This window comes from Phascolarctos cinereus, unplaced genomic scaffold (assembly GCF_003287225.1).
Source record: "Phascolarctos cinereus isolate Bilbo 61053 unplaced genomic scaffold, phaCin_HiC Scaffold_1;HRSCAF=81, whole genome shotgun sequence".
NCBI lineage: Eukaryota > Metazoa > Chordata > Mammalia > Diprotodontia > Phascolarctidae > Phascolarctos > Phascolarctos cinereus.
Genome location: NW_027555514.1, coordinates 100,725,069 through 100,869,247, shown reverse-complemented (window position 1 = coordinate 100,869,247; position 144,179 = coordinate 100,725,069). Strand labels below are relative to the sequence as shown.

General features: G+C 39.7%; 1 protein-coding gene, 4 long non-coding RNA genes, 1 pseudogene and 2 gene segments (V, D, J or C); all 8 read left to right on the top strand.

Moving 5' to 3' along the window:
- Positions 1-28,912: 28,912 nt before the first annotated feature.
- Positions 28,913-29,893, top strand: LOC144456941 (uncharacterized). The gene is made up of 2 exons (XR_013486175.1): positions 28,913-29,625; positions 29,746-29,893. It is a non-coding gene; the product is annotated as an uncharacterized LOC144456941 (long non-coding RNA).
- An 8,359-nt stretch (positions 29,894-38,252) lies between these two features.
- Positions 38,253-46,517, top strand: LOC110216303 (uncharacterized). Its single transcript, XR_013486170.1, has 3 exons — positions 38,253-41,223; positions 41,630-44,296; positions 44,698-46,517. It is a non-coding gene; the product is annotated as an uncharacterized LOC110216303 (long non-coding RNA).
- Positions 46,518-48,613: 2,096 nt separating this feature from the next.
- Positions 48,614-49,030, top strand: LOC110216304 (T cell receptor beta variable 28-like). The segment is given in 1 exon segment: positions 48,614-49,030. A coding segment is annotated over 1 exon segment (417 nt).
- Positions 49,031-63,763: 14,733 nt separating this feature from the next.
- LOC110216292 (T cell receptor beta chain MC.7.G5-like) lies at positions 63,764-133,074 on the top strand. The gene is made up of 8 exons (XM_078149861.1): positions 63,764-63,818; positions 63,950-64,258; positions 118,064-118,251; positions 125,361-125,604; positions 130,754-131,140; positions 132,149-132,166; positions 132,343-132,449; positions 132,816-133,074. Exons 1-8 carry the CDS (start codon positions 63,770-63,772, stop codon positions 132,834-132,836), a joined length of 1,323 nt encoding a protein of 440 aa, XP_078005987.1. The 5' UTR covers positions 63,764-63,769; the 3' UTR covers positions 132,837-133,074.
- LOC110216294 (anionic trypsin-like) lies at positions 76,659-81,106 on the top strand (annotated as a pseudogene).
- LOC110216293 (T cell receptor beta constant 2-like) lies at positions 101,796-106,568 on the top strand. The segment is given in 5 exon segments: positions 101,796-102,081; positions 104,549-104,935; positions 105,635-105,652; positions 105,961-106,067; positions 106,462-106,568. Coding segments are annotated over 5 exon segments (588 nt in total).
- LOC144456939 (uncharacterized) lies at positions 112,306-118,060 on the top strand. The gene is made up of 3 exons (XR_013486171.1): positions 112,306-112,949; positions 113,022-113,271; positions 117,961-118,060. It is a non-coding gene; the product is annotated as an uncharacterized LOC144456939 (long non-coding RNA).
- Positions 118,267-119,411, top strand: LOC110216307 (uncharacterized). Its single transcript, XR_013486169.1, has 2 exons — positions 118,267-118,348; positions 118,994-119,411. It is a non-coding gene; the product is annotated as an uncharacterized LOC110216307 (long non-coding RNA).
- Positions 133,075-144,179: the final 11,105 nt, after the last annotated feature.

Below are 144,179 nucleotides of genomic sequence, written 5' to 3'. Positions count from 1 at the left end.
CACACAATTCAACAACAATTCAGTCCAACAAACATTAAATACCCAGTATATGACAGACTCCAAAAGAGGCACAATATTTAGATAAATTACCTGTCCTAATCAACATGATATGAATGCAAATAACCGTAATAAACAATCATACCTGAGAAGTATAATAACGAGTTGTGCCGTGGCTTAACACAAGTGCCAGGTACATAGCCAGTGCTTAACAAATACTTGCTGGTTGAAGTGAGGGTAGGCCACTACTGACTTAAGAGATAAAGGAATCTGGGATCACAGATACAAAGTTGAAAAGGACCTTAGAGGTCATGTGGTCCAAACCCATAATTTTAAAAATGAAGGACTAAAGATTAAATGCTTTGCCCAATATCACACAAGTAGCAACTGGCAGATTCTAGCAATTTTATAGAATACATTTCCAAAAAAAAAAAAGAAGAAGAAGACATGAGTGAGGATATCATCATTCTAGCAGAGGAAATAGTATGGACAAAAGCACAGAGGCTGGAAAATACTGGCCCCTGACCAGGAGAGCAATTTGTGTAAAACAAAGAAGTGGAAAATGATATCGTATAAAGCTGGAATGGTAGACATATGGATGGCGTTTTGTATCAGGATTCAGAATTTAAATTTTCATCATTAAACAACAGGAAATTTTTAAATGGTTTTGAGTAGAGGTGTATGATCAATATAACAGAATTTTGGCAGAAATTAAATGTGGATTAATTTATCAGAGGAGTAGTAGAAAGCTTCTAAGAAATGTTAACTGAGAACAATATGGAAAGTGTCTAGAGCTTAGGGTTTTGCCATGGAATGAAGGCCTGGATGGGACACCATAGTGAATACCTATTGAGCATCAGGGAGTAGCATAAGGTCCAAGAGGACCTAAGAAGAGGGTGGGTTGGGATAAGTGGAAGAGTGTGAGAGGTGAAGGTTCCTAGCACAGTGCCTTGGACCTGGTTCAACAAATATTTGTTTAATTCAATTGAACTGAAAAACAAAACCCAAAAAAGCAAAAAAAACAAAACAAAAAGCAAAAAAAAAAACTACTTCATAATTTTCTTAGCACTGGCCAAACGTTTATGATAAGCTTTTGAGAGAACAGTGTTCTTTAGGCAGCTAGGTGGTATAGTGGATAGAGTACCAGCCCTGAATCAGGTGGACTTGAGTTCAAATCAGGCCTGAGACACATAACAGTTACTTATCTGTGTGACTCTGGGCAAGTCACTTAACTCCAATTGCTTCACCAAAAACAAAACAAACAAACAAACAAGCAAACAGTGTTTATGCCTGTCCATAGTCTGTAGAGAAGTTTGGAATCTAAAGAACATGGAGTCTTCTGTTTCTGTTTCATGGAGCCTTCCTATTTCTAGCCTTAAGGAAGAGAGCTTGGGAGTTGATGAGACGTACATTTGAACTTCACTCTGCTATTTCTAAATCTTCTAATCACTAAACCCTTCTTCTTGCCCCCAGGAAAGTCTGTGTCCCATTCCTACTGGACCCTACTTCCTCTAAATAGCTATTTTTGAAAGTATCAGACAACCTAAGTTGACCTAAGATTTTAATGCCTAGTATTAGAATCCAACTCAAAGTTTCTTTGTTTTAATTGTCCAGTTTAGAAGATGCTGTTGTCCATCCTCCATTCTTGCAGAGGACCAAAAACATCAGGAGGCTAACATCTTAACTTGCAAGTGAGTTGGATTTAAGTGAGGCAGAGCTGGACTACTTAGAAGAAGAATGAAAAGAAACGTAAGCAAAAAGAAAACACTTCTGTTGTCTGTAAGTAGCTGTGTTATCTGACATTTAAGTAACTTGTGCACATATTCTGCTCTTGCTGCCTATGGTAAAGTAGTCATTACCACACTCCTAAAGACAGACCTGAGAATATTCTGCTGTGGTGACAAATCAGTACAAGAAGGACTTCAAAATATTTCATATAACCATGTTTTAATATAGCTGAAGCTTGTGTGGTGGGCATAAAAGCTAACAGGCAGCCATCTGCTATGCCACCACCAAAAAAAAATTATTGCTTTTTGTGGGAGCCAATGAAGACCATAGTTCCATAAATGGAAAGGATCCAGCCAAGTAAGGGAGGCCCAGAGCTCTTCTTCTACATCATTGGGCCAAAGCTTAGAGGAAGGAAGTCAGGGACCCAATCCATTCCTGCTCTGACCCTCTCATGGGCAACAGACTCTTTTGCTGTGTCTCCATTTTTCTCCTCGGAGCAGGTGAGTGCTGGATAGAGAAGGAACCTTCCCTTCCCCCTTTTGGAGAGAGGAGGTTCAGAGATTTGCCTTTCCCTAGAGGAAGAAACAAAGATCTCCCAGATTCTGTGCCCCAACTATTGTCTCTTTTTTCCCCTCACACAGCCCCTACTGAAACAGAAATCACTCAGACACTCAGATTCCTGGTGACAAGGGTGAAGCAAGAGGTGACACTCAGATGTCATTAATATTTCCTTAATGGTATAACAAAAGAGTTTATCCAAACAATAGACACTCTTGAATAATCAACCCTTAGCCTTAACCGACCAATAATATCACTCACAGAATCTAAAAATAAGTACTCTGATTATGGGCCCCCCGAAGCCTTATCTATACCTACTGCTCTTTCTTTTCAGTGGCTTTAGGAACAGGAAGGGGTTTTCTTGACACTTTCCCCAAACCCCAGAGGTAACTAGGTTTCATTAAGACCTGAGTTAAAATCTGGCCTTAGATATTTAGTAGTTTTGTGATCCTGGGCAGATCATTTAATGCTGATTGCCTCAGTTTCCTCATCTGTAAAATAGGCTGGAGAAGGAAATAGTAAACCATTCCAGTATCTTTGCCAAGAAAACCCCAAATGGGGGTCATGAAGAGTAGGGCAAGACTGAACAACATCAAAAACCCTGGGTGTCTATCTTTGTGGGACTCAAGGAGATCAAGGAAACTGTACACATCTCACTATGAACACCTCCTTGCCACAAATATCCTTGTTTTACTTATTCATCTTTTTGGAATACACCATTGTATTATAAAACGTATTACTAAAAAAACCCCATAATAATCAAAATAAATTGTTTTCTCTAAACAATTAATGAACTTTACATGTAAAATTCAAATATCTAATTAACTAAATGACTCATTCTTAATGTAGGAAATGATACAGAGTGAAAAGATCAGAATCAGAACAATTTATTCTGTGATGATGCTATAAAGATAGTGTCTGACACATATTGACACAGTAATTGTTTGATGACTGACAAACAACTTTGAAAGAAAAGTAAATTCTGGATCAATGCAATGAGTAACCACGATTCCAGAGGACCAGAGATGAAGCATGCTAACTACATATCTCCTAATAGAGATGTGATCAAATCATTATACAAGATGAGACATATTACATCATTGGCTAATAGGGGAATTAATTTTCCTTGATTATTCATATTTACTAAAAGGGTTTTTTTTCTAATTAGGAGCAGATGGGGAGAGAGAGAAAATTAATACGTGTTCATTTATAAAAGTAAAATTAAATAAAATACAAACTTTAAAATAGAGAAATAAGCCATAGAAGTTCTTAGCTAAGAGCTTGGTATGTGCAGACAAGTAGAAACATTTGGCCAGTGGAACACCATTCCTCAGTGGTCATGTGAGACCACAAATCAGAAGATCCCATGAGAAAAGTACAATAATATCACTGGTAGACACCAATGGGGCTGTAACTATGGAGGTATGAATTGACCTTTTGTGACTTTTTCCTAACTATATGGGAAACTTAAATACAGGCCCCTCTACAAATGGCCCCTGGCCATACTTAATCCACAGGTATTTGACTCTTCACATGGACACCTTCCGGTTTGTCCACTTTTGCCACTGATAATGTGTACATGTATAGGGAAGTTGACACCAAGTAAATCTGAAGAAAAGTCTATTACTACTTTTATAACTCTGATATCATTACATGTCTTTAAAGTAATTCAGTCTTCTTGTTGACTACTAAAAGCACAAAAATCAGCAGTGCCTCATGATCCATACTTTTTCAGTTGCTATGTGTTCACAGAGTACCATAAATGTACAGTAGCTAGTCAGAGGGACCCATTTGTGAGGGGCAAGGAAGGGTATCTAATTATAACAAGCATCAATCTTCTCTTTATTAAGTATCATAGAATAAGGGTTCTTGGTGGTTTATTACGTGGAGGCAGAAAGCAAGGATAATGAAAACCTAGTGAAAAAGGGTTTCTTATGATTATCTTAAAAGGAAATTTTTTCTCCCCTGTTTCTCCCACAGCATGTGACCTGGGATCTATGAGAGTCCTCAAGGACACATAGACTACCCAGCTCAGAAAGTGATGTGGTTTTGCTCCACCCCCAGACTCTATTTCCTAATTGTTTAGCAGGGTGAAAAATCAGTCAGGAGAGATGTACCATTCTTTCTTCAACTATGCCATGAGCACCAGCCTTCTCTATTGTGTGGCTATATTTCTCCTGGAAGTAGCTAAGTCCTGGGCAGAGAAGGGTAATCCCTTTACTAAGATTGCTACATTCCCTTGTAGATATAATGTCAACTTCTTACATAATTTTCACCTCCTGTCTTTTGTCTCTTTTCTTTCCAGACTGCATGCATGCTAAACTCACTCAGATCCCAAGGTATCTAATCATAGGGAAGGGACAGGCAGTGACGATGACATGTGACCAAGACACTCAGGATACTGGAATGTTTTGGTATCAACAAACCTCAGAGAAAGCAGATCTAGTGTTTGTTCTTTACTCCCTGGGAAAGGAGGATAAACAGGAGGGTGATGATCCTCAAGGATTTCAAGCCAGAGACCAGAAATCAAGAATTTTACTCCCAGCAAACCATCTGCAGAACCCAGAGACTCTGGGATGTATTTCTGCAGTTCCAGCCACAGTGATGAAAAAGCATTTCATTTCTATGCACAAACCTCCTTTCTTCCACTTGAGTACAGGAAGTAGGAGTTAGTGGGGAGGGAAGGGAGTTCAGGCAACTGCCATCAAAAGAAAAGCAGCATGAAAGAAAAGACAAAAATGTTTCATATAACACGAAATCAAAAAGTCAGAGGAATAAAGTAAATGCTTGAATTAATAGTGGAATAAAGTCTACAACCTATGATGGCAGATGCTTCTCATCAAAGAAGTCTTCATATGTGTTAGTTGATCCATTGTACCATGCTATGTGCAAAACTACAAGCCTGAATGGGCTTCCATTTTCCACCTTTCTGTTGGATTTCAGAGATATTTTTGAAGCTACCACCCATTTAGTTCCTGTGATTGAGCTGAGCCCTTGGAATTTGAAGGGGCTGCTTATGATGATGAATCAAGTTGTTTGGAAGTTTTAGAAAGGGGAATGTTGGATTTTGCTGACCCAGAGGCAGAGGGTCCCATGCTCTATTCACTTCACAGCCAAGACCATAACCAATGCTCCCCTGAATCTTCGTTCACCCTGACAATGCCCAAATGCAACAGAAAGGAGTCCAGAGTGGCAGGGATCTCATTAGCTATAAGATGGAAGGGAAAGCACTTCTGCCCCATAGCGCTCCCCTTTGCTTTCCCTTGGTATAACTCCTAAACTGAGGAAGAGTCCCACATCTCCAATTCCTACGTTAATCCTTTCCATATCTGGAGGAAGTTCAAGGCTGTATGCTAGCACCTCACAGATCTTGCTTGGAGGTCAGGTGGATTTTGGGAAAGATGATCGGAATCAGAGTTTTATATAGAAGCACTTAATATTTTTCCTTTCATTCATTTCCTTTCATTCCTTTCATTCATGTGTAAATTATATGAGCACTGTACTTCAAGAATCTGTGTCCAATTAATGAATGTGTTAGAGTATTAGGCTGAAAGAGGAGAACCCAGCTACAGGTTTGAATGAAGACTTGGTTGAGGTAGAGCCAAAGATTTCCTATGTCTAATATTTCAATATCATCCTTTAGCTTAAAGCCCAGATCAGTCAAGGCTGTCAGGACTTGGCAAGGGGTGGGAGACAATGAGGAAGACTAGGTTAGGAATTTTCTGTTTGAGAACTTGTTAGTATCCAGTGAAGTTACTGAAAACTTTGGTGAGATTTTACCAAGCCTACACTACAGAAGAACTGTGGTATCTACAGGCCTGGTGGTTCAAGGTCACCAACCTCTGATGGAAAACTCATATAGTACACTGCCTTGCTTAATAGTTAAAATGTTGCTACATTGCCTTTCTGTAGGCTTAAGGAAAGTAGTATAAGAACTAATTGGCATTGATTCTATTGTTTCAACTCATTCTTCTGCCTGTGGTCTTCTTCTCTGAGAAGGATGCAGTTCTGAATGCTGAGAGCTATCCCAAAGTGGCATGGGCTGCTTTGGAAAGTGATTGATTTCCTCTCAATAGAGGTTTTCAAATAGACTGGCTCATTCAATCACTTGTCACAGATGTTAAAGAGATGATTCTTGGTCAGGTATGAGTTGGAGTAGAGGGATTCTGAGGCCTCTTCAAAATGTAAGATTCTATGATTCAATTAGTGCTAGTGCTTTTTAGAGAAATTTCTGGCTTTTCTGTCCCTATCCAAGAATCCCAGGAAACTTTGGACATTGCATGCCTCTCTATGTACTGGAGTAGACAATCTCTCCATTGACAAGCATGTGGTCCAGAGCAGATCTTAAATTCTAAAAAGGGATCCTAAAAGTCTGTGTTGTTGTTATTTAGTTGTATCCAACCCTTCATGACCACATGAATATTTTTTATGGGATTTTCTTTTTTTTGTTAAATTTTTCATTTAAAATAAATATTTTTTTTATTTACATGAATTTTATTTTCCTTAAAAAAACTGAGTTCCAAATTCTCTCCCTTCTTCAATCCCCTCCTTATTTATTGAGAAGGCAAGTAATTTATTATAGGTCATACATGTGCAGTCATGCAAAACATATAGCCATATTAATCATGTTGTAAAAAATAACACAGACAAAAAAAGAAAAATAAAGAAAGTTGAAAACAAGTATGCTTCAATTTGCATTCAGACTCTATCCGTTATTTTTTCTGTACTGGTGGATTGTACTTTTCATCATGTATTGCCTTGATCATTATATTGCTGAGAATAACTAAGGCTTTACTAGTTGATCATCGTACAATATTGCTGACCCTGTGTACAATATTCTTCTCATTCTGCTCACTTCACTTTGCATCAGTTCATGCAAGTTTTCCCAGGTTTTTCTGAATGGGGCCAATTGCCAGTTGTCCTGACCTATAGCTTGCCACTGAACACTGAATGACTCTGGAGGAGAGAGTGAGGCTGATGACTTTGCACAGCGTTGCCTCACTTGCAAATAAAGGTCATTGGTCCTCTTTGAGAAAGAAGGATGAACAACAAATAACATAGTTTTTCTGAATCCATCCTCTTTGTCACTTCTTATTTCACAATAGTACTCTATCCCAATCATATACTACTGCTTCTTCGGCAATTTCCTCGGGTTGTTTTTTGGCAAAATCTGGAGTGGTCTGTCATTTCTTCTCCAGTATGTACCCATTTTACAGATAAGGAACTGAGGGAAATAGGAGGTAAGTGACTTACCTGGAGTAACACAGCTAGCAAGTGTCTGAAGCTGGATTTGAACTCAGATCTTCCACACTTCATGCCCAATGCTCCAGCTACCTCACCACTTAGCTACTCAAAGGCAATCTGGTCCTTAATTGTTTAACAAAAGAGTTTATTAAAAAAAAATTAACTCTTGAATATGCAACCATTAGCACTAAGGAACCTATTATGTAACTCACAGATCCAAACGTGAGCACCATTTTGCTTGCAAGTCTCCCATAAATCCCCTGATAAGTCCCTGATAATTCTCTTATGAGTTACGAGCTCCCAGAAGTCTTGTCTTTACTGTCTGCTCTCTAGACAGTGGCTCTATGAACAGGAAGTGGTTTTCTTGACCCTTTCCCTAAGCCCTAGAGGTAACTAGATGTCAGGACTAGAGTCAGAAAGGTTTGAGTTAGAACTTTGTCTCAGACACTGTATTTTGTGACTTTGGGCAAGTCACTTAACCCTATTTGCCTCTGTTTCTGCATCTGTAAAATGAGCTGGAAAAGGAAATGACAAATTACTCCAATATCTTTGCCAAGAAAACCCCAAATGGGGCCACAAAGAGTTGTACATGACTGAACAACAAAAGAACCCTGTGTGTCTATCTCTGCTGTGATGTTGCTCCACCTCCAGACTTTATCTCCTAAGTGTTCAACAGGGTGAAAATCAATTAAGAGAGATGCCCCATTCTTTTCTTAATTACACTATGAGCACCAGCCTTCTCTACTGTGTTATTTTTCTCCTGGAAGTAGATGAGTCCTGGGAAATAACTTTATTAAGATTGTCAGATTCCCTTGTCAACTTCTTACCCACTTTTATCTTCTGTCTTGTGTCTCTTTTCTTTCCAGACTCTGTGCATGTTAAAATCATTCAGATCCCAAGATATTTCATCATAGGGAAGGGACAGACAGTGACAATGAGATGTGACCAAGACTCAGGATACTCGAATATTTTGATATCAACAAACTTCAGGGAGGCAGGGGAAGTGAGGAGGTCTAATGCCTGTACTTTACTTCCCAGGAAAGGGAGATATACAGGGGGGGCATAATCCTCAAGGATTTAAAGTGAAGAGAGCAGATACCAAGATTTTTATTCTCAACAAACCATCTGCAGAACCCAGGGACTCTGGGATGTATTTCTGCAGTGCTGGCCACAGCAATGAAAGGGTACTTCATTTCTATGTACAAACCTCCTTTTCTCCACTCTAACACAGGAAATCGGACTTGGTGAGGAGGGAAGAGAGGGGAGGCAACTGTCCTCCCATAGCCCAAAAGAGAAAGCAAAAATGTTTCACGTAACACAATATCAAAAAGTCAGAGGAATAAAGAAAATGCTTGAGTTAGGAGTTGAATAAAGTCCACAACCTATGATGGTAGGTTCTTCACATAAGTAAGGTCTCCGCATGTGTGAGTTGATCCGTTGTACCATGGTATGTGCAAGGCTACAGGCTTGGAAGGGTTTCCCTTTTCCTCCTTTCTATTGAATTTCAGACCAGACAGCTCCTGTGACTGAGCTAAGCCCTTGAGAATTGGAGGTTCTGCTTGTGATGAGGAATTGAGGTGCTTGGAAGTTTTGGAATGGGGACTGTTGGATTTTGATGACCAGAACTACAGGGTCCAATTCTCTATTCATTGCACAGCCAAGATCACAACCAGTGCTCCCCTGAATCTTCAGTTATCCTGAGAATGGATCAGTGCAACATAAAGGAATCCAAAGTAGCAGAGACTGGAAGTTATCGAAAATCTCATCAGCTGTGAGATGGAAGGGAAAACACTTTTGTCCCATAGTGATCCTCTCTGCTTCTTCCTCTTTTTTGAGTCCCAAAGGGGATAGTGAGTTTTCTAAAGTCATATAGATGGTAAATGGTGGAGACACAATTCAAACTCAGATCCAAGTTCACTGTTCTTTCCACTACCCAACACTGTCTCCTAAGAGGTATAAGGTAGAGTAGTAAACAGCTAACATGAACACCCCAAACTATGTATTTACCTGGAACTACAGTGAGAAGATCATTCTCACATTTCAGAATTAAGTGACTTAGAAGATTTATGTAGATTCAGGATACTAATGCTAACTTATTCACGGGTTACAGGTTTGTTTGGGGTGTTGGGGAGGGATTAGTACTTTTGTTGTGAGGGTTTGCAAGACCTCTTCTAGGCTGCTCATCTACCCTTGGTGTTCACGTGTCACCCCACTCTCACATGTGGCTCCCAGAATGTGTAGCATGTGTAGCAGCCCCATCCTGGTAAATCATTTTGGCTAAAGGGCAAAACTAAGTTGAGGGTAAACAATGGGCCTCAAACCTGCCAGCGAGTTAGGGGAATGTCTACCCCAACCATAAGAAAATTTTCCCTGAAAGAATGGATGGATAAGAATAACCTGCCTGGACAACCACGAAGGATACTGCAACAGGCACTGTGGAGGGCTCAGAGTTTGGTCAGACATTGAGGATGCCAAGGTCATCCACTGCATCCTGAGCCCATCACCAGTTTCCTAACTTTTTTCTTGGCACTGGACTTTGGTGACTCTCAAAGGAAAACTCATGGTGATAACTTTGTGCCACTCTGCCTCACTTTAATCTAATTCATGGACAAGTCAAGATAATGGTGAAATCAACAGTCCTCCTCAAAAACAAAGGATGAACAATAACTTTTTTAAACATAAAAATTTCTTCTGAAATATTGTGAATAATTTGCTCTTTCAGTATGCTAGCTTGGGACAAGCAGAGTATTTTCCAGGTTTTCTGGGGGCAGGGTAGGAGGAAAAAGTGTATGAGTCAAGAGAAACGAGAAAAAAATGCTTTGTTAGTCATGCATCTGTTGATTGGAATAGTAAGGAAACTGGGGACCTTGCTCAGTGGGCAATTATTCAAAAAGCATCATTAGGATGTTACTCTACATTGGGCATTTGGAACACAAAGAATGCAAAAGGAAAATGTGTACAGAGAATGTACTTTTGACCCAGGGTGTCAACATTGGGGTGGGGAACACGGGTTGTTGCCATATCACTCTATTAGCTCATATTGAGCTTACAATGCACTACACGTCACCTTTTGTCGAACTGTTGTTTTGGCAAGCCTCTCTCATTCTATATCCATGCATTTAATTTTTTAAAAAAATTCCACCATATAATCTATTCCTTTGCTTATATTAAGGCAGAGGTTCCTTGTGGGTTACAAGTTGGTATAAATGACACCTATGATCCCTTCAAACTATCTGCTTCTGTGACCCTGTGATTCTTGGTTTCCCAGCAGCCCTTGCTAAAATGTAAAGATATCATGTGAGAAAATTTGCATATTAACCTATTCAACAAAAATTCAGTCCAACAAACATTAAGTGCCTAGTATGTAATAGACTCCAAGACAGCTATGATATTCAGATAAATTACCTGTTCTAATGAACATGACATAAATACAAATAACAATAATGCATAATAATACACGATAAGTATAATAACAAGTTCTGACTTGGCTTAGCATAGTACATATCCAGTGCTTAATAAATGCCTGCTGATAAATGTGGGGGTAGGCATTACTGACTGAAGAGATAAATGAATCATGGGATGACAGATTCGAAGTTGGAAGGGAGCTTGGAGGTCATGTAGTCCAAACCTATAATTTTAAGGATGAAACCCTAAAGATTAAATGCTTTACCCAAGATCATACAAGTAGCAAGTGGCAGATTCTAGTAATTTTATAGAATACACTCCCCAAAAATAGAGGGCAAGAGTATAGGGAATATCATTCTAGGCAGAGGGAATAGTATAGACAAAAGCACAGAGGCTGGAAAATACTGGCCCCTGACTGGGGGAGCAATTTGTGTAAAACAAAGAAGAGGAAAATAGTATGGCATAAAGCTGGAACAGCAGACTTATAGATGGCCTTTTATATCAGGATTCAGAATTTGAATTTTCATCATTAAATAACAGGAAAGTGTTAAAAAAAAAGTATGGAGCAGAAGAGTCATATGAGCAAAATAACAGAATTCTGGAAGAAATTAAATGTGGACTAATTCATCAGATTAGTAGCAGAAAGCTTCAAAGAAATGTTAACTGAACGCAATATGGAAAGTGCTTAGAGCTTAGGGCTTTGCCATGGAATGAAGGCCTGGATGGGACACTACAGTGAATAGCTATTGAGCTCGAAGGAATGGTATGGGGTCCCAGACGACCTGAGAAGAGGGTGGGTTGGGATAAGCAGAACAGACTGTGAGAGGTGAAGATTCCCAGCACATTGCCTTGGACACTGGCTTAATAAATATTTATTGAATTCAACTGAATTGAAAACAAACAAACAAGCAAACAAAAAAACCAACTGCTATGATAGACTTGAGCAGTGTTTATGTCTTTCCATAGTCTGTAGAGAAGTTTGGAATCTAAGGAACATGGAGTTTTAAAGAAGAGAGCTTGAGAGTTGATGAGACATATTGGCATTTCTGCTATTTCACTACTGCTATTTCTAAATCATCTAAACCCTTCGTCTTGTCCCCAGGAAAGTCTGTGTCCCATTACTACTGAACCCTACTTCTTCTAAGTAACTATTAAAAAAAATCAGATAACCTCAACTGAGCTAAGATTTTAAAGCCTGGTATCAGGATCAAACTCATAGGTTCTTGGTTTTAATTGCCCAATTTAGAAGATGAGTATTAGTCAGTTTCCTAAGCCAATAATTTCTGTATTTTGCCACCTAAGTCTAATCAGTTCTTAGCTTAGGTGATTTTTCCTAAGCTATAAGAAAAGCCCGTATCACCCTTCTAGTTTCATCTCTAGTACAAGCTGAATTACCTTGAGCTCAGCTAGCCACCAAAGGAACAAAAATAGATCTGCCTGGCTCTCAGTTTCCACTACTGATACAAAGTTATGTTCTTAGCCAAGGTTGGCTGCCCATTTTTCCCTTCCACCACCACCCCAAACTGAGTCAGTTAAGTCCATCCTGGTTATCAACTCCTAGAAGCCACTGTCAATTAGCAGACACTTTTTTTTTTTGGTTTTTCCAGTGCCTTCCACCCAAGATCTGTTCATAGGATCAAGGATCTAGAGCTGGATGTCACCTTTGGAGCCACTTGGTCCAACTCTTTTATTTTACAGATTAGGAAACTGAGACTCAGAGAAGGAAAGTGACTGACTCAACCTTACCCAACACCACATAAGCAGTGAGCGGCATAGCTGGGATTTAAGCCCGGGGAATTCTAACTCCAGATACATTACTCTTTCCACAGTGCCAGTCTGGCCAGCATGCCCTCCTTAGTCAATCTGGTGGCACCATGCTCCTGGGGGTGGCGGTGTCACAGTGTTATACTTACTGAATTTTTTTTTAGGTGGGGGGGAGGCAATTAATAGTAACTCACTTGACCAATGTCACATAGATAGTAAGTGTCTGAAGCTGGATTTGCACTCAGGTCCTCCTGATCCCTGGACTGGTGCTCTATCTACTGCACCACCTAGCTGCCCATCATCAGATAATTGTGGAATTTAGTGTGGACACCTGATCATCATTCCATCATTAAGCATAAATTTCGAGAAGGAAATATTGTCGAAATCACAAGCCACAGATATACAGAGTTCTGGAGCACAAAGTCAGGAGAAAGGAAGGGGTTCTTTTCACAGCAACCATTTCCCTGCTATTGATTCCCCTTCTCCTCTTAACCCTTCACCAAACAAAATTAAGACTTGTATCCATGGACCAATCATATGAACATTGCCTAGTGGAAATACTATGGCATGAGTGGGGAGGACCTCAGCTCTGCCCCTAACTAGCTGTATGACCTTATACAAGTCACTTTACCCTTAGCCCTCAGAGTCAGCCTTTTTACAAACAGGAGTTTGGACTTACTGATCTTTAAATTCTCTTTGAACAGTAATATATGTAACTTCCCTCAGAAAATAAAAGGAGATAATAAAAGTGTTTGTGGAGTTAAAAATGCATTATAACTGTATTCCAATATTCTGACAAATATTCATTTTTGCTCTTTCCCATCACTTGGGTACAATGCTGCTTTGCTCTTCAGTTTGGATTTTTTACTTTCCTCTCCATTCCCATTCCTGATCTTTTTTTCTTTTATTGAAATTTGTCATTATGGCCCAGCATCTCTCTCATCATAACCTACTCCAGGAGGGGGGAACCTGTGGCCTTAAGACCACATGTGTCCTTCTAGGTCTTTAAGTGCCACATTTTGACTGAATCTAAATTTTACAGAAAAAAGGATGCGTTTTCTAAGATTTGGATTCTGTTAAAAGGCTGCATTTAAGGTCAGAGGTTCTCTACCTCTGCCCTGCTCTTTAACACAAGAGATCAGTCACGTTTGTAATTGTGTTTTTTCCCCTCTTTCGATCTTCCCTGATAAACCTTTAAATTCCATGGAATCATTTTTAAACAATTGAATTGGCCAAGATTGTTGACAATATGCAGCAAGAAGGAACAACTCCTTCCTTCCAATGCACAAGTGAAGAGGCAACTATCTTTCTCAATCCAGTAGTTTGCAATGAACGGCAAAGCTGGAAATCTTTTGGAAAAGAATCCCGCCCCAATTTCATACATATCCAGCATGGCTGTGACTATGGTCAAGACAAATTAGAAAAGACAAGCCAGAAGCTGCTAGAAATTCATGCAAAATTGGCATCCCAGGCGTTCCAGCAGGTCTCAAGCTCTGGGGCTAACAAAAACAAAAACAACAACAACAAAACACCCCAGTAGTCAGCAATCCTCAAGAGAACAGGGTTTTGCCTTTTATTTAAATTTTAACTTAGCAAGCAGGCAATATCTCAGTTTAGACAACAAGGGTTTCACTGATGCTTGAAATGTTTGAGCTGGAAGGGACCTTACCATAGTATAATCTATCCCTGTGGTTCCAATTTAAATGAGCACTGTACTTGGAGTAAGAGGACCTGCCTTTAAATCTTCCCTCCCTCCCAAACAACCTTTGTGACCTGGAGCAAGTCATTCAACCTCTCATGGCCCCAGCTACCTTCCTCTTCTATGAAACAAAGGGGTCAGACTGGATAGGCTGTCTGTAGAATACTTGCCAGCTCCAAATATAAGATCCTAAATGCATAGATAAGAATGCTAGGTAATTCACTAGAAAAAGCAGGTGATCAGGACAGGTTTGAAAATAAATGCTTAATTTATTTTATAATTTTTCACCTTAAAAAAAATCAAGCTGTCCGTAATAGTAAGTCATGTCTTCTTATGTAATTCTCCATTTCTGGTGTATTTTGTATATGGAAATACTTTTGAGGGAATGTTTGTTAACTTTAGAGTCAATGAAACTATAAATAAATTATAACAAAAACATTTTCCATTATAATAACCTACTAAGAAATAGTACCCTATCAAGAAACCCAGGTATCGGGAAAACAGCTCTTCTGTTTCAATGAACAAATGTCTTAAAAGGCAACTGTCTTTCTCAACCCAGTAGTTTCCAATGGCAAAGCCTAAAATCTTTTGGAAAATGATCCTGCCCCAATTTTACATTTGTCCAGAATGGATGTGACTATGGTCAAGATGGATTAGAAAAGATATACCAATAGCTGCTACAATTCATGGAAAACTATTATCCAAGACTAAAAGCTGAGACCCAGAGAAAAGAGAGATGTTTAAGGTCAGAGAGAGAAAAAAAAAAATTCTGACAACCTGGAGAGCTAAGATGAAGATACCAGTATAACGTGCCTTGAAAGGAAAAAGAAAACACTTCTCTTCTCTGTATGTACCTCCGTTGTCTAACATAAAGTAACTTATGCACATATCCTGTCCTTGCTGCCAACGGTGAAGTAGTTACTACCATACTCCAAAAGTTGGGCCTGAGAAGGTGCAGCCATTGTGCCAAATCAGTGTAAGAAGGACTTCAGTATGTTTCATATAACGATGATTTAATACAACTAAAGCATTTGTGGTGGGCATAAAAGCTAACAGCCAACCATCTGATATGCCATCACCAAGAAAAAAAAAACTGTCTTTTGTGGGAGCCAATGAAAATAACAGTTCCATAAATAGAAATTATTCCTCCAAGCAAAGGAGTCCCAAAGCTCTTGTTCTACATCTTTGGGCCAAAGCTCAGAGTTAGGAAGGCAGGGACCCAATCCATTCCTGCCCTGACCTGACATGGGCAACAGACTCTTTTGCTGTGTCTCCATTTTTCTCCTTGGAGCAGGTGAGTGCTGGAAGGAGTAGGAAAATAGTTCCTCTGGGGCGAGGAGATTCAGAGGTTTCCCTTTCCCTGGAGGATGAAACAAAAGTCTGCCAGATTCTGTGTCCCAACTTCTGTCTCTTTTTTCCCCTCCCACAGCCTCTGCTGAAGCAGAAATCACTCAGACACCCCGATTCCTGGTCACAAGAGTGAAGCAGGAGGTGACACTGAGATGTCAACAACATTTGGGCCATAATAACATGTACTGGTACCAACAGGAGCCCCACAAAGGACACAAGCTAATGTTTTATTTTACTTACCAAAAGATTAATTCAAATGAATCTCTTCCTCAGCGCTTCAAATCCGATTCACCATCAAAAGATCAGTTGACACTCCATATCCACGGTGTGGAGACAGAGGACTCATCCACCTACTTCTGTAGCAGCAGCAAAGACACAGCCTTGCAGAGCCTTCTCCAAGCTGTGAAGAAACCTACTGGCCCTGGCATAGGAAGAAAGAAGGGAGGGAAGTCACCACATCAGAGAGTTGGCTCACACTGGGATGTTTTAGAGGGAGGAGGGACTGTCAAACCCCAGAGGCCTTTGCTAGTAGCTATCAGCTTTCATAATGGTCTGATATACAGTTCTCTGATTTATTAGAAAATGCCAGTCTATGTTGGCAGAAGGGCCTCACTAGAAGTGCCTTACTCTGCTGAAACCAGAGGGCTAGTCCAAAATAAAAACAAAAAAACAAATTGCATTCATTCACACTACATTTTCTTCTAATTGCGCTTCTTTTTCTCCTTCAAAGGTGTAGTAATGGTGGGGGGCAGGGAACCCTCTGTTTGGAGATGGTAGGGAGTATGATTCTATCTCCTCTCAGGTTGTCATCTTATCATTTGCTAATTGACTTCTCTGTCTCTGATATCAGAGGTGGGACATCAACTACATGTGAATGCGACCCCCTCCCCTTCATGTAAAGCACCTGGTTGACTTGACTTTAGCATCCCTGAGCTGCTTTGGTGCCTCTAGTGATCAAGAGTGGCTCAATCAAATGATGGGCCAAGTCCAAGGGGTAGCTTCTCTCAGGACCATTGTGTGCTTCCCTCTCCTCCTGCAAAGGCCTGGAAACTATCCAACTAGAATCTGAGATGGCAGCCTTGGGGTTAGCCCTTCCATGTTCCCCCAAACCATTTTGGTGGACACAGACACTGCCCTTGTTGGGGAACAGATGCTGCCCTGGGGTCCTTCTTCTGTTGTACTCATCTTGCCAATCCTTGCTCCCAGGCTTGTGCTCTCCATTTAAGGCACCTAGAGGTCCTTGTGAATGAAATGATACAGACAGTGACTTTCCTATCAAATCCTTATGTGAACCCCCTTTAAATCTCAACAAAAGACTGCCTCAGATATAACTTTTGTGAGCACACTTCTAGACATATACCCCTCATACCTGAGGCTGTCCTTTGTCTCCAAATGAGATAGGTCTCTCAGCTCCTTCCTATAGAGCAGGTGTTCTTAAACTAGGGTCCCTAAACTTTGAACAAATGTATTTTATGCCTATTGCAATATTATTGGCTGCCTTTGGAAGGCATTTTATGCATTTTATAAACATCCTGGGAAGGGATCCAGTTGTTGTTGCTACTGAGTCATTTTTAGTAATGTCCAACTCTCTGTGATCCCTTTTGGGAGTTTTCTTGGTAAAAATACTGGAGTAATTTTCCATTTGCTTCTCCAGCTCATTTTATAGATGAGAAAACTATGATGAATAGGGTTATGTGAGCTGCCCAGGGTCATGCGGCTAGTTTCTGAGGCCAAATTTGCACTCAGCTCTTCCTGATTTTAGGATCAGGACTCTGTCCACTTGACCCTCTTGAAGTGTTCAGAAACTTCACCAAATGCCAAAGCAGTCCAAGACACAAAAAATGATTCAGAACCTCTACTCTAGAGCAAACTTCCTGTCCATTTTAAAGTTTTAGAAGTGATTAGGGCCAGAAACTATGCCATGAGTAGTTTGGGCAATCTAGAAACTTGTCATGTCTTTCCATGTTGATGTGTTGTTCAATAAAGCCTATTCTAGCAAACTCATCATGAATGCTCCAGTGTATGAGATCATAGGAGTCCTCTGAACTCAAGACCAAGGCAGTGGAGCTTTTGTGACCTCTGAGGGTATAGGAACTAAAAGAACTTTAGTCATTCTTTTCAAGGTAGATGTGTACTACCTGCTGTACCCTAACAGATAGCAGCAGAGAGAAGCAAATGACACAAAGAGATTGAATAGCTGAAGAGTAGCAGCTGCTAGCCAACCTGCTGCAGATACATTGCAGAGATAACCAACACACCAGTGTCAAGCAAACATGCAATGCTTGAGCAATGCCCAGCAAAGATGACCTAATGCCCAGTAGAGATGCTACACCCAGCGTAGGAAGAAAACAAAGACATCTCCAAAGGACATCAGCTGCTCCATAGTATTAGAGGTGAGAATTGCTATGGTCACTCATCTGCATGAGTGAATGTGTGACCCTCCAAGCACATTCTGTAGCTAAAGCCTCAAGAAAAAAGCCTTCCCACAACTCCCAGGGCTCCTCTCCTAGAAAACCTTTAACCATGTATTTTCTGACAAGTTACATTACTAAAGATTTAAGGATGAAATGGTTGAAAACTATACATATGGCAATTAAAGTCATCTATACTTATGTTCAGGGTACAGCTTCAGAGGTAAGTCTTGAGTTCAGATGCCTCAGTTCCACAGACTTTATTCTAGACTCCCACCTAAAACAATACTACCAATCTAGTAGCAGTTAGGTGATCCAGGAGAGAGGACACTGGTTCTGGAGTAAGGAAGACCTGAGTTCAAATCCACCCTCAACCACTTACTAGCTATGTGACCCTGGGCAGCTCATTTACCTATCCTTTGTCTACTTCAGTTTCCTCAACTGTAAAATCAGTATAATAATAACTCCTAACTCTCCCCCCAACCAAAGGCTGTTGTGAGGATCTAATGAGATAGTATTTTTATAGTGCTTACCATATTGCCAGGCATATAGTGGGTACTTAATAAATGGGTGTTTCCTTCCTTTCTTCCTTCTAGCTGATTCCCTAAGAATCATCCCAAGGTTTCAAATGCACTAAAATTTTATTTCATGGAGTTTGAGAAGAATTTAGCTACTCCTGTTCCAAATTCTTAATCTTGATCTCCAGATAAAATGTTCTTAATTCTTGGAGGAGCAAACATCATTAGGAATTAACTCTAGAGCTTGAGGATTCTGGGATCTAATGCTGACACAGTAAGATGCCTAGTGCTGCTAGGATCACATTCTTTCTTATGCATGAACCATCATACATTCATAGCAACCATCATAGAACTATCATAGTTCAAAGCAAGGAAATTTATTAACAGGTTGAAAATTTTACTATGAATATTAAAGAATTATAATAATAAGAAGTACACACATGCACACACACACACGTACACACACACACACACACACGTAAAATATAACCATTTGCCAGTGATTCTCACAACATAAAGCACTGTAGTTCACTTTTCGATTTTTTTTTCTTAAATTCAATTTCATTTTTTTTAGGTTCAAATTCTCTCCTCCTCCTCTTCACCTCCCCCACACATTGAGAAGGGAAGAAATACAGAACCCATTACAAATATGTATAGTCATACAAAACAAATTCCTGTATTAGCCATGGCCAAAAATATACTGATGCTTCAACCTGCACTTTGAGACCATCTGCTATCTATCTGGAGGTGGATTGAATGTTTCAATATGAATCCTTCAGAATTGTGTTTGATCAGTGTGGTACTGAGTTTTTCAAAGTTTATTATCTTCACAATATTGCTGTTATTGTATGAATTGTTGTGGTTCTGTTCATTTCATTTTGCATCAGTTTATATAAATCCTCTAAGGTTTTTCTGAAACTATTCCTTTCATTCTTTCTTGCAGCATGGTAGTATTCCATTATATTCATTTATCATAACACTTTCTACCATTCGCAAATTGATAAGGTCCTCTCAATTTCTAATTCTTTTCTCTTTTTTGTTTTTTTGGGTTTTTTAGGCAACGGGGGTTAAGTGACTTGCCCAGGGTCACACAGCTAGTAAGTGTCAAGTGTTTGGTCTGAGGCAGGATTTGAACTCAGGTCCTCCTGACTTCAGGCCTGGCACTCTATCCACTGCATGACCTAGCTGCTCCCAACTCTTTTCTCTTACAGAAAAAGTTGCTATAAACATATTTTTATATATGGATCCTTTTCTCTTTTCTTTTATCTCTTTGATGTATAGTCCTAGTAGGAGTATTGCTGGCTCTAAGGGTATGTGTAGTTAATAACTTTTTAGTTCTAAATTGCTTTCTAGAGTGGTTGGACTAATTCACAACTCCATGAACATTGGAGTATCTGCTTTCCCACAGACCTGCAGCATTTCTCAGTTTCCTTTTTTTGTTATCTTAGCCAATGTGATGGGTATGAGGTAGTATCACAGTTATTTTAATTTTAATTTCTCAACTAATTAGTGATTTAGAGCATTTTAAAAATATGACTATCAATAGCTTATATTTCTTCCTGTGAAAACTATCTATTCATATCCTTTGATCATTTTTCAATTAAGAAATGGAATTTCTTGTATTTTTGACTAAATTCCACATATATCTTAGAAGTGAGACCTCTACCAGAGTAACTAACAGCAACCATTCCCCCTCAACTTCCTACTTTTCTTTTAATTTAACTGTTTTAGTTTTGTTTGTGCAAAAATTTTAAATTTTAGATTATCAATATTGTACATTTTACCTCCTGTGAATTTCTCTCTTGTTTGATCATAAACTCTTCCCCTCTCCATAGATCTGACAAATAAATTCTTTTATGTTCCACTAAGTTCCTTTGATAATACTCATTATGTCTAAATCATATTCCTATTTTGAGGTTACCTTGATATGATTTTAGATATTGGTCTATACATAGCTTCTACCACACTGGTTTTGAGTTTTTCCAACAGTTTTTGATGAATAGTGAGCTTTTGACCCAATAGAATGGATCATCGGATATATCAAACACTAGTTTACTCTGCTCATTTGCTTTTGAATATTGTATGTCTAATCTGTTCAATTAATGAATGTCTTTATTTCTTACCCAATTCCAATTTTTTCACAATTATAGCTTTGTAATATAGTTTGAAATCTGGTACCACTAGACTCCCTTCTTTCCCATTTTTAAAAATTGATTGTCCTGATATTCTTAATCTTTTGTGCTTCCATAGGAATTTTGTTACTCTTTTTTCTAGCTCTAATAAGTAATTCATTGCTAGTTTGATTAGCACAGCACTGAATAAGCACATTAATTTAGGTAGCATTGTCATTTTGATTATTTTAGCTTGGCCTACCCATGAGCAATTGATATTTTTCAAATTGTTTAGATTTGTCCTTATTTATGTAAAAGTATTTTGTAATAGAATTCTTGTGAGTGTCTCAGGAGGTTGACTCCCAAGTATTTCACACTGTTTACAGTTATTTTAAAAGCAATTACTCTTCCATCTCTGCCTGCTGGATTTTATTGATATTATACAGAAATACTGGTGATTTGTGTGGTATTATTTTATATCTTGCCTTTTGGGCAAAATGTAATTTCTCTTCCTATCTTTTTTAATTAGGTGTAATTTTGCTTCTGCTTTGTCTGAGATTATGATTGCTATCTTTGCCTTTTTTTTTAACTTTAGTGGAAGTGTAACATTCTTGGATTATGTACCTTGTATACAGCCAAAAGACCTTTTCTCTTTCTCTTTTTTGTTGTTGTTTGTTTTCTTTGCTAGGCAATGGGGTTAAGTGACTTGCCCAGGGTCACACAGCTAAGTAAGTATCAAGTATCTGAGGCCAGATTTGAGCTCAGGTCTGTTGCCCTGGACTAAGTATTGTATCAAATGGAGAAGTGTGAAATGACTAAATGTGGGCCAGGTGAGATCAGGGAAAGACTGAGCCATTTATTATTCTGAGGGTCCAGTTTAAATAGTGAAAGCTAACAATCACCTCTGTAGGTGCTGTGGCTAATCCCAGCCCTAAGGTGTTAGTTTAATTATACACACCTGCTTGCTATCAAGGTTCAAGGATGGGTGAGAGTATTCTAACACCTTCAGGCACCAGAAATTGGTGAGCCAAAGATTCTGAATAATTAAGCCCTTATGGGTAAGAAAAAGGAAAGAAGTCAATCTCTAACCTAAATTCCTTATCCCATATTTAGACTCTCCAGTTCTGGCCCTCAACAAGGTCCTGCGGACTCCAGGGCCAGTGATTTATCCACTGTGCCACCTACCTGCCCCAAGACCTTTTCTCTTACCATATGTACATGCTCCCAGGACTGGACCTTCATCGGCTAGCCTTTTGTTCCATCAAAATGACACGAACTGATACCTAGGGAAGAAAAAGTAGTAGAAAGAAAACAGTTGGTACAATGACAACATAATTGTAAATTAAAACAACTTTGAAAGTCTTAAGAACTCTGATAAATGGATCAAGCACTTCCCTAGGAATAATGATGTAACATGCTACTTGCTTCTTGTCAGAAAGTTCAGAGATGCAGTGTGAGAAATTAACTCCCTGTATGTTTTCAGACACAGCCAGTGTGGATATGTATTCTTTTTAACTATGTGTATTTGTTACGAGGGTTTTTTTTTCTTTTTTCAGTTGAGGGTCTGGGATAGTGAAGAGGGTATAAGCATAGAAAAGGAAAGAAGGAAGAGAGACAAAGGAAGGAAGAGTTAGAAAAAAAAAGAGGGTCAGAGAATCATATTTTAATGAACAGAAGAGTAAAAAGGAAGGACAGGAAGAAAAAACAGCTTTGAAAAATAAATGCTGAAAAATATATTTCAAAAGAAAATCAAGGTGTACATAATAGCAATTTGAAGTTTCATAATCTGTTTCTTTTTTAACTGTGTATAAGAATATGCCCATCTTATTAGTTGCGTGTACAATCGAGAATAAAAAAAAAAGAAATAAAATAAATCTCTGTGTAAGACTTATCTCCTTTAAAGAGCCAAATTTTCACACAGTGCTTTTCAGTCTTGCAGGTTAGAAAGGAAAAGTCTTTGAAATTAAAGTCTAGCTAATCACTACTTTACTATGCAAGAGTTTCCTTATTAACTCATCCTCGAGAAAAAGGGATATGAAAACAAGTTAACAATAATACTTTGCCATCCTAGACTCAAGACTTAGCTCTAGAAGGGCTCTTAGAGAGCATCTTGTTCCACACCCATCTTACCCAAAGTAACCAAGCAAGATCACCACTGCAATAACTGATGTTGTCATGTGTACCCAAATCATAACCCCACCTACAGACCTTTAAAAGCAAATGGTGTTCTTCTGAAAGTAACTCTAGCCTAGAAATTATGATTCATTCTCCTCCTCTGTGGACTGTTCCTGCTCGTCTATGAAGGACATGTTGAACTTCAGTAAGGTAAAGGTTTTAAAGCTAAAGCTTGTGAATTGAATGATGGAGAGCTCCAGAGCTCCACTTTCTTCAATCTGCTTTCTTCTTAGACAGAATAGTGAGTGGGAAAGGAGCTGAATTCCTGACCTGATCTTACCATGAGTACCAAGCTCTTCTGGTCTGTCATCATTTATTTCCTGGGAACAGGTGAGAGAGGGAGATTTCATCTTAGGCTTGTCAAGTTCTGACTCCAATTTTTCCTTGGGAACTTCAATATCAGTGCCCTCTGTAGACTTCTTTCTGATTCTACCATAGGTCCCATGGATGCGAAGGATGCAAGAATTACCCAGAGCCCAAGACACATAGTCACAAGAATGGGACAGGAAGTGACACTAAAATGTGAACAGAATTTGGGCCATAATGCCATGTATTGGTATAGACAAGATCTGGGCCAAGGACTCCAACTCATTTATTACTCTGCAATTAAAGATGATATTCAGAAAGGAGACATTCCTGAGGGATACAAAGTCACTCGGGAAGAGAAGGAGTTTTTTCCTCTTACTCTGCAGTCATCCAGAATCAACCAAACATCTTTGTATCTTTGTGCTAGCAGTAAAGACACAGTAAGGCAAAGCCAGTTCCCCTCCATACATAAACCGTCTTCACCTTGTACAATCCTGAAGTGTTGATTCTTTCTGCTTTCATTATACTTCTCCAACACAAGAAGTTATTTTTACTAGAAACACATACTGTGGAGGGAAATGCTAATTATGGAAGTCTTATGTCCTATCCTTCACAAAGGTCCTAATTTATGCTTCAACATAGGGAAGAGGTTTGTAAATATCCAGTAACAAGTGGTGATTGACATGGAAGTCATTTCTTACCTAGATATCTGAGTGTAATTAGACCATGAACTTATTACAACAGAGATCAAAATGAACATCAAATCATAAGACTGAATAAAGATGAGAAGAATATACTGAATATGTATGTAACATTAAAAGCTTCATTCTGGCCTGTCTAAATAAGCTCTTGATTCTGAAACATTAGGAACAGATAAAGGGATAGATATTAACTGTGATTATTAAAATTTCCTGGAGAAGTATAAATGTAATAAGGCAATTGTCAGAGTGAGAAAGCTAAAAGAGTACTAAAATCACTTAATCAGTCATTGAGGATTTATTATGTGCCTACTGTTTGCCAAACATTGTGGTTATGATCTGTACCACTGGAGTCAATACCAACATTGATGAGATCATTCAACCATTAAAATATCAAAGTATGAATAAGTACTGTAGACCAGTATTTTTTAAAGTGTGGACCCTGGACTTTTGGGGGTACCCGAAACACTTTTGGGGTATCTTTGAGATCAAAATTATTTGCATAATAATACAAAGATGCTATTTGTCTGTAAAAAAGCTACTCCCTTTTCCAACTACATATCTGTATGAAGCTGGATTTCCGTCATATACTTCAACTGAAACAGTGTATCAGCATAGATTGAATGCAGAAACAAAGGTGAGAATATGGCTTTCTTTCATTAAGCAAGACTTTGGAAACATATGCAAAAAAAGAAAATCATTGCCACTTATCCCAATAATTGTTTTGTTTTAGAAAATATTGCTATTTTGCATAAAATCATATAATTTATGTTGCTATATAATGGGCTTATTATTTTGAATGAATTTATAAGCAGATATTTTCAAATAGCTTTAACTTCATATGGTAAGTACTCACAGATATAACTCACATATACAAAAGCTCTCTAGGGTATTCAACATTTTTTAAAAACATAAAAATTTCCAAAAGTGTAAAGGGCTCCTGAGACCAAAAAAAAAAATTAAGAATTGTTACTATAGACACAACAATGACCTAAGCACAAAACTGAAAAATTGATAAGAGGATGGGTTTCATTTAATGCAGAAATATCAATGATTCCCAACTACTCTTATCACAGAAATACACTCACACATTTTTTTTTAAACACAAACATTCCTTAGATGATACTGTGTGACTGTGCATGATGAAACACCATATTCCTTGAAGAAGTAAAATTCCAGAAGACCCAGAGAGCAATGGAAAAACCTTGATGTGCATAAGTAGGCTTTAGCATATGAACACTGAAGGTTTGCAAGTAAGAAGTATCATAAAATATGTCATCAAGAAAATATTATCAATAAAGGAGGCCGGGGGGCAGCTAGGCTGTCCAGAGGAAAGAACACCAGCACGGGAGTCAGAAGTTCCTGAGTTCAAATCCATCCTCAAACATTTACTAGCTATGTGACCCTGGACAAGTCATTTAACCCTGATTGCCTCCTCCTTCATTCCTCCAAAAAAGGAGGTAGACTGGCCATGTTTAAGAGTTGAGATAACAGACATTATGTGAAGTGCCCTACTGGTACACATAAAACACTAAAAATTCTAATGAGTTGTTCCATAGAGATTCTATGTCATATTTATTAGAGGTCATGGGCAAAAATTACATGTGGTCAGAAGTTATGAATATGTTATAATCTGCACCAGTGGTGGGTTGGGATGGGGAATAGGAATCCCCATAAAGGAGAAAATGGATATATGGAAGTATCAAAGTCAGACTTATCACACTAACAATGATAGCACTGCTTAGTGAAAAGGCAGGGGTGAAGAGGGTTAGGAAATCTTCCTTTAATTCAACCTCTCACCATAACTAGTCAGGTAATTAGTCCATACTTTAGTCAAAAGCATTTATTAAGCACCTACCTCATTCCAGGTACTGTGTTAAGTACTAGGGATACAAATACATACAAAAAGAAAGACAGTTCCTTCCCTTAAGGAGTTTATATTCTAATGGCAGAAGACCTCATAGAAAAAGGAGTTAAGCAGTGTGGGAAGGGTAGGAGTGGGAGAATTGGGGTGGGGGGAAGGGAGGAGGTAAAAATATCCATATAGGTGAAATCTAGGGAGTCAAAAGCAGAATTGGAAAGGAATGAAGGCAAGCCAGCCTGGGTACTTCCTTAAAATGGAACTCCATGAGGAACTCTCTAATGGGAGAAGCAGCTTGCAGTTACTAAGAGGTGGAAAAATCCAGAATAATCTTAGACCAGAGAGATTCTTAGGTTTTGGGGTCTCAGAATCCTTTTACACTCTTAAAAAATTATTGAGAACCCTTCCCAAGAGGAGCTTTTATATGGGTAATATATTGTATGTATGCAGGTTCTACCATTAAAATTAAAATGTCTTGGAATTACTATAAAGTAGTTTTGTTCTTGGGCTCCTTAGAAAGGTCTTAGAGATATCCAGGACCCTCAGATCACACACTGACATTATCTTGTTAAGTCATTTTATGTCTCTGAGACTAGTTTCCTCCATTGCCAAAAAGGAGATTTGGGCTCAATTATCTCCAAATCCTCTTCCAACTCCAAAATAATGCAATTTGTAATTGGCTTCAGAGGGCTGGCTGTCAAGCAGATTAAGGGAGATGACAACAAAAAATTGCCTTGATACAATATAAAGGGCAAAACAAATTAAAGCATTATATCTGTCTTCAAACTACAGATTCCATCATTTCACATTGTTTGGATAAAACACAGCCTCATTCTTCATGTTTGTTTCATTTCTCCCCACTCCATTCCCTTTCCCAAACCCTCTCTCACTTCTCTTTCTCATTCTCACACTCAGTCTCGTCATGTCCTGCTCTCTACACAAGGGGTCAGTAGCACAGTTTGCATCATTTGTTTTTTGCACCCTTTGTGCACATGTCCTTAAATTGTATAGAGCTATTTTTTAAAGCATGTGAATTATTCAGGATACATTATACATATTAGTCTGCTTTATGCAATCTGCCGTCCAATCAAACCAGGCTTCTTGGTTTTCCTTATACATAACACTCCATCTCCCAACTTAGTGATTTTACACTAGCTATCTGGAATATTCTTCCTAATCGCTTCTATTAACTTGCAGTTACAAGATTCATCTTTAAGATTTCTTCAAGATTCATCTCAAGTGCCACATATTGCATAGTTTCCTAGCAGGTCTCCCCCAAGACTATTGCCTTCATATCTCTGCCCTCTGCACCACCAGCCTTTCCTTGTTGTCATTGCTGGTCACTGCTTTTCAGGTGTGTCTGACCCTTTGTGACCTCATTTGCAGTTTTCTTGGCAGAAGTGCTGGAGTGGTTGTCCTTTCCTTCTCTAGCTCATTTTACAGTTGAGAAAACTGAGGCAAATAGTTTTAAGTGACTTGGCCAGGCTCATATAGCTAGTAAGTGTTTAAGGCCAGATTTGAACTCAGGAAGATGAGTCTTCCTGACTCTAGGCCTGGCATTCTCTGTACCACCTAGCTGCCCCAGTGGGCTATATATGTTTTATAAATACTTACATATGTGCTTGTTATCACCACTTGCCATTCCCACCCCCAATTAGGATGTAATGTATGTTGTGGGATCATTTCACTTTTGTGTGTTTCCCTTGCTCTAATGCTTACCAGGTTTGGGGAATCTGCGGCCTCAAGGCCACATGTGGCCTTCGAGGTCCTTGGGTGTGGCCTTTTGACAGAATCAAAATTTTTACAGAAGTTTTACAGAAGAAATCCTTTTATTAAGGGGATTGGTTCTGTGTTGTTTGAATTGAGTCAAAGGACAGCACTTGAAGTCCTAGATGGCCACATGTGGCCTTGAAGCCACAGGTTTGCCACCCCTGGCTTATTCCATAATATTAACTAATAAATGTTTGTTGATTGATTATGTAAGGGAAACTCTCCACTTCCTCCAAGTGACTTGATGTAGTTACAGAATGTGGTCATACATCATGAGGTTTAAATATCTTAGTAAGGTCGTAATGTCCAGTGATCCCTTTATTAGCTATAAAACATCTCTGATTGAGTCAAGAAGACATTGGCTGAGAAAACAAATTAACCAGTCTCCGTTAAATGAATTTAAAAAGTTGAGCCCTAAGATGCTCAAGGTAGTCAACGTACAGAGAAGATGTGGAGTGAGACCTGTGGGGACAGAGTGAAGGGGAGGGGAGTGTCTCCCTTCCTTCTCTCTACCAATCATGGCAGTAGGTAACGCTAGTGAGAGAATAAGGAAGGAATAAAAAAGCTAGGGTTTTTTTTTAAGGTATCTTGGGAGAAAAAGGTAGGTTCTAACAAAGAAGGGCAGTCTTTTCCAACTGGATGACAAGATGATAACTGACAAGAGGGAAGTTGAGCTGCTTATTTCATATTTCACTGCCATTTGCTTTGCTAAGGAAAATGAACTTCATATTCGGAAGCACAGAAGAAAAATGACTCACAGAGTTGCTACCCAAGATAAGAAAGGAAATAGTAAGAGAGAACCAAGCTGCCCTTGAAAGATTCAGGTCACCAGGCCTAGATGAATTACATATTTGGGTTCTATGTGTGTGATTCCTGTGTTTCCTTCCTGAGTTCTGCGTTCTGTGATTGCTGGGCCACTATCAGTGATATTTGAAGGATCATGCTAAAAAGGAGAGGTAACATAAGATTTGGAGGCAGGTAGGTGGCTGGCTCAGTGGATAGAGCTCTGGGCCTGGAGTCAGGAAGACCTGAGTCCAAATCTGGCCTTAGACACTAACTAGCTGTGTGAGCCAGGGAAAGACACTTAACCTTTATTTGCCTTGATCCACTGAAGAAGGAAGGGCAAACCACTCCAGTATCTGTGCCAAGAAAACTTCATGGACAGTATAGACAAAGAGTCAGTCAGAAACAATTGAACAAAAGCAACAAATTATTATTACCTATCACATGACATACAAATGCATGCAATACCTTATATGTCTACCTATATACATATTTACATATCATATATATATATATATGTGTGTGTGTGTGTGTGTGTGCATGTGTGTGTGTGTGTGTGTGTGTGTGTAGATATATACAGAAATGCATGTATACATATGCACACACATCAGAAGTACAGTACAAGGCAGTTGAGGCCAAGGAGAAACACTAGCAGGTGGGGGGGATTAAGAAAGGTGGCATTTGACCCTAGTTTTGAAGGAAATTAGGGATTCAAAGAGGCAGAAGGGAGGACACACTACATTCCAAGTGTGGGAGACAGTCTGTGCCATGACACTGTCTAGTGTAACCCTCCTCCCATTTTGAAAATTAGGCAAAGAAAGTGCAGAAAGTAAATAGTAAAACCTGTCTCAACTCAGAAGTGTAATAAAATAACTCTCGCCTCCTCCATACACAGAAACACAATTTCTTCAATGATCCTAAATTTGAATACCACCAGGATTCCTGCTAGCTCCTAAATCATAACCACACCTACAGACCTAACAGCAATGCTGCTATTCTGATTTCTTCCCCCTTTCTAGGAGATGCTCCAGCTCCCCTTGGGAAGACTTGTTCAGCTACAAGGTTTTAGAAGGTGTGTTAATTCTGAATCCTCTGTGGTAAGCTAGGGGTGCCCCAGAGCTCAGCCAGTTTTCTACCCCCTCTCCAGGAGCCAGAGCTCTGTTCTGGGAAGCTGCTCCCTTGTTGCCTTGATTCTACCATGGACACCAGGCTTCTCTGGGGTGTGGTCATTTGTTTCCTGGGATCAGGTAAGTCCTAGACGCTGATGGGAAATACTTCCTCAGACTTTTTTGATTCTGATTGAAATCCTATCCCTGAGAGATTCAGTGTCAATCTCTGTCTGTGGATTATTTCTGCTTCCCCCATAGGTTCCATGGATACCAAAGATGCCAGAATCATCCAAACTCCAAGAAATCTAATCACAGGAATAGGACAGAATGTGACACTGAATTGTGAACAGAATTTGGGACATGAAAGCATGTACTGGTACCGCCAGGACCAGGGCCAGGGGCTTCAGCTCATTTATTTCTCAAGAACAAAAGATAGCACTGAGAAAGGAGACATTTCTGAGGGATACGATGTCTCTCGGATAAAGGAGACCTTTGCTCTCATCATACAGTCATCCAGAACCAAACAAACATCTTTTTATCTCTGTGCCAGCAGCAGACACAGCAAGGCAAAGTTAGCTCTTCTCCATGCAGAAACCTCCTTCATCTCTTACTGCAACTCTGAGGTGCTGAATTTTCCTGGCACTTGTTACCCTTCCACCAAGACAGAAAAACTCTTACTAGTTTGAGAAAGCTATGAGCTAAACCACTGTTCCAGTATTTATCACGTTCCAGCATGAATTGCAGATTTTTTGAATGTGCCATAAATCCCTTAATGGGCCATGAAATCCTTGAAAGTAACTTTGTGTGTATGGGATAAGGGTGCTACTCATACCTCCTTGCATCAAGATGATGATGATGTCTGATGATGTTACTAGACTGCTATCAAATGATCAGCCCTTCACCCAGCATGGCATCTCTTCTGGGAAAATTGCTCCACTGGGCTTGCAGAGCCTGTCACTTGTGGGGCCACGTGTCTACTAGGCTTGGTACTCATTGAGCATGGTGGCAGCTCTATTTGCTCCTCAAAGGGCATCATATGTCTCTGCTGTACTTGTGGTTCCTGCCTTACTAGGCCTTCAGTCTACTTGGGCATAATGGTTGGAACCTGCCCCAATATAAGTAAGCTATAGTTCTTTAGTTCTACCCATTATATCCATCTAACAAAAGCAAAGTTAGTGCCTCCACGTTAAGACAGTGTCTGTCCTTTTTGACTTCTAGGTCTAGGCTGGAAGTGAAGTCTGTTTAGTGAGAGCATTCTTGTATGATCCCCAAATCTTCTTGCGCTTAACTACAAATGTATTTGGGCCAAGACAAAAGGGAATCTAGGGAGGTAAGGTCAGTATTCTCCACGCATCTAGCCTACATCCCTGTCTTTATCATGCATATCTGATGGCAACAAAAACAGTTGACTTGGTGTTACATTTTGGACAGTGAAAAGCCTATATCTATATCTGGGGACACATTATCCTCTTGTCAGAAGATAGCTGCCATTACATTTCTGGATATCTCTAATTGTAAGGAAGCTTTGCCTTATATCAAACTAATACGTGATGTTATACACCACATCCTGTTCACATCTTAGTGTTTCTGCTTGACCCATCCCTGTGATCAGGTATCTGGGAATCAAGGATGATTCTGGCTCCCTTGATAATCATAGGAACCATGAACAGGAAGCAGAGGGAAGCCTAGGTGGAAGGTTGGCATTGAAATTAGTAGGAAAAAGTTTGAAGCTAGAATCTGGCAAGCTGTTCCCAGAACTTACTGATGTCCAAGAAACAAATGACCACACATCACAGAAGCCTAGTGCCCATCTAGGATTTTCTTTAGTTACTCTCCAATGAGCCTGTACCCCAGATCTGTTGGTGAGAGCAGCTCTTTGTGTCATTCTCTTTTTAACACCAATCCTTGTAGTCTTCTCAACTAGTCTTCATAGACATGGCTGTGACTAGAAAGTTTTGTGCATATTGGAATATGGGTGGGGAGTGGGAAGGGAACTCTCCTGGAGTTTAGCTATTAGGTGTGTGTATGGAGGGGGATATGTAGGATGTCAATAACCACAAGGTTTGTACATTGCTGAAGTTCTAGGTTCTGCTGAGGAAGAGTTAAGTACTATAGTTTGGGAATTTAACCACCTTGGGGGAGGAAGCACAATTCAGAAACCATAAGGTTTCTGTGCTACTAAAAAGCTGGGGGCACACACAATTCATAATACATAATATAAATATATAAATATAAATATGCGCACATACATCTATACTTTTGCTGTTGTTGTTCAGTCATTTCATTTGTGTCCAACTTTTCATGACCCAGTTTGAGGATTTCTTGGCAAAGAATGGTTTGCCATTTTCTTCTCCAGCTCATTTTACAGATGAAGAACTGAGGTAAATAGGGTTAAGTGACTTCCCGAGGGTCACACAGTCTGAGGCCTGGTTTGAGCTTAAGAAGATGAGTCTTCCTGACTCCACACCTGGCTTTCTATCCATTGCACCACCTAGCTGTCACATATACACTTTTGTGTATGTTTATGTGTACATATATGTATGAGTATATATTCATACGGAATCGTGATTTCACTGAAGAGTCATAAAATCAGTATGTGGTAGCAGTGGGACTGCAACCAAGGTCTTCTTGGTTCAAAGGGCAGATTTACACACACATATGATCTTTATATATGTAATGTTTATGTGCATATGTGTGTGTATGTGTTCATGTTTAAGTATATATTATATGTTTAGGTACATATATGAATATGCAGAGGAGCAGGTAAATGAAAAGATAACTAAAGAGAAATTGACACTTTCATACACAAAATCAGCCTAAAGGGGATAATTAAATAATTTATTTATCATATATTAAATAATGTACATGTTATTATTAAAATATTATAAAATACAGAGAAACTCTGTTGAAGCATGTTATCATTCTCATAAAATGATCTTTACATATTACTTATATTTCTTTATTCCCAAATGCTTCCATGAAGGAAGAAATGAGAATGGTGAGTTACAAGCCTCAGATATAAAGCTTCCCTATGTAACAAACCTGCATCTTCCTGAATCTTCATGAGCATTTGTGACTACCTTGTATGAAACAACTGAAATTTTTTCCTAGGGGCTCCTGTGAGATGAATGAACTTCTCTTGTGCAGGACTTTCAAGGTGAAGGTTAGCAACAGAGAAGTGGAGGATAGATGATATTGCAGGGTGGATTTCTTTTCATACCCTAGCTTTCCTCAAATCTAGCAGGTATTCCCAGTTATAACTAGAAGAAAGGAAAGCAGACATCTTCAGAGAAACAAATGAGACCCTACCCAGCCACACAAACAGGACAAGTGCAGAAGTAATAAAAACAGGGATCTAGGTTTCTGATAGTTGGGGAGCAATGAGAAGGAATTATAGCAACTAGCTGAAAATTTCAGTATCCAGCTATGTTTAATTCAACTTGACCCTTCAAAGCTCCTCCTGGGATCAGGAGGTTCACTTAATTGCTTGAAATTTCATTTTAGTTTATCCTGATGTGAGAGCCAATTCAAATATAATTCTACTATAGTAGGAAGAGGGAAACTAAAATGGATGTTGCTTTTGAAACACTAGAATGTGTGGAGTTTTTACTACTCTTTTATCTAATTTAACTAACTTTCTTGCTCAGATAATGAAGAAAGGTTAGTTGCCAAATACTTGAAGAGGAAGGGAATGGACAGTGGGTGTAGGTTTTTTCATCTGTGTAATAAAGGGTTTGAACTAGAAGATGGAAGTCTAGACCCTCCCCCAATCTATAAAGTTTTAATCTTAGAAAGTTAGGATAGGAAGGGAATCAAAACAGGGGGTAAGGAGGAAGAAAAGCCAGGGAAGAGGAAGATAAAGATAAATAGTAAAGGGGTAAGGGTGAAATAAAGGACTGGTAAAGCCACTGCCGAGAAAGTGTTGGAGTAGTTGAAAATGGGTTCAATAATAATTGGAAAAGATTTAAGGCAGAGGATGTTGACGTCACTGAAACACACCCCACCTAGTATAATTGGAAGAGTCCCAGAGAACTTTAGCCTACCTAAAATTCTACTTACTCTATGTAACAGCAACCTGTTCTTGCCCTAACCCCACCATGGGCAGTTACCAGGCTCTGTATTGTATGGCCATTTGTTTTCTAGAAACAGGTGAATCCTGGGTACAGATTGGAAATTTCTCTCCTGTACTTAACAGACCATGGTTTCAAATCTTGCACTGGTGTTTGCCATTCAAAATCCCTTCCTGACTTAGGAGGAACATGGTCATTCTGATTTCTGTCTTATTTCCCAATAGCATATATAAAAGATAAAGTTATTCAGACCACAGGACACTTGGTCATGGCAAGAGGAGAGAACATGGCCCCATCAAGCCACACGTTTATATTTTTTGGTATCGACAGCTCTTGGAAGAAGAATTGAAGTTCATGTGTTACCTTCAGAATGAAAACGTCTTAGATGAACCAGGTGTGCCAAAAGCTCGATTCTCCATTGATTGGCCCCGAAACTCATCCTGTAATTTGAACATCCAATTCACCGAGTCTCAAGATTCAGCTGTTTATCTGTGCTCCAGCAGCCTAGCCACCGCATTGTGAAGTCATCTCCTTTCTTTGCACAAACCCCCTCTGGACACCACAGAGGAAATAACAGTTAGAGACAAAGGGAAAGACAGTTACCAGGCTTTGATGAATTTAGACAGAGAAATTTGGGAGGATTTGTGGTGAAACTGAAAAAGAAGTCAAAAGAGGAGAAGAAAAAAGAGAATGAAGGGAAGAAATGGAAATACAAGAATGAGGAGCTATAAAAAAAACAATGAAGTACAGTGGAAAACATGTTGAATTTGGAGTCAGAGGACCTGAGTTCAAATCCCAACCTTGCCATTTACTACCTATAATATGACCTTTCACAAATCAATCACCTCTTATGTGCAAAGCATTCTGTGGTCACTCTACCTCATGAACCACAAGTTTCTAAGTGGTACGGTGGTTAGAATGCCAGGTCTGGAAGTCAGGAGGACCTAAGTTCAAATCCAGCCTCAGACACTTATTAGTTGTATGACCCAGGGCAAGTCACTTAACCCTATTTGCCTCAGTTTCCTCATGTGTAAAATGAACCAAAAAAAGAAAATGGCTAGTTACTCCAGTATCCTTACCAAGAAAATCCCAAATGGGGTCACAAAGAGTCAGACATGACTGAATGACTAAACAACAAATCTTTTCCGTTAAAAAAAAAGGTGACTGAATTAGATGACCTGTAAGGTCCCTTGTAGTGCTAATTCCACGATCCTGTAAGAAATAAAAAGGTTTGATGTGAAAGAAGAAAAGGATTGGATCTTGAGTTCTTAGTGTGAGAAGGTCTTAAGTTATAAGTGGAAAGATAACGCAGAAAGGCTTGAGAAATAGTAGAAGTAGAAGGTGAGGGATTCATGCTGAAGTAGGAGAACAATCAAAACTTTCAGAGAAGGAGGACCCAAGGAGAAAGCAGTTGGGGAAATACACTAACATAGGGCAATCTGGTAAGTCAAAGGAATACCCTCATAAAGGAAGGTACCATTCATTGGGCGTGACTACCAAGGAGCTAATGGGGTGAAAAGAGTAAAGACCCCTGAGTTAAAGAGTCCTTCAAGCAGTATGTTAAAACTCTTTCACTGGAGCGAGTAGCAAGAAAGATAGGTACTAAGGGTCTAGCTTCAAGCAAATATAGGGAGTGGAGAGAATTGTGAAGTGACTTGAAGACAGCAAAATGGTTGCAATTCTGTCATGAGAAAGAGTCATGTGTTAAAATGTGTTCAAAATGTGTTCAAAATTCACATTGGTTTTTTTCCTAGGTGAAAAGGTTAAACAAATGAAGAAACAAAATCCAGAAGGATTTGTATTTGAAACAAAGAAGACAATACATCTGAAGAAGAGAGGGTCCTGCCCCAGAAAGCTGGAAGTTAGGAGACTCACACAGGAGAAAGGGAAGAAGAAAATACAATGAACGTATGAGGCTAAGAAAAAAAATGAGCTTCTATCTGAAGAGGAACAAGATGGACGCTCTGAAGAGAAAGCACCTGCTAATCCTCCAAGGAATACTGGTGTGGATCTATAGGTGCTCTCAAGTGAGATATCATCCTATAAGGAACAGAGTGGTCTTGTGTATTCCTGGTGCATCTATTCAAGATACGAGAGACAAAATTTCAAAATGTGGGAAAGTGTAGGACTACTCACATTTTTAGTGACTTATGTTCACAAATGACATGACATGAAGGAATTTAGAAAACAAGCTAAAATTATGAAATCTTCATTAAGAAACTGAATATTGAAGGACAAAGGCAGCATTTTTATTGTGGGACCTTGTAGGATCATTGGATCTTAAATTTAGAGCCGGAATAGACCAAAGAGGTCATCTAGAACATCATTCTCATTTTACAGAAGAAGTCCAATTAAGGGAATAGATAATATGTCAAATTAAGAGCTGGTTAAGATGATGTCTTAGAAAAGAAGATAATGTGTGATTGGTATTTCTGAACCTCACCCAAAAATGTAGGAATAACAAATTCCTGGTCAGGGATGGACCTTAGAAAGGTTGCTAAGAATGTATGTGCCTGAAATTTTACAAAATTTATTCCAAGAATTTTAAACTGAAATGGAAGCAATAGGGAGAAAAGCACCATCAAACTAGGTGCAATAGAGAGAAGCTAAAATGTAGAAATGCAGAAGAAATACCTACAAGTACACAGAAGACAAAGTTTAAGAAAGGAGCCAGTAATAAAACAATGTCTTCAAATAATGCACAAATGCAAAAATGGCAGAATAAGTAAGATGAACTAGAGATCCTCATGTAAGTAGGAACATTTGGCCTTACAGGCTTGGTGGAATGAATTCCATGACTAGAATATGGTTCAAAAAGGTAATATGATGAATATTAGTGGCAACAAAGTGACTGTACATTATTTCAGAGGACTGAGAGTGAAAAAATGTCTCTCATCTCTTTTCAGAGAAGTAGTGGATGATAGGTATAGAAGGAAGAATGAATTTTAAAACATGAAAAATGGTCAATTCATTTTGCTTGCCTGAGCTTACTTGTTATAAGAGAGAATTATATTGATATGGGAGTGTCGTGAGGAAATAATGGTGATGTTTTAAAAAAAGGGACATCAACAAAATATTTTAAAGAAAAATAAAAGATCAATGGAAGTAAAAAAGAGAGTAAAAATGTCATTGCCATGTGCTATAAATCATTCAGAAAGTGGAAAAATCAATGATGAGTCTGAGAAACATCATGAACCTGGAATAGTATCTTCATATAGCAGAAATGGGACTTCAGTTTTCTGCCCATCTACTAGAACACTCTGCCAAAAGCAGGACAGCTAAAAATTTATTTATTTATCTTAATAATTTCATTCTTCAAAATCCTGGGAAATTAACAAGAGGAAATTCTATTAAGGATCAGATTTACATCAATAAGAAGGAACAGGTTGCTAGGGTGGAAATGATGATCACCTTGGAGAAAGTGACTTCTTATAAGAATTTGTCAAAGAGGAAAGGAAAACTGAGTATAGTCTTATATGCATTCTAGATAATGAGAAAACAGATTTTAAAGATTTCAAAGAAAATACAGATTTAATCCTATGGATTCAAATTTTAGAGGGAAAATAAGCCCAAGGTGGATTGGAAGCTCTGAAAATCAAAATTTCGAAGACATTAAGATAAACGAGTACTATAAGTAGGAAAGGAGGAGTTGTTCTAGAAGAATATGGATACACAAAGAACTCATCAATCACCTTAGATTTAAAAGAAAAAAAGCTTTATAGATAATAAGGGCAAGGAATAGAAGATGCATGAGCAGCTAGGTGGTGCAGTGAATAGAGCACTGGGATTTTGTGTGCTTTTTAGCTATGTTAGGGGGGAAATGGAAGATTAAAGAACGAACAGGACTACTGATTAGCAGTAGGGACAGAGACAACTGACATCAGAAGGTAGAGTGGCTTAACTCATTGCTCAGGGTTGAGAAGGCAGATTTTCATTGATTGAAAATAATTAATTTTAAAAAGCAAACTATAAATACATAGACTAGATGGTAATACTGTCACCTGTATTTGGAATTGGTCAAATGGCTAGACGTGGAGTAGTCAAATGTTAAACTGAAAGAAAGTCTGTACAGGACTATCCTAGCAATACACTTGTGGCCATGCTCAGTTTAACATTTTCGTGAATGCTTTGGATAAAGGCAAAGCGATATGCCTATTAACGTGTTAAGCGACATGAGTCAGTTTATATGTGTTTATAAGTTTCACCTAATTTATCACATTTGTCATTCTTTATAGTACATTAGTTTTCTATTAAATCTATGTACAACAATTATTTTAGCCACTCACTAATCAATGGATATCTACTTTGTTTCCAGTTCTTTGCTTTCAAAAAAGGGTTGCTATGAATATTTTCAGCTCTTTTAATTTTTAAGTAGTTCCTTGTTCTGCTAGAAAATTACCCCCCCCACACTCTGTGATCCAACCAAACTGATCTCCCCCTTCTTCACACAGATCACCCCATCCTCCATCCCCTTGCCTTTGTTGTTACCATCCTCCATGTCCAGGATACATTCCTTCTTTACTTCTACCTCAAATAGTCCTTCTCTTCTTTTGAGATGCAGTTTAGGGATCTATCTTCTGCATGAATCCTTTGCTGATGCCTCCAACTGCTAATGCCCTCTTTCCTAAAATACTTTGAATTTGCATATGTTTGCATTTTAACTATATAACATATAGATGTGTAGATATATATAATATACATGCATATACATATATACATGCAGATATACATATACATACATATATACAATAATATATATACATACACATTTAGACACACACACACACACACACACATACATAGTGTTGAATTGAAATCTGCTTCTCTGTAACATCTACCTATGTCTTAGATCTTTCCTCTGTAGCTCCAACTAAATCTTAATAAATCTAATTTTATATAACAAGCCTTCTAACCCTATTATCTTACTCTCACAAGCCCAGTTTTTCCCAGGTTAAATACCACCAGTACTTTTGGTAGTTCTTCATATATCATGGTTTCCAGGCCCTGCATCAACTATATCACCCTCATCTGGACCAGTGGAACTGAATTAGAGGGTTCTGGGGAATAGTTTGTATAGGAAGAAGCCTATGAGAAAGCAATTAAAAGAGTCACATTATTGACTGATCAGACGGTTTCAGTGATAAAAAGGAAATTCTGCTGTTGCCATTTACGTCTCAGATATCTACCTGTGAGAGAACTCATAGCAACTCCCTCTCTTTCCATCTCCCTGTACCCATGCAGGTTCAGGAACAGAAATTTCAGAGAAATCTTGCCCAGGGATAAAATCTATAGAAAGGAAATTAGCAATTATTAAGCACTCTGGAAGATAAATGCTATTAATTTCCCCATTTTACAGTTGAGGAAACTGAGGCAAACAGAGGTTAAGAGACTTGCCCAGGGTCACAGCTTATGTCAGAGGCAAAATTCAAACCCAAGTCTTCTCTACTCCAAATTCTAACACTTTATCCATGATATTATACTGACTCTGTGCAACTGGTCTCACTCAGTCCTTAACCTTTCTGCTCATTTTTGTAGCCTCATCCTTATGAAATTTTCCATAGTTGAGTCTCTTCTGCCCATTGCTTGCAACAGGAAGAAGTGATATACTTTGTAAGTTTCTCTTTAGGAGTTTTCTTATATTCAAACAATACAATTTTTCACATAGGAAAAACCTCTCCTTTAGCCATTAATCACTCAATCACCATTTATTAAATAATATTATTAAGTACCATTAAACTACTATTACGTACAAAAAAACCAAGTGCCAGGAACTGTTCAAGCTACTGGATATGCAAAGACAAAGAATTTATCTTCTATCTTGGGAAATAGCATGCATGAACATAGATAAATGCAAAATATATATAACATAAATATGAGGAAATTTCATCATGGAAGCACTAGCAGCTGGGAGGATCAAAAAAGGTTCCATGTAGTAGAAAGTGTTTAAGCTGAGCTTAAAAGCACACCCCATTTGAGATGTCCAAAAGGCAGTTAGTGATGTGACAGGAGTTTAAGAAAGAGAGTAAGGCTAGACAGAGATATCTGGCAATCATCTTGATAGAAGCAACAAATGAACCCATTGTAGTTTGATTAGATCACCAAGTAAGATAATATTGAGGTAAAAACAAAAAAGGCCAAGGATAGAGTCTTGGGGAACACTGGGGATGGTGGTGTTAGTCGTGAGACATGGATGAAGAACCAGGAAAGGAGACTGAGAAGTAGTGGGATAGTTAGGAGGAAGTCTTTCTAGATTTCAAAGACCCACCAAAGCTTTGATCTGTTGGTATGATCTTCAAGAACCCTTCATGTCATGGTCACAGAATCATAAAATTTGAGAGCTGGAAGGGACCTCAGTCATCTAGTGTACAAAAGGAATCGCCCTATAGAATTTCCACTATACAATACATGACAAGGGTTCAATCTCTGCGTGAAGAACAAGGAGGGGGAACCCACCCCCTGCCGAAGCGTTCCATTCCCACTGTTGGATAGCGTTAATTACTAAATAATTTTTTTCTGACATCAAGTGGAGATTTAGCCCTTTTCAACTTCTTCCTGTTGCTCCTGGGTTTGCCTTTCAGGGTCACACAGAACAAGCCTAATCCCTCCTTCAAGTACATGAGGGTAGTTATCACATCTCTCCTGAATCTTTCCTTTCCTGAATTGTCGTTATTCTTCTGAGTTAGTCATATCTGATTCTTCATGATCCCATCTTCGGATTTTCTTGGCAAAGATCCTGGAGTGGTTTGCCACTTGCTTTTTCAGCTCATTTTACAGATGAGGACACTGAGGTAAAGAGGGTTAAATGATTTGCCCAGGGTCACACAGCTGGTAAATGTCTGAGGCCAGATTTGAACTTGGGTCTCCTTCACTCCAGACTCACTGCTTGATCCACTGCACGAAGTTAAATATAACCAATTCTTTCAAGCAATGTTGAGGTAGAAGAAGAAGATTTTTACTGGAAAACATATGGGGATATGAAATAAAAAGTGAAAGTAGGGAGATATATAGAATACAATTCTGCATTTGGATATCTGGGAAAATTGAGAAAGGCTTCCTACAGTCATTTGAGGACACAAGTATTAAAGAGAATCCAGAGAAATCATAAACATTTATCACAGAGAAGCAGTGTATACAGTTCTTTTTAAAAAGTGCTGCACACTGGTAAGGAAATAACATACATAGAGATAGGAAAATCCATTTAGACATAAAACCGCTTCATACTGAGTTCAGACTCTGAGCACATCAGCAGTGTACAGAGGTGGTGTGCTGCAGGAGAAAATGAGGAGATAATATTGGGAGAGATGGATTCTATTTTTGGCTTTGCCAGTGACATCCAAATGTGTGGGAGTTATATCATTTCACCTCTCTGGGTTACCATCTACTTTTGTGCAAAGTGAAATATGATTTCTATGGTCTCTCTAGAGGTAAAATGTTTTTTTTCATTCTGTCTTTGTGGAAACTTGTTCTGGAGAGAAAGAGGGTGTGGCCACTGCTTTCTAGAGTTCTTCTCTCTTACCCTGGAGTTTTGAGCACCATGAATATTTGGGGCTGCAGGAGGTGGCAGGGTCTGCTGCTGATTCCATCCAGCATCTTAAAGGACCAAAGGCCAGAGCTGTCATGAGCATGTCACTCCTTTTTTGGGTAGCTATTTTTCTTCTCATAGCAGGTAAGTCTTGGACCTTTTTTTATTACATTTTATTTTATTTTTTGAACAGTGATTTCATTGACTTCAAGTAAAGAACCCCCACTAGTTTTAATGTGTTGTTCCTCTGTCACTATAGCCTTAGAAAGCTGCCTTGCACATTGAGTGGCTAAGTGGTTTTGCCCAGGATTGCAGAATCAATGTATCAGAGGCAAGAGTTGAGCTCAAGTTTTTGTGACTTTAACTCAAGACTTCCTGACAAGGCTAGCCCTATACCCAGTATAAGACAACTGGTACTTGAGTCTTCAATACAAATTGGGCATCTCTCTCCTGAGTTTGCTACTTGCAGTATTCATTTTTGCCCCTTCAGACTATAAAATGTGAGCTCCTTCTTCAACTGATTCCTAGCTTCTATCTCCTTTCCCCACAGTCCCCATGGATGCTGGAGTCACTCAGAACTTCAGATACGTGCTAACAGCAACAGGTCGTGAGGTGACACTGAGATGTGATCAGGATCTGGGTCATGATTCCATGTACTGGTATCGACAGGACCCAGGGTTGGGACTACAACTGCTCTCTTATTCCCGCTATGTTGGCTCCACTGAAACAGAAGTCCCTCATGGATACAATGCCTCTCGAAATGAAAAACCATTCTTCCTGCTAACTCTCAAGCCTACAAACACAAACCAGACATCTGGCTACTTCTGTGCTAGCAGTGAAACCACAGCAGAACAGAGTCACCTCTTCCTTGCACAAAAAAGGCAATCAGAAGAGGTGAGATGACTTGGCCTCCCCAGGCCTAACCTTAAAAAAAGGAAGGGAGATACCATCTCAGGAATACATGAGAAGACCCTGCAGGCTTTTCATCTCTGCAGCACAGACCTCTAGGCTCTATTCCAGCCCTTCCAGTTTCTTGCTTGGGCTGCAGTGGCTCTGAGACAAGAGAACTGAGTAGCATGCAGGGATCACCTGGGCCCCTGACAGTCTCTCAGCTCTCTTCTTCTTTCCTCCAGCCATGGAGAATAAAGAGAATGTATGCTACAGTGGCAAGACTTTTACATGACTTTTAGAAGACAAGAACACTTGACCACTTCTTTAGAATTTTCTACAACGATGATGAGGGTGATTGCCTTCCTTGCCTCTTCCTGACAGATTCATAGCTTGTATTGAAGTCCATCTTATGTCAGTTTCTACAGAAAAACTATCCTGATCCCATATATCCTCCTATCTCTAGTGTTAATATTCAGCATACATTAAGTTCTTGGTATATGCATTGTATTTTATTTGCTGTGTACTTTTTCTTTTCCAAGATATTAAACGAGTTCTATGAGGTCAAGGCCTATTTCATTTTTGTCTTCTGCATTTGAAGAGTCCAGCATAGACCCAATAAAACAATATTCACTTAACAAATAGTTATCAAGTGAACGAGCAAATCCTGTTGTAGAATTTAATTAGATAGCTTGTTGCTAATTCCTATCTTTTGATAGTTGGTTGCTAAAAAGACATTGGTGGGGGCTCATGATTTAATTGATCATAACCAACATAAGGTTTTAAAAGTGGCACAGTTTAAGAGAGTGCAGGTGTGTGAGTATGTTTGTATGTGGGGAGAGTAGAGATGATATATTTAATCCAAAAATGAAAAGTGCACTGGCCATAAGACTTTTGGGACACCCAGTTTTTCTTAACACTCTCTTAAATCTCCATGCTATTTCTCTCAACAGATACTACTACAGCAGTAAATATCTGACTGATCACTCCCTAAGAGGCAAGATTCCAAGATTCAGGTTCACTAACACTTTCAGGATATGGAAATATCTCAGTGAGAAAAAAAAAGTGCTCTGAAGGTGCCTTATTTCCCTATAGGCATGCAAGCTCCTAAACAGAGGGTCATATATAACCTGCAACACAGCAACTCCTAACAGGTTCAAAGGACACAATTTCCCTTTTGTGTTTCCTAGGGGAAGACATGGAACACCAGAAGACAAACATTGGTACCATGCTGCTCCATCATACTCAGTACTGTACCTGCTCATTGTATTGATAATACTCTCACATACATTTTCACTTCTACAACTGTAGAGAGTAGCTTGATTAATGATTAATGATATATTTGCTCCTTGATATTCTTTTATTCTCATAAATTTTGTTGTTCAGTCTTCTCAGCAGTGTGTGACTCTTTTTGACCCTATTTTTGGGTTGTGTTGGCAAAGATACTGAGTGGTTGGCCATTTGCTTTTTCAGCTCATTTTACAGATTAGGAAACTGAGGTGATCAGGGTGAAGTGATTTGCCCAGGGTCACCCAGCTGGTCAATGTCTCAGGCCAGATATGAACTCGGGTCTTCTTCACTCACAACCAATGGTGAGGTACAACAAGAAGAGTTTACTGGAAAACATATAGGGACATCAAGTAAAAAGGGAACATAGGGGATTGCATGAAAATTTAATTTTGCATTTGGACATCTGCGGAAATTGAGAAAGGCTTCCTACAGCCATTTGAGGAGGCAAGTCCTAATGGGATTCCAGAGAAATCATTAACATTTATCATAAAGAGGCAATGTACAGTTATTTGAACATTTCAAGTCCAGTACTCTAGTAAGGAAATAACATACAAAGAGATGGGGAAATCCATGTAGACATTAAACTACTTCATACTGAATTCAGACTCTGAGCACATCAGCAGTATACAAAGGTGGTGTGCTGTAGGAGAAAATGAGGAGATAATATTTGGAGACTTGGATTCTATTTCTGGCTTTGCTAGTGACCTCCAAATGTGTGGGAGTTATATCATTTCAGCTCTCTGAGTTTCCATCTCCTTTTGTGCAAACTGAAACATGTTTTCTATGGTCTCTCTAGAGGCAAAAGGTGTTTTCATTCTGTCTTTGTGGAAACTCTTTGTGGAGAGGCAGGAGGGTGTGGCCATTGCTTTCTAGAGTTCTTCTCTCTCACCCTGGAGTTTTGAGCATCATACCTACTTAGGGCTACAGGAGCTGGCAGGGTCTGGTGCTGATTCCATCCAGCATCTCACAGGACCAAAGGCCAGAGCTGTCATGGGCATGTCACTCCTTTGCTGGGGAGCTATTTTTCTTCTCATAGCAGGTAAGTCTTGGAAATTTTTACTATATTTCATTTTTTTTTGAATTGTGATTTCATTGACTTCAAGTGAAGAACATTCATCAGTGTTAATAGGTTGTTCCTCTGTCACTACAGCCTTAGAAAGTTATCTTGCACATTGAGTGGCTAAGTGGTTTACCCAGGGTTGCAGAATCAATGTATCAGAGGCAAGAGTTGAACTCACGTTTTTGTGATTTTAACTCAAGACTTCCTGACAAGGCCAGCCCTATACCCAGTACATGACAACTGGCACTTGAGTCTTCAATACAAATTGGGCATCTCTCTCCTGAGTTTGCTACTTGCAGTATTCATTTTTGCCCCTTCAGACTATAAAATGTGGGCTCCTTCTTCAACTGATTCCTACCTTCTATCTCCTTTCCCCACAGTCCCCATGGATGCTGGAGTCACTCAGAACTTCAGATACGTGCTAACAGCAACAGGTCGTGAGGTGACACTGAGATGTGATCAGGATCTGGGTCATGACTATATGTACTGGCTTCGAGAGGACCAAGGGTCAGGACTACAGCTGATCTCTTATTCTCGTGATGTTGGCTTCACTGAAACAGAAGTCCCTCATGGATACAATGCCTCCCGGAATGAAAAGTCATTCTTCCTGCTAACTCTCAAGCCTACAAACACAAACCAGACATCTGGCTACTTCTGTGCTAGCAGTGAAACCACAGCAGAACAGAGTCACCTATTTCTTGCACAAAAAAGGCAATCAGAAGAGGTGAGATGACTTGGCCTCCCCAGGACCCACCTTAAAAAACGGAAGGGAGATACCATCTCAGGAACACATGAGAAGACCCTGGAGGCTTTTCATCTCCGCAGCACAGACCTCTAGGCTCTATTCCAGCCCTTCCATTTCCAGTACTTGCTTGGGCTGCAATGGCTCTGAGAGAAGAGAACTGAGCAGCATGCGGAGACCACCTGGGCCACTGAGAGTTTGCCAGCTCTCTTCTTCTCTGCTCCCAGCCATGGAGAATAAATAGAATGCCTGAGGAAGAATGTATGCTACAGAAGAAAGACTTCTAGTCTTAGAACCATAGAACGTGAATTCCAGTATTGACCCTGCCACTGAGTATTTAGGTAAACTTAGGCATGTCACTTATCCTCTGCTTGCCTCAGTTTCCCCATCTGGAAAAGGAAGATAATAATAACATCTACCTCCCAAGGCTGTTGTGAGGATCAAATGATATATTTGTAAAGTGCTCTGCAAACCTTTAAGCACTATCTAAATAGTGGCTATTATTTCAAGTACTGTTGATCCTTAGAACTCTCACAGCATCTGGCTGTAGTAATGTGTGTCTGAAGGCATGTCTACTCCTGGTCTCTCTCTGGTGACATGTACTGGCGACATTATTACAAGAGGCTTTCCTGACTGTTATCTCCTCAGTGCCCAGCCTCTCTTCCCATTCCAAAAGGCCTTGGCCAGCTCATAAATATTTGGCCCTTGAGGGGACTGTAGACCCACCCTTCAGAGGATTATGGATCCAGAACCATCAGGTATCTTAAAGACCATCTAGCTCAATGTTTTCATCCTACAGATGAGTAAACTGAGGCCTAGAGAAGTGATATGGCTTGCTTAAGACTCTGGAATGGAGAGAAGGCCAAGGTGTTGTAGAGAGAGACCAGCATGAAGCTTCATGGCATCCTAGGGAGAGTAATGCAAACTGCAATCACTTCATCCTGTGGTCTCTCTACTGTTCATAGGGCAATCAGAATGGATACTAAAGATTGGGGGGAATCCCTTCTCTTAATCTTTCTCACAACCTGTAGGTACAGGAGGAGGCTTGAAGGATGGATTGTGTTACTGACTTTTAGAAGACAAGAACACTTGACCACTTCTTTACAATTTTCTACAATGATGATGAAGGTGATCACCTTCCTTGACTCTGCCTGATACATTCATAGCTTCTTTTGAAGCTCATCTTATGTCAGTTTCTACAGAAAAGCTATCCTGATCCCCTACCTCCTCCTACCTAGTGTTAATATTCCACATCCATAAAGCTCTTGGTGTATGCATTGTATTTTATTTTCTGTGTACTTTTTCTTTTCCAAGATATTAAACAAGCTCTGTGAGGTCAAGGCCTATTTCATTTCAGTCTTCTGCATTTGAAGAGTCAAGCATAGACCCAGGAACACAATATTCATTTAATAAATAGTTATCAAATGAACAAATAAATCCTGCTGTGCTATTTAATTAGATAGTCTGTTGCTAATTCCTATCTTTTGATATTTGGTTGCTAAAAAGACATTGGTGGGGGCTCATGATTTAATTGATTATGACCAACATGAAGTTTTAAACATGGGGCAGTGTTTAAGAGAGTGCAGGTGGGTGAGGATATATATATATATATAGATAGATAGATAGATAGATAGATAGATATAGATATAGATATAGATATAGATATAGATATATATTTAAATATATATGTACACATACATATATGTGGGGACAGTAGAGGTGGTATTGTATTTAATCTAAAAATTAAAAGTGCACTAGCCATAAAACTTTTGGGACACCCAGTTTTTCTTAACACTATCTTAAGTCTCCATGCTATCTTTCTCAACAGATACTACTAGAGCAGTAAATATCTGATTGATCAGTACCTAAGAGACCAAAGTTCAGAGACTGAGGTTCATTAACACTTTCATGATATGGAAGTGTCTCATGGAATAAAAGTGTTCTAAAGGTACCTTATTTCACTATAGGCATGCTAGCTCCTAAACAGACTGTCGTATATAACCTGCTACACAGAAACACCTAACAGTTTCAAAGGACATAGTTTCCCTTTTGTGTTTCCTAGGGGAAGACATTAAACACCAGAAGAACAACATTGGTACCATGCTGCCCCATCATACTCAGCACTGTACCTGCTCATTGTATTGATAATACTCTCACATACATTTTCACTTCTACAACTGTAGAGAGTAGCTTGATTAATGATTAATGATATATTTGCTCCTTGATATTCTTTTATTCTCATAAATTTTGTTGTTCAGTCTTCTCAGCAGTGTGTGACTCTTTTTGACCCTATTTTTGGGTTGTGTTGGCAAAGATACTGAGTGGTTGGCCATTTGCTTTTTCAGCTCATTTTACAGATTAGGAAACTGAGGTGATCAGGGTGAAGTGATTTGCCCAGGGTCACCCAGCTGGTCAATGTCTCAGGCCAGATATGAACTCGGGTCTTCTTCACTCACAACCAATGGTGAGGTACAACAAGAAGAGTTTACTGGAAAACATATAGGGACATCAAGTAAAAAGGGAACATAGGGGATTGCATAAAATTTAATTTTGCATTTGGACATCTGCGGAAATTGAGGAAGGCTTCCTATAGCCATTTGAGGAGGCAAGTCCTAATGGGATTCCAGAGAAATCATTAACATTTATCATAAAGAGGCAATGTACAGTTATTTGAACATTTCAAGTCCAGTACTCTAGTAAGGAAATAACATACATAGAGATGGGGAAATACATCTAGACATTAAGCTACTTCATACTGAATTCAGATTCTGAGCACATCAGCAGTATACAGAGGTGGTGTGCTGTAGGAGAAAATAAGGAGATAATATTTGGAGACTTGGATTCTATTTCTGGCCTTGCCACTGACCTCCAAATCTGTGGGAGTTATATCATTTCAGCCCTCTGAGTTTCCATCTCCTTTTGTGTAAAGTGAAACATGTTTTCTATGGTCTCTCTAGAGGCAAAAGTTTTTTTCATTCTGTTTTTGTGGAAACTCTTTGCAGAGAGGCAGGAGGGTGTGGCCATTGCTTCCTAGAGTTCTTCTCTCTTACCCTGGAGTTTTGAGCATCATACCTACTTAGGGCTACAGGAGCTGGCAGGGTCTGGTGCTGATTCCATCCAGCATCTCACAGGACCAAAGGCCAGAGCTGTCATGGGCATGTCACTCCTTTGCTGGGTAACTATTTTTCTTCTCATAGCAGGTAAGTCTTAGACCTTTTTTTATTATATTTCATTTTGTTTTTTGAATTGTGGTTTCATTGACTTCAGGTGAAGAACCTCCACCAGCATTAATGGGTTGTTACTCTGTCAGTACAGCCCTAATGAATTGCCTTACATATTGAGTGGCTGAGTGACTTGCCCATGATTGCAGAAATCAATATGGCAGAGGAAAGACTTGATGTCAAGTTCTCATGACTTGAACTCAGGACTTCCTGACAAGGCCAGCTCTGTATCTGCTCTATGATAACTACTACTCAAGCCTTCCATACAAATGGTGAATCTCTCTCCTGAGTTTGCTACTTGCAGTATTCATTTTTTCCCCTTCAGACTATAACATGTGGGCTCCCATGTGGGCTCCTTCTTCTACTGACTCCTCCTTTTTCTCTGCTTTCCCCACAGTCCCCATGGATGCTGGAGTCACTGAGAACTTCAGATACCTGATAACAGCAACAGGATGTGAGGTGACACTGAGATGTGATCAGGACCTGGATTATGAGTCTATGTACTGGTATCGACAGGACCCAGGATTAGGACTACAGCTGATCTCTTTTTCCCTTAATGTTGGCTTCATTGAAACAGAAGTCCCTTACGGATACAATGCATCTCGGAATGAAAAGTCATTCTTCCTGCTAACTCTCAAGCCTACAAACACAAACCAGACATCTGGCTACTTCTGTGCTAGCAGCAAAACCACAGTAGAACAGAGTCACTTCTTCCTTGCACAAAAAAGGCAATCAGAAGAGGCAAGGTGACTTGGCCTCACCAGGCCCCACCTTAAAAAAAAGTAAGGGAGATACTGTCTGGGGAATACATTAGAAGACCCTGTAGACTCTTCATCTGTGCAGCACATACCTCTAGGCTCTATTCCAGCCCTTCCACTTCCAGTTCTTTCTTCGGCTGCAGTGGCTCTGAGACAAGAGAACTGAACAGTATGCAGGGACCACCTGGGCCACTGACAGTATGCTAGCTCTCTTCTTCTCTGCTCCTGGCTATGAAGAATATATAGAATGCCTCAAGATGTATGTGTGCTACAGACTTCTGTTCTGAGAACCATAGAACCTGAGTTCTAGTATTGGCCCTGCCACTAACTGCCTAAGTAACCTTAGGCATGTCACTTACCCTCTGCTTGCCTCAGTTTCCCCATATGGATAAGGAAGATAATGATAACATCTACCTCCCACAGCTGTTGTGAGCATCAAATGAGATACTTTTAAAATGCTTCGCAAACCTTTAAGCACTATCTAAATAGTGGGTATTATTTTAAGTAGTGTTGATCTTTGAACTGTCACAGGATTTGGCTGTAGTAATGTCTGTCTGAAGGCTTGGCTCCTCCTGGTCTCTCTCTGGTGACATGCACTGGTGACAGTATTACAAGAGGCTTTCCTGACTGTTATCTCCTCAGTGCCAAGCCTCTCTTCCCATTCCAAAGGACCTTGGTCAGCTCTTAGATATTTGGTCCTTGAGGGGACTGTAGACCCAATCTTCAGAAGATTGTGGATCCAGAGCTAGCAGGTGCTGAAAGACCATCCAGCTCAACCTTTTCATCTTATAGATGAGTAAAATGATGCCCAGAGAAGTGATGTGACTTGCCTAAGACCCTGGAATGGACACAAGGCCAAGGTGTTGTAGAGATAGACCAGCATGAAGCCTCATAGCATCCCAGGTGAGATTTACCTGGCAGAGTAATGCTAACCTTAGGCACATCATCCCATGCTCTCCCTACTGTTCATAGGACAATCAGAATGGACTCTATAGATTGGGGGAAGTACTTTCTCTTAATCTTTCTCACAACCTGTTGGTACAAGAGGATGTTTGAAGGAATGAATGTGTTACATGACTCTCAGAAGACAAGGACACTTGACTGCTTCTTTACCATTTTACTTTGCTGCACCTTAATCAAACATGTAACTGAAAACTTATTTGCCTGCGTCATTTCAATGAGGTTGATTAAGACAGATCCGGTGATTTCCCCCATGTCAATAGTGAGGTCTCTAGAAATCTAGATTGCCTTCTTTTTTGAGCTGTATTTCATTTTCGTGTTCTTTTATTTATATTTATATTTATACATTCATTTCATAAATCTGCTTTTAACCAGGAGAAGCTCCATAAGGAAGAGTAGTGAGAGAGGGAGGTAGGATAAAAATTTATATGCTCTGCTCCCTCGTCTGAGTATTGAGGGCACTACAGCTTTGAAGGAGACTCCAAGGATGCCAGGAAAGCACCTAACTGTTCACTTGAGAGTGCCATATCCTGGTGGATGTGTAATTGAAGATTACCCACTCTTTGATGGTTAATTAATTCATAAAGTGATAACTTTTTCTGCTGGATTACAGAAAAATAGGTCAGATTTGTTTATAACACTGTAAGGTTTCTCAAGTGTTTTACTTATTTTTTTCATTCAGTACCTATGTCCTAGCATCAGGCATTCCCTATGTGTGTGCTTTACTCATCCTTCCTCTTCCTTATCTCCAATATTACCTACATAAGTACCCTTCCCTCCTAGTAGTGTGATAGTTTGTGGAATATCCTTTTGTTCCTGAGGCTAAGGGAAAATCTTTTTGGTTTCATTGGTTCCAGCTTAGTGAAATAAGGTGGTATAGCAGCTAGAAAGCTGACCTTGGTTTCAAGACCAGCCTCTGATATATAGTGATTATGTGACCTTAGACAAGTCACATAACTTCTCAATGCCCTAGGCTACTCTCTAAGATTATAAGATGTGGGGGAAAATACATATCCAGTCTTCGTTTTTCTCTTGAGCTCCATTTACTAATCGTTACCTGTTCATTGGACATCACAAACTGAATTACCATTTCCTTGCCTCCCCCACTGTTAATTTCTATTTCTGTTGAGGGTCCCACCATTTTTCTTTTTTCATGATTTTTTTAAATTGAAAATTTTGTTTTTTTGGAATTTTTGGTAGGTGAAAGCAATAGTTTAAAATATTTGAAGCATTTTCATATGGAAGAAGGACTGATTTTACTTTTTCATGTACAAAGGAAACAGGACCAATGCTCAAAAGTTTTAGTAAGGTTATGGCTTAATAAAGAAAAAAAAAGAAATATGTGACAGAACAAATGAGACCTCTTTAAAGATGCAATAAACTGACTGCCTTGAGAAATAGTGATTCTCACAACAATGGAAATGTGGAAGCAGAAGTTGATAATTAGATATCAGGGATGAGGAAGATAGACTTCCAACAAATTCTGGCATTGGATGGGGAGTCAGAAGAACCTCAGAGCTGAAAGGGATGTCAAAGACTGTCTATTTCAACTCACATACGAGAGACCTCTCTCCAATGTACTCTTAAAAAGTGGTTATCCAGCCTATTCTTGAAGAATTTTATAGTAAGGGACAACTCACTACTTCCCTATGAAGATCATTATACTATTACATAGTGCTTAATGAATGGTTGGCACATAGCAGGTGCTTGATTAATTGACTATAAGCATTTGTTGGTTTTTCCTTAAATTAATACTAAATTCCCCTCTTTGCAATATCTACCCTAGGTTCCTAATTTTGTCTTCTGGGACCAAGCAAAAAAAGACTAATTGCCTTCTTTGTATGCTGGAAGAGAGTTCTCATGTCCCACCTAATGTCAGCTCTAAAATCTGTTGCTCAGGATTGGACATAACATTGACAAATATGGTCTTGAGAGTTCATAGTGCAGCAAGACTGTTGCTTCCTTTGTCCCACATTCCATGCCTGTTTTAATAGAGCCAAGTGTCCATTAACTTTCTTGGCTATCATATGTAACATATATTGAGACATACTGAATTTCTAGTCCATTAAAACCCCACAGCTTTTTACAGAGGATGTGCTGTCTGTCTTATTATACTTCTTTTGCATTTTATGTTTCAAGTCATTTTTTTGCCCCTGTAGGCATGTGGGTTCTTTTTTTCTTAATCTGATCTCACATTATTATATGTGTCCCAACAGTTTAGCCTGCCAAGATATATTGGATCATGATTTCATCATCCAATGTTTAATTCTCCCGGATTTGTATCATTTATATACTAATTTTACTTTTACCAAAATATTTCAAATATGATCACTGAGGTCAGTGAGTCAACAAGCATTTATTACATGCTTACTAGATGCCAGCCACTGTGTTAAGTATTGAAGATACAAAGGAAGGCTGAAGGATAATCCTCATCCTCAAGGTGTTCAGTCTATGTGCATGCAAGATATAGATAGGAAAAATAGGAGGTAAATTCAGAGGAAAGGCATTAGCACTGAAGATATTTGGAGGGAGATTTGAAAGGAAACAATTCCAAATATGCCTTTGCCCTCAGAGGGAAGTAGGAAATGGAGGAGAGACCTTGGATAAGGGAGAACATGTGTGATGACAGTCACCTAGGGGGATTCGACATGGGCAAGCAGAATGGGTACAGCACACTCTCTTGTTGAAGGCTTGAATGAGTGACGGTGTGTGAGCAAAACTCAACAGGACTTAGGGGCAGAAAGAAGTACAGTCAAATTTGCAGGGAAGATACACTAGAATCAATTTTGCCCTGTCAGGGATGGAGGGAGGGGAAGGAGGGAAAGAATAATAAATGGAGTTGTGATGGGGCTGATTGAATTAGCACTTCTACTCTGCATGCCAGTCAGCCTGGGTAATTATGGGAGTGAAAGAAAAGGCAAGGAGCTGGTGAACCACTGATCAATTCACTCTATACATGTCAGGGAATGGAAAATGCATGTGGGGTTATTACATATCATATTATAGATCATATACATTATAGTTATGATTACAATAATGAGCACAGAGGCCAGGTAAGATTTGGGTGTGGTTGGACATCATGGACCCAGCTGTCATATCCTGGACAAAAAGTTTTGTTTGGTGCACCCTTTGGTAATAGTACAATGAGAATTAAGACCTTTATACTCAATATTTGGATGTGAATATTCTTATCAGACAGAAAAAGGGGTGGGGGCAACAGAACTTTACCAGTTGAAAGAACTCTCTGTCAGGAAAAAGTTCATTATCTATTAGATGCATTTCTACTTGGAGATTTAGATTGAGGCACCATCCACAATGGATAAAAGTCATTGATGTAGAGTTATTAGTGTCATCTCAATACCAGCCACCCTTCTAATGCCCAGTCTCTGGCCTCCCATTACAGCCTTCATTTATATCTACTTCACTTAAAAACATGCACACAGAGACTCTCCCAACCCTCTGTCTATGCACAAATCCCATGAGAGTCTTTTTGCAGTTACAAGTTTAAGAGCAATGCATGTCTTCCAGTTCTGAATAGGTGGCTGAGTGGGTAGTCCAAAGAACACCATATTTGGAGTTGGGAGAACTGGTTTCTAGCCCTGCTTTTTGCCTCTGACTAGCTGTATTACAATGGGCAAGCCAACTCACCTCTTGGGACTTCAATTTTCTTTATTTATAAATTAGTGAAGCATGATCATTCCTAACTCCAAAATTACGTGATTTTTCAAACAAAATCTGTGATGAGACCCTGAGTGCCAGGAGGCCACTTACCTCCAGGGCTCTTTTTCAAATCCTTGAGTGCCACACAAACATCTGGAGATGTGGGAGCAAGAAACAACACAAATGGATATCACATAGGGCTATTAATTTTCCAGTCTTTCAGAGTCACTAAATCCCAGAGCTGAGAAAGTTCCTGATTCCTTCAGGTATAGACCTTGCCATGGGCATCATGTTTTTTCCAATTTATGGCCATTTCTCTTAGGATTAGCTAAGTCTTGGGTACAGGCTGGGAATTTTTTCTTTACAGGCATCTAAACTTTATTCTCCTGGATATTTTATCAGACTCTTTTCTCTTCTGTGTCCTAGCTTCTTTTTCCTTTCCCCATAGACTACTTGGATTCTAGAGTCACCTGGAACTTGAAATGCTTGGTCGCAGGGACAAGACACAAAGTGACGCTAAGAACAGGATCTGGGACATGACAATGTGTACTGGTATCAAAAAGACCCAAGGTTGGGGTTAGAACCGAACATATCTATTACTCAGTTAATATCAGGAGCTCAGATGGAAGACAAGTCTATGATAGATATGACGTCTTTCGGAAAGAGCAAAAATTATTTCTCCTAACCCTAGAGTCTACAAATACAAACCAGAGAGCTACGTAACCTCAGTGTGGCATTGTCTCCTCTGTATTATACAAAAATGGCAACAGAAAAAGTGGTTCAGCTTGACCTGGCCCTACTACAAAATAAGAGAAGGAAATGCTATTTCAGTACACACATGGACACCTTCTTCAGCATTGTTGATCCTTAGAACCAGTTATTAAAGGTTCTTTCTGGATTGTGAGTCTCTATCTGAATGGATGTCTACCTCTGGTCTCTTTCTAGTGCCAGCAAGGTAGTAAGAACAAAAGAAGCCATGCTGACTCTGTCATATGAAGAGATTCTTATTTGGGGTCTGTGAACTTTCTAAAAACATTTTTGGTAACTATATTTCAGTATAATGGTTTCCTTTTGTTTGATTTGTATTCATAGGTATTTTATTTTGTGCATTTAAAAACATGATTCTGAAAGGGGTTTATAGGTTTCACCAGACTGCCAAAAGGGTCTGTAACGCAAGAAAGATTAAGAACTCCTGCCCAAAGCAGCAAATAACAATAACTATTTTTATTCATTTGGCCTTGCTCAGCTCTTAGGCATTTGGCCATTGGAGAGCAATGATTCTAATTAGTTTGTCTTAATTTCCATTACTGGGTAGCTTGGTGGTACATTGACAGAGCACCGGGCATGGAGTGAGGAAAACATGAGTTCAAATCCAGCCTCAGTCATTTACTAGTGATGTGACCCTGAGCAAGTCACGTAATCCTATTTGTCTCAATTTCCTCATCTGTAAAATAGCTTGAGAAGGAAATGGCAAACCACTCTAATATACTTGCCAAGAAAACTACAAATAGGGTTATGAAGAGTTAGACATAACTGAAAAACTACTAAACAACACTCTAGAGAAGGAAATGGCAAATCATTCCAGTATCTTTGCAAAGAAAACCCAAAATGGGGTCATGAAGAGTCAGACATGACTAAAAGTACTGAACAACAATAATTTTGTATTACAGCTGCAAACTTTGATAGGTATTTAGTGAAGGAGAATGGGATTTTTTTTTTACCAGTAAGGGTAGGGCAAGTGGCATATTAAAGGACTCAGTAGCAATAAAGTTTGAGGGAGGGGATTTAGTCTCATTTAAGATTCACTGAACTCCTTGCAGTTTTCCTAAGTAGAAGCCCTGGGAATCATAGGAGTACAACAGGTATTAAAATGAATGTTCTGATTTCAAACTCACATAGGACCCTGAGAGAGTTCAACAAACATACTAAAGATGGCTAAGAGTTTCAAAACAGAGTGAAACATGACCCTTGGGGATATCAAACTGAAGAGTTATCAGAACTGTCCTCCTATGAAGGAAGACCAAATCTGGGAAATCACCTTGGGCTTCCTAACCCAACATTTAAAATCACTTAACAGGCTGTTCCACGTTCAGAATATTTTTCTTGTGTTCTTTCCATCCACTCATCGAGATGCCACCCTTGTTCAAACCTCTCACCCTGAGTATTGTAATAGCTTCATATTGATTTCTCTGCTTCCAGCTTCTTCCTTCTCTGATCCCTTCTCTGTACAGCTGCCAAAATGATATTCCAAAAGTAAAAGTGATTTATAACTATGAAGTCTAGAGGTTTAGGGGTGCTAGGACTCCAAAATATCAAGAGCAAGAGATTTGGGTCCTGCCTGAAAGAATTCAACCCAAGCCTTCTTTTAGCCAAAGACAAGGTTTATTAGAACATCCACCATACTGGCCAGACTCTTAAGGAATATGAACATTTGTGAGATATTGGCTAGGTGCTTAAGGAATCTGAGCACCTTAATGGAGACAAGATGAACCTTATATACAGAAAGTCTATGGGAGGGATCTAGGAGTGGCCAAGTAGTTTGAGGGGATTATCAGGTAATAGATTGCCAGGGACCTGGACCATGTGGCCAAGGGAAAATAGAGCACAGATAGGATTAAGGGTGGGAAGAGGTGGGGGGGGGCATATGGAGGCAAGACAAGGGAGGGCTAGGAACAGAGAATTGGGAGATAGGTGTAGGAACAGCCAGTTAATAGGTTTATGCCTTTGGGTGTAGTGATAAGGAAAGGCCAGTTGGTGGGATTATACCTTCAGAGGCTTCCTAGATCCAGTAAGAGAATTCAAGGACAGTCCAAGGGTTTTCTAGGGCCCATAGACAAATGGGGTCAAATTGGGTCATAGGTCTTGGCTTGGGCCCATACCTCAACAGACTAATTTAAAAAAAAAAGAATAAACAACAGTATGCAAGTTATAGTCCAGAGAGTGGACTTCTATTCCTGGAAAAAAAAAATGTAGAATCTATTATTAAAAGAATAGTTGGGGAACATCTTGAGAAGGAAGCAGTGGGCTTTTGGCCAAGATGGCTGCCTTAATGGAAGCAAACCACTCAGCTTCCATATACTTGAGCAAAAAAAACATTAAAAAATTGTGCTCGATTGAATAATGATCAAGAAATTCAATGAGAAACTGTAATAAGTGACTTCTTCCACCCTTAGAACTTTATAAAATGTAATTCAGTCCATGGGAAATAGGAAAGGTAGCTACCCATTCTGAATGAACCAGAGATATGATCTACCACAATTCAAAATTTTCCAAAGACACTTCTAGCATTCAGGGTTCTATATCGAGAAGCAGCAAAAGAAAAGGTGGGAAGATAGAGGAATTATCAGAGAAACTTCACTTTTATCCGAAATGGATGAAGAATTCCACACACTTTCACATACACAATTTCATTCAGAAATACATCAAATAAATTGAGATAGAGAGAGGTGTTGTTAAAAGGGAGGATAATACCAGGCAGGGACCAGCCTCAAGCACAAGAGGCATCCTTATCCTGAAGGGGGAATTAGAAGGAAATAAAAGCCAAGACCTAGCATCCAATGGAATGCCCATCAATTTGGGAATGGCTGGACAAATTGTTTTACATGAATGTAATGATAGTTAACACAAGGGGGCAACAAATAACTAAATTCAAAGTATTTAAGGAAGGAGGTAGAATTAGACAGTAGTTCTTCTGAAAAAGAAATGTGGTTTGATAGGCTAAAAGTTTCATATGAATCGAGTGGAATAGAACAGCAAAGGTAAGCTGCATTAAAAAATACATAGAGTCCTGGACGAGTGATGTTAGAACCTTCAATGGACTGTGTTTAGATCTGGGTACCATACTTTAGATCACCCATTAGATGGGCTGTGATGGATCTTTTTCAAGTATTTAAAGGGTTTTTATGTACAAAAGGGATTACATTTGTTTTATGTGGTCTCAGATGATAGAACTAGGAACCAGGGATAAAAGTTTCAGAGGTGAAAATTTAAGCTTGATGTAAAATAATGAGGAATAGTGAAAAGAGAATTAGTATACTTCATTATTAATGCCAAGTCTTCTGTTAAATAGCTTTGTGACCTTAAATGAGGTACTTTTTTTTTTCCTAATGGGTGTCAATTGAGTCATCTGTACAATGAGGAGGATGAGCTAGGTGACCAGCAAGTAGCTAAGTGGCCGGACACTGGATAGTGGCTGGGCCTGGAGTCTAGAAGACCAGAGTTCAAATCTGGCTTCAGAGATACTGCATGACCCTAGGCAAGTCATTTACCTTCTGCCTACTTCAGTTTCCTCATCAATAAAAAAAGGAAAATAATGGCATCTTCCTCCCAGAGATGTTGTGAGGATAAAATGAGATAATATATGTAAATGCTAACTATTTTTAGCTCTAAGGACTCTAACAATTGTAAGATTGTATGTTTCTAAAAGTATTTATTTATAATATACCTGGAGCTTCTTCTCCCTTTGGTCCCCAAGAAAATCTTATCTAGTCTGAAAGCATTCAATTCCATATACTTAATCCAGCAAAAACATTAAATTTGTGCTAGATTGAATAATGATCAAGAAATTCAATGAGAAACTGTAACAACTGATTTCTTCCATCCTTAGATTTTTACAAAATGTAATGGGTCCACAGCCACTCAAAACTATGGTTCAACAACTTTAAATAATCATTTAGAGGAAACCATTATTTCAAGGCAAATCGATTGAATAAAGTAGCATAATGAGATGAGTAGAAATGGGATATTTTGCCTATACATCTGGGTCACAGTCTTACAGGAAAACAACCCTCTTTTAGGGGAAATAAATAAGAATTCTACATAAAGAGAAAAAGTTGGTACAGACATGTGGTCAGCACACACAAGGAGAGAATATTATATAGGGAAGAATTGGACTGAGGACCATATCTGGAAAGGCACATACTTCTTATGCTGCACCCATGTCTTCACACGATGACATTGTGCTTCTCTAGGATGGATGGATGGGGGCTATTCTCTTCTGAGTGTTGAATTTGGAATTCTTTGTACCACTATTCTTTTTTTCATTAGGTTGCTATTACTATTGCCACATACTAGATCTGTCTCTTGTCTTCATCAGCACTTTTACTTCTTCCCCCTTTTGAGGGGGAGAAAATTCTGATGCTCGCTCTCTCTCTCTCTCTCTCTCTCTCTCTCTCTCTCTCTCTCTCTCTCTCTTTACTTTATAGCCCAGAGATTGAGCTTTTTTACTAAGAAAGTCAGTTCCTTATAATTCAGTTATAAGGCTAGAGAAAAACAAAAACAAAAATATCTCATTGACATTGTAGCTTTCTTTTCATAAAGAACGATCTGTCACTTCCTAGAGTCTAAGTCCTAGGGGCTTAGTTTTTTTGGAACCAAAACCTGACAGCCAGCTAATGGGAATCCATAGGCGTTTTCTCAGTCTTTTGAACTTGCTTCATCCTGCTGGCAGGATCAAAGTGTCTACCCCAAGTCCTTAACTAATTTAAAGTTTCAAGGTACCCTTGAATTCCCCATCAATTCCTGATAGATTTTTTTTTTAATAAAGCGGTCAACCTACATTACTCCTTAACCCAATTTGTGAAGTTTCATTTTAATATATTGCAAAGGGCTACATGGGGCTATATCACTAAGATCCTCAGACCCATGTCTGGTGCCAGCCAGTAGGTAACTCCAACAGAAGAGACTGTGCTTACTCCATCATCTCCCAAGTGCTTAGCCTCTGTTCTTGATTCAGTGCATCTTAAAGAGCTCTTACATGTCAAGACCTAGAGGAGAAATTTTCCTAACCAGTTCACTTTATGTTACATTATAGGTGCTTACAGTAAAGCTTTTTATATTTGATGTCAGGAGAAGAGCAATTTTGATTGTAATTTAGGAGTAGGTCAATGGTCATCAACCCTCTCCATTCTTCTCTACCAGAGACAGGACCAGAGATCTGCATAAAAGATCATAGAAGGGCCTAATGATGGTCAAGATTGAAAGAGAGGGCTGAGAAGAGTCTTTTCATTATAGTTTCATGCAACTTCTTTGCAGCTTTCCTGGGTGGAACTTCTGGGAGTCATTTGATTGGACCAGGGTATGACAGGTATTAAAAGATAATTTCTGAACGTATATATGGTTGTACTTCATTCTTGAAGAGGACTAAAATGACATTACTATGTCAGGGTCAAGTTACAGTGTGTCCAACTGTGGCTGATCAGACCAATAGGAACTTGGAATGCTCTACTACAGGTTGGGCACAAATAGTCCATGTGAACATTTGAGGTGGATTCTCTAATTTGCACATCTTGCATTTCTTTAGAGCTACTTCAATTCTGCATTGCTTAAAGATCATGGCACCTTCTCTGATGAGGGCATGCTATGCTGGGCAGACCCAGCTAGTGTCTCCCATGCCATGAAATGAATTCTTTTTTTTGGCTAGGCAATGGTGGTAAAGTGACTTGCCCAGGGTCACACAGCTAGTAAGTGTTACGTGTCTGAGGCCGGATTTGAACTCAGGTCCTCCTGACTCCAGGGTTGGTGCTCTATCTGTTGCATCACCTAGCTGCCCCTATTCCAAAGTTCTTAAAAGCAACCTTGAGATTGTCTTTGTATCATCTTTTCTGATCACTATGTCAGTGTTTGCCCTGTGTGAGTTCTCCAAAACATAATCTTTTAGCAAGTGTACATTTGGCATTCAAAACAACTTGCCCAGCCCATTGGAGTTGCACTCTCTGCAGTAGAGTTTGCATGAGTGGCTATTTAGTTCCAGAAAGGACCTCAGTGTCTGGTATCTTATCCAGCCAGGTGATCTTCAGAATCTTTCTAAGACAATTCAAATGTAAGCGATTCAGTTTCCTGGCTTGGCATTGGTATACTGCCCAGGTTTTACAGGTATATGACAATGAATTCCACAAATGGCTTTTAGATCTTCAGTTTGATAGTCAGTCTAATACTTCTTTTCTCCCACACTTTCCTTCGGAACCTTTCAAACACTGAGCTAGCTTTGTTTTTTGTTTTTTGTTTTTTGTTTGTTTGTGTTTGTGTGTGTGTGTGTGTTTGTGTATATGTGTGTGTATGTGTGTGTGTGTGTGTGTGTGTGTGGCATTTGGGGTTAAGTGACTTGCCCAGAATGACATAGATAGTGAGTGAGTGTTATGTGTCTGAGGCTGGATTTGAACTTAGGTCCTTCTGACTCCAGGGCCAGTCTATCCATTGTGCCACCTAACTGCCACTGAGCTAGCTTTGTTAATGTATGTGTCAAACTCATTATCATTGTGTATAACCCTGGAAAGCATATTGCCAAAATAAGTGAAATTCACATCATTCAAAGTAAGTGAAGTTATCGACAGGATTCAAAACTTCTCCATTTGTTGTAACCAATGGTTCCACATATGGATGGTGTGGTGGTGGCTGATGAAGCACCTATGTTTTCTTGATGTTAAGTGTTAGGCCAAAATTAGCACAAGCAGCAGAGAATTGATCCATACTTTGTTGCATCTCAGCTTCAGAGGCTGCATTGAGTGCACAATCATCTGCAAACAGAAAATCATGCACCAACACTCCAGAGTGTCCACTTTGATCTTGACTTGCAGCCTTTTCAAGTTAAATAATTTATCAGCATTATGGTAGCTGACTTTGATGCAGTGTTCATTCTCATTAAAAATATTTGACAACATGGATGAAAACATCATGCCTAAAAGCAAGGGAGCAAGAACACACCCTTGTTTCACTCCATTGGTAACTGGGAAAGCTCAAGAACATTGTCCATTATGTAGAACTTGGGCAAGCATGCCATTGTGAAATTGATGCATAATACTGATGAACTTCTCCAGGCAACCAAATTTTAACATAATTTTCCATAAGCCCTTATGACTGACAGAACCAAAAGCCTTGGTCAGATCTACAAATGTTGTGTACAGACTTCTGTTTTGATCTTGGCATTTCTCCTGGAGTTGATGGGCAGCAAACACCATATTGACCGTGTCTTGGCTCCTTCTGAAGCCATGCTGGTTCTCAGGTAGAACGCCATATTTCAGGTGAAGGATCAGCTTATTAAGGAGGACTCTGGCAAGAATCTTGCCAGCAATGACTAAGAGAGAGACCCACTTGTGATGTCACAGGGCAATCTATTTCCTTTGCCTTTATAGAGATAGACAATGGAGGCATTCTTGAACTCCTGGGTAATAACATACTCTTATTATATAACCTGGAAAATTTCAATCAGCTTTCGTACGAGCAATGGACCCCCCCCACCTTCTAAATCTCAGCTGGAGTAGAATCTGCACCAGGTGCTTTGCCACATGAAAGGAGCCCAATGGCATTCAAAACCTCTTCTTCAGTTGGAACTTTAGCTAGGGAGGGATTGATTTCAACCTGAGGTAAATGGTCAATGGCTTCAGCATTGATTGATGATGGTCTGTTGAGAACACCATGGAAATGTTCAGCCCATTTCTGTAGGATCATGTCCTTATCACACATCAATGTGGCTCCATCAGCACTGAGTAATTGAGATGCACCATGTCTTTGGCCCATAAATAGCCTTTAAGTCATCATAAAAGCACTTCGGTTTCTTACTATCAGCATAAAACTGAATTTCATCTGCCTTCTGACTGAGCCAAGAATGCTACATCTCTCTGAGCTTTGCTTGTACTTTATTTTTGATGGACTTAAATACTTCCTTCTTAGAGATGGATAAATTATCTTGCTGGTAAACCTATGGAGTTCTTATTTTTCATTTAAAAGCTTCTGAATTTTGCTTTTAAATATGAGGTTTCATATGTAACCTGAGTGCCTTTGCCTTGAAGAAATGAAGAAATATATGATGAAAGATGACATTACATATTTGGAATGTGAATCTTTGTAAATTGTTACAATGAGGTTGAGGTTTGTGACTCCAATAGGTGAGAAGGGTTGTGAGCTAGAGTGGATAGGTACAAGAATTGAATATTGATACTATCCACTCAGATTGTCTCCATTGGGATAGTAGCAGTGACAATGTGATGGGAGTAGAAGTACTAGTCACTGGTCTATGGTGGTGCATACCACCAGTGGTTGGTGGTGGTTGTCCTTCATTCTTAAAGAGGACCAAAATGACATCACTATTTTAGAGTCAAGATTACAGTGTGCCTGACTGGCCAATCAGATCAGTATCGCTTGGAAGGCTCTACCACAGGTCAGACACAAGTAGTTCACAAGAACATTTGGAGGGGAGATATCTCTAAATTTGCACATCTCACATTTCTTTTGAGCTATTGCAATTTTGCTTTGCTCATGGAGCATATGGAGCATCTTCCCTGATGTGGGCACACCCTGCTAAGAGGTCCTTTGGCAGTGTCTCCTATGTCACACAAGCTAGGTGGTGCAGTGAATAGAGTGCCAGGCCTGAAGTCAGGAAGAGTTATCTTTGTGAGTTCAAGTTTGGCCTCAGACACATACCAGCTGTGTTACCTCACGTAAGTCACCACCACTGGTAGGCAGTGGCAGAAGTATACACTGGTAGAAGTTTCATTTTACAGGTGCAACAAGTGTGACTACAGCATGATTGTGGTGGAACAGGTTGATACATACATAGAATTAAAACACATCAAAGGCTTAAGCCTCCAAACAAAATACTGATGCTAGCATTTCCTTAACTGTGGGCTGAACCAGTTATAACAGGAGTTTATAGTTTTAATTTTATTAATAAATAGTAGAGGTGAGAAAATATCACAATTTTGTATTAAAAGAGGCACAAAATGACTTCTGAAAAAGTATAAGGAAACAACATGTACAACATGTTGGAATATGTAGAAGCAGAGAACAGTATATTGTCTTCCAAATCTACATAAGCCCACAGTATGTGCAAACAGGAGCACATCGAAAAAAAAAAAAAGCTAGATGTGGAATTGTGGGATCATAGGCAAGCACCCTTACCTAAGCTTCAATTTTTTTCTTCTGATTTGTGATTTTTTTGGTGGCCACTGTAGTTCCAGAAATCTAAGGTTCTAGAATTTTACTATTAATGAGACACTATGTATGAGAAGGGTGGAGCCACTTCTTTCTAGAGCTCTTTCCTCTTATCCTAGAATCTTTAAGTGCTGCAGAAACATCTGGGGCTGTGTGAGAAGACCTCTCACTCATTTCTATCCTAATGGGCACCATGCTTCTCTACTACATAGGCTTTTTTCTCCTCAGAGCAGGTGAGTCCCTGATATAGATAAGAAACCCTTTACTCAAAATTTCCAAATCTAACTCTAAACCTTTTCCTTGTGTTTCTAACACCTAGCTCCTTCCTCAGCTGTTTCTCAGCTCTTTTTTCCTTTCTCCGCAGATCCCATGGATGCTGGCATCACTCAGAACTTGAGGTATCTAGTTATAGGGATAGGACGTAAAGTAACACTGAGATGTGACCAGGATCTGGGACATAACTATATGTATTGGTATAGAAAAGACCCTGGGTTGGGGCTAAGGCTTATCCACTATTCTACTAATGTGAACCTTATCGACAAAGGAGAACTGTCAGATGGCTACAATGCCTCTAGGACAGAGAAGCCTTTCTTTCTTCTGATCCTGGAGTCTACAAACAAAAACCAGACATCTGAGTATTTCTGTGCCAGCAGTTTAACCACAGTACAGCAGAGTATCTTCCTCCTTGAACAAAAAGGTCAATCATAAAAGACAACATGGCTGAGATGTATCTAGCCCAAATCCAAAAATAAAAGGGGGGGGAAAGAGATAAGGAAATGTTCCAGGGACATGTATCAACACAGCATTATTGTTCCTTAAGATCACTTAATGGGTGATTCTCTTTTGCCTTTCGTGAAAGTGGGAAATTGCACAGGAAGGACGGCCTAGAATTCGGTGGCTGAGTCCCTGCTGCCTGATCACAACCAACTCTTTACCTAACACCTGTAATTATAGTTTTCCAATAATAAAGATGATGGTGGTGATGGTGATATGTAGCATTTAGATAGTTTCTTAAGCTTTGCAAAGTATTTTACAATATTAGCTCATTCTATTTTCACAACAGCTTCTGGGAGGTAGGTGCTATTTTACAGATGAGGAAACTGAAACAGATAGAGGCAAAATTCTTGCCAAGAATCATACAGCTAACAAGTGTCTGAGTTGAGATTTGAACTCAGGTCTTTTTAACTCCAAGTTCAGTACTCTATCCATTGCACTACTAAGCTGCCTTTTACATTCATAGAGTGGTTTAATTAATGATATAGCAGCTCCATGTCTTTTCTATGACCCATATAAATACCCGTGTTAATTACAAACCTGGATGGAAGTTCTAATGCATAAGACCACAAGATCATATATTCAGGGATAGACACAACTTAGAAATCACCTAATGGGACCTTCTAATTTTCAAAACACTCCATTGCTCCCAATTCTTACCACCACCACCACGCCACCAACCCTGCCAGATTAGAAGTGTCACAGGGGAGCTTTCAGTGTGCAATGCCTAGAATCCCAGGTACAGTTCTCCTCTGCCCCATATGTCTTGAAGAGTTTTATCTGTTGCCCATCTCCTTGCTTTTGCAATGTGTGTCCCTTAGGCAATACATACCTCCTCACCTCTTCTCCTTATAATCGCTACTTTTTCTTCAAAATTTACTTCAAGGGCCACTTCTACATAAGAGCTTTATTAAAAAAAAATTATTGTTATTTTTTACTTAACACTAATTTATTTTCTCTCTCTTTCTCCTCCCTGTTAGAAAGGGTAGAAATAAAGCAAAATAAAATAAAACCACTTGTAATAAATAGGTATTGCCGAGTAAAACAAATTCCTGAATAGGACATGTCCAAAAAATATGTCTCTTTCTGTACCTGAGCCCATCATTTCACTGTCAAGAGATGGATAAACATGCTTCATCATCAATGTTTTGAAATAATGATTGGTCATTGCATTGATAAGAGTTCTCAAATCTCACAAAGTTGTTGTTACAATGTGTTGTTATTGCAATAATTCTACTTCTGCTGACTTCATTCTGCATCAGTTCATACAAGTCTTCCCAGATTTCTCCGAAATGGTCCTTTTCACCATTTCTAATAGCACAATAGCATCTCACAATATTAATACGATAATTAGTTCAGCCATTCCCCAAATGATGGACACCCCTTTAGTCTCCAATTCTTTCTCATCACAAAAAGAGCTGCCATAGATATTTTTGTGCCCATAGGACCTTCTCCTTCTTTCAGAAATATCTTTCTGGTGGTAGGCCTGATAATAGTATTGCTGGGACATCTTAGAAATTTTGTGACATAGAAACCAGTTATCTTCCACACCAAATCACAGCTCCCCAACAGTATATTACTATGCCTGTTTTCCTGCAGTCCCCCCAACATTTGTTATTTTCCTTTTTTAGCAACTTAGCCAATTCTATCAGAGATTCTTTCATTTTATTTCTCTGATTATTTAGTGATTTGGAACATTTTTTATACAGCTATTGATAACATATTTCTTCCTTAGAAAACTACTTATTCATATCCTTTGGCATTATCAACTGAAGATGGCTCTTATTATCACAAATTTGAATCAGTTCCTTACCTGTCTTGGAAATGAGACCCTTACCAGAGAAACTCATTGCAAAGATTTTTCTCCCTATTAGCTGTTCATGAAAACTTTCTTAAACCATCCACCCCCACCCCAGAACCAAATACCTCCTCCCCCTAATAATTACTTTATATGTATATATTATGTATACTATTATACGTATATGTTATTTCTCAAGATAAAAATTAAGTTCCCTAAACACAGGGATTGTTTCATTTTTGTCTTTTTATCCTCATTATCTAGCGCAGTACCTGGAACACTAGACACTGAATAAATGCTTGTATGATTAATAGACTTCTTGACTGACACAGTCTACCTTTCAGCCTTCCGTATGATAGCATAGTCACTCTTCCTACCCATTTCCAGTCCCCAGTCTTTTTCAGCCCTCTTCCTTTTCAAGGGTTTCTTTTTCTGGTTGGTTTTCCACTAGGTGGCAGTGGTGCATTCTGAATTTTTTTCTCACTTATTTCACTCCAGGTCTCTTAAATGACACAATTGGGTAAAATGAATTTCAACTAAGTCAATCAAAGGATGAATGATGAAAAAAATGTCTTTCTCAAGCAATGAGACTTCTTGCTCTCCAGTTGTTAATCTAACTTCTCATGAGACAATTATAATACATTAATAGTTCAGATTTAGAGTTTACAAAATATGTTCCTCATGACCTTGTCAGATTTGTGGCACAATTATTATCATTCCTATTTTGTAGATCAACAAACTGAGTCTCAGAGATGACATTCATGATCTATAATCCCATATTTAGAAAACTGCAGAGGTAAAAAAAAAATCAGATCTTCTAATTATTCTAAATCCAGTGTATTTGCTACTCTATCAGGTAGAGGCCTGGAGCACAATACCCATACCCTTTTCAGAGTGAATGCTTATCTAATGCTTTATTGAATTAACCTGGATTGAACTAAAAAGCCTAGAATGTATGATGGGCCTGAATCATTAGAAAAAGGGTACATTTTAAGGACAAGGATAAGAACAACAATAACAATAATATTTATGTAACACTTTAAGGTTTGCAAAATACATTCCATATATTATCTCGTTTGATCCTCACAACAATCTTATTAGGTAGGTGCTAGTCTTATCTCAATTTTACTGGTGGGGAAACTGAGGTGCATAAACTTTAAGTGACTTGGCCAGGGTTACATATCTAGGAAGTGTTTGAAGTGGGGATTTGAACCCAGGTCTTCCTTACCTTCAGTTCAGGATCCTAGCCACTATAACATGCTGCATCTTATTATATACTGGGAATATAGAATCTAGCCCTCTCTAGAGGGATAATCCTGTGGCTGTGTGTGCTCATGAGATGAGTGATGTCACAAAAAGATCTTACTTAGAAGGGCTGGATAATTGTCAGAGAGCTAGACTTTCCTCCCACTGGGGCAGAGCCCTGAACTAGACACATGCTTCATTCGTGCTCTAAACTCTCAATGAACATCCACTGCCTCTGCTGTGCAATCTTTTGTCTCTTAGGTGCAGGTGAGCTCTAACCACTGATGTAAAGTCTCATTGCTAGGTCAGACCAGTTTCAGCTCCAATCTTTCTGAAACATCTCACTTCGGGTGTTTGTCTCCTTCCTTCATAGGCCTTATGAATGCCAGAGTCACCCAGACTCCCAAATACCTGATCACAAGGACTGGTCAGAAAGCAATCTTGCAGTGTGAGCCAATGCCCACTTATGATGTCCTCTACTGGTACAGAAAGAAAGCAGGGCAAAGGCTACAGTTCCTATATGACTTTCGGGATAATAAGATAGTGGAGTCGAAAGTGGATAAGTCTAGGTTTACAGCTAAATGGACCAATTACTCATCCTGCATTCTCAACATTGCTTTCACTGAAGTGGAAGACTTGGCTGTGTATCTCTGTGCCAGTCGCAAAGGCACAGTATCACATGGTCTTCTCCTTTCTATGCACAAACCCAGTACAGGAAACAAGGGGATGGTATGCAGTTGGCTGAATGCAGAGTCATGACACAACCTGGGGGACCCTGGGGAGGCACTTAAGACATATGAAACCTAATATAAGCATGGGCATGTATTTAGTCCTTTTTATTGGGATTTCAAGAAGTGAGAATGCCCCTGAACAGGAGTTAACTAACTGTTGCTAATTTAACCAGCTGAAGATCCATCCAATATTCCTATACTATTCCAAATTCCAGCATCTTATTGACAAAGATCTAACTTGGAGAGTTTTTCAATAGTTTTCCTTAACTGATGTACATTATAGCTATGGCATTCTGATTACTGAGGAGAGAGAGAGAGAAGGAGGGGTGTGAAGGAGGAAGGAAGGGAGGGAGGGAGAGAGGGAGAGGGAGAGAGAGAGAGAGAGAGAGAGAGAGAGAGAGAGAGAGAGAGAGAGAGAGAGAGAGAGAGAGAGAGAGAGAGAGAGAGAGAGAGAGAGAGAGAGAGAGAGAGAGAGAGAGAGAGAGAGAAAGAGAGGAGAAGAAGAAGAAGAAAGAAGAAGAAGAAGAAAAACAAGAAGAAGAAGAGAAGAGAAGAGAAGAGAAGAGAAGAGAAGAGAAGAGAAGAGAAGAGAAGAGAAGAGAAGAGAAGAGAAAGGAGAAGTACAATTTGACATGATTTTTCCTTCATCTGTTCCTAATGACCACACATTCTATTCTAAAGGCTCACAAATCATCTCTTTAGTAATGTGTTGTAGAATTTTGCTAGTAACATCTCGTTGATCAACAGTTTTGAAAATCCACATTTACTCTTCCTTTTAAAAAGTTTCATTAATGCTTTTTTAATTTTTTACATTATATTCACTTCCCAATAATCTGAGCTGCCATTAAACCCTTCCTTCTAACAGTTGTAAGACAAACATCCAAATCCCTACCAGTACTCTGACATGCATACACTTTCCCCCTTTGTCTTGCACCATCCTCCTGTAGAAAGAAGGTATTAAAAGAAGTTTATTCATCATTAATGGTATGGTTCCCATCTTTTCTTCTAATTTCCCACTCCCAATTATAGGTTTTACTCTTTCTTTCATTTTAATTACTACTTTACACTCCACCTTCTGATACTGGAGTTTGTTTGCTTATTACTACTCCCTCACCTACCCTGTACTACCTCTTAAATTCCCCTGTCCCTGTTCCCTCCTATTTCCATGTTGATTGATATTAATGTATTCTTAGACTAGGCTTTTTGTATGTACATATTTGTTAGTGAGTGTGTGTGTGTGTGTGTGTGTGTGTGTGTGTGTGTGCGCGCACTCAACTTTCATGTCTAGTTCAGAAGAAAGTGAAGTTCATGGGATGTCCATTCACCTACTTCTTTCTCTATGTTTGAATAGTCATCATCTCATGTACTGCAATTATATGAGACAAGGTCCTTCCCTTTCTTCATTTCCTCTGGTATATTCTTATATTTAACCTATTTTCTTCTCCTAAGACTATTGAAAAAGAATAATGCCAACCCTAGGCTTATCTTTGAGTCTTCAAAACCTTAGGGTTCTGAGAAGGTGCTTGTTTTTATTCTCTTCCTATGAGAATGTAAATGATTCATAATCATACGATCTCAAGTACACTTACTTTTCTATATTCCTCAACATCTACACAGCTCCTGTTGAGTTTGACTTTTCATTAGGACTCCATGGAAGTCCTCTATCACATTTTTTTTAAATCCATTTTTCTCTTCCATGATTATATTCAATTTCTCTGCATAAGTGATTCTAGGTTGTAAACATTTTCCGTTGTATTCCAGGCTCTCTTCTCTTTATTTGGCAGTTGTCAGATCTTGTGCAATGCTGACATCAGATTCTTGGCAATAGAACTCTTTCTTTCAGGCTACTGCTGGTATTTCTTCTTTCATCTGGAAGCTCTGGATTTATGGTCATGACACTCTTAGGAGTTTTTGTTTTAATGTTTCTTTCAGGAGTCAATTGGTGGGTTCCTTCTATTTTCATTCTTCCCTCTGTTTCTAAATGATTTGGGAAGTTTTCATTGATGGTTTCTTTTAATTTGGTATGTAAGCTTTTTTTTGGGGGGAGAAGGGTCATGATTTTCACATTGATGATTTTTATATGTTCTCTCATTGATCTGCTTTCCAACCAGTTGGTATATATATATATATATATATATATATATATATATATATATATATATATATATATATTATATGTATATACGTATGTATATATATATATATGTATATATACGTATGTTATATATATATATATATATACTTTTATTTTCTTCAGTCTTTAAAAATTCATTATCTTGTTTTAATATTTATTAATATTGTGTTTACTATTATGGTATTAATGTTTTAATATTTAATAATATTTCATGGAGTCATTGCTTTATATTTGGCTTCCTCTAATCTTTTAAGTGACTGATTCTCCTCACCGTTTTTTCCTCTCTGTCCTTTCCTTTACATCCCCTTTTTTAACATTTTTATATAAAATTTGGAGTTCTGAATTCTTTCCCTTCCTCCATCCCCTTCCCACTCCCTGAGATGATAAGGAATCAGATATAGGTTATAGATGTGCAATTATATAAAACATATAACTATTACTCATTTTGTACAAGAAGATTGAAAAAAAGGAAAGAAAGTAACTGAAAAGGAGCATGCTTCAGTCTGTATTCAAACAATATCAGTTCTTTCTTTGTAGGAAGATAGAATGCTCTATCATGAGTGCTTTGGGATTGTCTTGGATCATTGTACTGCTGAGAAGAGTTAAGTCATTCACAAATCTTCATTGAACAATACTGCTATTTGTATGTACAATGTTCTCTTGGTTTTGTTCACTTTACTATGCATCAGTTCATATAAGTCTTTCCAGGATTTTCTGAAATCATCCTGCTTGTCATTTCATATAGCATAATAATATTCCATTTCAATCATATACCACACCTTGTTTAGCCATTCCTCAACTGATAGGTATTCCTTTGATTTCCAATTCTTAGCCACCACAAAAAGAGCTGCCATAAATATTTTTGTACAAATAGGCCCTTTTCCCTTTATTTGGAAGTCTTTGTGATATAGACTAGCAGTGGTATTGCTGGATAAAAGGCTATGCATAATTTTAAAGCCGTTTGAGAATAATACCAAATTACTCTCCCAGAATGGTTAGATCAGTTGGATGGTTGGATCCCAACACCACTAACAATGCATTTTTAGTGTCCTAATTTTCCCACACACCCTTCAACATCCAATATTGTCCTTTTTTGTCATATTAGCCACTCTGATAGGTGTGAGGGGGTACCTCAGAGTTGTTTTCATTTGCATTTCCCCAATCAATAGTGATGTAGAACATTTTTTCATATGACTATATATAGCTTTGATTTCTTTGTTTGAAAACTGCCTGTTTGTGTCCTTTGACCATTTATTAACTGAGGAATGACTTGTATTTTTATGAATATGACTCAATTCCCTATGTATTTGAGAAATTAGGCCTTTATCAGAGATATTTGTTGCAAAAACATTTTCCCATTTTTCTGTGTTCCTTATAATTTTGGTTGCATTGGTTTTATTGTGCAAAAACTTTTTAATTTTATATAATTCCAGTTATCTACTTTACATTTTGTATTACTCTCTATAACTTCTTTGACCCTAAATTTTCCCCTTATCCATAAATCTGGCAGATAAACTATTCCATGCTCTCTTAATTTGCTTATTGTATCACTCATTAAGCGTAAATCATGTACCCATTTTGATCTTACCTTGGTATGTGGTGTGAAATGGTGATCTATACCTACTTTACACCACACTGTTTTCTAGTTTTTCCAGCAGTTTTTGTCAAATAACGAGTTTTTGTTCCAAAAGCTTGGATCTTTGGGTTTAACATATACTAGATTACTATAGTCATTTAATATAATGTAATTTGTAACTAATTCATTCCATTAATCCACCAATCTTTTTCTTAGCCAGTGCCAAATTATTTCAATAATTAATACTTTATAATACAGTTTGAGATCTGGTATGGCTAGAACACCTACTTTCACATTTTTTTTCATTGATTCCCTTGATATCCTTGAGCTTTTATCCTTCCAGATGAATTCTGTTACATTTTTTTCTAACTCTATGAAGTAATTTTTTGATAGTTTGATTGGTATGGCACTGAATAAATAGGTTAATTTAGGTAGAATTGTTATTTTTATTATATAGGCTTAGCTTACTTATGAGCAATTAATATTTTTTTTCCAGTTGTTTGGTCTGACTTTATTTCTTTGAAGTGTTTTATAGTTGTGTTCATATAGTTCCTAGGTTTGTCTTGGCAGGTAGATTCTCAAGTATTTTATGTTGTCTATGGTTATTTTAAATGGAATTTCTCTTTCTATCTCTTGCTGCTGGACTTTGTTGGTAATATATAGAAATGCTGATGATTTATGTGGGCTTATTTCATATCCTGTAACTGCTAAAGATGTTAATAATTTCAAGTAGTTTTTTTAGTTGATTCTCTAGGATTTTTTAAGTATAACATTGTATCATCTGCAAAGAGTAATAGTTTTGTTTCCTCATTGCCTGTTCTAATTCCTTTAATTTCTTCTTCTCTTATTGCTATACTAACTAACATTTCTAGTATAATATAAAATAATAAAGTTGATAATAGGCATCCTTGATTCACCCCTGATTGTACTGGGAATGCTCCTAGCTTATCCTCATTACAGATAATGCTTGCTGATTGTTTTAGATAAATATTACTTATCATTTTAAGGTAAGCTCCATTTATTCCTATGTTCTCTAGTGTTTTTAATAGGAATGGGTGCTGCATTTTCTCAAAGGCATTTTCTGTATCTATTGAGATAATCGTATGATTTCTGTTGATTTGGTTATTGATATAGTTAATTATGCTGATAGTTTTCCTAATATCAAACCAGCCCTGCATTCCTGGCATAAATCCCACCTGGTCATAGTATATGGTCCTTGTGACATATTACTGTAATCTCTTTGTTAGTATTTTATTTAAAATTTCTGCATCACTATTCATTAGGGAAATTGGTCTATGATTTTCTTTCTCTGTTGCGGCTCTTCCTGGATTGCGTATCAGCACCATATTTGTGTCATAAAAGGAATTAAGGACTCCTTTGCCAGGTTTTTCAAATAGTTTATATGGTATTGGGATTAATTGGTCTTTATATATTTGATAGAATTCACTTGTGAATCCATCTGGTCCAAGGGATTTTTTTTCTTAGGAAGTTCATTGAAGACTTGTTTGATTTCTTTTTCTAATATTCAGTTATTTAAGTATTTTATTTCTTCTGTTAATCTGAGTCATTTTTATTTTTGTAGATATTTATTTGTTTCATTTAGATTATAAAATTTATTGGCACATAATTGGGCAAAATAGCTCCTAACAATTGTCTTAATCTCCTCTTCTAACTTTTCCAGAATTTTATTCACCTCTTACTCAATTCTGCTTCATCTATAAAATGATCTGGAAAAGGAAATAGCAAATTATCTTTTCCAATAAAATGCCAAGTGGAGTCAGGAAGAGTCAGACATGACTGAAATGATTGAACAACAACAGCTTATGAGTCAGCTACAAGGAATGATTAAAGACCATGTGATACAGCCAGGGAAAATAAAGGCAGAGGTAGACCAAATTTCAGTACTTTTCAAGGAAATAAGGTCAGAAAGACAAAATGGCCACTGGCATAGAGCCAGTTCATTTTTCTGCTCATCCTCAACCCTTGTCCCTGTTTTGTTCTGGCCACACGTCTCACTTCTTCCTGCCACATACATTCACTGCTTCCATTGGGACCTGTTAGTCTCCAAAGGAATTGACCTTTTTCTTAAAGACTTATCCTGAAAAAAAAAAAACACTTAATGAGGGAAAAGTAGGCTGCCTCTGTGTCAGTGACTATTATTTTCTCTCATTCTCTTTTCTTTTTGAAGAGCACTACCCCATCTCCTCCTTTAAATCAACTCCTCCACAGTTTATCTCCATTCTGCCCACTGTTCCACTTTGGCTCTTCTCATCATTTCCTCAGTTCCAAAAGCTAATGGGAATTGCTAAGGGGATGGGCCTGTCAGCTGTGAAGGAGAGTTGAAGCATCACCATAACTATCACAACCTCTCCTTGTTTCTACAGATGCCTCATATTCACCATTTCTTACAAAGCAGTATTCCAAGACTTTCACATATTATAGTTTGTTCAACATTCTTGATCAATGGACATCTACCTTGTTCCTGTTTCTACACACTTTCCTTTGCTGCTACAAAAATCATTCTGGAATTAAAAAAAATAGAATCATAAATTTGCAACTGCAAAGGACCTTAGGAGTCATCTAATTCAGCCTCATTTCTCAGACGAGGAACATGAGGCAAAGAAAGATGAAGTAGTTTGCCTATGGTCATACAGTGAATAAGTAGCAGAGGTGGGTTTTGAATGAAGATTCCTTTGATTCCAAATCTCTTTCCATTCCTAGGATGTATTTCCCTGGTGATAGTTCATTTAAACACATGTAAAGTGATTAGAACAGAACTAAGTGATCTAAGAGAAGGACTGGATGGAAAACAGATATGTTTCTTGGAGGGATACAGCCTTTCCAGTCCCCTATGGAAATACTCATCTTCAGAGATGGCAGCCATAGAGCTCCATTAGCAGAGTAGCTAATCCATGTTTACAGAAGGGAATCAAATCCAGAAAAGGAGGGAACTACATGATTTCCAGAGATGGCAGCAACCAGAGGCAATGGTGGAACAGTACAAATTCCTAGACAAAGCTTCCCAAAAAGAAGAAAAGATTGACTTGAATTCCATCAGCAACATTACTAGAGAGAAGTGGGGAAATGAAATGACCTCTACAGAGAGACGGAGAACAAGAAAGGTCAACCATGATATGGTTTAGCAATATGGGCCCTTTGCTATATGATTATTGCAGGTTAGTTGGTTTGTCCTTCTCCAGTAGGAAGAGGATTGACATTCTAAGAACTTATCTATTTCCCATCACATAAAGTCTCAACTACAGTATGGTACTCCAAATATGGAATGCTATGGTCATTTCCACTGGAGATTTGAGGCTTAGAGGAGGAAAAGAGAGTTATCTTGAACGTTTATGGGTTCCTGTCAGTCTTCTGTGTATTTTTTTATTTTCTGCGGGATGAAATAAAGTGTTGTGTCTTCTGTTGCTAACTTGAGAGTTTCATGATGCTTCTTTTTGAAAAGAAACTGAAGTCATACACACATGTCTATAGAGACCTGGATATCAGGTACATTCTGGGGTTCCTAAGGAAGACTGTGGTAGGGAGTGTGAGGGTCAAACAAGCCAATACCCTACAGTTTCAAGGTTTACACACGAGACAATAGATGTTTTAAGAGATGCCTCTAAGACTGAATCATGTCTAGGCAAATCCAGAGCAAAGGATACTAGAATATGGATTACATATGTTTTCCTGCAAGTATTCGAAAAAAATCAAATAGGGCCAAGGACAGAGCCCCAACATGCTCCTTTAAAGAGCTTCTCTCAACTTGATCTTTGTCTAGTTCAAAAGTCACCTAACCAAATTATCATCTAGTCTACCTATTTCCATTTTATTTATCTGATGGTACATGAAAAATTCTTGAAATATATTGTCAAATATTTTGTAAAAATCCAGGTGTTCCATTGTAATTTCTTCATAATTATTCCATTAACTGTCCAAAAAAGCCTTAAAAAATCTGATATTAGTATAGTGTATATTCTGATAAAAAACTATGCTGGTTGAATATGGTCACCACTTTCAAAACCATTATTTTAACAATGCCTTCCAGAATTTTCTAGGAAATGAGTTTCTCATTGGTCTATAGTTATATGTCACCCACCCTCAGATGCACAGAGCTTCAATTCACAATCTGAGATTCCTAAACTGGCCCGGTAATAATTTCTAAACTCCATTCAACTATGGTTTTTATTTCTTCAAATCTAGAATTTGTCCTAGGACAACATCCTTTTTGTTTAGGGGTAGAAACATGAACAGAGTGACTCATAGAGCCCCCAGGAGCCCTGAGTAAAGGAATCTATTACTAAACCAAACCACAGCTTCCTTCTTGGTTTGTTCAGATATGGTCAGATAGTATCCCCCAAACCACTTTAGTACCAAGATGTTAGACTTGTAGACTAGGGAGACTGAGGACACTGGTGTTCTCTCTTCCTATATCTTCTTCTCTTCCTCCTCCTTCTCCTCCTCCTTCCTTCAAATATCCATACCACCACGAGGTTATCCTGCAAGAGCGTAGACTACCAGAGAAACCCTCAATTCCCTTGTAAAGAAACTCCCTTTCTCTCCACTCAGTTAATTCTCAAGGTCATCAAATATTTGGAATGCCCATAGAAATTTCTTTATCATTTAAAAGCTTTTTATCTATGAAAAAGCTAAAAGTAGGAGAACTGATACAAGATGATAGGGAAGGGAAAGGTGACAGGTGTGTAGGGTAGGTGGGAAGAAAGAGGTGACCTTCTGCTTTATAAACATTTTCAACTTCCCCACAAGAATATAAAAAGCTGAGAGCTTCCATCGAAAAGTCAACGAAACCCTGCCAACATGAACCCTCTTCTGATCCTGGCTTTTGTTGGAGCAGCTGATGATCCCTCCTAATCATCTTAGAACCCTTGCTGCCTCTGCCCTGGAGAACATTCTGGCCAATTTTTCAATCTATCCTTCTGTCTTCTTCTTCAGTCATTGTTCTTCCCCATTCCACCCCACCCCAATATCTGTCTAGTTTCTCTCCTCACCTGCCAGCCTATTCTAGCTTCCATTCCTAAGTCCCACTTAATTCACCTCTCATAGTCTCTAGTATGGACAACTATAGGATCATCTATTAACCAAACCTCTTCATGGAGTGATAGAGCTGGAAATTTATGCAAATGAAACTTCTGGGGGGAACAAACTAGGAAGGAAGGAAACAGGAGCAAGTGGGAAAAATCAATGGGTGGAAAAACAATAGGGTATAAGATAAGAGAGAACCAGTGAATGAGAAGGCTAGTCTGAATAAGAAAGGAAAGGAGACTGGATAAGACAGTATTCCATTCAAAGTAATGAAATGTGAGCTTCTTAAAGGAAGGAAATATTTCATTTTTATCTTTGCATCCTCCAGATCTAACAAAAGTAGGTACTTAATTAATGATTGTTGATTGATTCTACTGCCTGTGAAAATAAAAATATTCTTCCCTATTTTTCACCTAGGGAGGTAGAATGGAGGGGAGCCTGTGTAAAATAAGGTAGAGCCCAATGCAGGATGCAGCTTGGCCGATATGACATGAAGGGACAGAAGGAACAATGGAGGGCAGAAGAATGACCAAGAGGTAGAGGACCCTGTCATCCAGATGGGGCTTAAAAGAGTTCTTAAAAGAACATGGATAAGTGAAGTCGTATTTACTACTTGTCATTTTTATACGCTTATGTGTGATTCTGGGCCTCCTTTCAGATTGCCCGTTGTTTAAGTCTTGAAGAGTGAGAGGAAGATAGAGAAGGAAGAGAGAGAGAGAGGCAGAGAGAAAAAAACAAGGAGAGAAACAGAGACAGAGACACAGAGACACAATGAAAGAAATAGAAACAGAGACATAGAGAGAAACAGATGGGGAGACAGAGCTATTGATTATGTTAACCATGGTCATAATAGCAATGATCTTCAGACTTTGAAAGGACTTTGGAGAAGATAAATTCTAGAAATCACCCCTAGGGCTTAGACTTCACATGCTGCCAAATTCTCTCCTCTGAATTCCTCCTCCCCAAGTTGCTTTCTCCACTGATGATGATGATAAGATCATTGGGGGATACACTTGTGAGGCGTACAGCCTCCCCTAGCAGGTGTCCCTGAATTATGGTGGCCAACATCTCTGCGGCGGCTCCCTCATCAATGACCAGTGGGTGGTGTCAGCTGATCATTGCTACAAATCGTAAGTGATAGAACTCATGCTGCCCCCAAAATGGGTTCCACAGCCAACTAGCCATGGTACTTTTTGGAGACCTTATAGAGGACAATGGGTCCAATTTGGGTTGAACAGAAGGAATTCAGAGAAGTTAGACTCATCATCCACACTGCAGACTTAGATAAAAAGGAGCAAAGTTAAGGTTGAGTGAAAAATAGGAGCAGGATTGTAGTCAGTGCTACTGGACACACACAGACACAGACACACACACAATCACACACAACTCCACAACATACATTATTTATATTAAATTTAAAGAGACCTGAGCTTTACAAAATCCTAGGTAGAAGGAATACATTATTTATATTATATTTAAAGTGATACAGAATCCTAGGTAGGATTTTTACACAGTTCTTAGAAGAGAGTACCCTTTGTGGCCACATCCTGCATTGAAAATAATTGTTCTCATCAGCCGAATTCAGGTGAGACTGGGAGAGCATAACATAGAGGTCCTTGAGGGAAACGAACAGTTCATCGACGCAGAAAAGATCATCCGCCACCCAAACTATAGCAGTAAGACTTTGAATAATGACATCATGCTGATCAAGCTAAAAACCACAGCTGCCCTCAACACTCATGTGGCTTCCATCTCCCTGCCCAAGGCCTGTGCATCCGCAGGAACTGAGTGTCTCATCTCTGGTTGGGGGCAACATGCTGAGCTTTGGATGTGAGTAGCTTTGCCCTGTTCCATACCTTTGCATTAGATCAACCCACCTGACTTCAAGTTAGGTTCTCCCATTTTCTTGTTCTCTATAATATGTCCTTACCTTTCCTCCCCCTTTCTGATCTTGGGAAACCCAGGACCAAAATAAATACTTCTTAGATGATGAGAACAACCAATACAGAAAAACTTCAAAGAACTTTTTCCAAAATTTCCATTTCTTTTAACTATCCCAGTAACATTAGCCTACCTCCAGGCTACTTCCCTGCTCCCCCTTCCCATTAAATGTCACATTAATGGAAAGAGGAAACTTTATGAATGAATTGGGGAAAGAGTAGAATTAGTCAAAATGACATCCAGAAGCATTTAATAGTCAAGTTCCAAAGATGGAGAGACATTCTCTAAGTTGTTTTTTTTTTTTTATTTGATCTGTCTTTGGCATTCTAGTCTTACCTCTGATTCACTTCAATTCTCTATGTTTGAATCTATATCTTAACACCTATCAGTTTAGACATAGCTAGTTCTTTCTGTTTCAGGGGGTAGCTAGATGGTACAGTGGATAGAGACTCATTTTCCTGAGTTCAAATCTGGCCTCAGACACTTACTAGCTTTGTGAACTTGGGCAAGTCACTTAACCTTGTTTGCCACAGTTTCCTATCTGTAAAAGGAGCTAGAGAAGGAAATGGCAAAGAGCCCCAATGTCTTTGCCAAGGAAACACCAAATGAGTCAAGAAGAGTCAGAGATGACTGAAATGAACAAAAATTCCTAGAGTCACGTAGCTAATAAATGAGGCCAGATTTGAACTCTACTCACTGCACCACCCAGCTACCTTAGTATGCAGGGTACTACTATACTAGAAACCCATTTTGTAATTTTCCAGAAGTCTGGAATTTTCTATTTCTAGAGGCACATGCTAAATTTGTCAAAAATTTGACTGCCTTAAAAATACAATAATAATAACATTATATTTCCCAGTGGGAGTAAGGCAGAAACATCTTACTGCAGCTCAAAATTTGGCCTCATACTAATATTCACTCACCAAACATATTCAGGTGACTATTATGTACAAGGTGTTGTAGAAGCCATGTGGACATGAATAAACTGGGTTCTTCCCTGAAGGAGGTTACATTTGAGTAGGGCTGAAGATAGTGCCTGGACTAGTGATTTCATTGCAGTAGGGAGCTCCACAGAGAAAAGACCCTGCCTCTACCACCACAGAGAAGATCGATCTCTGAAATTTAACTGTCTTAGAAACAATTCCTTACAAAACTAAGAAATTAAGAGGCCTGCCCCATGTCATATAGGCCATATATGTCAGAAACAATATTTAAATATAGATCTTCCTGGTTCTAATGCCGTGTTTCTATCCATTATGCATCATTGCCTTTCTACAGTCTACCACAAAGGATGAAACACTGACACAAATGTCCATCATACACAGAAGTATGCAATGTGCCACAAGAAATATCTGGAAATTATAGGAGTTCAGAGGAAAGAGAAATACAAACTATTTTCTCTTTCTGTACTAAAGTTCCCAAGTCCCTTTTGCCCAACTCTGATCTTAAGATTTGGCACTCTGTTAGGTAGGCTGTGCTTCCTTCTTTAGTCTGACAACTGCTCTGACCTACCTCCAAATCCCATTCTCTTCACAGATGACTACCCAGATCTTCTGCAGTGTTTGAATGCTCCCATTCTGTCTGATGCTCAATGTGAGTCCTCCTGTCCTGGTCAGATCACAGAAAACATGGTCTGTGCTGGTTTCCTGGAGGGTGGCAAGGATTCCTGCCAGGTAAGGCCCTGCCTTTCCATAAGTGGAAGAAAATAGCACTTTCATTAACCCCAACAGAGATTAGGGTTTAGATAAAGTCAGAGTCTCTGAAGAGAAAGGAAAGAGGAAGTGTGTCCTTACCAGTACCTTCTCAAGCACCTCCAGATGAGTTGAAGGTGGGCTGAATGGGAATAGTCCTAAAGAACTGGAGGGACAGGAATGGTCAATGGAAGATGATGTTACAGAAGGACTAGAGGTCCATAGAGTCAGAGAGTGGGCTGGATGACCTCTGAGATTTCTTCCAAGTCTGAATCTATGACTCCAAGCTTCAGGCTAAGGTGTGGGCAGCCTTCTCCTCCTTTCCCTCTCCTCACTCATCCATGTTCTCCATTCCCAGGGTGACTCAGGTGGCCCCGTGGTGTGTGATGGACAGCTCCAGGGTACTGTCTCCTGGGGCACTGGTTGTGCCCTGAAGAATAGACCTGGTGTCTACACCAAAGTCTGCAAGTACCTGGACTAAATTGAGGAAACTATTGCTGCCAACAGCTAAAGGCACCTGAGCCTTGTTTCTGTCTCTTCCTTTGGTATTCTGTGTTGGGACATGATGCCAATAAAATGATGCTCTATTAATTGCTATTGCCTGTGCTTGAGTTTCTATTTATTTTTCTTCTAAGAAAATAGTAATGCTTTTGGAACAAAATGTGGCAATACAGCACAGCCAGAGGGCAAACTCACCCTTCCAGAAGTCAATTCATGTAATTCCTTATATGTAGACAAAGAGTGGCTCTCTCCAGGACAGGAATATTTCCCCTTAGTTAAAAAATAAAAACAAATGTAATAGACCCATTTTTGCACATGAGTTGTACAGGAGTTAATTTTAACATCAATCCTTTATGCCCAGAGGAATTAATGGTATTAGAATCATGCCAGGTTATCATAGGCAAACCAGGAGACATCCTTAAAGGAAGCGTGTGGAGGTAAGGCTGTGGAGAGGCCATCTACTCTTACTGTTTTGTCCTGAAACTATTTCCCAAAGTATTGTCCTTGAGCCTCTCTTCTTCGTTCCCTATATCTTCTCCTTTTCAATTTTCTATCAGTGTATTCGTTTAAGGATCACTTTATTGACTACTACTAGACCTTAGGGTGGGAGATAAAAATCTTAGCTATGACATGATCCTTGGCCTGTAGAGCTTACACTATAGTGTGTAGATAAGAAACAAATGAAGGCAACTGAAATATAAAATATTATGCAGTACATTAGAGAGCTGCAGAATAAACTACTCTAATGTCTGAAGCTGTGTTGCACTGGACAAGATGTTGTACTCTCTCAGACCTTAAGTTTTCTCATTTGTAAAGTGGGCATTGTAATAGCACCCACCTCATGTGTTTGTTGGAAGGGCAATGTGCAAAGTGTTTTATAAACATTAAGCTCTATATAAGTGCTATATTGCTATCATCAGTGTGGATCAAGGAAGGCTTATGTAAGAAGTGATATTTAAATTAGGCTTTAAAGAGTAGAAGGAGTTCAGGAGGGAAAAGAGAAAGAACAGAGGTTTTAGGGATCTTGTGGTCTCTTCTCGCCTTCTCCAGGTGACTCCCAGACAAGGGGACTCCAAAGGGACAATTCCCACCTCTGAGAATAAGAATAGTGGCTAGCGTAGTTTTAACCTGGTGGAGATAAGTTGGAAAAGTCAGAGACTAGGAGTCCTAGGGAAATAGGTTCTGGATTTTTCTAAAAAGGCAATATAAAAAGCGAGAGGTAAAGACTGAAGTACTTCAGGACATAGACACATGAGTTTCATGAAAAGATGAGAAAACAGAGAAAGACTGCACACTGTACAAGAGGGGTAAAAAAAAAGGTTAAATCTAATTAGGAGGAATCTAGATTCAAAAGCTTGCTCTGATATTTAAAAGGTGTGTGAATCTGTATTTGCCATTTAAATGCTCTAAACTTCAGTTTCCCAACCTGCAAAATGAGGATGGTAATATGGTTATAAGGAAGCATTTTATAAACTTCAAAATACTACCTTAATATGAGTTGTCATTTAGAGTGGTTGGAAGCTAACAAGAAGAGATTTTTGAGGACAGCAAGGAGGGATAAAATTAGCTTGAAATGAGGGGGGCGGAGCCAAGATGGCAGAGTGAAAGCAGTGACTTGCTTGAGCTCTCCTCCAAACCCCTCCAAATACTCATAAAAAATGGCTCTAAACAAATTCTAAAGCAGCAGAACCCACAAAAAGACAGAGTGAAACAAATTTCCAGCCCAAGACAACCTGGATGATCGATCAGAAAGGTGTATCATGCCGGGCTGGGAGCGCAGCACAGCGCAACGTGGGCGTGCAGGCTGCAGGAAACCTGGAGCAGGCCTCAGAGGACTGAATCACTGGCAGCTGTAGTGGTTTCCAGACTCCTCAATCCATGAATGCCAAAGGCAACTTAGAAGGTCCGTGGGAAAAGTCTGTTTCTGTCGGTGCTGAGACAAGAAGGTGGGGTTTCAGCTCCATTCCCCAAGAGCGTGGCACTGGGGGGGGCAGCTGCTTCCTGAGCTTCCAGCCCACAGACTGAGGGACTGCAGGGAACTCTTTGCCAGTGCTGAGGCAGGAACCTCTTGCTTTGCCATTGTTTGGATCTGGGTCACAGTTCTGGGCGGAGTGCTGGGGTGAGGAGGAACGCTGGCGTGGTGGAGCTTGTAGTGGCTGTGGAGAGGAACCCTCCTCACAGTTACAGGACAGAAAGGAATACTTGTGTCACAGGCCAGGAAAGGAGTAAACACCTCACCCTTATCATACCACCTTGGAAGAACTGAAAATTTACAGGTCCCTACAAGTATCTCTGAAAACAGCTACACAACCCCTGAAGCTTGGGACAGTACATTCTCCACATTGGAAGCAGACTCTTACCTTAACAAAGAGTTTAAAACTCAAGTAATTGGCTGGGATCATGAGCAAGCAGTGCAAAAAGAGTCAGACTATATTATCTTACTTTGGTGAAAAGAAGATCAAAATATACAACCAGAAGAAGACAACAAAGTCAAAGCTCCTACATCCAAAGCCTCCAAGAAAAATATGAATCAGTCCCAGGCCTTGGAAGAGCTCAAAAGGGATTTTGAAAAGCAAGTAAGGGAAGTAGAAGAAAAACTGGTAAGAGAAATGAGAGTGATGCAAGAAAATCATGAAAAACAAGTCAACAGCTTGCTAAAGGAGACCCAAAAAAATACTGAAGAAAATAACACCTTAAAAAATAGCCTAACCCAAATGGCAAAAGAGGTCCAAAAAGCCAATGAGGAGAAAATGCCCTAAAAAGAAAATTGGCCAAATGGAAAAGGAAGTCCAAAAGATTACTGAAGAAAATACTTCCTTAAAAATTAGAATAGAGCAATTGGAAGATAGTGACTTTATGAGAAATCAAGACACTGTAAAACAAATCCAAAAGAATGAAAAATTAGAAAACAATGTGAAATATCTCATTGGAAAAACTGACCTGGAAAATAGATCCAGGAGAGAGAATTTAAAAATTATTGGACTATCTGAAAGCCATGATCAAAAAAAGAGCCTAGACATCATCTTTCAAGAAATTATCAAGGAAAACTGCCCTGATATATTAGAACCAGAGGGCAAAATAGAAATTGAAAGAATCCACAGATCTCCTCCTGAAAGAGATCCCCAAAGGAAAACTCCTAGGAATATTATAGCCAAATTCCAGAGTTCCCAGGTCAAGGAGAAAATATTACAAGCTGCCAGATGGAAACAATTCAACTACTGTGGAAACACAATCAGGATAACACAAGATTTAGCAGCTTCTACATTAAAGGACGCAGGGCATGGAATATAATATTCCGGAGGGCAAAGGAGATAGGATTACAACCAAGAATCACCTACCCAGCAAAACTGAGTATAATCCTTCAGGGGAAAAAATGGTCATTCAGTGAAATAGAGGACTTTCAAGCATTCTTGATGAAAAGACCAGAGCTGAATAGAAAATTTGACTTTCAAATACAGGACTCAGTGGAACATGAAGAGGTAAACAGGAAAGAGAAATCATAAGAGACTTATTAAGATTGAACTGTTTACATTCCTGCATGGAAAGATGATATTTATAACTCATGAGACCTTTGTCAGTATTAGGGTAGTTGGAGGAAAAAAATATATGTATATAGTATAGATAGATAGATAGATAGATATAGATAGATAGAGGGCACAGGGTGAGTTGAAGATTAAGGGGTCATATCTGGAGAATAAAATTAAGGGATGAGAGAGGATTATACTGAGAAGAAGAAAGGGAGAGGTAGAATGGGGTAAATTATCTCACAAAAAAAAAAGAAAAGAAAAGTCTCTTACAGTGGAGGGGAAACAGGGGAAGGTGAGAGGGAATGAGTGAATCTTATTCTCATAGGATTTGGCTTAAGGAGGGAATAACATACACATTCAATTGGGTATGGAAATCTGTCTTACCCTACAGGAAAATAGGGGGAGAAGGGGACAAGAGAGCAGGGGATGATAGAGAGGAGGGCAGATTGGGAAAGGTAATCAGAAGTAAATACTTCTGAGGAGGGACAGGGTCAAAAGAAAGAATAGAATAAATGGGAGGGCAGGATAGGATTAAGGGAAATAGAGTTAGTTTTTCACAACATGTCTACTATGGAAGTGTTTTGCATAACTGCACATGTACAACCTATATTGAGTTGCTTGCCTTTTCAATGAGGGTGGGTGGGGAGAGAGGCAGAGAAAATTTGAAACCTAAAGTTTTAAAAACATGTGTTTAAAAAAAATGTTTTCACATGCTACTGGGAAATAAGAAATGCAGGAAATGGGGTACAGAAGTCTATCCTACCTCACAGGAAAATAGAAGGGGAAGGGGGTAAGAGAAGGCGAGAGAGATAGAAGAGAGGACAGACTAGGGGAAGGGATATTCAGAATGCATGCCATCTTGGGGTGGGGGAGGGGAGATGGGGTAAAATTTGGAATCAAAAACTTGTGGAAGTGAATGTTGAAAACTAAAAATAAATAAATTTATATTAAAAATCAAAAAAAAGAAAAAGAAATGACAAGCAGGATGGTTTCAGGAAAACCCGGGAAGTCTTATACGAACTGATGAAAAGTGAAGTGAGCAGAACTAGGAGAATATTGTACATGACAGCAATGCTGTAAGGATGATCAACTTCAAAAGACTTAGCCACTCTAATCAAGACAATGATTGAAGACAATCCCAAAGGAACCATGATGAAAAATGCTATGCATCTCCAGAGAGAGCTGATGAACTCTAAATGCAGACTGAAGCATACATTTTTTAAACTTTATTTTGGTGCATTAGGGATCTATAAGGATATAGAGGGCCACAGGCTTTTCAAGAGGTCTCACTGATGGGTGAAGGCCCCTCTCGGGTGCTGATCTTTGAGTAAAGGTCACCTAGTTCGGTGCTCCATTGTATGGATCTGTAACAATCTTTAACTCCCCTAGTTATTGTATGGTCATTAGCAGTCTATTCTGGGATTGGAGTCAGATAAGTGCACAGGACTGCATTCACTGTCTTTGAGCACAGCATGGGCTATAAGTCACTGTATCTTGAGAAAGAGTTCCTGTTATTTTACTATATAAGTAAGTGCTTTGCTAAAAATAAGTGGAGTTGCTTCCAAAAAAAAAAAATCAGCTTGAAATGAGAGAGAACATAGGCTTTCCAGTGAACCAGACAAAAGAAATTCTAGACTCAGAATGGACTGGAGTTAGGGCATGAGGCTGGAAGAATATATTCAGCCTGAACAAAATCAGTAAGATGTGTTTCCAAAGCCAGACAAAGCAAACATCAAGAATCTATGCTCATCTTATTTGCCAACTTATATTGTTTGTAGCTCGTTCTTCTCTGTGAATTTTTGTCAGACTTGATAAAGTCTGAATTTTGAAGACCACTGAGATCCCGTGCCTGGGAGTGGGAAAGAAGCAGGACAGAGGGCATGTAGAAATGTCTGCATTCCTAGAACCAGCGGCATGAGAGGGACGCCTCAACTCCTTCACTAATGACAGTGGAGATAGATTGCTTCATCCCTTCTTCTCTAGGACTCTCCTCCTACCTGTGCACAGTGTCTATTGTTTCCCATTCCTCCCTATGTGACTCTCTTCAAAGCACTCACACCTTTGACAATATAGCAAGCATAGTCGGAAATAACCCTGACCTTCACATTTAATGACTGCACAGTCTGCTTCCTATGAGGAACCCCAAACACAAGAAGAAATAAATCAGAGGAATGCAGTTCTTTGAACTAGAATGACTTCTAGAAGGATGACGTGGTTGTCTACCTAGGACTCCTCAGTTATGTTGTTTGAATACTATTTTCTTCAAACCTATGTGAATATAGTCTGTCGCTGTATTAATTATGTACCAAAGGAGTTTAGTTAGCTGAGTGCAAACCAACAAACAACATTCTACTTGAACTTCTAGCCCAGGCTTTGTCTACTCTAGTGCATGTAATGAATAGCTTCTCCACTGTTCACAGGGACAACAGAAAACCTAGAATGTCAATCACTTGGGGCCATAATGGCATAAAAACATCTTTGACTTATCTCTCCCTGGCAAGGTCCTGATTTAATCCAGGAGATGACATAGAATCTTGCTCAAAATATTAAAATATGAAATCTCCTGTTTATAGTTAGCTCTAAGACTAGATCCTCTACTGGATTACATTCATAGTTTCAGAGATTTACCTTAGTTTATTCAAAGAATAAAGTAAAAAGGAAGCCAGAGTAAACACTCTTGTGTGTCTAAAGTTGCCTTTACCCATCTCCTTTTCCTTGCCCTTTGCACGTTTCCCTCCTAGATTTTTGGGTGAAGATGGGGAACCATCCATACCATATATGCCCACTATATCTTTAAAAGAATGAATGGAACTGATGTGGGCTACATGTTTTAAAATCATGAACCAAAAAGAAGAAAGCTGTTTTCCTGACCTTACCAGTTGAACAAAATTCATATTACCCAGCATTCTCTGTTTCAAGATCGGAAGGTCTCTCAGCTGTGCTGGCTTCCCCAATACCACCTTTTACGTCACTCCTGGGCATTTACGTCACACGTATTAATAATGGCAACTGCCAACCTTTGTTTATTTTTGTTTAGCTCTGGTAGCAGTTTCCACACCTCTTTGTATTATCTCCATTAACCCTGTCTGACCCCAGAAGTCCAAATGCCACAGGCATAAAAAGTATAAATATCATTGTTTTTGTCCTATTGACTAGTTTCCTCCCCAAAACATGAAACTGCTTCTGCTATCTTCTTTCCATCCTAGACACAGGTGTGGTAGACTCATTGCTGGTAATATGTCTGACCATTTCTATTTCAACTAAGGCTTTTGTTTTGTTTTGTTTTTGTGGAAGATGTCCTTGGCTTTAGTGCCTCCATAGTGCAGAGTCACTGGGATACAGAAGGAAGGCTTTTAAATAGTCTATCTACCCAATCTTTATAGACAAACATACATTTTGGATACTTTTAGTCATTCAGTCAATCATATCTGACTCTTTGTGATCTGGCTTGGAGCTTTCTTGGCAAAGATATCAGAGTGGTTTGCCGTTTCCTTCTCCAGTGAATTAAGGCAAACAGAAGTTAAGTGACTTGGCCAGGGCTACATACCTCATATTTGAGGTGGGATTTGAACTCAGATCTTCCTGACTCCAGGCCTGGAACTTTATCCACTGAGCCACCTAGCTGCCTCCTCTGGATACTTCATTAAAGTTAAATTAAGTGATCCTATTCATCTGCAAAATATTTAGTATATAATTCATCTATGTATATTTCCATAATTCAGCTTAGTTATAGTTATGGGCAGCTAGGTAGTCCCGTGTACAGAGCATTGGGCTTGAAATTAGGAAGATTCATCTTTGCAAGTTCAAATTTGGTCCAAGACACTTACTAGCTCTGTGACACTGGCAAAATCACTTAACCCTGTTTCCCTCAATTCCTCATTTGTAAGATGAGTTGGAGAAAGAAATGGCAAACCATTCCGATATCTTTGCCAAAAAATAAAGGGGGTCATGAAGTGTCAGACACAACTGAAACAATTAAACAACAATAAAATTCCCCTTAGATGTCATTTACAACATAGATGCATGAGGAACCATTTTCCAATTTTTTTTTAAAATCTTCATCATTTAGTTTCCACATTTTATGGAACCAAGAGAGTGCTGTGTCCATTCACCCCATAGACATGACAGGTACTACATCAGCAGGTATTAAATTGCTGAGATTAAATATCATGTAAAATATTAACTCATTATCTTGTTTTTCTTGGTGGAATGCATATCAACAGGGTCATGGTATTCTGAACCATTTCTATTGGTTTCTCTGGCATTATCTCCAGTAACCTTTCTCTCAAATGTCACCTGTAGGTATTCCCACTGTGCATTAATCCCCACTTCCCATGTCCTCCCTCAACCTCAACTGTAATCTGAGGTCTTGGGCCACAACCCTACATTTGCACATCCTATCTGTGTGGGCAAGTCAAAGCCTTACTGAGCACTAATTTCCTGATCTATGAAAAGGTATAATAACATTTTCCCTGCCTATGATATGGTATTTTTAAAGGTTCAAATGAAATAACTTTGGTAAAATTGCTTTGAAAAACTAAAACATTAAACAGAAATATGGCTATATTCTTATTATTCTCATTATTATTTTATAGGGATGATCCCTGAAATCTGGCATAGAATCACACAATTATAGAATTTAAGAGTTGGAAGGGATTCACTTTACTCTCTTATTCAGCATTAAGATTGTTCTTCTTTATAGAGTAACATAAACAAAAGTGGGATTGAGTAATTTTCTTTCCTTTGACCACCCTGATTATCCCATCTATCCTTTCTTTAATCTTCCTAGTTCATCCAATATAATTTAAACCAATACCTGAACATGTGAGTGTGCATGTGTGCGCGCACACACACACACACACACACACACACACATACACACACACACAACCTTTGTCTCAGTCCGTTCTGGGCTTTAGCTCTCCTGATTTAGCTCTCTTGTAGTAATACATGATTCTTCTCTCTTTATCTTCAATGAGTTATCCTTGCCTTATCCTTCTATATAATGTCTTTTAAAATGTAAATTGGATGATGAATTCATTTTATATCTGTTTGTCTCTTTGCTCAGTCTTCCCTTTTCTTACTCATCAGAACTATATGTTTTTTTGTTTTCATAATTTTATTTTTGAGAGCCTTGTATTTCTTTCCAGGTTACCTTTGTTAGTAGACACCGACCATGAGGCAGATGGCTTTCCATTATCCAGCATTCCACCTATTACTCTTATATCTTAAACTCTTTTGTCTAGGACATGTCACTCAAGGCTCAATCCCTACCTATGTGCCTCTGCCAAAATGTAATTCTAATGACTAAGAAAAAAGGAGGCTGTCTAAAGAGACTAAAAGATATACAAGGAATTTACTATCTAACTTAAATTTTTAAATGACATATAGAGAAGAAGAAAGCATGGAAAGGTCCATGAGGATAAAGAGAGAAGAATCACATATTCCTATCTAAGTGGTATCAGAACTAAAGTCCAGAATGAACTGAGGCCAAGATGGGTATAGGAGGGTTTGTATGTATGTGTGTATGTGTGTTTATATGTGTGTGTGCTTGTGTGTATGTGTACACATGTGGAGTTTAATCTTCATTGGATTAAAATGGAAGATCAAAGAAAGGATAGATGGTACCATTACAGTGGTCAAAGGAGAGAAGACAGAGCTACTCATTTGCTATTTTGTTTATATTTTCTCTATAAAGGAGAATAATCTTCAGACTGAAAAGTGAATTTAATCCTAGATAAGTGAGGAGTTAGTAAACGTGCACCAGGTACCTAAGTCACAAGGCCTGGATACCTTTTAGTGCGCGAGTAAAAAAAAAAATTGCAAATGTGAGTGCTAAATTATATAAATAAATACATGAAAAAATGGTGAAGAATAGGACAGGCATCCCAGGGCTAGATATGAGCAAAGGTTATCCAATATCTTATATTTATCTTAACTTTTGTATGTCAAATCTTATATTAAGTTCAGGTTTTTGTTTTTTTTATCAAAGCCTTGAGAATATGACAATTCATTAAATGTCTAATTCTTTTTTTCATTAAGGATTATGCTTAGCTTTGCTGGGTATTATATTTTCAGCCAGAACCCCAGCTCTTTTGCTTTTCAATATATAGTGTTCCAAGACCTGTGGTCTTTTGGTGTCACTGCTGCAAGATCTTGTGTGATTCTAATTGTGGCACTGCCATATTAAATTGCTTTTTTCTTGCTGTTTGTAATAAATTTATTCTTGAGTTGGGGGGTTCAGAATTTAACTATAATATTCCTGTGGGTTTTCCTCATAGGATCTCTTTCAGGTAGTGATTGGCGGATTTTTTTCTATTTCTATTTTCCCCTCTTGTTCTAATGCTTCAGGACAGCTTTCTTTAATTATTTCTTATATTATTGTAACAAGATTTTTTTTAGGTAGTCTGATTATTCTTATGTTTTCTCTTCTTGATCTGTTCTCCAGATTAGTTGCTTTTCTTGTCATATGTTTCACGTTCTCTTCTATGTTTTCATTCTTTATATTTTGTTTTATTATTTCTTGATCTCTTATAACTTCACTGGCTTCCCCTTACCCAATTCTGATTTTCAAAGAGTCATTTTTTCCTTAAGATTATGGATCTCCTTTTCTAATTCATTGACTTTCTTTTCATAATCTTCTTATTTTTCTTTGATTATTCTTTTTTTTTTAGTTTTTCCTCAATGTCTCTCATTTGATTTTTAAAATCTTTTTAAAGTTCCTTTATGAATTCATTTTGGACAGGTGACTATTTGTTGTTACTCTTTGGAGTAGAAGGGGGTTTCTTTACTTTAGTATCTTCCTCTGAGGATGAACCCTGGTCTTCTCTATTCCCATAGTAACTCTCTATAGTTGGATTCTTTCTTCTTTGCCTGTGCATTTTTTGTAGTATCTTAGTTTTTGTAATCACCTGTAGTCCTGGGGTCTGGGTGATGGAGCCTCTGGCCTCAAATCCTCCTTCATTTCTCCCCTAGGGTCTGGAACTGAAACCAGGAACTCCAGCCTCCTGCAAGTGCCCACAGCCAGTGGTGTCCCAGCCCCGCTGCTTCTGCACTCACCAGGCATGTGCTGGCTCCTTCTTGCTCCCAGCCTCTGTGGCACAGCTGTGTCTGGCCTTCCTTGTCAGCAGAGACTCCCTCAATCTTCCCTGGCTCAAAGGCCCAACTCCCCTCACTGTCCCAGGCATAAAAATTCCTTCGGCTGGGGCCGAGGCAGCCTCCCAACCCAGCTAAGCCTAAGGTTTGCCACTTGTTAAGTAGTCTTAACCTGGGAGCATTTACTATTCACAGGGTTCAAACCTGATCCTGGGATTTTTCTTCAGATCTTCTCAGATTGTCTGATTGTCTGGAGAGGACCCTTATTTTGCCCCTAGTCTTATTTATTTTTGCTGCTTAATGTTCACCCTGAGGTGCTATTTTATCTCTTTTGTGAGGGAAAATCTTGAGAGCTTGGAATTTTCTGACCTACTCCACCATCTTCCTGGAATCCTCTCTAGCTCTTTTCACTTGTATCCATTTGATCAAATGTTTAAATTTAACTGTGATGCGGTAACTCATTTTTTAACTTCTCCTATGTTCCTATATCTTCTGCAAATTACAAGGAGCCTGGGCTTGTAAGTCAAATTTTAGAGTACGCCAGATATTATTCCCATGCATAACAGACTATTGGCCTATATCAATCCTACCTGTGACATCAGAAGGAGACTAGCACCAGCCACCTTACTATTCTCTCTCTCTTTATATATACAAATATATGTTTATATTTGTGTGTGTGTATATATATGTATATATATATATATATATATATATATATATATATATATATATATATATATATATATATATATATATATATATATATATATATATATATATTATTCTATCAGTCAGACTGGAGAAGTATAGTCCCACACAAATTACACAAAGTACTATTCATTTAACATTAACCATATATTGTCCTTTCCATATATATATCTTATTTATATGATTATTTAACTTTTGTTGCCTGTATGTATTTTGAGTAATACTTCCTTATGTTCCTTGTGGGGCCTAGATTAGTGACTTAACCATTATGAAAGCCTACTAATTTGTTGGTCAAGTGATATTAAAGAAGAGCTGAAGATGAGACCCACAGGTTCTTACTGTGATGTCATTTGCAAACAGGAGGAGACCTACATTACCTAGATATTCATGGATTCCCCACTATCGGGGTGCATGCTTGGCTCTCCTTCCTGGGCAATATTAAACTCCTATTTGAAATGATTCAAAGAATAGCAAATTCTTTCTCTTCTTCATCTACTCAATCTTTGAGGTCTCATATTTTACTTTTTCTTGACTGTGGGCTAAAGTTCCCACATTACTTCTCTCTAATCAGACCCAGGTTCTGGTCACAGATTTCACCTCCTCACAGAATCCTAAAAGCTGAGAATTGAAATGAACCTCATAAACCATCTTATCTAATCCCCAATCTGAAGTATGAATCTCCTCTGTGATCTTCCCAAGAAGTAGTGATCCAACTTCTAGCTGAACGCCTCAGCAGTAATGGCCTTAGGTCTTATTTCTCATCTTTCTTACTCCCTCATGTGGCCACAGAAGGAAGGACACACTCCACAGACTGATAAAAGGGGAAAGGTTTCCCCCTGCTGCATACATATGTGAATGCTGTCAGTTCCCAAGCTCTAAATACTCCCTGCCACCACCACCACCACCTTTGGATGATCCTAGTATGAAGTTATTCAGTTTAAGCTAATCGTAGAATTTGGAAGTTGAACAGAATGTCATACCTCACTGCACCCCTTCGAAAAATCATAAATCCCACCTCAACAACTGATAATGTTGGAATAAATTCTGCCTTAAATTAAAGAGACAATACAACCAAATAGTGGTGCTATGCCATTTAAGATATGTCTTTATAGTAAATCTTTTTCTTGAGAAGAACATATGATAACTTTATGATAATGAATGATCAAAATGTTGCTAGTTTTCTGGTATAACTGTAAAGAAGGCACAAGATTAGGGTCACATTTAGATGACCCCTCACCCACAGAGCCCCAGAAAGCTGACCCATATTCTAGGTATTTTGTGGGTAAAAATCCCCCCTAAAACATAGGTATAATGAGCCCTTTCTAATATTTCCATCTTTATTAATGAGTTGTATGACACATTATAGTTAAAAGCAGACACTTAATAAAATAGCATATGAAGAAAATAACATGAAAACATTTTCCCCATAACCTTGAAGTGATTCTTTCATAAACACATGCCTATTCAGTGGGAAGAGGAGATAGATATGAATGGGAATCACATGTGGTGCATACAAACATCAGAAGCATATATAACTATGGTATAGATGGAGAGAGGCAACTCACCCTTCTGGCCTGACAGAGCTATCTGTGTCTTCTGATGATATCGTTCTGTTTCTTAGTGCTGGGCTTGCTCTGCACAAATAGTTTCTTTCTGCTGTCCACTATGGGGCATCACATGTCTGCTCTCTATGATCTTCAGATATTTTCAAGATTACTTATAACACCCTATCACCCACTGGGGATGTTGTAGTTAATAATAAGCCTCTTTCTAAGAAGGGAGAGCTATAACTTTTTTTTCTCTGGTAATTTCTTTCAACTTCTCTACATACTTTATCTGTAGTCTTCAACTGAGGTGCAGTCTTTAGGGACACCTGCTACTCATTCTGCTCTCCACTGGGGGTTCTGTGGTTAGAAAGTCTCTTCTTTGCAAGGAGGTGTTACTGTTCTAATCCATCAGCTTTTTCAGTTCACTCTTTTAGCTAGTGATTAGGAAAGTCTTCCCCTAAGCAAGGTACTCATAATATTTGAGCTAAACTCTTTCTGACTCCAAATCTGTTGCTTTATCTATTGTGCCACTTAGCTGAGAAGATGCCCAGGGGATGCATCCACTTAGAAGCTCATGGTTCCCTCTGAACAAGTTATACTCCTAGTAATAATATTTACTGTTTATTTACAGGTAGGTGTATCATCTCTGGAACCTAAACCTATGATTCATTTGTATTGAATCGATGGAACAAAATCTGAAATTCAATTGTCTTGAATAGATACGAAAACATTTACTCCTACTTCCTTGACCCTCTTACTTTGGAATATGGGAGCTATGGACAAATCTGATGGTGAAGCTATGGCTCTGTTATTATTTTTTTTATTTCATTAAGCTCCACTAGTATTGCCTCAGGGATATCTTTTTTAAGGAGCATCACACTAAGAGTGGCTCGCCACTTACACAGGCTTTTTTTTTCCTATAACTACATTACACCTGGGAACAGGAATATCGTGATTCATCTAGCTATTTTCCCTCAGGGAAGAATTATATTTTGTTTCTGATTTTGCCCTTCAACTTAACGTTATTCACACATTCTTATACCCCCTCCAGTTATAAGACCTCAAAAGTTCATCCTCAGGACTCCCCCAATTTGATTGAACAATTAGAAACACTGATAAAGACAAATGATCTTGTTTTCAAAATGGTTGCATGATTTCATATTATTAGGTCTGAAAAACAGAAAATTTATGTTTCCCACAATTAGGCTTTTAACAGTAATCTGTTTTACAAATTTAATAGCAGTAGATGTGGTCAAAGAATATGAGCCGACAGTTCTCAAGAGAAGAGAAAAATGTTGCTAATAACTATGTGGAAATGAATAGTCCAAATCACTACTAAAAGAGGAAATGCAAATTAAAACAATTCTATACTTCTACCTCATACCATTAGTCTGGCAAAAATGACCAAAAAGGAAAATTACAATTATTTTAGGGAATGAGGTGGCATACTAAATCTCTGTTGGTGGAGCTATAAATTGATCCAATTCTGAAAAGCAATTTGGATTTGTACCCAAAAAGTCACTGAATTGTGCAGACCCTTTGATTCAGGGATACCCCTGCTCATCCTGTATTCAAAGAAATTAATAGTTGAGGAAAAATATCCATACCATAAAAATATTTATAGCAGCTCTTTTTTAAATAGTAAAAAAAAAAAAAAAGGAGGGGAGAATTAAAGGTTATATATCAAATGGGGCATGGCTAAATAAAATGCAGGATATAAATACAACGCAATATTATCGTGCCACAAGAAATGATGAAAGGGGATTCAGACAGATATGGGGAAATTTATATTAATTGATACAAAGGTGAGCAGAACCAGGAGAACACTTTATATATAATGACCACAATACTATAAAGACAAACAACCTTAAAAGACTTAAGAACCCTGATAATTTCAAAGACCAGCCATATTCTAGAAGACAGATGATGAATCATGCTTCCTCCCTTTTGTAAAAGAGTTAATAGTCTGTAGGCACAAAATGAGATATGTTTTTAGATGCAACCAATATGTGAATTTGTTTTATTTAACTATATTTATTTGTTCAAAGGAGAGCTTATTTTGTGGTGGGATGGAATTGTTGAGAGGATGTGAATGTGGTTATTCAGTGGTAAAAAAAGAAGAAAATTAAAATATTCAATGAAATATTATACAAATACACAAAAGATAGAAGAAGGAAATCCAGGGGAAGATATAGACATGTGGGATAGAGTTGGTGTTCTCACCCTATTAAAATTAATGTATGCCTTAAAAAAAAAAAACTATTTGTAATAGAGATCCATAGTTCCCTGAACAATTCTCTCTTTGTTTTCTTCTTTGTATATAAAAATACTTTTTTGTTGAGACTTACCTTTGTGCCAGTTGTTTCCTCTCAGTAGAATGTAAGCTTTGTATATTACTAATTTTGCAGTACCCAGCTACTATCAATCAACAAACATTTATTACATGTCTACTTTACAAAGACAAAAAACAAATACTTGCTGCCCTCAAAGGGCTTATATTCTAAAGGGAAAGACCACATATAGTAATAGACGACTGGTGAATTGGATTTTAAAAAGAGTAGAAATTGTAGAAAGGAAGATTATTTTGACAGCTGAGTGGAAGATGGATTGGAGTGGGGAGAGACTTGAGGCAAGGAGACCAACTAGCTGGGTATTGCAATAGTTCAGGCATGAGGTGATAATAGCCTGTGCCAAAGTGGTGCACTATCAGAGGAGAGAAGGGCACATATATGAGAGATGTTATGAATGGAAAGTCAACAATCCTTTGCACAGGTTTGGATATGAAGGGTGAGAGAGAGAGAGAGAGAGTAAGACATCAAGGATGATACCTAGGTTGCAAGCCTGAGGGACTAGGAGGATTGTGTCCTCAAAGGAAAGTTCAGAAAAAGAGAGACTTTGGGGAGAAATATAATGAGTTCTGTTTTAGACATGTTGAGTTTAAGATGCCTTCAAGTCATACAGTTTGACATGTCTGAAAGGCAGGTAGAGATGTGAGGTTGAAGGTCAGCAGACATTAGAATTAGGTAAGTAGATCTGAGAATCATCAGACATGTACATCATTTCCCCATACACTTATGTATGCTGATTCATAAATTATATTTTCCTTCAACTTTTAAATGATGCTTATCCATCCTTCAAAATATAGTAACTCATAATTTAGGTAAACTGCTAACAAGGCACTTTATTAAAACAATTGAACTTAAATCCCTGTGCTTGGGGGGCTCTCTTTGTTTCTTTTATCTCTCTCCTTGTTCTTCTCTTATCTCTCCTACAATTCCTTCACTGTCTTCTCTAAAGGTTCATTTATTTTTTTTTCGTGACTCCTAAATATGAGCACCCTCCAGACTATAGCTTTGGTTCCCTTTCTTTCTCTATGTTTCATCCTTTAGCAACCTTCAGATGATGCCTAGATCTATATGTATACAGTCCTGACGCTGTCCCTGAACTCTAGTTCCCCCTTTCCACTGCCTATGATAGCTCCACTTGAATGATTATGGTCAATCTCAAACTCAATGTGTCCAAATTAGAATTTATCATCTTATTCCACAAACCTATCACTCCTCCTAACTTTCTTACTTCTCTTAATGGTGTCATTATCTAGAATCCTAGTCCCTCAGGCTCGATAACTAAGAGTATTTCCTTTTCCCCACTGTCCTTCTTCCAAAGGCAATCAGTTGTCAAGTTCCATTGATTTTATCTCTAATCATGTCACTCACTCATTCTGACTCTAGCCCCACTCACATTCAATCATCTCCAGTGGTTCTCTGTCACATCCAGGGTCAAATATAAAATCCTCTGTCCTGCATTCAAAGTCCTTCATAACTTGCCCTCCATTTCCACTTTCCATTTTTAAACCTTCACACACACACACACACACACACACACACACCCACCTTTCAGTCTGCAATCTACAGAAACTGGCTCCCCTGCTGTTCCTGGACAGCGCCCCATCTCCCTACTCCAGGCATTTTCACTGTCTGTTCCCTACATCTGAAATGCTCTCCCTCCTCTCTCTACCTCCTGGCCTTGAGGTTTCCTTCAAGTCCCAGCTAAAATCTCACCTTCTACAGGAAGCCTTACACCATGCCTGTTAATTCTAGAGCCTTCTCTCTGTTGATTATCTCCAAATTGATTCTGCATATAGTTTGTTTGTTCATGGTTGTTTGCATGTTGGCTTATGAGCAAGGATTATATTTTATCTTTCTTTGTATCCCCAGTATATCCTCAACACAGTGTGTTACATCCTAAATGCTTAATTGCATATTCATTGACTGACTCCACCAGTTCTCCACATCTATGGCATATGCTATTCCTACCTGCCCCTTGTGGTAATTCTTTTCATCGTGTAAGCCCTGTGACTATAACCCAGAAAATAGGACTACTAGAGTACAAAGAGAAATAGGAAAGTAAGCATCCAGGTAACTGGCCTCTGTTTATAATATCTCACCAGCCCCCATCCAACCTCTGTGAGACACAATCAGGACCACAGCTCACTGGGTTCTTAGGCTACAAGACCCTGCTTGAGTTGGGCCTGGGGAAACCAAATGTCCTATTGAAGTAGCTTGAAAGCAATTGTCCAAGGACCTCCTCATTATCCTTCTTTGGGGCCTGAATATGGGGCATTGCTGTTTCCTAGAGGAAAAAAAAAGTCAAAGGATCATAGAATATAAGTTTGGAAGGGGCCTAAGAAATGTAATCCAACTCCCTCAGCTGGTAGAGATACAATGACCAGGGTCACTCATATGAAGTAGTAGAGTTGACTTCTCTGACTCTGAATCCATTGGATTTTTCACTGTCCACAGCTTGGGTGTTTGAGCGTCCAGATCCAAAGTAGAGTTTATGAACCTTCTACATACTTGTGTGACAGAGAGAAAAGATAGAGTCTCTCCTGAAGCTCAGGAACCCAGAGAATCTGGAGGTGGAAGGGGGAGGGGAGAGGGGAGAGGGAGGAGCAAAAGACTTATTGAAAAGCCAGTGTCCTCTGTAGGGAGCCCAACAGAGTGCTCAGCACTACTGAGAGTATACCATGAATGACAGCAAAAGGGAGGAAGGGGCTCCCTGGCCCAGCCCACATACTCCAATATATTTATATTCACTTGCAATGCCACCTCTACACACATGAGCACAGAAGCAGCTGTTTCTGTGGTTTCTTCCTAGCACTGAGGGTTGGCCCTGAGGGAGGAGCTGTTTATGTACAAGACTATAACATTGTGGGGACAGGGAGCCACGGTGATGCAACCCTGTGGTGTGCCTTTACAAAATCCTCCCTAGGGAGAACAAATACATCTGCACCTAAGCTGTCCTCACTTCTAACCTAGGGCGGATGACTCCAACCTGAAGAACACTTGGACACAAGATGTAGAGCAAGGTCCCTCTACCTGGGCATGTACATGTGGCAATGTTGAACCCAGAGAGCTCAGCAATGCCACAGAAAAGTCTCCCATACCTCTGTCCAGGTCACAGATGGAGTTCCTTAGATGAAGCCTGAATTGAGACCCGGTCTTCCTCAGAAGAAAGAATGGGAGCCTTAAGATCTCATCTATTAGGTCACAATTGAAGAAGAGAAGGTGACTGTAGTCCATTTCAAATCCTCCCTGGGATCTGGGGAGTCTATCAAGTGGATTATTTGGCTTATATAATGGGTCGTTCCTTAAACACAGAGAGGAAGAAATTAATGATGTCTCTGCTCTGGAAGGATCCACCTCCATTTCCCATGACATACATCATCCTGTTCTCTTTTTCATTAGAGAAGGAATATTTACATATGGCACAATAGGAAAGGATAACAGTGCCCTTCTTCCCTGGAGACCACCTCAAGGATGGGCTCTGATGAGATTGGTAATAAAATTCTTAATACTATAATAGCTATTGACAAATCCAAGAAGTAGGAGAATTTGGAGATTTTTTGAGCCACCCTTGTGGAGTACAACATAGAAAGAGGTCCCTCTCCTCACCATCTCCAGATAAGGGGGTTCCATCCTTCTGTCCAAGGATCCTGGATTAACTTTCATCCTCGCCCTGTATCACTGTGACAAACACAGAGCTTCACTTTGGAAAAGGCACCAGACTCATAGTTTTGGGTAAGATAACCTCTTGGTTTGTCCTGTGGGCCATTCTGTGGTGGGGCTGGTCCCAGACTCCCTTTTTAGAGCTGTTGTATCCTGGTGTGCCAACTATGAAACTTTCTTTGGACCAGGGACCAAGCTTATTGTTGTAGGTAAGATTTTGAGGGTCTTTGAGTGGGGCTGGAGGGGGATGGAGAAAATACCACCAGATGGATTTTGAAAGGGAGAAAAGGTATAACCCCTATTATCTAATTCATCTAAGGGGCTCAGTGTCCCATAGAATGAGACTCATGAAAACTTAACATTTCAGAAGTTTCCTTGTTCAACCTGAGCCTTGAACAGTTTATATTAGGATGGGGAAAAGAAATGAGTCTATGTTGATCCTTAAGGGAATCAGAGGAAACCTGTTAGAAAGGGAAATGTCCTGGAAATGAGAACTACCCCCAAAGTGGAGGCTGCCTCAGGACATCATGAGTTGGGTTTCCTGTCCTTGGAATTTTCTCGTAAAGGCTGATGACCACTTGTTTAGTATATGGGTTCTTTTTCTGACATGAGTTGGACTGGACAGCATCTGAGGTACCCTACAACTCTGAAATTCCACAGTTCTGTGAAGTGTTTAAGACTCAGGAAAATTTGAGGGGAAGGTCCTGAAATATCTTCATTAATACCCACTGCCAATGGATTTTCTGCAGGGAGATTTTATGTGTCTATCCTAACTTGAATTTTACAGAAGACAAATATGAGTCCCCTCTCTCTCAACTTTCTCAAGTCCTGAATTAATCTTGGAAATGTGTGTGTGTGTGTGTGTGTGTGTGTGTGTGTGTGTGTCTGTGTGTACATTCAAAGAGGGAGATTAGAGACCTATGGATATTGCCAAGTCTTCCCTCTGAATCCCAGGCATGGTTCAGTTTATATTGGAGACACTGGGTGGGATATAAGCAAGGGAGATTTGAAATGAAGGTCAGAGACTGTGTACTGGAAATACACAGTACTTTGGCATGGGGACCCAGCTTGTCGTTGTTGGTAAGTATAAATCTGTATTAGGGAGGTTATAATACTGGGAAGAGGGGCATGATATGAACAGATGGGGGGGGACTTGGGATGAAGAGTAGGGGGGTTTCTTTTTTTTGCTTGCTTTTTCTAAGGCAGATACAAATGCCTGTCTTTTGTAATCAGGAGCAAAAGAGTGCCTCTAGCTACAGAGATTTTAGCCAATGACTGGACTGGGTGCTGCTTGCTTTGAGACAGACTCCTAGACTAGAAGGGATCATCTTAGTAATTGTCTTGTCATCCCAGTGAATTTCCTCTCTTTTCTCTCAGACTGATGAGGATTCAATCTGGAGTCAGTGTGGTATAGTGGAAGACAGCCAGATTTGGGGGCAGAGGGACTGGGTTCAAATCCTGACTCTGTTATTTATTAACTTTTGGCAAGTTGCAAAAGAGGAGTTTGGAATAGTTGGCTTCTGAGATCTTAAGTCTATGACTTTATGAATTTGTTGTTCTTAAGAATGCTTGGGGGAAAATATTTCATGGGCTTCCTTCTCAACAATGTCAAGATGTCAGTGATTATCAGGGGTCAAAGTCATAAGAGAAGATGAGGATCGTACAAACTGTATTTTTATGGACATAAAAACAACAATGAAAAGTGTATTTTTACCTCCAATTGAAAATACCCTTAATGCCTGGGTAGTGGACCACCCAGGAGGAGGCTTGAGTTCAGAAGAGTAGCGCAGGCATGTGTAGTTTTTCTTCCAGTTTTATTGGTGTGTGAACAATGAAAGACAGTACTTTGGCAGTGGCACCAGGCTGCTTGTTGTGGGTAAGCAAAGCAGTTTCTCTTACGTTATAGATTCCAGCAGGCAGAGGGATGTTAGCTTGAGGTCCCAAGAGACTGACAGTGGCAGAATGAGAAACTGAGGAATGTCATCAACGAAAAGGAAAGTGACTACTTGAAGGATAAAATGGGAGCTAGGCCCCTCTCCCTTATCTAGACGATCTAGAAGGGACATAGTTTGATAGGACAGATCCCTGCTCAAGATGTGCTAGGTTTTGTCACAATCCTGTCTTGATGTGTAACAACCAGCCACAGTACTTTGGAGAGGGGACTCAGCTAAGAGTCCTGGGTAAGGAATGGGGTCTAGGGTGGTAGGGGATGGTACTATACCTTATGCCTTCTTCTTCTCCCATCCTCTGATTCCACAGGAGACTTTAAATGTTTCACTCTGCAGATCTTTTGTCACTGCTTCTGTACAACCTTGGGTGGTACTCACCCAATGCAATTTTCCTTCTCTAGACTGGGATACATTGTTCCTTCAGCATCTCTTTGACCCTGTGGCCCACTTTCCCATTGCCCTCTCAGTTTTTTTTATATGTCTCTTTCTGTTCTTTTTGAATGTCTATCAAGTCCATTCTCTTTGGCAAATATTTATGCATGGTCCCTCCCCACGTACGAGGCACCATGGTGTCTCTCCCTCTCTTCTTTCTACTGACTTCTCCAGAGTGTGCTTTGAAAATCTTTCTCCTTCCATCCTTGATGTTCTTCTGGCCAGATGCTCTTGTCTACAGTGGGTCCAGCCAGAGCCCAGGAAATAATCTCTATTCCCACCAGAGTTCAAATGGGATCTCATTTCAGAGAGGGAAGAAAGTGAAAGAGATCTAGCACTGGTTTTACAGCAGCAGTCTGCGGCTGTGTAACAACTCACCCCTCACTTTTGGAGATGAAACCATGCTGGTAGTGACAGGTATGGGGATCCCACATCGAATCAGGGGGGTATCTAACTTTTTTTCACTTTGTTCAATTCTTTGAATTGGTGCTAAGAGAGAAGATGGGGTCTGAACCAACTCTGCACTTCTTAATCTGTAGTTCTCTCTGCCTTCCCAAAGGCAACTCTGGCTCATTTTCTTGATCTGTTCTGTCTGCCTTTCCTCCATAATGCTGGGCTTTTCACCTCAGGCACTCCTTTTTAAAACTTCTAGGTTATGGTGTAGCTCCCTTTTTTCATGTCCTACACCCTGGATTAGCTTCAGTTTCTTGCTGAGTTTACCTCTATCCATCTGTTTCTCTTCTTTTTTTTTCTTTCTCATTCCCTCCCTTAATTCTGCATGTGTGCCTCCTTCTTTGTAACTATCTCTGTCTTCTCAGACTTGGTTTCTTTTTCCACCTCCATGTATATCTCATCTGCCACCCTAGTCAGTCATCTATTTCTTCATCTCCTCTCTGTCTCAGTCTCTCACAGTCTCTGTGAGTCTCCTTCAGTCTGAGTAAGCTAATTAAGAGGACAAGAGATAATGTCTACTGAGGTCAGCAAGGTCAAAGCAGGGAAAGGGAGTAGAGCAACTCAGAGAAAAGAGGGAACCTACAGTTGCCTGTATCTGTGAACTTCAGGTGACTGAGGGCAGAATGTCATCTGGCTTCAATGGATACTGAGTTCCATGCTAGAAAACCAAGCCTAGGTGAGCAATTCAGTTTAGAAATACTGACTGCTTCAGCAGAAAGCCCTAGAGAGGAAGAAAGTGATCCTCCCTCTCCAAACCTCAGAATCTATGTTTCCATGAGACAAGATATCTATCTGCCAGGGGTAAGTACACAGAAATTCCCTAAAGAGGAATGGAGCAAATCTTTAAGTAATGTACTCTGGGAAAATGTGGAAGAGAATAGTAGGGGATGGTTGGTGGTAGTGGGGGGCAACGGGAGGGCTAAATCTCAGTCAGAAGTTGAATATAGGCATTATGTTCCTTTGAAGGGTGTGACTATAGAATTTAGATTTAGACCTGGAGGATATCTTAGAGATCATCAAATATGTTCTCATTTTACAGATGAGGAAACTGGGGTCCAGAGAGACTTGTCCAGTCATAAAAGTAATAAGTTGCATAGGCAGGATTTGAACCTAGGTCATCTATTTCTAGATCCAACACTCTTTATACTGTACCATAGAAATCAGACTCCTGGGGGCAGCTAGGTGGCACAGTGGATAGAGTATCAGTCCTGAAGTCAGGAGGACCTGAGTTAAAATCTGGCCTCAGACCAAACACTTGACACTTAATAGCTGTGTGACCCTGGGCAACTCATTTAACCCCAATTGCAAGAAAGAAAGAAAGAAAGAAAGAAAGAAAGAAAGAAAGAAAGAAAGAAAGAAAGAAAGAAAGAGAGAGAGAGAGAGAGAGAGAGAGAGAGAGAAAGAAAGAAAGAAAGAAAGAAGAAGAAGAAAGAAAGAAAGAAAGAAGAAGAAGAAAGGAAAGGAAGAAGGAAGGAAGGAAGGAAGGAAGAAAGAAAGAAAGAAAGAAAGAAAGAAAGAAAGAAAGAAAGAAAGAAAGAAAGAAAGCAAGCCTGGGGTAACATGAAGTATGGTGGTGACTTTGATAGTAATAGAAAAGTTTGGAAGAAGGGAAGAATGGGGAGGGCAAGATGGAAAAATGAGTTCTATTTTTGATTTTGAGAGGCCTAAGGGTCTTTCATTTTCAGATATCTAAGAGTCAACAGGTCATACTAGACTGTATAAATGATGTTAGACTAATACTCTTTTCCTTTTGATTCCCTAAGAAGACAGCTCTGTGACCAGTCCTGGGTTCCAACCTCTTTCCATTTTTCAGATGACCTGAACAAAGTGATTCCCCCAAAGGTGACTGTGTTTCAGCCATCTGAGGAAGAGATTGAGGAGAAGGGAAAGGCCACACTGGTCTGTCTGGCCACAGGCTTCTACCCGGACCTTGTGGAGCTGAGCTGGTGGGTGAATGGGCAGGAGACCAAAGTTGGGGTCAGCACAGACCTTCAGCCCTCCAAGGAGCAGCCTAATAGCAACTTCTCCAAGTACTCACTGAGCAGCCGCCTCCGGGTTTCTGCTCCCTTCTGGCGCAATCCCAAGAACAGTTTCCGTTGCCAAGTATTGTTCCATGGGATCTCAGAGGATGAGCCCTGGACCAGTAACATGAGCAAACCCATCACTCAGAATGTCAGTGACCAGATCTGGGGAAAGGCAGGTGAGAACATCATAAGCTGAACCAAGATAGAAATGGTGTGGGTGTTGAAAAAGATAGATCCAGAGAAGTAAGCCAAGGGAGAGAGAGAGAGAGAGAGAGAGAGAGAGAGAGAGAGAGAGAGAGAGAGAGAGAGAGAGAGAGAGCTGGCAGAGAGAGTGCCCAGGAAAAGACAGAAGATAATCCAGAGTCAAAGACAGAGTAGAGGGAAGACAGATAATCAAATAGATAGAGAACCAAAATAGTCTGTCTCCAAGGATGTCCCCAGGTTTCATGTATTCAGAGAGGGGAAGAATTATTTCCCTGGAAGTAACCAAGGCCACTTTTTGGGTGAATAAGATATCAACCCAGGTGCAGCCTTCCTGCTTAGTCACAATTAGAGTCTTACAGAGGGCCTCCCTCCAACCTATCAGCCTGTGCAGCTCAGCAATTCGCAGTGTCCAACTGACCTTGCATCCTTCCATTCGCTCAAGATCACAGGGGATTTTTTTTAAATGATGATGTTAAGGGGAGAAACACAGGACCAGGGTTAAGTCAGAATATACCAGAATTTATATTTTATTTGAATTATGAATACCTGTTTCATGATTTATTTTGGGCCCTAGGCCTATAAGCTTATACTAACCTATGTGGCCTACCTAAAGGACAATCTCCCTGGGAAATTCCAGGCTTCTCACATATGTCCTCAATTTTCTCTTTCAGATTGTGGTGTTAGCTCTGGTAAGCGAAACTTTCTTTTCTTCCTGTCTCATACTCTCGTGCCAATAACCATAGCCTAGGTCAGCTAGGCAGTTAGTCAATGAATATTTATTAAGCAATGACTACAGGCTGTGCTAAGTGCTTAGGATCCAAAAAAAGGTAAAGGTCAGTCCCTGCCCTTGAGAAGTTTATAATCTAATGGGGGAGGAAATATATCAACAGCTACATATATGTATAACAAGTCCTTCTTGCCCTATCAAGTGGTAGGAATATGGGACTAGCAAGGCTAGAGATGCTTTCTTATAGATATGGGGCTTCAATCCTCACAGAGTCCTATCAACAAAGTATCCAGTCTGCCACCTTTTTCTATGAGATCCTGCTGGGGAAAGCCATGCTGTATGGCCTGCTGGTCAGTGCTCTGCTATGGAGAACTATGGTAAGGGCATGAAAAGGTTGGAAGGCAAATGAGACAGATCTGTTATCTAGAAGCAGCCCTTGGGAGTTTTCTTGGTTTTCTAAGGGTAGAAGAAGAGAGAGAGAGAGGAGGGAAATAATCCCCAAAACTTCCAGAGACTACCCCTAAAATGACTTGAATTTTTTTAACTTACAAATGGGATTGGTGAGAGTGGGAAATTCATATTGAAACTTTAATATGGGGTGGGCTAGAATCAGGGAACTCGAACAAGAGCCTGTTCTCCTACAGAGACACCACTGAAGTATTTCCACATTCTGAGCTTCCCCTTCTACAACACATCTCTTCCTTCAGCTCCATTCCCCACTGCCATGTTACCTGGAAAACCTATAAAGTGGTAATTATATCTCTTCCTCAGGCCAAGAAAAAAAATTCCTGAGGCCACCTGTGGAGATAACAACAGGGAGGAGAGAGCAGGAGAATTCAGCACCCTATCTTGGCTACTGCTTTCTCTATTCCTATCCTGTGTTCCAGAAGAACTATTACTTCCTTGGTTCCCATCTTCATCTTTCACAGGTCTCCTCAAAAAGAACTCTGAAGCTCACAGAGAACAAGGATGGTGGCTTAATCCTGAAGAAATAAAAAAGGTCTTGCCCTGCTTAGCTGTTACCAAATGTGTCTCCATCTTTTCTCTTTTTTTTTACGTCATTGACTTACTTTTGAAAATATTCTTCCAAGTCATGACATAGAGTTCATGAAAGTGTTAGAGTAGTTGATTAAAAATGTCAGCAGAGTTTCCCCACCGTGAGAAGATAGCCTTCTATGACATTAGCATCTCTTTCCTTGAGTGCCATAAAATGCAGTTGGCAATCTCACTTGTCTTTACACAGGCACTCCAGAAGTATATTCAGGCCAATGGATCCTAATGACTACAGATATATTGGGGAGAAGGCTACACACAAGGGAATTGCAATATCCAAACCAGTAAGGCAGTGTCTGAAGAAACAAAAAAATAGAGTTCTGGTGTGAAGGAGAATTGAACCATATTGTAGTAAAAGGTCTTGAGATGATACTGAAAATGAATTAGAGAGTGGAAAATGAGGGAAAATGAAGGGAAGGGAAGGGAAGGGAAGGGAAGGGAAGGGAAGGGAAGGGAAGGGAAGGGAAGGGAAGGGAAGGGAAGGGAAGGGAAGGGAAGGGAAGGGAAGGGAAGGGAAGGGAAGGGAAGGGAAGGGAAGGGAAGGGAAGGGAAGGGGAAAATAGTAAATTGACTAAGTTGGAAACAAGAAAGCTGCACTATAAGGCAATCTGGACCTGGATATGAAGAGGAGAAAGCCTGCATGAGGGACAACTCAGGGAGAGAAGTATTTTATATAGTTCATATAGTTCATACTAAATTTTCATCTAGAGTTAATAATTGGGGATTGAAGTTAATAGGAGAGATTGGGACTGGATATATAGAGTTTAGAGTTAACTGCATAGAAATTAATAAGAATTGAAGAGAGTGAAATATAGACTAAGAAAACGAACCATGGCAGAATCAAATCACTAACAAATAGAGAAACAAATCAAATTCTTAAGTTTCAACTCACACCAAGCAATTTGGTAAGAATGACAGAAGATGGAAATACTCAGTGTTGGAGGGACTGTAGAAAGATAGGCATGCTACTGGTAGAGCTAGGAAGTTGGTCCAAACACTCTGAAAAGAAATTTATAATTATGATTTTAAAAAAAATTAATTGACTAAAATGCCCATACCCTTTAATTTGGAAATACCACTGCTAAGCATTTACCTCAAGGAGATCAAAGACAGGAAAATAAGTCCCATAAAGTATTAATAATATCATGCTTTGTAGCAGCAAAGAATTGAAAACCAAATAGACATCCTTTAAACAAATCAGGTTACATTATTGTAATGGAATATTACTGTAGCATAAGAAACTATGAATATGAGGAATTCTCAGGAGCATGAAAAGACATATGAACTGGTACAGAATAAAATAAACACAATAAGAAAGATAATATATCTAATGAATACAGAAATGTAAATGGAAAGAACACAGAACCAAAACTGTTGTAAGTATAATGACTAAGATAGGTCTAGTAGAATAAATGGCAAAATACACCTACCTCATTTTTTGTGAAAGTGGGGAACTCTAAATGGGGAATATTGTATAAACTATCACGGGTGCTTGATGCATTCACCAGTTTTGTTCTATTCCATTGTTTATTCTCTTTGTTGTTTTTTGTTTAGTTTTTTGGGTTGTTTTTTTTTTTTTGCTAGGCAGTGGGGTTCAGTGACTTGTCAAGGTCACACAGCTAGTAAGTGTCAAGTGTCTGAGGCCAGATTTGAACTCAGATTCTCCTGACTCCAGGGCCTGTTCTCTATCCACTGTGCCACCTATGTTGTTGTTTTTCTTGACAAGTCATAGCTCATTGGGGTAAAGGAGAAAAGAGGCATATATTAAGAAGTGAAGGTAATATAAAAAATATTTAAACTGAAATAAAGAGTAATCATTTGTAACTCAGGAGAGAACAGTTTGAATTCAATGGTAGGGTCAGGAAAAAAGAAATAAGCATTTGTTAATGCTTATTTTTATTATACTTATTATTAAGCAGCTACTCTGCCAGGGACTATGCAAAGCATTTTATAAACATTATCTCATTTAATCCTCACAACAACCCTGAGAGATAGTTTCTATTATTATCCTCATTCTATAGTTGAGGAAACTGGCACACAGATGGAGTCATGTAGCTAGGTAGTATATGAGATTGTATTTGAACTCAGGTTTTATTGGCTCCAGGCCCAGGGCTCTATCCACTGCACCACCTAGCTGCCTCAAAAACCGAGTTAAAAGGGGGAGTATAAACATTGTTAGATCTGACTCATACAATCTCTAGGTCAAATGGCTGCTTTTTAACATGAGTTTTCAGCACACTTAAATGGTCTGGAGAGTTATTCCCCTCTCCAACTCCTATAAGACTGATTTCTACATTACTCAATTTATCACTTGGCCAGAACTATGTTGTCTTTCTTTAAACTCTAATAGCTGGAGGGAGGAGGATAGAGTCCTGGCTTCTTCTGTCCTCTGCCTACAAACTGCAGTCTCTTTGAAGATAAGGACCAGGTCTATTATGTATGCTTTAAGCTTTTCCTGCCTCCCTCTGTAGGAAGGTCCTCTACACTCATATAGTGAGTGGGTCCCATTTAACCTGCCCCATCCTATTTCTGCTCAACATATGACCTTTATTCTTGCTAACTCCCTCCCCCTGGGAACTGTGATTTACTAAATGTCATGCTGATCAACTGCTCCCACCACCAAGGAAGTCTCAACTAAAGGCTATCTCAGAGCCTGGAAGCCTGTTCTGACTCAACACCTGGTTTGTCCCAGTCTGAACAGATGTTTATATTATAGTATCATGGATTTGAACCTGGACAGGACCTTAGAGGTTATGTGGCCCAAATTCCTTATTTTGTGGGTGAGGAAACCAAGTCCCAGTGACTTTCCCCAAGTCATGGAGCTAGGATTTGAACCCAGGTCTTCCTGGTTCTATGTTTTACATTCTCACCATTATACCCTTCCTGTTCCTCATTTTCTGAAAGGGCTCCTCTCCTGTAGAATGGGCTGAGAATAGATAAGATAAAGGGATTCAGAGGAAATCCAAGAGCCATTACCAAAGTATGACAGATTAGGGGGTTGCCCCAGGCCCAAGACTTTGGAGGGCCCTGCTTTCTGAGCAGTGACTTAAAGAGGCAGAAAATGAAGTAAAAAGGCTTTAGATTTAAAAAAAAATGATGGTCTAAAGTCCACATTCATACAACTGGGGCGTTAATACTGACTAATGCCAAGTAAAGAGCTAGGATTATATCTCCCTACTGGCTACAGAGATCCCTGACTCAGGCTACTCTTATTTGACTTCTTTTCTTCCTTTTGGAATACCTTGAGATTCATGTAAACCTATTTTTTTTTTTTATCAGTACATGGAATTGTATTGGTAGAGGGCCTTCCTTGGTAAAAGAACTCTCCAATGCAAATCAGCAACTATTCTGCTATTTATTGTCATAGAGATGTCAAAGGAGCCCTTAGATGTTGTGACCTGCCAGGAGTCACACAGCTAATATGTGTTAGAGGCAGGACTCAAACTATGTCTTTCTGACAGTCTCCTAATCTCTATCCATTTATCCATGCTACCTCTCAAACTGACTTTACCTTTTTTTGGGGGGGGGTCTTTAGGGAGAAGAAAATCCAGTGTGGTTGGCTCCAGGGAAACACCCCATAGGGAAAACCTTGTTGTCTTTGTATCCCCAGTGCTGAGCACTTAGTGGGCTCTTTATAAATGTTAGTTGATTGATTGACTCCAAGATTCTTTTCACTACAATCTTACCTCTAGACCAGGAGTCCTTAATCTTTTTTTGTGTATTTTTAAATAAATAAATGTTCTTAAATAAAGTAAATTGTTTTAAAAACATTTAAAATAAAATTAAATAAATAAATGTTTTTTAAATAAAACACATAGGAATACAAAGAAATTCTATAAAAATACAGTTATTGAAATGTCTATGAAAAAAGTCCATGGACCCAGATTATGAATGTGTTCTAATAGGTGAGATCATCTTCAGTGATAAGTGGGCTGTTGCCTCCTCAGGTAGCAAAAGTAGAAAAGTAAAGCATTTCACCTGTGATGCCCATTTGGATCTCAGTCACAAGGGCCTCTGGCCACTTTCAGCCATGTGGTTGTCAAGTCAACCTTGAATATTGCAATGACAAGGAACCTACTGAAGAATTACACTATTCTTTTTAGGGAGAGCTCAAAGTGCTAAGAAATACTTCTAGGGTTCTGCCATCTAGGGATAAACATTTCTTTCCACATAGTGTATGAAAAAATTGCAAGTACCCTAACTATTCTAGGTGCCCTCCTATGGACTTGATTCAAATTATTAATGTCTTTCTGAAAATGATATCTAGAACTGAACATAATAGAACAGGTAGAGTGTGAATTGGCCAAATTATGCAAAATTATCCATTCTCTCCTTTTACTTCCTCTGCAGGGAATACTATGAGATCTGGAGGAAAGCAAATTTCCTCTGAGAGGGCAGGGAAAAGAAAGACTCAAGAAGTTAGAAGAGCAACTCAAAAAGGAGGTGGGAGGACAACAAGCTTAGCTTGCTTTGCAATTCTGTTTTTATTGCTTGATGCATCAACAATCTAGGTGTTACTGAAAATTATTTCAGATTCTTAGAACAAAGTTCTTAGAGTAGAACTTTAAAAAAAATTGATAACTATTTCAATAGGATTGGTTTTTTGTACTTGCATATCTTCTGTTAAGCATTTAAAAAGACTATTATGAGGAGCCCATAGGCTTCACCAGATTGTCAAAGGGGTTTATGACACCAAAAGAACTAAGAACTCCTTCCCCTGTGAGAGTGTTGTAGTGAATACCATGCTGGACTTGGACTCAATCAACTTGTATGTATTATAAGCTTACCATGTGTCCAACGCTGAGGATTCAAAGACAAGAAGAAATAACACCTCCAACACTTTGTATTCTAATAGAGTCAGAATGACCTGGGTTAGAGCCCCACCTCAGACACTAGCTATGGGGCCCCACAGATGCCACTTCTCTGATCTTCAGTTTCTTTATTTCTAAGAGGGCGCCTACTTTGTGGGGCTGTTGTGAGGATCAGATGAGATGATGTATGTAAAACACTTTGCAAACCTTTAAAGTGCTATGTAAATATCAGATATTATCATTGTTGTTATTCTTACCTCTAAGATTACCAGAAGGTAGAGAATTGGACCAGCAACTCAGAAAACCCCTTTTCTTCCACCCTACTATTCACTTCATCAGGGGTTGTGTTCCTCTGGGAGCTTTCTCCCTGTGAGAATGATGCCTCTTTGCTAATTGAGACATAGCTAACTATGTGAGGTATCAGCCCCTTAGCTAAAGTGAAACACCTTCCTTGAACTTCAGCCCTGCCCACTCTACTTCTTTATAAATAAGAGTCTAAGCAGAAGGGCACAGGTACTGTCAGAGTCGATACTCCTACACAGGTGGCATCTAGGGAGGGGAGCATCTACTCCCTGCCTGGGCCCCCTGAGTTTGTTTCTTCAGTTCCCTCACCACTTCCCACTTTACTCCTCCCCCAAGCCCTGTTCCACCAGTCTCTACCACAAGTACTCCCCAAAACTTCCTCTGGGTTGAGGGAAGGGGATGAGGAGGAGGAGGGGCTATTTTTGTAGCAAGCTGTATCATTGTGGGGACTGGGGGGGGGAGCACAATGATTCAAGTTTATGAAATGCCTTTACAAAAATCCCTCACCCCTAGGATGTCCACTACCCTCTGTCTCTTTTTTGCCGGTCTAAAAGTACAGTTTTGTTGGGGGGGAAAGAGATCTCTAGAGGCAATAGCTGAAAGACTGCTTGATTCCTATAGAAGTTGTAGCTTGGACTCAGTGCCCTTTCCTTCCTCCAACTGACGACTCAATTCCTACCTCTAATTCATAGGTTTAGGTCAAGGTCTCAAGGTATATATGGTAGGCAATCTCTTGGATTTGAATGAGTCAGAAGGTTGATTCAGAAGAGGTAGAGTCCTGTGGCAATATAGTCACAAAGGATTCATTCCAATGAAAAATCAATATTTTATAATGTAATAAAATGAAATAGGAAGCACTGTTGAGGACCCAAAGAGTAACTGCCCATGTTATCTTTATGTTAATTTGACTTTAAATGGATCCAACCATTTGCACTTTTTCACTGTGTCTTGCCGACCCTGGAGGGTCAGGAGAACCAGAAATTAGAAGGCAAGGGAGGCCCCTAAGGGATAGGGAAAAATTCTTGGCAGTCCGCTTCCTACTGTGTCACAACGCGCTTCATTTTGGACCTGGGACCAGACTCAGTGTTCTAGGTGAGGAGGATTGGGATCCAGGATTTAAGGGAGAAGGGTTGGGAAATAATAGCTGCATCTTGGCTTTGACAGTACCCACGCAAACCAACCTACGCTAGCCCCCTTACTCTCCCTCTGGAACCTCTGGACCGGAGGACGTGTGAGGAACGCGGCGGGCACCGGAATCCCTTGACTGGGGCGTGAAGCCCCTCAGAAGCACACCCGAGTTTGAGCCGTGGCCCGAGTTTGAGCTGTGGTTCAAGTTTGAGCTGTAGCCTTAGCTGCTGTGACTACGCCGCCACGCAATTATACTTTGGAGCCGGAACCAGGCTAACAGTTCTGGGTAAGAGAGGGCAGCAGCCACTATCCTCTATTAAAATTCCCATTTAATCCCTCTCAGTGAGCAGTGAATAGGGCAGAGTTGGCAGCTGCTCCCAGCCTAGGAGAGAGCTGACAGGGACTGGAATAAGGACACCCTATAGTCCTCCTCCTCCCCGGTCTATTTGTGTGCGGGGCTGCTGGGCTTTGAGCAATGACATCTTCTACTTCGGAACGGGCTCCAGGCTCTTCGTTCTAGGTAAGCCTGCGTAAAGCCCTGATGGAGGAAGGCAGAATCCTCAGGGAAGGACGGATGTCCCTAGGGTAGAGACGAGGATCAGAGAACGGTTGGGAGTTCGGTTTTTGTGAGGGGACTGGGGGCTGTGACTCTGGTAACACAGCCCAGACTTTTTGGATTTGGAAGTTGTCTGATCGTCATAGGCGAGTCCCCGGACAGCTCATGCAGGGCAAGGTCCGGAAGGGTCCCGACACTACACCGTAGCTTAGCTGATCCCTGGCTAGGGGAGCACCCTCTGGCCGGCAAGAACGGTGCTGGGAAAAAAGTAGCTGTAGCAGAGAAAGAGCCGGCGCCATTTCCATCCCCTACGCACCCTTTCTCCTGACCCATAGACGATTCTTTCCCGATCTGAGTGGACGGTAAGGGATTGTTGAGAGGAGTAGGGGGGCAGGCTGAGATGGACTAAGACCACAGCCTCGGCAGACGGGGAGGACTGGCTACCTGGGCTTTTCTGTGCCAATCTTCCTAGGAGCCAGTGTTTCAGTTTGCATACCCAGGTCACAGGTGATACACCCTCCCAGCTAGCATCTTTTGGTGGGAGGATTTGTCACCTAACATAACTTTGGAAAAGCTTCAGCCTCCCCCCTCTCAGATGCTAACTTCAGTGCCTCCCTCCCCCCTACTTTCCCTTCCCCTAACATGGATTTATTCCAAGAAAACCTGAGTGTACGAGGACAAATTGGGGTGGAAGGGGGAAGGAGGAAGGTAGCAGAGGGACTAGTTTCACTTTTTGGTTTCTAGGCAGAGGGTGTTTTTTGTTTCTGAAGGGGGTGGAGAGAAGCATGCTTCTCAAGCCTTCTCCACTAGACAAAAATAGTGTCTAAAGAGAGATAAAAATCAAAGGGAAAGGATCCAAGCTGACAGAGAGTGTGGATTAACAGCCAGACAGTATGGAGTTATGAAAAAGACACTGAATTTGGAGTGAGAAGACCTGGGTTCAGACAGATCTCCAAGCTTGGTGACCTTGGGCAAGTTACTTACTCTGTCTCTGGGCCTAGAGTACATCATCTGTAAGATGAGAGATTGCATTGTAAGAGCTCCAAAGTTTCTTCCAGCTATAATGGTGCTCTGCACTTTATTTATTCTATCCAATGGCCAAGGAGGTGGAGGATGTTAGTTGAGAGAGACAGAGACAGAGAGAGAGAGAGACAGAGAGAGAGAGAGAGAGAGAGAGAGAGAGAGACAGACAGACAGACAGACAGAGAGAGAGAGAGAGAGAGACAGAGAGACAGAGACAGAGAGAGAGACAGAGAGAGAGAGAGAGAGAGAGAGAGAGAGAGAGAGAGAGAGAGGTGTTGGTTTTTCCCTTCATCTTGATTTATGGAATGGCATACATAGAGCTTAAAAGCTATTATAGTGCTCTATACCCAGAGGACACTTAAGTGTTTACTTATTTAATGGTGATGAAGAGGAAGGAGGGGAAAGATGATAATAATTGATGGACATGGTAGAAGGGGAGCATGGGAGCAACAGACGCAGGCAATGGGAGAGAACTAGTTCCAGTCTGGGCTTGACTTTTCAAAGTAAACTCCTGTATAGATTACAAATTCTGCCCCTCCCCCTCCCCAAATCCTCCACTCTCTTACTCTGGGATCCTGTTCCTTGAGAAAAATCATAGGATTTTGAACTGGAAAAATGTTGGAGATTATCTCATCCCAACCTTTATTTTTAGAAATTAAGGAAGTGAGTCCTATAGAGGTGAAATGTAACTATACATGTAACCAACCCTTGCCCATGACCACCCATCAGACTAGTTAGTCACATAAATTGGAGGAGTAAGTTCTTGTCTCCATTGGGTGATTGACTCAAGGGTGCCACAGGACTCTCTAGCCCTGACATATTTCCCCTTCCCCTCAGACGAGGCCTAAAACCTCCACCATTACAGTTACTCCTCTGGGTTTGATGAGAGATAAGAAAAGAGGGAATAGAGACTCCAGGCTCTTTAAATGCATATATTTTACTTGAGAAAGGTGCAATATGAATCTAATGTTTGATGAGTTCTCTTGTACAATAGGGATTATATTTATTCCTCTTAGCACTAGAGGGGAAAACTAAGATTAATATGTAGAATTTTTAGGGAAGAATATTTCAACTCAGTCTAGGGAAGGGTTTCTTAGTTTGAGCTATTCAAAAATAGACCAGGATGCTTTTCTAGGTGGTGAGTTCCCTGTCCCTCCAGGTGTTCAAGCAAATGCTTGATGGCCACTTGTTGGGGATGAAAATGTACTTCATTCTTCAGTAAAGATCTTAGATCACTTCCATTTATGATGCCAAGATTCTAGAAGGGGGAGTTGATTTCTACTAAATGCATTCTCTAATTCAGCATTAAAGCCTAGACCAATTTAATAAACACTTATTTTAGCTCTTAGGTATATGGAGATTTTAAAGATAAATAAGATAAGATCCCTGCCACCATAGAACTCCCCTTAGCTTAAATGAGTTTGTTGTTGTTATTCAGTCTCCTCTGACTCTTCCTGACCCCATCTGGGTTTTCTTGGCAAAGATACCCAAGTGGTTTACCATTTCTGTCTCCAGCTCATTTTACAGATGAGGAAACTGAGGTAACAGGGTTAAGTGACATGCCCATGGTCACATAGTTTCTGAGGGCTCAATTTGAACTCAGGTCTTCCTGACTCCCGGCCCAGTATTCTATCCAGTATTAGAGTATAAAACCATTCACCTATAATAGCAAGACCGTAATGATATGGGAAAAGATCAAAGAAGTTTTGACATGAAGGAGGGAGAAAATAAGCATTTATATATAGCCCCTAAATATTGTTTCACTTGACCCTCACAACTCTGAGAGGTGAGTGTCGTTATTATCCCCTTTTTTGCCATTGAGAAAATTGAGGCAAACAAAGGTTAAGTGGCTTGCTCAGGGCTAGGATCACATAACTAGTAAGTGCTGAGGCTGGATTTGAACTAAGGTCTTCCAGACTCCAGGCTCATTACTATATCCACTGTACCACCAGCTGACTCAGAAGATGTAATTCAGGTTACTTGAAGCCTAGGTTACATGGCTTCAAATGGTTGATCATTCTGAGTTGTCACAGTAGGGAGACATTTACAGATAAAGAAACTGTGGGCTTGCTAGTGGACTCAACATAGACATATAGGACCCTGCCTTAAGCTAATTTGAAGGAAGCTACAGATTCTCTTAGGCGGTTAGGGACAGGAACATGGGAGTCCGCTTGTGCAAAGGCATGAAGGTGGTAGATGAAAAGTCCTGGACAAGGAACAGCTAGTGGTCCAGTTTGACTGGATCAGGAAATGCTTCAAGGGGAGTAATACAAAATAAAAGCAGAGAAGAGGAGAGGGGCAGATTGTAAAGGATTTTAAATATCCAGCTGAGCATATTGTTTTCATCCTAGAGATAGTATAAAGTGATTGAAGATTTATTAATGGTGTCAGGGGAAGAGGAGACTTGGTCATATCTGTCCTTTAAGAATTTGGATTTAGCAACTATATGGAAGAATTAGAGAAGGTGCTGGGAGACCAATTAGGAAGCTACAAAAACAGACTAGGTAAGTGATGATAAGGGCCTGAAATAAGGTAAAGACCAAGTGAGTGTAGAAAAGAGGACAGATGTTGGAGAGGTTGAGGAGGTAAGATTGACAATCATTATGTAAGATGTCCCAAAAATCTTAGTAATAAGATTAACAAGTAATAAGATTCTTGGGACATCCCATATAATACTATTAAGGAAGAGGATGACTCCAATGATGAATGTCTGAAAGGATACCTGTGCCTTTGAAAGAAATGGGGAGAGGTGGAGGAGAGATAGGGTAGAGGGCTCAAAGAAGTCTACCAAAAGAGAAAGGGAACTGGAACTTCAATGACAGAAGTAAAGTAACTTTATACATGTGAGGTATGGTAGGGAAAAAAGGTCCTTCAAGGATTCTAGATCTACAGTAATTGAAAAGTCTTTTCAATTAAACCACAACACCACTTATTAAGTATCTGCTATGTTCAAAATAATTTGTTATGTACTAGAAGAAATATAAACTTAAGCAAAATAATATATCTGAACTCAAGGAACTTGCATTTGAGTAGGAAAGGTAAATTATATATTCAAAAATTATATGCATGTATACAAAGTATGTATAAAAATTACAATGCAAAACATAACATTACAAGTGGACAAGAGAGTTATGGAATCCTGTGACTTTTATCTGTGAGATCAGGGAAGATTTTTCAGGTTTCTTATGTAAAATGAAGAAATTGGCAAAGGTGATTCTTCTTTAAATACGTAAGTAGGCCTTGAAGAATAGATAAGATTTTAATAGGCAAAGAGGATATCTTAATTCTCGAAGAGTACTACAAATAAGCAAATACATAAAGCATCCTTCTTCCTCCCTCTTACAGTAAAAGAGCTCTCTGTCCAGTCTTGGATACCAATCCCTTTCCATTTTTCAGATGACCTGAAACAAGGTGATTCCCCCAAAGGTGACTGTGTTTCAGCCGTCTGAGGAAGAGATTGAGGAGAAGGGAAAGGCCACACTGGTCTGTCTGGCCACAGGCTTCTACCCGGACCTTGTGGAGCTGAGCTGGTGGGTGAATGGGCAGGAGACCAAAGTTGGGGTCAGCACAGACCTTCAGCCCTCCAAGGAGCAGCCTAATAGCACCTTCTCCAAGTACTCGCTGAGCAGCCGCCTCCGGGTTTCTGCTCCCTTCTGGCGCAATCCCAAGAACAGTTTCCGTTGCCAAGTATTGTTCCATGGGATCTCAGAGGATGAGCCCTGGACCAGTAACATGAGCAAACCCATCACTCAGAATGTCAGTGACCAGATCTGGGGAAAGGCAGGTGAGAAATATAACGAGCAGGGGTATGGTGGGGATTGTATAATGGGCAAACAGACCCAGAAAAGAAAACCAAGACAGAGACACAGGGAGGGGAAGAGAGAGGCAGAAAAGGACAAGGACAGAATGAAAGAAAATCCAAAAGCATAAGCAGAAAGGGAAGGCAGAGAATCAAAAATACAGACAATAAAAGAAAGAAAATAATCTGTCCCCAAGAATATCCCTTGGCAACATGGATCTAGAGAAAAAAAAAAGAGTCAGGCTACATTTCCCTGGAAGTAATCAAGGCTTTTTCCTGCATGAATTAGGTATCAACTCTGATTCAACTTTCTCCTTCAACCCCAATCAGAGTCTTGCAGATAGCAGACCCAGACCACCAACTTGCAGATATCCTTCTGATGTTGCATCCTTCCATTTGCCCACAATCATAAAGATAATGTGTTTTTTCAAAATACGAGCAAGGAGGGAAGTACAGGACTAGGGCTAAGTTAGAAGGTATTAAATATTTAAAATAATATGTAAAAATGCCTCCACATTTATTTTGGTTCTTAGACCAATAGCCATGATTTAACCTATATGGCCTACCTAAAAGGCAACATCTTTGGGAAAGCCAAGGATTATCCAATATGTTCCAAATTTTCTCTTTCAGATTGTGGTATTACCTCTGGTAAGTAAATCTCTTTTTCTCTTTTCTCCTTATTCCCTACTCTTTTGCCAGCAACCATAGCCCAGATATCCCTTGGGTAAGCTCCTTGAAGGCAAGGATCTTCTTTTGCCTCTTTTTGTATCCCCAAAGTTTAGCACAGTGCCTGGCATGGAGTAGGCACTTAATAAATGTTTATTGATTGATTGATTGAATATACTACTCCATTGTCGCATCAGTGATGGCAATGTGGGACTAGAGGAGGCCAGAATTGCATGTTTACAAGTATGGAGTCTCTATCCTCACAGAGTCCTATCAGCACAGTATCCAGTCTGCCACCTTCCTTTATGAGATCCCTGCTGGGGAAAGCCATGCTGTATGGTTTGCTGGTCAGTGCCCTGGTGTGGAGAGCCATGGTAAGGAATTTAAAAAAGGAGAAAGGAAAATGGGACACAATTATGATCTAAAACCAGCCCTAGAAAATATGATGAACCCATAAGTCATCAAGGGTAGGGGAAATGTGAGGGAGGAAGGAAATAGCCCCAAAGGCCCCACAAAGTACCCCAAAGTGGCTTTAAACTTTTAAGCTTACAAATTGGATTGGTGGGAATGGAGAAATTCAAAGTGAAATTAAAATAAATTAACAACGAATTATAACGAGAATCCAGTGTCTTATAAAATATTTGGCGTAGATAGCCCAAGTCCTGGACTTCTCCATTCTGCAACATGTCCCTTAACTTATTTCTCCACCATGATGTTACCTGGGAGATTAACAAGAGATAATTTGTGTGTCTTTTTTAGGCCAAGAAAAAATATTCCTGATGCCAGCTGTGGAGGTGAGAAGAAGGAGAAGAGAACAGGAGGATTCAGTACCCCAGTTTGGCTTCTGCTTTCTCTACTCCTATTCTGTGTTTCAGAAAAGCTATTGTTCCCTCAGTCTTCATCCCCATCCTTCAAAGGTCTCTCCAAAGAGAACATTTCAATCCCAAGGGGAGAAGGATGGTGGTTTAATTTTGAAGAAATAAAAAAGACTGCCCTGGCTTAGCAGTTACCAGTTATGTCTCTGTCTTTTTTCTCATCCACTTAATCTGGAAATATTCCTCTAAACTGGGATATACAGTTCAAAAAAGCATTAGCACAGTTAATGGAAAACCTGTTTGAGCAAAGGAAGAGGTTATTCTATTAGGACATTAGCATCCCCCTCCTTGAGTTTCAAATTGTTGTCGATCTCACTCGTCATTACATAGGTACTCCAGAGGTAGAGTTAAGCCAATGGATGCTAGATGTTGTGAGTGTATGGGAGAAAAAGCTGCACACAGGGAAATCACAATATCCAGTGATTAAGGGGATGTCTGAAAAGAGGTGGGAAATAGAAATATGGTGTGAAGAAGAGCTAAGCCCTATTATAATTAGAGAATGAAACAAGACAGGTGGGAAAGGATTGAGAATGTGAGGAAAAGATAAAAGAATGGTCATGAAATTGGAATAAAGTTTAAATGAGAGGTAGATTGAATGGAAGCCTGGGACTAATATGAAGGCTGATCTGCTTTGAGTGGCAGTTCATACTGAATTATTCCTTTTATGTTCTGAACTTTGGAAATTTTCACATGGAGTGGAGGTTGGAATTGAAGTTTAGGAGAGGAATAAACAGATATGATGTTCATCTGAATAAATATAATAAATGAATCCATGAGACCTAATAATATCCAAAGAAAACAGAAGTATAGACTGAGAAAAGGGCCCCAGGCAGAGCCAAGTCTTTAATAATAAAATAAATGTGAATAAAATCAAATCTGAGATTTTATTCTACATTGAGAAAATTTGCAACACAACAAAAGGATGAAAGTAATCAGTGATGGAGGAACTGGGGAAAGTGAGGCATATTAATACAATGTCGATGAAACTATGAATTGGTCTATTATCTAATTTGTAATTTGTAATTGTGATTTATAAAAGCAACTAAAATGTCCATAATGTTGACCCAAAGATCCAACTCCCAGATCAGAATCAGAAAGAAATGTCCCACGTGTGCCAAAATATTCGTAACAGCATTTGTATAGCAGCAGCAAAAAAAACAAAAACAAAATAAGTGCCCTTTGATGGGGAATAGGGACTTAGTTTGTGTTGGTATAAGGAACTTCTGGATCAGAGAACTCCTTCTATCAATGCAAGTTGACACCTTCTCTGTAACTTATATTCCCATAGAGTGTCCTAGGACACTGTGGTCATATAAACAGCACGTGTCAAAGATGAGGCTTGAACCTGGGGCTTCTTGACTCTGACTCAAGCATTCTATCCATTATTCTTCTCTTTTGATTAGGGAATAACTAAATAAATAACGACATCTGAAAGTAATGGAGTATTACTGTGAAGGAATAAAACATGAAAACAATAAATTTTGAAAGGCATAGGTAGATATAGAACTGATGGAAAGCAAGGAAACTGAACCAGGAAAGTTTATACATAATAACTACAAAATGGAAATGAATGAAAAAAACCCAAGCTGAATTCTATGTAATTATAATGACCAAACTTCGCCCTTGAAAAGAGGTGAAGAAAATATGTCCTCCTTATCTTCCTTGCAGAGACTGGAGACTATTCCTATGAAACTCTGCTTATAATTAGTTGATATGTTGATTGGTTTTATTGAAGTGAATGTATTTAAGGGAGATATGAGACATTTATTAAGGGTGAAAGTGGCATAAAAGCAAAAGATAACATTTTTTTATGGGGAAAGGCAGAGAGGAGAGATGGGTTGGAGACCAGGATCCATTTGAGAACAGGTCAAGAGTACTCATAGTTAAACCTTAGCCAATCAGTGGAGATCATTTGTAATCTAGGAAACTTTGGGCAAGTCACCCAAGTCCTTTTTGAGACCCCCCAAAAATGATAGAGTTTCAGCAGAGTAGTAGAGACAAAAGCTAGATTACAACAGGTTGATAAGTGAATGAGAAGACAATCCCAGTTACATAGTCACAAGATCAAATGGCTGCTTTTAAGCGTGTAGTTCTCAACACATCTGAACGTAGAGATAGATGGCCTTTAATTTCTATGACACATTTCTTTACCACACAATTTTTTAACTGAACCTTTGTTGTCTTGCTTTACACTCAAGGTTTGTTCATTTTGTTTTGTTTTATGGTCAGGGATAGGGAAGAATCTTCTTCCCTCAACCAAACTTTGAACTCCTTGAAGGCAGAGAGACTATGTTTTTACATATCTTTGGCTTTGTGAGGAGGCCCTTGGACTCACAAAATAATTAGGCCCCAGTTAGCATAAGCTATCCAAATTCTACTTAACATATAACACTGTTCCCCAAATAATTTAGATTTCTAAAGTGTTGAGATGATCTTCTGATTCTGATACCACTGTCTTTTAGGGTGAGAGAAACTCTGAACCATCTCAAGGACTGGACATGTATATTGTTTTAACCTCTAAATCAGGGGATTCTGGATCAGTTCTTTAGATTATACAATCTTGGATTGACAGCTGGAAAGGACCTTTGGGTTCATCTATCCTTTGATTAGGGGGAGGGGATATTTTATAGATTAGGAAACAGAGTTACAGAATTTAGATGACTTGCCCATAGTCACATATGATAGAAAGTGGCAGGGCTAAAATTTGAATGCAGGTTTGTCTGGTTCCAAAGCCAGCATTTTATCCTATATACCCTTCTTGTTCTTTGGTTACCCCTTCTGCATCTTGTAATTGGCAGGAAAAGACTCCTTTTCATAGGCTACATGGAGAAAGATGGACTAAAGTAGTAGTTTGTTTCATAGACCCTTTTGGTGAAATCTATGGAAACTTTCTCCAAAAAACAAAAGATTTTAAATGCATAAAAGCTTTAAATGCATAAATTGGGTCACAAAGGAAGCCAAGTATAATGAAATAGTTATCAAAAAAAAATTTTTAAAGAAAAAACAAGTTCATGAACCTTGGGTTAAGAACTTCCCTACTAAAGGAATAGGAGTTTGAGCATCTTAGAGGTCATCTTGTGTAATTGCCATATGCATTATTCCCAGAACAACATCCTCCAGAAGTGGTCATCTGGCTTCTATTTGAACACTTACAGTAAGAGAATTTATTCTTTTTATTTTATTGTTTGGGCGGAAATTGGGGTAAAGTGACTTGCCTAGGGTCACACAGCTAGTCAGTGTGTGAGGTTGTATTTGAACTCAGGTCCTCCTGACTTCAGGTTTGGAGCTCTGACCACTGTGCCATCTAGCTGCCCTGAACTTATACTTTTTAAAGAATTTCATTATTCTTTTGGGAGTAGTGTGATGTGTGAGGAAGTTCTTCTATGTTCCTAACCTCTGAGGGCAAGAAAATGAGGCTAATCCCTCTTCAATAGATTTTTTTTTCCATATGGTATATATCAAAATTTTCAAGTCTCCACCATTCTTCTTGTTAGTGCCTTTCTAAATGTGAAACCAAGAACTGAATACATTAGCAAAGAGGGAGTTTGAATCAGACACAACTTTGCAGGAGTTTTGTCATTCTTTTCATTTCAATTAAAGGCCCAAGATTCAGTGGGATATCACAGGGTCTAGAGAAAGAGAATGCCAGGAATTGGCCCTGGGCATGAAAAGGCACAGCAAGAAGCCCCCAACAGGTAGGAGATGTAGGCCCCACAGAAATTAAGTGGGAAGACAACAAACTCCACTTGATTTGCCATTCTGCCTAGGTCCCTCAGGGAGACAATAGCTCATTTCTCCCTGAAGATTATCTCCTCCCCTCCTTCCCTGCAGAGTAAGTGTTGAAGTAGACAACTGAACTTGGACTCAAGACCCCTGGATCTGGATCCTGCCTCAGACACTTGCTGTGTGTCCCAAGACAAAGTCACTTAATCTCACTGAGCCTCAGTTTTCTCATTTGTAAAATAGCACCTACGTCAGAGTTGTGGTGAGGCTTAAGTTAAATGATGTATGTGAAAAACCTTTGCAAAGCCTTAAAGTTCTGAAAGTGAGCCTGGCCCAGGGGCCAGAGAGCAATCCTAGAGACTGTGAAGACAAGTCTGAGTCCCATCTCTGACCCATCTCGACTGGGTAATCTTGGTCAAATCTCTTAGCTTCTCAGTGCTTCAGGCAATACTCAAGATTAAATTGCGTTGACAGAAAGTGGCACCCTTATCTGGGAGCTCTCTGTACCAACGAATGTATGTTTATGCTTAAGGTGCTAAAGAAACACGAGCAATATTACAATTATGGCTATCCCTGAGAGTGCTTATACAGCAGAAAAATGAACTAGCCAGTTGGAAAGTTGACTTCCTTCCCACTATGCCCCTGCTCCTTGAAGGAGTAAACTCGTGGAATTTGCCCAAGAATATTGTCTCTTTGCTTCTTGAGACTCAGCTAGTTACTTTAAGTGGTGGCCTCTTAACTAAAGAGAAACGTCTTCCTTCCACCTTAGCCCAGCCTACTCTGCTTCATCAGAAATTCTAGTCTTAGTAGAAGGGGCACAAGTACTCTAATGGTTTGCTGCTCTTACACAGGTTTTCTACCCAAGTGTCATCTAGGGAGAAATTCAAGTACAACCTGACTACTCCTTTTCTCCTGTTACTTCATCACTTCCCCTTTACCCTTCCCCCAAGCCCTGCGCTGCCAGATCCCAGCCGCAGTCACTAGCTCCCCTCTAAATCTCCTCAGAGTTGAAAGAAGAGAGATTGAGGGGAGGGGCCATTCTTGAAGTAGGTTGTATCATTATGGCAAATAAGGGGGGGAGGGGTAGGGCACAAAGAGCCTCCGGAAGGTCTTTACAAAAATCTCTTGTTCCAATGACAAGCCCAACCCTCCCTTTCTCCCCTTTTTTGGGGAGTCTGACTGAGAAATTACAAAGGCAGTGTCTATCTCGGAGATTTCAGGGTCCCTATGAATGTAGATAGGGGGAAAATGTGTCTTTATTTTCAGTAATCTCCAAGTGAAATTTGGCATTTTCTTCCATTAAGATTTTTTTTAATCATTATTCTGAGAATAGGTCAAGAGTTTCATCAGTTTGCTGAAGGAGTCCATCACACACACACACACACACACACACACACACACACACACACACACACAAACACACACACATATGCCCCATTCGAATGAGAAATCAATATTTTAGAACATAATTTGCAATGAAAATTATTACTTTGTGCTCTCCCCCCAATTATTCCCATTGCTCTCATGTTATTTTGCCTTTAAACATATCCAACTTTATCTAAAAGTTTACTTTTTCTTGTTGATAGTGGAGGGTGGCAGGGGTAATTAAAGAGACAGAGCAATCCCCAGGATACAGATAGATTTATGTTGAGCTCTGTCCTATTGTGTTTCAATGAACTTCATTTCGGACCTGGGACCAGGCTCACTGTACTAGGTGAGGAGTGCATGGGTGAAATCTTCCAGGGCAGTTTTATTTTCAGGCGAACTTTACCTATTCACCCTGTTCCAGCCCTCTGAAGTCCGCGGAGTGGGTTAGGGGCGGTGGAGCTGTGATAGGGGTATGGGGAGGGCTCCTAGATTATTTGGTAATAGAGAGAAGCCCAATAGATGATTTCCTGAGTTTGAGCTGCAGCCCCAGCTGCTGTGCTAACACCGGGCAGTTGTACTTTGGAGTCGGAACCAGGCTGACAGTGTTGGGTAAGAAGGGACAAACAGCACCCATACTACCCTACTCCTTCCTATTCCTGCATTCACAGTGATCAGGGCATAGGACAGAGTGGGGATGGCAGCTGTCTGAGGGAGAACTGGGGACTGGGAATGGGGATGCCTTACTCCTCAGCTCTTTCGTGTGCCAGGCTGTGTTGCTGTGGGCACAGAGACTCAATATTTCGGGGCTGGCTCCCGACTCATCGTTCTAGGTAAGCCTGTACAGAGTCCAACTGGGGGCTTAGAGGGTCCCCTGAGTGTGATTGAAGTTGTTGGGGCAGAGAGAAGGTGCAGAGGATGGTTGAGGTCCAGATTTTGTGAGGGGTCTGAAAACTGTGTTCCGCTGACACTCAGATTTTTGAGTCTGGAAGTCGGCTGACCGTTGTAGGTAAGTGATCCTGAGCAACTCTTTGTTGAAAGTCCGGAAGGGTCCCAGTGCTACCATGTGGCTGATCCTTGACTCAAGGAGGTCCCGATGGCCAGGGACAAGAAGGGAGGCCCCAGACCTGGGAAGAGGCAGCTACGGTTGGGAGAGAGCCAGTGCACTTTTCATCCCCAGACGCTTCTTCGCTGAGGACTCTTGCTGCAGGGCAAGGTGGGGGACAGGCAAGCTCTAGGTGAAGAGATGAGTTGGACTGGGAACTGAGCCCCGACAGATGTGGGGGATGGGCAGCCGAGGTTTGGCTGCAGAGCTCTAGCTCTGTGTACTCCTATGAGCAATATTTCGGCCCAGGTACTCGGCTATTGGTCACAGGTAAGACATCCTCCCCACTACCCCACTGTCCAGGGACCAGAAGGGCACAGTTGGAAGATTCATCCCACTAAGGTAGCATGGGAAAGCTCCCGTCAGTCGTCCTCTTTCCTGCCACTCACTAACCCCCATTCTCATCCCTTGTGCACACTCGGCTTACTCGCATAGAAAAGGAGGTAGGAGGCCAGCCGGGGGGACGGGATAGGGGGGTTGTTTCGGATTTCCTAGATATGGGTGAGTGAGTTAGGTATGGGAGGGTGCTTCTTTCGTTTCTGAAGGGAAGGATCATATGCAGAAGGAAAGTGAGGGTCCCAAGCCGCCTACGTTGGACTAAAGAGGTACAGCTCTAAAGAAAAAAAAATAATCTGAGGGAGAGCGAGTGTGGATTGATAGTGAGACCTTAGGAGATAGTGAAAAGGGATTTGGAGTCAGAGGACTGGGATTCACGTACAGATCTGTTACTACCTGGGTGATTTGGACCAAGGCATTTTGCCTCTATAACTCAGTTTCCTCGTTTGCAAAATGAAGGGTTAGACTAGATTACATGTGGAAAAGATTTACCTATCCTAATTCTTATCATCCCCAATTCATTCCAAACTCGTGGCTGAGGCATACAACAAATTCTTAGGTGACAATAATAATTATCCTCTTCTCATCTTGTATAGCTTACTATTTGGTGTTTGAAGGGAATCAGGAATATGGGGGTGAGAGGTGGAGGGTGGGAAACCGTTTTTGTTGGACAGAGAAAGAAAGGTACAGGTCTGAAGATGTTTACATGAATTACTGCTGTTGCGCCCGCCCCCCCCCCCCCTCGCCACACACACTAGAGCATAAGCTTTAGGGTAAGAACTCTTCACTTACATTTTTTGTATCCCCTGAAACACTCAATCTTGTTGCTCAGCACATAAGAAACTTTTTTAAAATGTTATTGTAGTATAGACATAAGGCCACACATCCAATATGACAGATTCCATAACCAGGGGACCTTTAGGTATTTAATGGTAATGATGATAGTTATGATGATTGATGAACAAGGATGGAGAGCAAAAATGGAAAGACACATAGAGACAAGGTGGTGGGTCAGAAGAGAATTAGAACTAAGATGGGTTTGAGGGCTTGGCATTTTAAAATGGATTCTGAATTAGGTTACAAAATCCTAAGTCCCATTTCTTCACCTACTCACCTTTGGTTTCTAGTCCCCGAGAAAATTATAGGATTTAGAGTTGCAGGGTACATGAGAAACCACTTAATCCAATTCAGCTTCCTAATTTTAGACATGAGGCAACTGAATTTTAAAGGAGTGAAGTGGTGTGAGCATTATTCATGATTACACAAAATGCCCTTGCCCATGCATAACCAAGATTCAGCCCTACTAATTGAAAAACTTACAAGTTGATGGATTTGGGGGGCTCACTGCACTCCAAATATTCCTGCTGACTCTAACTCAGCTGTCTTCTCAAAGAAAAGCCTAAATGATGGTTTCATTGAATATAGTGACAATGATGGGTTCATAGATTTAGAGGTAGAGGGGACCTCCTAGGTCATTGAGTACAACCTCATTTTATACATGAGGAATTGAAGTTTATAGAGGTGAAGTGAGTTGTTCACGGTCATAGGGCCAATTAGTGTCCAAGGTGGGATTTCAACCCAAGTCTTTCTGGTTCCAAGTCTGCTGTGTTATCTACTTACTATACACTCTAGAATTCTGTTCATTTTCTGAAAAGGAAAGGGAATGCACCTATGGTTCTAGAGGGGATCTTTCCATTAGTCACTGGTTTAGATCTTCTGTGTATAGAGTTCTTTATGTCATGGAGTTAGACATAAGAAAGAACTTCTGGATATTGAGATATATGAGACCTGGGAAACAAGGGAGCTTAAGGAATTCCTGAGATGCAAAAAAGAACTTAGTCTGATGGTATATAAGAAATGTAATTCTTCCTGGAGATCTGGAGAAGGATGAGATAAACTCATGAAATGCATGCAAAGTAACTATATACATACATATGTACATATCTATTATATAATATGTATATGTATACAATGTGTATCATATATATGCACACATATATTTTTATATTAAATATATTTTAGTAATAGAGCTATAAGTATACTTTTCATTCTCTTGACTATACATACCAAGGAATACAATGTGTAAGCAGCAGAATGGCATAATGAAAAATGCCCTGGATTATATAAATTAGAATTCCTGGATTCTAGTCTCAGTTTTTCTACCAAGTAGCCACATGAAGCTTAGTCTAAATCACTAAATTTCTCTGAGCACTATAAAATGGAGGCAATAATGCTACCTTACTTATTACGAGGATTGTAGCAAAGTAAGATCATAGATTTAGAGGTGGAAGGGACCCTAGAGGCTATTTAGTCCAACCTTAGCATTTTACAAATGGGGAAGCAGAGGCCCAAAGAAATTATGTACCTTGCCAATGGCCAAGCAGCTAGTAAACAGGATTTAAACTCAAGTCCTCTGACTCCAAATCCAGACCTCCAAATCTCCTCCACAATTCCTCCATAGTACAAAGTAATAGATACATGTAAGGTTATACAGGGTAGTCAGAAAGTCTTAGTACAGTTTAAACTACTAAAGCTTAATAAAACAAATGTTGGTGATACAAAATGTCCCCAAAGTCTTAGTGTCTGGAGCTAATCTTAGCTGAGTGCTAAGATTTTGGGGACACCCTGTATTAGCCATAAGTAGTAGTAGTAGAAAGCAGTAGCACCAACAATAGTAGTAGTAGTAGTAGTAGCAGTAGCAGTAGCAGCAAACAATAGCAGCAGCAGCAATAGTAGTAGTAAGTAGCAGTAGCAGAAGCAGTAGTGGTAAAAAGCAGTAACAGCAGCAGTAGTAGTAGTAGAAAGCAGTAGCAGTAGTAGCAGTAGTAGTAGCTGCAGCAAGTAGCAGCAGCAGCAGCAGTAGAAGTAAAAAGCAGCAGCAGCAGCAGCAGCAGCAGCAGCAGCAGTAGTAGTAGTAGTAGTAGTAGTAGTAGTAGTAGTAGTAGTAGTAGTAGTAGTAGCAGTAGTAGTAATAGCAAGCAGTAGCAGCAGCAGCACTAAGTAGCTTTTTCTGCTGTACAAATCACCCCAGTAGTCACTTGTTTGGACTGAGGCATCAAAAGACACTTTAAAAACACAAATGTAATATTTGGGAGAAATAACAAGCTGGAAGCAGTCTCAGAGGCCTCTAGCATAACCCTCTCATTTTAAGGAGGAAGAACCAAGGGCTAGGAGAAGTTACATAACTTAGGTACCAAGAATCAAGGATAGGGTGCCACTTAAGGTTTGGGAAGGGGCAAGGGTTGACATAGATCTACTTTTTTTTTTTTGGACTCAACTTAGAAATTCTGTGGAGGATGCAGTGGAGATGGGGTGGACACTGGGAAACCAATTAGGAGGCTATTGTAGTAGACCAGATGGGAGGCAATATGAGCTAGAACAAGGATGAAGATTGGTCATTGGAGTGGAAAGAAGTGAAGAAGTATCATTGTGGAAAGAGAATCCACAAGACATGGTAACTGACTGGATATTGAGATGACAAGAGAAATTGACTCCACGTTTGCAAATGTGGGTGACAAGGAGGATAGCAGAGCCATCCATAGAAATGGGGAAGTTTGGAGGAAGGGGAAGTTTGGGGGTCATTCAGGGCAATCTGTCTTGAGTAATAAGGACTGATTCTTAGAACAGGGAAGAAAAGTAGATTCATATGTCGAAAGAGGGGCTATTCAGTTAAACCATAGCACCATTTATCAAGCTTCTACTATGTGCAGGGTACTTCGTTTTCTACTAAGAGATTTATAAATGACACAATGTCTCTGATCTTGAGGAGTTTACACTCTAGCAAGAAATTTCAAATATGCATGAAAAGGACAGTCTAGAACATAGGATGTCCCAAAAGTCTTAGTGCTTTTTTTTTAAGAGATTAAACCTCAGCTCTATGAAATCTGGAAGTCCCCCACAAAGATTGATAGGTTTAATTATGTTATTATAGCTTAAAACTTCACTAAGACTTTTGGAGTATCCTACATAACATGGAGCACAAAAGTTACATCGTGCTACGTATGATTGATCCAAGAATAGAAAGATCACATCCCCTGGATGGATCAGGGAAGACTTCCTAGGTTCTCATCTATAAAAGGAGGGGGTTGGATGAGATGACTTCTAATGTCCCTTCCTACTCTCTAATACCATAATACACCACTATAATCCTAGATCATATTTGAATTAAATACTATACAGAATTGTAGTGGATGTAGAAGATAGCTTGATACAGGGTACTATAAACAGATAAATACAAAAACATTAAGTATCTTCTTCCTCCCTTCACAAGTAGACAGCTCTGTGACCAGTTATTGATACCAACTCCTTTACATTTTTCAGATGACCTGAACAAGGTGACTCCTCCAAAGGTGACTGTGTTTCAGCCATCTGAGGAAGAGATCGAGGAGAAGGGAAAGGCCACACTGGTCTGTCTGGCCACAGGCTTCTACCCTGACTTTGTGGAGCTGAGCTGGTGGGTGAATGGGCAGGAGACCAAAGTTGGGGTCAGCACAGACCTTCAGCCCTCCAAGGAGCAGCCTAATAGCAACTTCTCCAAGTACTCGCTGAGCAGCCGCCTCCGGGTTTCTGCTCCCTTCTGGCGCAATCCCAAGAACAGTTTCCGTTGCCAAGCATTGTTCCATGGGATCTCAGAGGATGAGCCCTGGACCAGTAACATGAGCAAACCCATCACTCAGAATGTCAGTGACCAGATCTGGGGAAAGGCAGGTGAGAAGTATCATGAGTAGGGGCCTAGGGAAAAGGTAGTCCCACAGAAGGAGGTTAAGACATAAAGGTAAGGAGAGTGAAAGGAAAGAACTAATAAGAAGATCAAGAAATAAAGAGAGAAGCAGAGTAGACAATGCGTGACAACCAGAGAATCAAGGAGAAAACAGTCTTTCCCCTGGGAACTTTCCATACTAGATGGGCCTGGGAGGCAAGAATGCTCCCTAGCTTAATAAATAAACTAATACTAACTAACATTTACGTAGCCCTTACTATGTGCCAAGCACCGTGCTTAGCGCTTTACGTACATTATTTCATTTGATCCTCACAACAACTCCGGGATGTAGGTCTTATTATTTGTCCCCTTTTTACGGATGGAGATATTGAGGCAAACACAGAGTAGGTTATTAGCCCAGAGCCACAGAGCTAGTAAGTATCTGAGATCAGATTTGAAGTCAGATCTTTTCTGCTCCAGGCCTGGCACTCTAACCATGGAGCCAACTCGCTGCCCAATTTCCTACTAGAGTGAAGCTGGACTGCTTCTGTGCCGTATGGACATCTGTGCTGTCCACCTTCCTAGTCTCTATCAGACCTTCACAGAAAGAATCTCCAGACTAAAAATCTATTTGGTTCAGCAGTCTATGTGGAGCCACCCTGAATTTAACCTCCCCCCCCACCATTTCCCTGAGATAACAGTGATGGTATATTTTATAGATGTGAGCTAGGAGAGAATCAAGCTAGCAAGCACTTAATTTGAGCTCCAATTTCCTGGCATTGCGGCAGATGCTGGGGATACAAATAGAAAAGTGAGACAGTCCAAGCAACTTATATTCTATTAATTTCAGGACCAGGACTGGATTTGGAGAGGACTGAGAGATTTACATTTTTAGAACATAATATTTGTTTCTTTGAGAACATGGATTTGTGCTAACTTGGATGGCCACCCAAAATAAAAGCCTCTTTGAGGAAGCTGGGACTAATTTTGTATCTCTCCCAATTTTGTTCTTTCAGATTGTGGAGTCACCTCTGGTAAGTGAGCCTCTCTTTTCATTTTTTCCCCATTCAATGACTCTATTCCTGTGGCTATAGTCTATGGAGGGAGCCCATGGGTACCTGGTGGGTACATGCCTATTCCCTGACCCAGCAATGATGGGAACATAAGACTGGGGAGGTCAGTTTTAGTGGGGGGGTCTTTGTCCCCACAGAGTCCTATCAGCATAGTATCCAGTCTGCCACCTTCTTGTATGAGATCCTGCTGGGGAAGGCCATGCTGTACGGCTTGCTGGTCAGTGCCCTGGTGTGGAGAACCATGGTAAGTGAGGCAAAAGGGAGGGTCAGACAATCTTGAACAAACAAACCCAAGGGAGTAGGAGAACCCCTGGGGTCACTGAGAGAGGGGGAAGCCACAGGTTTGGGAGCGTCATCCAGGAATTCCATTTATTTCTGTAAGCTCACATTTAGTATTATGGAGAATGGAAAGATTCAAGGAGAATTTGAAAGAAAGGAGTGAGTTGATGGGCCCTAACAAAAATCTACCTAGAGTTTTCCTTTCAGAGGCTGTTTATGGGCAGTCCTAATTCCTGAGCTTCCTGTCCGTAACATGCTCTCTCCTTCAGTCTCACCCCAACTGCTAAGTTCTCTGAAAGCCTGACAAGGCCCAATTGTGTCTCTTCCTCAGGCCAAGAAAAAATATTCTTGAAGCCAGCTGTGGACCTGGGAGCAGGGAACTAGGAACACGTAGCCTTCATGCTTTCATCAGCTCAGCTTGGCTTCTCCTTTATCCATTTCCAGCCTGCATTCTGGAAGAGGTGTTCTTCCTTCTCTCTTTATCTTCATCCCTCACAGATTTCCTCAAAGAGAACTACATAAATCGGAAGAGACAAAAGTGGTGGATTAATCTTAAAGCAATAAAAATGTCCTGGTGTGATCTTACTCAACCACTGTGTGTCTGTGGCTTATCTTTATTCCTGGCTTATGTGCTATAGACAATAGATGTTTCTAGGAGGTAACTGATAGTAACTTAAGGAAAATATCCTCTAGCAGAAGAAGAGAATCACCAAGATATTTACATGCCCCACCCTGTTTCCAGGAACAACCTCTCATTTCTCTAAACTAGTAGTGCAGGAAAGCAAGTCCAGCAAACATTTGTTAAATGCAGACTGTTAGCTGCTGCAGTAGATAAAGGGCTAAGTCTGGAGTCAAAAAGATCTGAGTTCAAATTTGGCCTCAAAGACTTAGTAGCTGTGTAAGCCTGGGAAAGTCACTTAATCCTTATTTGCCTCAGTTTCCTCCACTGTAAAATGAGGTTAATTACAGCACCTACCTCTCAGGATTGTTTGTGGGGATCAAATGAGATACTATTTTTGAAATGGTTAGCCCAGTGTGTGGCACATAGTAGGTGCTATATAAATGCTTATTCCTTTCCCCTTCCATTCTACTATGAACCAAGATTTGTAGTAGGCACTGGCAATATAAAGATAAAACAAAATCATCTCTGCCCTAAAGGAACTTACATTGGCTCCAAACATACCTTTCCAATCTAATTATACAAGGCACCCCAAAGGTTTTACTAATTTAAAACTGCACTAAGACTTTTGGGACACTACATATCATTCCCCTTCTCTTTCTAGAATGTAGAGATCCAGCCAAACTGACCTTCTTATACACACTCTTTTTACCATTTTTGCATCTGTGTATTGATTGTCCCTCATACTTGGAATGTATTCCCTGGTCACCTCCATCTGTTAGATTCCCTAGTTTCCTTCAAAACTCTCCTCAAATATCACTTTCTGCGTGAACTTTTCATATTCCGTTCAACTGCTAGTGCACTCTGTCCCTTATAAATTTACCTTTTATTTATTTTGCATATGTTTTGTGTGAACTTTTTCATTCACCTATTGTCTCCCATTATAGAATGTAAGCCTCTGGAGGGCAGGTACTGATTTATTTTTGTCTTTGTGTCCTTAGTGACTAGCAGGATGCCTGGCACAAAACAGGTGTTATCAACAATTGTTGACCCATAGGTTTATTGTACCTTCTTTAGATCACCTCCTTTGAAGATGTAGACAAGAGCCCTTTTATAGGTATTGAATGTAAATGAGATAATTGCAAATGTAAATTCCTAATGTGTAAGAAATCTACTCAAAGTCTGATTGGACTTTTTCATCTCTTGTATAGAAATAATAAGATTCATAAAGAGTCTTAGGAGCTTCTATGCAAGAAATGAAAAAATCTCATCCTGAATTCTTTAAAGAGAGAATGATCAGCTTTAATTAGAGCAGAATTTGGGGAGTAATTGCGGGTTTGGTTGCAATTTGAAAGCTCAGAGGTAGGAGAACCAAGAGAAGTGATTTCAAGGAGATCCCAGTGAGTAGATCATTATGGGTTGCTTCCAATTTGAGCTGTGCTTGGGCTTTTTCAGAGAAGAGGCTGAACTCTGTAGGAGTTCACGGTAAGAGTTTGAGAATTCAGTGTAATAATAGCCCTGGAAGGGTCTTAGACCCTTCTGGAAGACTGGAGCTCTTCTGGTCCAATTCCCACATTTTATAGATGAGGAAATTGAAATAACTCCATTCCCAATACAACTTGCTTTGTATCCTTTTGGAGTGCCCTTTCAGAACTATAGACAAGAGATACCAAATATGGCTAAAATGTTGTGGTGACTAGCCCAAGATGATACAGTATCAAATGAATAGCAAGCATTGGTATCAGGACTAGAATCTAGATCTCCTAATAGCAAATAAGTGAACATCTGCTACACCAATATACCAAGCTGCCATGAAAGACTTAAGGTTCTAAATATAACGCTTCATCAGGACACTTAATTGTGAGCAGCAGTTCTTAAGCTGGAGTCCATGAACTGCTCCCCCCCACCCAGTGGCCTGTGAAGAGATTTCAGAGGTTTACGAACTTGGGTGGGAAAATATTTTAATAACTATTTCATTATGATTGGTTTCCTTTACAATTCTATTTCATTCATTTAAAAACATTATTTTGAAAAGGGCTCCATAGAATTTGCTAGATTGCCAAAAGGGGTCTATAACACAAAAAGGTTAAGGATCCTTGAGTGTTGAAAAAGAAGATTACAACACATTATTGGCTGTATGCCACTTGTATCAACATTTGACAACTGGTCTTCTCCAGCTTCTCTTCAAGTATGGTGTACTTTTACAAAATATACTGAGTGTTCCAAGCTTATTGCACCAAGACTTTTGGGATACCCTGTGTATTCATAGCTCTTATTTACTCAGAATGCAACAGAGCTGAAAGATATTGGATTGTTAATAAACTCAGGGTGAAACTAGGAAATTAAATCTCTTATTACTCTACTTATCTTAAAAGTACTTCTTGGAGTGAAGAACACCTGGTCTGATCTATCTGTTCATAGAAGTGTGAACCCTGACATTCTTCATGTTAAAGTAATTTGCCTGATGAATTCCTCCTGAAGAAGTCTACTTACCTGTAAGAGAAGGGAGCCAAGAATTTTGATCCCAAGATTATAGTCCCAAAGAGAAATCCCTCACTTTTATCCTTGAGTGCTGATGGTGAAACTGACTAATGACAAAAATATGGAGCATTCTAGTCAGAGTGGCAAGAGTAAATAGTAGTTTGGGGGTTAACGGAGTATTTGAGAGCTGGATGGTTGTGTACATGAGGTAAGAGGAGAGAAAGCAGACTAACTCAGTGCTGACGCAGGGGATAAGAGATAACGAGAAAAGACCTTTGTGGAGATATTAGCAGAAATATTAATAAATAGAAAGCAAAACTAATAATAATGATAATAATAATTTACAATTGTACAGAATGTAAAGAATTATAAAGAATTCATTCCTGAAGAGGGATGGATGCTTAGGGGCCAATAAAGATGTTGGCATCAAGGTTCATAGACTTAGGCTTGGAAGGGATATTAGGAGGCCCATCAAGTTTAAACTCTCAATTTCAGAGATAAGGAAATAGAGACCTAGAGAAGTTAATGACTCACCCAATGTCACCTAGTTAGTAAGTGGCACAGACCAAGAAATGAACCCAAATCCTCTGATTTCAACTAAAGGGCAGTTAGGTGGTACAGTGTCTCAGACACTTACTAGCTGTGTGACCCAGGACAAGTCACTAACCCTGCTTGCCTCAGTTTCCTCATCTGTAAAATGTGTTGGAGAAGGAAATGGCAAACCACACCAGTATCTTTGCCAAGAAAACCCCAAATGGGGTCACAAGAACTTGGACATGACTGAAAAATGACTCAACAACAACAACCTGTGATTATAAATCTAACAATTTTTTCCCACTGTACCAGTAGAAAGGTGAGCGGGTATAGAGTTTGTAGGATAGGGTTTCCAGTCAATCTTGGTGGGATGGTGGGGCAGCTAGGTGGCGCAGTGGACAGAGCACTGGCTCTGAAGTCAGGAGGACCTGAGTTCAAATCCGGCCTCAGACCAAATATTAGCTGTGTGACCCTGGGCAAGTTACTTAACCTCAATTGCCTGAAAACTAAAAATAAAAAAAAAATCTTGGTGGGATGCTTCCTAATGCTGATGGACAGAAGCAGGAGATGGGAGGGAAATTTAATAGTGTAGTTGCTTCTCATACTTTATATGTAGGGGAAGCAACGTGTATAGTGAAAATAGTCCTAGATTTATGATGCTGGGCAAGTCAATTTGTCAGGGTCTCAATATCTTCGTTTGTAAAACAAAGGATTTTGACTAGATTGCCTTTATGATCCCTTCCAGATATAAATATATGATCATAATGTACTGGATTCCATTTTTCCTCAAGATGGAAATCCTAAGAAAAATATCCTTCCTTACCCCTTCCTCAACAGTTTATCAATATGCACGGTCTTGGGGAGGAAGCAAACATAATGTGACTCTTGACTTATCTGTTGACATAAACCCCAAATATCCATTTCCTACAGCTGACCCACCTCCTAAGATCTTTATGAACACAGGACTTCCTGATCCCACTGGAAAAGAGGAAGTATGAAAATAGGCTAATGAGAGAAATCCTATAGAGGAGACAAAGAGGTAAAAATATTTATTATTGAGTTTAGTATTTCTCTTAGATGAATAAGATAAATTGCAGAAAATTGTGAAGGAAACCAGTTATAGTAGATTTTAAAAAACGTCATTTTCCCATTGAAGTTCACTGAAAGCTATAAGGAGTCTATGGACCCCCAGGTTAAAAATCCCTAATCTATATGGAATCTAAAAAAGGAGGATAGTAGGATAAGATTTATCCTTTTGTCAATATTATTGAATAGGGAATAAGGTGCTCTGACTGACTGATCCGAATATAATTGGTGGGTATATTGTCATAGCAGAGAAGGCTGCAGGAAGAGATGATAAATTTAGAGCTAGGAAGCGCTTAGGAATTTAACTAGTCTAGCTACATCATTTTTATTCATATGAGGAAAATTTGTGACAGTGCCACAAGAGCAGAGCTAAGATTTGAACCTAGGCCTTTTGATTCTAATTCTAGCACTGTTTCCACCCTACCTATTGATTGCTATGGTGGAGTTATCTCAAGATCATCCAGCTTTCTTTAAGGAAAAAGAAAAAGGGAAAAAATAACCTTGTAAAGTAAATTAGCTTCTCAAATAAATTTCTCTCTTGGGAAGAGACTGATCAGCAGATATAAACATTCATGTTTGCTTAGCAAGCACTTCTCCCAAAGCAGAAATTCATCTGGTGTTTCTGGTTGCTGCTACTCAATCTCCAAGGATCTGGTCATTTCTGGGTAATAAGAGAAAATAAGTTTTCTGAATCCATAAAACTGAAGTATAGATCAAAGATCTAAGGCACCTCCTCCTCTTGTAGCCCAGCATAAGATAGAAAACCACATATACCATGAATTCCTAAACTTATCATCCATAGGGAAGAGTAGACCCAGACCTACAGATAATGCACAATAAAGAATTGGAGGAGCGAATGAACCTTAGTGAAAGTAAAAGGTGGGTTGCGGGAACTGTGTATTTAGTTGGGGGCAAAAGTCAATGTATCTCTGCCAGCCTCTCTGATTAGTTCAGAGGGCTGCAGTTATGTGGTCAAGATATAGCTCTATCAGCAGTAAATTGAAGAGGTTCTTTGATGACTCACCCCCATTATTTAGCCCTAACTCATGGTATAAGAGAGATTTTATGTGCAGTCATGTCTAGGCCATGTATCTGACCATTCAACATTCATTCAATGTTTATTGCACACCTATCAGGTTCAAGGCACCTTATTATGCAATTATGGTAGCAGGAAAGGGTCTGATTGAGAAATGGATAAACAAGAGAGCTCTCCAACCTTCCTTAAAAGGGGAACACAATGCTGATAACTTTCTTTGGGCAAAGAAAAAGAAAAACCAGGTTCAAGACTGGGACAATACAAGGTCAGAGAAAGAAAAAACTAAGTTTATAGAAAGGAAGAAAAGAAATCTCTTGGGCAGAAGAGGAGGAGAATAAACTCCACTCAGGCTTAGGAAGGAAGAATGGAGATTTCTTTGGGTATTCAATAAGGGAAACCTGAATCAAAAAAAGACGGAGCTAAAAGGTTGTTTAAGTGCATCCAGCTTGAGGGAAATAAAAGAACTGACTTCCAAGATAGACAAAATTGAACGTTAATACCTAAGCTGTCAATAGTGTGTGCTTGGCTTATTCTCCTTCTATTTCCACAGTATCTCCCACTTCTGTCCCTTTCCATCCATCCACACAGTCACCATCTTAATTCAGGCCCTCATTGCTCCTTACCTGGGGATCACAATGGTTCCTTAAATGGCCTTTTGCCTTAAGTCTCATCCACATTATTCTATTCTCCACCCAGCTGCCAAGTTCAGATCCGACCATGCCATTCCCTTTTTTACTTAACTCTGGAGGCTCCCTAATCCCAGGATCAAACATAAATGTCTTCATTTAGAATTTAAAGTCCTTTACAATCTGTCTCCAATTTTTCTCTCCAGCCTTATTGTACATTATTCTAATTCTTCCATTCCTCAGTTTAGCCAAACTGACCTTCATGTTTTTCACAAGCTTCTCTATTCCCTTATCAGGCTATCCCACAAAACTGGAATGAACATACTCCCAACTCTGAAATTCCTGAGTCTCGTATTAAGACTTAGTTCCAGTGCTATCTTCTACATGAAACATTTTTTAATCATTCCAGTTACCAGGAACTTATCTCCCAAAATTTTAGCTATTTTATATTTGCTCACTTATATACAGCTAGGCGGCACTATAATGCATAGAGCGCCAGACCTGGAGTTATAGGACGGCTCATCTTCTTGAGTTCAAATCTGGCCTCAGACACTGCCCTATGCAAGTCACTTACTTAATCCTGTTTGTCTCTGTTTCCTCATCTGTAAAATGTGCTGGAGAAAGAAATGGCAAATAACTACAGTGTTTTTGCCAAGAAAATCCCAAATGGGGTAGGACTGCTGAAGAACAGCTAAACAACAGTATACATAGAAATTGTCTTCCTGATACACTATACGTTCCTTAAGAGGTGGAACTAGTTAAGGTTTATCTGTTTCTCCAGTGCCTAGAACAGTGCCAGCATGTAGTAGGTGCATAATAAATGCTTGTGGATGGACTGGTTGATTATTTCTGTATTTAAATACTTTCATTGCAATGACTTCCTAAGAGTGTGCTGTTGATTTTACAGCTTACAACAAGAAGGAGAACAGGGAAAAAAGGAAATCCACAAAGTCCGATCTTAAGTCTTTGAATAAAAACAGAACAGGTTGAAGTAGGTGGGAAGCATAGTGTTCCAGGTGTGGATTAGGCTGGGCATCAAATAACACCATTCTCAAACATCAATGACAAGCAGCTAGAGTATAAAAACAAATCTTTAAACCGTTACCAAAGATAGTATTCGCTTCTCTTTTGTTCATGTGTGTCTCCCTAACTCAGTTTCTCTGTTGTTCTCTGGATCTTAGTTAGAATCTGAAGCTTCATAGGCTTAGTTCTTATACTTAAGCAAAGCAGTAGCTACGTCTGAGAGAATACCCAACATTATGTACTGGGAGTCCACCATTTCTCCGTGGAGACGTGAGAAGTACGTGGGTCATCGCTCCTTTGGTATCATGTTTTAATTTTCATGTATCTGAATATTAACAATTTGGACCACATATGTACCTGTTGGATAGAGGCAGTGTGGTAGAATGGGTAGACAGGAGATCTTGGAGCAAGGAAGATCTGGGTTCAAGACCTACCTTTAACCCTTTCAGTCTGTATGAACCTGATCAAGTCACTTGTGCTCACAGCTTTCCAGGGAACTTTTTAAGATCATGAGATGCAAAGAAAGTACTGACCTGCATTGGTAGAGGGAATTTCCTTTTGAGGGAGTTCCCTTTACCAGTGAAGTTACAGTTCCTGTTCCTATCTAGATGGCCCCCGATATCTCTTCCAGCTCTAAATTTATGACTCCATGGCCCTATCCATGTAGCTGTTAACTGCTGGCATTCTTTCTTTCTAAAATCATTTGTTATTATCCTTTGACTATCTCTTGGGAAATGATTCTTGGCCTTATAGATTAATGTCAGTCCTGTATATATTTTGGAAATCATACTATATTCAAATATTTTCCCCCAATTTAGTTTGCCTTCTTGTTCTAGCTATATTGATTTTCTATACAATTTTTAAAAATCATCTCATAGACAATGTCTATTTTATTTTTTGTGAGCATCTCTGTCTCTTGTTTGGCTAAGCATTCCATACTTAGCTATGCCTCTCAGGTCTTTTTCAGCGTGATGCACTAGGAAGAACAATGCATTTGGAATTGAAGGGCTGGTTTAGAATCCTGGCTCTGCTGCTGTTTTATGGGATATCTAACAGTGGGCAAATCACCCGACCTTTTGGAACTTTGGTTTCTATACATGAAAAAAAAGGGATTTAATTAAACAAAAATCTACTAAGTGCGTACTATGTGCAAGGCACTGTGTCAGACACTAGAAGAAAAAAGACAACAAAAAAACATGAGTCCCTGCCCTCATGGTGCCTTCTTCTGTGATGAATTTTTTTTCTTTATTACCTATAGGATTCAAAGGGCCAAATGAGATCGTGAATGTGAAGCAACTCATAAGATTTAACATGCTATAGCAATAGTAGCTATTATTATTTTTAGAATCTTGAGGCAGAGAACAGCTCATGAGCTGTTCAAGGGGCCCTGTTCTGGGCCCCTGATGAGCAGGCAAGATTGGAACTTATTCAATGACTGAACAAAGAGATCACTCCCAGAGACCCACCACGAGGAAGTAGTTTCAAGTGGTCTAACTGTTGACCCCAGGTTCTTTCCATAAAGTAGAGGAGCATGAATGAGGAGAGTGAAATAGCACTAGGCAGCAAAGTGGTGCTGGGGTGAAAGGACAGGAAATGAAGAAATGGGGGCTGAGGAAAAATGGGGGCAGGGCAAAGGGAGTAGGTACAGGAATGTCTGTATAACGACTCCACGCAGGCTGCTGAGCTGCTTATCTGTGAGTCCCATCAGGTGCTAAGTGAGACCTGATGCCTGCCCCTACTTCTGTCTTGGAGACATAACAGGATGTGGTTTGACATTTGCTAGGCATTAACATCTGGGGCGCATGTGAAAATCCCTCCCTCTACCCACCTACTAAGCAATGACGGGAACCACACTTCCCACTTCCTGCTCCCCACCCCCTTCTGAGGGCAACTAACACCCTGGTAGTGGAAAGAGAACCACAGCGGGGAGAGGAGAGAGGCCCAGTGAGGGAAGTGGGTGCCCCAGCTCCACGTGCAGCATTCTGTCTACCCTCCAACCGGCACAGATGCCAAAGTCAATACACAGAATTATGGTGGGTACTGGAGAGATGGATATGAATTGAAAACAGCTGCAATAACTGCTCTGACCCATTTAGAAGCACCCCCCCAAACTCTTCCACTACCACTATCCGTTGCCCCCATGCAAAAGTAGAGGTGCCTTGGGGACAGGGCAGGGGAGAGGAGAAGTTCTCCTCATTGAAACTCTAATCAGAGGCTGGGGATGGCCACTTGTCGAGTATGTTATAGTAGGGATCCCTTTCTCATATAGATGGGACAAGATGGGTATTGATGCTCCTTCCACTTCAAAATTATATGATACAGGAAACCTAAGACGTCAGGAGCACACCCTTCACTCTTTTGTTTGGCTCTTGGAACTTCTAGTTAGAAAGGCCCTTCTTTCAGTTCATGATCTATCTTTGTACTCTTTTTTTCCCAGGATACGTTTCAAAGGCAGCCACTCTGCCATGACTCAGCTTTCATGTTGCTCTAATAATAATAAACTAATGCTTACATGTACATAGAACCTTATGGTTAAAAATCGCTTTATGCCTATTATCTAATTTAACCCTCACAGCTCTATGAGACAGGTAGTATAGTATTATTATCCTTATTCTACAGATAAAGAAAATGAGGACCAGAAAGAATGAGCAACTTGACCAAAGTCACCAAGCTGGTAAATGGCAGAGTTTGAAGCCAAACCCAACACTCAAGCTTCAATGATCTTAGCCCAGATACACACCTGTCAGGTGAAACAGAGTAGCCCATCTGGGATACCTCATCTTCCTGTGTGTAAAGGGAGTGGTAATAATACTAACAATTCACATGAGTTTAGAGCTTTGTGCCTTACAAAGATAACCCAGGCCCACTTACTGTCTGCCTTTCAGAGGAGCCCATCACTTAAAAAACCTTTCATACTCAAGCCTGGAAGAAGAATTCTAAGGATGGAAAGAAGATGGGGCAGGAAATGGCACTCAATGTCTAGAGTCAGACTTGGTTTCAAATCCTATCTTATATGCTCAAAAACTGTGTAACTCTGTCTTTGCCCATTTTCTTTCCTATTAGAATGTGACTTCTTTGAGGGCAGGAAGGTTTTGCCTTTCTTTGTGTCCCCAGCAGTAAGCACTTAATAAAAGCTTGTTGCCTTGACTGTCTGTCCTTTGTTACTCTCCTTCCTATGCCAAAACAACTCTATGCTATCATCTACATATACATATTTGTTGTTTCAGCTGTGTCCTATTCTTTGTGACTCCATTTGAGGTTTTCTTTGCAAAGATACTGAAACTATTTGCCATTTCCTTCTCCAGTTCATTTTACAGATGAGGAAACTGAGGCAATCAGGGTTAAGTGACTTGCCTAGGGTCACACATTGAGTAAGTGTCTGAGGCCACCAAGCTGCCCCTACATATACATATATATGCATACACATATATATATATATATATATATATTTATACGAACATATATATGCACAAGCAAATACATGAAGATACATAAACATGCACATTTGTATGCACACACAAAAATATACACATACATACACATTCACATGCATACATATATACAACACACGTGTATATTCACATATGTGCACATAATTGTATATGCACCGCATATACAGATGTAGACATACACATGTTTATAGAACAATACTGTAAAATTTGGTGTCAGTCAAAAGGCCTCACTTAAGGACCTAGAAAGCCACATGTGGCTTTAGGTCGGCAGGTTCCCCACCCCTGCTCTAGCCTGACTTTGCCTGTTCTGCATTATCTCCCAACATTTCCCAGAGGCAAACATTCTTCTAATCAGTATTCCCGTTAGTATTAGTATCATTAACATTCACTTAACCTCAACATGGTTATTTCTATATCTTTCCTCTTGCTAGATCTCTTATCTTGGCCTGAAATGTATTCTGTCTAAATCCCCCACCTCCTCCAGCCTGAGTTCATGTTCCCTGGTACACCTTTAAGGATGTCTCTTGTGAGCTTTGAGTTTTCCCTGAGCTTGCTTTGTCTAGCATTCATAGGCAGTACCCCTGCATTTTGCACTGAATTACATGTTTTGTGATTATAGGATGTGAAGATCATGGATTTAACACTTGAAGGACCTTAGAAATGATCATTCCAACGCCCTTATTTTATTTTATTTTATTTTTTCTCTCTTTTTTTTTTGGTGGAGGGTAATGGGGGTTAAGTGACTTGCCCAGGGGCACACAGCTAGTAAGTGTTACGTGTCTGAGGCTGGATTTGAACTCAGGTCCTCCTGAGCCACCCAGATACCCCCCCAACACCC

Excerpts from the sequence above, each read along its gene's own strand:
- LOC110216292 (XM_078149861.1), top strand. The coding sequence starts at position 63,770 with ATGGGCACCATGCTTCTCTACTACATAGGCTTTTTTCTCCTCAGAGCA. Across the intron at positions 125,605-130,753 it reads AACCAGGCTGACAGTGTTGG|ATGACCTGAACAAGGTGACT; the intron begins GTAAGAAGGGAC and ends TACATTTTTCAG. Across the intron at positions 132,450-132,815 it reads CCCTGGTGTGGAGAACCATG|GCCAAGAAAAAATATTCTTG; the intron begins GTAAGTGAGGCA and ends TCTCTTCCTCAG.